The sequence below is a fragment of the Anguilla anguilla genome, chromosome 3 (assembly GCF_013347855.1).
Source record: "Anguilla anguilla isolate fAngAng1 chromosome 3, fAngAng1.pri, whole genome shotgun sequence".
NCBI lineage: Eukaryota > Metazoa > Chordata > Actinopteri > Anguilliformes > Anguillidae > Anguilla > Anguilla anguilla.
In genome coordinates this window covers 34,716,081-34,860,259 of record NC_049203.1, presented here as the reverse complement: position 1 = coordinate 34,860,259, position 144,179 = coordinate 34,716,081, and the positions used below count along the sequence as shown (strand labels likewise).

Genomic DNA, 144,179 nt, shown 5'->3' with positions numbered 1-144,179 from the left:
GGAGACCTCCCTCCCTGAGAAAAGATATTCATGCATTGCCCTACAAGATTCATGACAATGGGTATAGTCCATAATCAGTCCAGGCTCTAGGTCGCACCACTGCACCTGGCTGTCACATGGGGAAGATGAGTTCCTCCAGATATTTAATAACATAATTATTTTTTCTTAGAAAGTATCTTATCCCTGATAGCTTGTAGATGCTGTTCTGAGGCACCCCAGTTTCAAAAAGGATTGCTTAGGTACTGGCCTCTTTTCCTTGAACCGCAGTGACTCCCTCCTTACAGGATGTTGCATAAACTTTTGAGAGCCAGCTGAAAGAGCTCTGTTATATGTAGCACTCACTTTCTGAATGGGTATTCAAAAACTCCTGGGTTCTTTTGCTGTGGTAATTTTCCAAGAGAAAGACTCCTTTATGCCACAGAGAGCACAGAGACCTCATTTTTAAGGGTAGGCTTTGCACTGGGTCTAGCACATGGCCGATTTGCGTTTCCTGCTGTGCCGCCTTTGTCATATTTCTAGGTCCAAGTCTGAAAAGCTTGGCAAGACACTTGACCCTCAGGTAGAAGAAATAGTTCTTATTTAAATTAAAATGTTTTTTTTTTTTTTTTACATTTACAAACTATGCCAAGAAAGCTTTTGTGTTTCTCCTCTTATGGCAACTTACATTTTAAAATTCTATTAAATCTAATGTGTGCCCTTCACATGAGTCTACTGCATGTTTCAAATGGGAAAAATTTTGGGGAAATGGGAATTTTGAAATAAATGTATGCATTGTTTGTGGAAACATTTAGGACACCTCATTTTCTAGTTCATTGTGAATTTGAGTTACTTTACAAAATGTATCACATTTTTAATGGTAATTTTAGAAGGGATTCATAACCATTTTCTTCATCTTTCAGGGGAAGACAATAATGTCACATATTATTATAGACAATAATATCAATAACACATAGGTTGATCCATTTTTTAAATAAAAATTGTCTCGTAAAAACCTTAATTTTAAGTGGGTACTATTGGATGACATGTCCAGCCACAGTACTTCTCAGTGTAGTGACATGGTCTGTGTGTAGCTACAGTCCCATGGTCTGGAATCAAATGCTGTTCTTGACAGTGATGACAGAGTGATGAGTTTCAGTCCACAGGATGCACAGCTACCACTCCTCTGGTTAGTTGGGTGGTGGCAATGTGGAAAGAAGGGATGATCCTGGCTGATCCATGCATTCCTGCTGATGTCTGGATCTGCTCTATACTAATTTGTCTAGGACGATGATGATCCTACACATATGATTTCTCATTCCAAATGTGATAAAAAGTTGAATGGCAAACACCACCTAAAGGAGGGATCATAAGCAGAGATGACATCAAATGCCTTTTTGCTCCGTGTACAACGCAACAATGCTGGTGTAAATTATTACCTTTGGTCAGCATGTGTTTTAGGCAAAGAGTGTGATTGTGGTTGTCTATTGTAACATTTTCTTTGATCTTTTATGAGTCAATGCAGTTACGAACCAAATGGGTTCACACACACAAATTCATACTGGTGTAAATTTACCATTTTGGTATCCAAACTAGTGACTGATAAGTGATCATAGTAAGAGCATGCTGCTGCCACCAGTTTACAGTATTGATTGCCACAATGTCATTGTGTTCATTCAACAATCACTCTACAGTGCTGTTTGTAGTCAAAGAAGGCAAAGTAATCAGTCTATATGACTCAGTCATTCCAAATACCCACCTGTGGAACAGCTCAAAGCAGTAATATTAGCTAGCCTTGGTAAACCAGAATGGCAATAGTACTGCAACTATCAAAAACCAATAAATAAAATGGAGGGACAGAGAAAGTGAAATATATCACTCCATTGATATTTGCTTGTATATTTAAGCAGATTATGAATGCAAATGAGTTTTTTAAGTACAGTGTTTCATTTAGTTAACTTTCCATTATGCTAAAATTAGGAAGGTTTTCTTATAAGTTAAAATTGCATTTTACAAGTGCACTCGATAAGAAAAAATAACCATAACTGAACAATGTCATCCCCCAAAACAAAACTGGATATAAACAGGCCTGCTAGTAACCCTGAGTCACCTGGTGAATTTTCACATGCCACTGTAATGACTAGCTTATTTTGTTACAAATTATTGAAATTTTGTGTATGCATTGAGTGAGTGCTTGAGTTCAAATCATACAATGACAATCAGGGAGGGGCCATCAAAATATATTTTTAAATAAAATACTGATAGCTGTCACAATGTGACATGCAATTATTCATAAAAGTAAATCCCCAAGGCTAAATTTTATGGAAAAAACTTAACAATTCATGTAGTTATTAGCAGTCAGTAGGTGTGTGGCAATCAGATGCTGCTGTTGCTGCTACTGTTGCTCATTTCTAGCCAAGAAAAAACTTTAACAGAAAATGAGTTTTTATTTATTTTTTGATTAGTTAAATCATTTAAACCCCCTTTTTGGAATGAAAGATGAAACGTGTTGCATGTTTACGTGGGATCCAACTTTTGTTGAATCTGACATCATTTTCTCACTGCAGTCATGGGATCCAGGTTCATGTTCATGGTAGACCAGATTTTTCATAAATCTACAATCATACGTCAGGATAAGGTGACGTGTTGTACAGGGCCGATTGCTATAACCATTTAAAACTATTTCTGCACCAAAAAGCTTTGGTCAAACACTAAAAGGAGCATGGCCTTATACCAGTCTCGCTTCAAGTGCCCACTTGTAAAAACTAGTATATGCAGGTTTATTAAGTATAAAAAATATAGGGTACTTAAAGGCATACTATGCAGGAATTTTACCTTGAAAATATTATAAAACAACCATGCTAAAACATAGGTATGATAAACTGGCAATCTTTCTTTACACGCTTTTGCCAAATTGCCAAGTGCAACTTTACCTGTATTTGTTATTCGGAAACATGTCTGCGATGTTTCTGGGTGTGGCACTCTTTTCTGTATGCAGAGGGGTGGGTATGGCTACAGAGCCTGTGGTTTGGGATCAGATTACAGCCTTCTGTTTTGTTGTTACCCAGCTAATGAAGAAGCGGAGACACAGTGAAGCAAAAAGACAAACCGCTCGTTCAAGAGTTAACCTTTTCCTCTGTGGTGTCTGCTGAAGTTCGCCAAGGGGAAGAAAAGTGACACAGAGTTGGACTTTCACAAGGGTCTGACATTTTCCAAATAAAAGTCAATAAAACCACTATTACGCTCAACATCATGGAATTAAGCTGTGTTTAACATAATGTAATTAATTAAGCTATAGGCAAATTTACTTACTGTTGCTCACAGTCATTCATTTCACAGTGCTAACTTTACCTATAGCTATCCAGCTAGCTACATTAGGTGGGGTCTTGGTGGGAGGGGTTGAAGACAGAGTAGGAGGCTACAATTTTTGCATACTATGCCTTTAAATACATCACGTTTATGTTGAAAGTAGGCTATATATTTTCATATGTTTTAATGACTTTATACAACTAATTTAGCCCATTTTAAGTATACTTAAAGAAAAGTATTTCCTGGAATACGTATACCATTTATTCAAACATCTCCATCCTAAATTGGTAGCCTATTCTTTCATTATTTTAAAACAATTTACTTCTGGCAAGTAAAAGAAAGTGCACTTTCGCCACTTTTCTGAAATGAGCCTCATATTTACTGCCACAGACAAATATAGGTATGTGTAAACATGATGAAAACATCAAGTATTTGATATTAATGATCCCCCAACTTTAATTTTTTTTTTTAATTGAGGGTTTTTAGGGGGATTTGGTCACTTATGAATTAATAATTCAAGTCATGTATGCATGTGTATGTCGGTGTGCCTGTGTTTATTTCTGTACATATGTGCATGGTGCGTGTGCATGCGTGTGAATGTGTGTGCATGTTTATTTCTGTACATACGTGCATGATGCGTGTGAATGTGTGTTCATGTGTGTGTGTGTGCGTGTGTTTTTGTGTGTAAGTATGCATATGTGGGTGTGTGTTTGTGTGCGTGCATATATATGTGAAACAAGGCTTCTTTCACGCACTCCGCCAAATACACTCTTGTGAAAATGACCATCCTTCCTCTGTTTGACTACAGTGATATAATCTATAAAATGGCATCAAAGGGCAGCCTTAGCAAGCTCGACACACTCCACCACTCAGCAATCCGTTTTGCCACATGCGCACCCTTCACCACTCACCACTGTGATCTCTACAAACTGGTGGATTGGCCCTCCCTTCATACCAGGCGGCTACAACACTGGCTGCAATTAGTTTATAAAACACTCCTGGGAAAGACACCCTGCTACCTCTCAAACCTCCTGCACATTTCCGGCAGCAATTACCACTTAAGATCCAGTGATTTCATAATGCTCATCATTCCAAAAGTCCGTACTGTCTTTGGCCGTAATTCCTTTCGTTTTGCCGCTGCAAATGATTGGATCACACTACAAAACACACTCAAACTCACAGCTCTCACATCTCTCAACATGTTCAAAGAAAATCTGCAACAGGTCATAGTTGACTGCTGCACCTGCTGACCAGCCCTCTCTTCACTCTCTCTCTCGTTACAACTGTACAAAGAATATCCAGTAACTCACCTTCTCTTGCACATAGTGTTTATTTATTGGTTTATTGATTTTATTTATTGACTTTTGATTTATTTTATTTACCTATGCCGTCTTTTGCCGTTTCTTATGTACTATCGTGTCATACTGTATGTTGTACTGTACTGTATCTGTACTGTATGCGTCGTTTTGTGCTGACTGTGTTTATTTTACCTATTTACTGTTGCTGACGCCTCTTGGCCAGGTCATCATTGTAAATGAGAATTGGTTCTCAACTGATTTTACCTGGTTAAATAAAGTCAAAAAACAAAAAAAACAAATGTGTGTCTGTGTGAGCTTTTGTAGGTATGGATGTGCATGCACGTGTGTGTGTGTGTGTGTGTGTGTGTGTGTGTGTGTGTGTGTGTATGAGCTGACCCAGCATTTTTCCTATGTGATGCACACTGCCCAATGTACTTTGTTTCACTCATGTCCAGCAGATCTGAAGCAGTAAGCAGTGTTCCTCTAGCAGGACTGCGACACTGCCAGCACAGCTCTCCTTGGTGTCATGGCTCAGGTCAGACCCAGGCAAGGTGCAGCTCTTCTGACTTTCAAACAATGCTGATAATGCACCTGGCCTGATGTGCATCTGGCATCTTTTTTGTGTATTAAGTATGATTGTTTTTCACTAATATTCTACCTTAACAATTTTTGATTTTGTTCTGGTAAATTCAAGCCGCATAATGTATCCATTACTGTGGTAGTCCCATTCAGATATAAAATTTGTTTTTCAAGTTTTTCAAGGGTGTCCTGACCATAAAAGCGGAAACAAAAAAGGCATTGTATAAAGTTTTTGACAGTACAATAAATTCAAATAAAACAGCAGCATACAACACATACTTGGATATCATGATAGAATAGCTCAGGCCTTCAAAATCAGTCACAAGGGTACATGAGGGTATCAGTTTTCCTTTTTACTCCCATTTTCTCTCAGTTGGGTTTGTGTGCACACTCAACCCTCTCAGTTAGTTTAGGAGAGTGCAGACAAGCAGGCGCTATCCTTCCAAACACGTGATGTCAGCCACTGCTTCCTGCCACACTGCAGTTCACAAATTAAGCTCACACAGATGCTGAGCCAGAGGACACCGCATATGCAACCTTTACAAGCAGACTCTGAGCATCCGATTGACCAGAAGGGGGCACTAGTGCATGATGGGGTCCACTTTTACAGTGCCTTATCAGGATGAGTTGTCCAGCAGCTCCATGATATCCCTCTGTATTTGTACTGGGCCAATTATAATAAATATGTAATGGATTATAATACTTATTTCCAGGTTCAAAACAATTCATCCAGCCAGATTGAGGTATTTTAAAAAGTAGCATTGCTTGAATGCTGATTATAATTGTTACTCATAAGACAATTCACTTGAGTATGTGAGGGCAGTTTACCTATAACAGCCTTGAAAATTTAAATGTAGCAGTGAATCAGTATGAATTTTTTAAAATGAGCCAACCTCTGACAAAGGAGACATTTTGTGCAAAGTATTTTTAGAATGAACTTTTATAGGCTACTTAAATGTTCAAAAGCGATAGTTTCTTTAAATACATGCCAAAATACAGTGCTGTGAAATGGGTGTTTGATTACTTTTTTTCATTAAATAAATGAAATAATAATTTACAAAATGTGTTTTGTGTTTACTTGGTTTCCCTTTGTCTAATATTACATTTTGTCTAAAGACCTGAAACAAAAGTTGTTCGCTATAAATCATTTCAATCAGGCAGTTGCTCCTCATGCTAGCTGAAAAGCTAAAATAAGCACATTGAAATCCAACACTGCAAGTACAGAATCCAGCAGCAAATCTGGTCTGCGAGTTAACCGATATTCTCAGAGATACAGCTGTTACATCCAAAACAACAAGGACTCTCCCGACACAGCAATGAAACAGAACACCAGCTTCAATGGAGTAGCCTCACTGAAGTTTCCCGTGTTCACAGAGCTAAGAATAATTGACTTCCCATAAGGACGTAAAAGTCAACATAACGGTGACCTTCTGAGCAAACATTACCAAGCAAACACAGGAAGTGGGAGGCGAATCCCTGTGACTTTCTTCACAGGAAGGTGAATTAAATAGACAAATGGATAAATACCCCCCCCAACTTGTGTTTCCTAGAGAGGTTCCTAATCTGTGGCGCCTTGATGCCGTCTGATGGAAGAACAGATGGGATCCTTTATTTTTAGATCCCATTATCACAGTCCATCAGACACCCATTTAGGCGACATGTAACATAACACAACAATGCCACATCCAGCCCTATCGTCCCTGCTTTCACACGGGGCCTCTCGACTCCATGGGGAGCCAAAATATTTAATGAAAAAAAAAATAACGTTACAGGTCATCCACGACGCCCTGTTTTATCACTCAGCGTACAAAGATGAAAAATGTTTCGCATACACTGCAGTGGAACTGCTTCTGCCGCAGTTGTTTTATTTTCTTATATTCAGCCCCCCCCCCCCCCCCCCCCCCCCCGGAGAAAGCACAGAGGCTGTGAAATGGCTCGCTGACATTTACCCATGAATCGCACGCTGGCGCGTACGCTTTGCTGTTGTTAAATGAGGTTAAAACCCATTGACATTTCCATGGCCTGCGGATCTGCCGCGGTGGCCGGGCTCTCCCTGGGTTAAAAGCACGGTGACATTTGCCTGACACGTAAAGAGCCCAATGTGCCCCCACACACATCTCCCCTTCCCTCTTAACAAAATTGTGAAGATATTTTGATATTTTGAGGATATTTTGGTTAGCTTACACAGTTTTCTTCTACACAACGTAAAATACAAGCAATCCGGAAAGAAAGGTGCATCTGCCTTGCATCTAATTTCTTTGTGCTATTCAGGTCCACTTAAAGGGAGAGTTAACTTTTAAAAAATATTTTGCATGTATGAAGTTTATTTTAGATGTTCAGGGGTTTGTGGTTTAAAGCAAAAATACACTTAGTCTAACTCCAAAGCAGTACAAATGTGATGTAAATTAATTGTAAAAATAAAAAAATACATTGAATCTTTTTTTTTTGTTAGAACCATTTCTTCTGATTTAATTTCATGTCATTCCATTTATTAGGATTCCCCATTAGCTCAAGCAGAAGCAGCAGTTTTTTTATTCCTGGAGTCCACACAAAACACAACATTAAATACACAGGACATTATCAGACTAAACATCAAGTCAACAATAACGTCAAACAAAACACAACACCACACAATCCATTGCCCCATTCCTTGAAACCAGCAAAATGCTTTCTACAGAGAAAGAAAAATTCAAAATATTCACTTTCCATATATTATGGCTAAACCACTATTACATGTTACCAACAAGTGTGTTTTCTATCTTTATCCATAACCATAGTACTAACCATATTGAGTAATAAACATACCATATGATACCATATCCAAATATTAGTATCTTATGATTTATGTAATAATTCAGTATTAGCTAAATATTATCCTTCTGGATTATATTTACTGCATATCTCTTACAACGTGTATCTGTATTATTTAACATAGGATACTGCTATATACAATGTAATATTATTATAATGAATATATAATTTGTACTATGTATACTGTTATATATACCAGGTACAAGCTCATATATATATATATATATATATATATATATATATGTGTGTGTGTGTGTGTGTGTGTGTGTGTGTCCGTATATCCATATACACATACGTATATACACAAATACCTATATTTTACGTATACACACACACACATACACATTTATACTTACATATAATACAATCTCCAAGATTTGTTACGATGAGGAGATCTGTTGAGCCAGGAGATGCATGCAGCCTGAGACCACTGTGCTCAGTGAAAGTGGCATGGCTTCCTATATCAACAGTACAACTTGGAGAGAATCAAACTCCTGCCTGAGCGAGAAGACCTCAAGGCAACTACAAACTGACAGGACTGAAAATGGTTTGTACTTGTGCAATTACAGTTAAATATGAGAAATGATGAAATGGTCTTCAAGTCATTTTCACCAATTACCTTTAACAACCAGGATCTATTTAAAATATGGCTAGTCCTGCTCAAACATGATGTCAGCATGGAAAGTTACCTTCCCTCAGCCTCTACTTATTGCAAGTCCTCATCCATATGTTTGATTTTTTTTTTTAAATAATTCGGCAATATAGCTGAAATTGTCTTCAGTTTCATAGTTGGACAGAGAGCTTATGGCATTTTTGAATTCAGAGGGAAAGAAGTACTGGCATGATAGAAAAAATCTATCATGGCATGGTTTTTATGTTTGTAATTGCAAATAATTGTGAATAACACTATTAAATTAATCTGCTGATATGTATAGCTTCTAGGGGTGTAATGTTACTTTGCAAGCTGCAAATTATATGAAGTGCAGATTTTTTGCTTTAAATCACAATCCCATGATTGCTCCTACAATAACCATTCTAAACATCTCAAATATTGTTAATTGCAAAACTGTATAAAAAATGTACATCAAAACTGAAATAATATCAAATGAACTGCAGAAAGTGAATGATCCCTTTAAACAAAAGGGCAGAAGCATATGTTCTATATATTCTTTTGTCTATAATCTTTATATCTTTAGGCATCATTCAACCTTTTTAATGTTATACACAAAAACATGATTTTGCAGTGCAGGTGATCTGACTGAAAGTGGTGCAGTAGAGCCAGCTTGTAAGTATTATCTTTTATGGAATTATGAGAAGGGCTGTACCTGTATCCAGAAGGGGGGCTCCTGCTGCTATAACATAAAAACCCTCCAGCCAAAAAGGCCACTCACTGGAACCCCCCCACCCCCACCCCCAGAGCTGTGATGCTGAAATGAATAAACACGGATAGGAATGATACTCCGGGCATTCACAATGCAGACCTCTCAGCTCTTCTGGATCGATATTGTGCCTGGGCCGTGCTGCACGCATGTTCTCACATCACCAGTGGAATGTTAGTATGTCTCCGCCTCCTTAATAAGTGCCACACAGCACAATGTGATTGGCCTGGCCGGGTTTTGAGGTTCTGCGGCAAACTGATGGTTTGGGTTTAAGAGGATGTGGATGATTCTGAGAGTGGCTGAAACAGCTTTTTTTTAGCTGAGTTAAATAGTGTAATGAGACTGTTTACCTTCAAAAACACATTGTGTCCATGCATGCACAGAGAGAACAGGTGAACCGGGTGTGCTTTTTAGCACTCGGGTTGTCCCCGGCCCCAGAGCTAAGGCAGCAGGCCTGTGTCGCCGTTTGCTTTGCACTCTGGGTGGCAGTCTGTGTGCAGGAACATGACAGGAGCTCTGTGAACTTACAGGTCTTGGCTGCACAAGGCATCACTCTTAAGGTCCGGTGGTTTTTAAATCCAGGGGGTGTTCATTTTTATCGCTCACACTCTATTCATGTTCAAGTGGAGGCAAACTATACCAGGCAGTGGAGGGAAGTGGGGGAGTCAGAGCCTTAGATGTAGCTTTGAGGTAGTATGTGTTGATCCTTTAGACAATTAACCCCAGGGCTGCATGGTGTGTTATTGGTACACAGAGCCAAACACATTCATTTAAAATACTTTTTTCAGATTATTTAAATGAAACTCTATTTTAACTATATATCTATTTTAACTATCTATCTATCTTTCTATATAAAATGTGAAATCAAATATGTACAATTAGACATTAAAAAACTGTCTATAATTTGTGAATCATACCCTTTTTGCATTAAATGTTAATTTGCAATAATTACATTCTAACTTGGAAAATGTAACTATTAATATGTTACATTTATCTTTATTTCATTTATTATCATTTTATAGGTTGAGGGGTTAGTGATATGGCGTCCATTTGCAGTAATTACATTCTAACATAGGAAATGTTACCATTAACCATTAATATTTAATTATTATTTTTATTTAATTTAAGACAAGCAGCATCTATTCTGTGTGCAAATTATGGGGTATCTGGGGGTCTGACCCCCTATTTGAGACTTGAAAGCTCTGAAAGTAGTACAAACAAAAGGCTATGGGGGGGGGGGGGGGGGGAGTAATTCTAATAGCAAATATTCGATTGTGTTTCCCCAGCCCTGTCTGAAGTAAAATTGAACTGTAATTTTGAACACCTCTGTGGTGGGTTATACCATTTCTTAACTGTTGAGATTACTTGAGCGAGCTTGGTTAACTCATTACATTACCACATTAATTGGTAAAAGAGAACATATTGCATCTCCATCGAAAGAGACCAGAACTTCCTCAAGAAAGAACTTAATCCCACCAACCCAGTCCACGATCTCTCAGATACCCTGAAAACCGGTGTATACTGTTCTATGCTAAGTACCCAAATGGTAAATTAAATTTGAAGGGTACATTAAAAGGTGATGCTGCTTTACATTCAGGCATGATCATGAAAACTGCAATGCTTCTCTAGACAATAGGAATAGGCTGTGACAAACAGTGCTTTCCTGGGGACATTCAGCATGCCAACAGACAGTAACGTGTAGGTGGAAATATTTCTCATCTGGGCCTACATTCCTCTTCAGAGAATCAATTCAGAAACAAGTTGGAATGTACATCTATTTCATACTATTGCCAATATTGAAAAAAGGTACAATGGCTAACACACACCCAAGGTCTGCCTTATAGTTTGCATTATAACTAGCCTTTTTTAAATCTGAGGGACCATTTAATGGAAACACCAATTTCCCACTGAAATCTTCTGCCTGCAAGGCCACTGACATTATCATTACAAGACTATCATAGCATGATAGATTAAAAAAATCTAAACAGAAATATTACCATGGGAACAGAGCAGCCACAATTACAGTAAATGGCCATTAAGGTAAAAATGCAGGGTTAAGATGAAACTAACAATACAAACAAAAAGCTCAGCAATTATCCTTAAGAGCACCATAATTGCGTCATATTAGACTTAAAACAGAGCCAATTGATGACCTATGAAATTAACATTACCTTTAGCAATAGCGTTTAGTTTGGGCCAAACAATGATCCATAAACCAAACATTAACATGTTTCATATTACAATTCATATTCATATTAGCATTATGCTATGCTAAATCATCGTTCATTCGAGGATTGAGCGATTATATTTTGGGTTTTGCACAAGTCCACATTCTTGGAACCAATATGTTGGCAAGATGGATGTTTTATTCTAGTTGAGCTATGTCTGCTGCAATTTAGTGTTTGTATATTAATATATCTAACATTGCAGAATGTGGCTTTTTCTGGATTTTATTTTTTAATGTTCCTAGAAAAATGAAAAATAATGAATGAATCTGTGAATCTTCCAGTACTTCTTTGACTGTGGTCATTTATTTTTCACTCACTTTTAAAATGTCTCAAGGTAATTGTGTGAATATTTCAGCTGTTACTTCATTCTTTGTCTTGTAACATTAAGCTAAGTAATTTGGGGTTGAATATATCATTGTACGGTCATTTCAGATGATATATCATTAGGATTTTATTCAGTGGGTGTCAATACTGTACCTAATTAGACTGGCATGCCCATATGAGCAGTCACATCTGAGCGTGGCTCCCACTTCCTGCCTTTTTCTGATGCTCATTTCATGGCCCAGACAGATCACGCTCCACCCTTTTTTTTTTTTTTTTGCTGAGCTGGACTCAACGCTTTTCACTGCGAAAGAAAGACAGATGACTGCTGCCCAGCCAGTTTCCCCAGGTGAGCTCTCCGTACAGTGTGTTCAAATCGGCCATTGGCATCTGCCACTTGGCTTGACCTTCTGTTTCACAGATTTGGATGTGAGGAAATGGAGGCCGTGCAGAGTAGGATCAAGGGAGTCTGGGGCTCGGGCATGACCAGTGCTGGCTTTGGAGGGAGCTTTGGGTGCGAGAGAGAAGGGGGAAAATGGAGACAGACTGGGACCCAAGTGCTGACAGATCGGCTCTGGAAGATGGAGTCATCCAACTGGATGTAGGCCATCCGGAGGGAAAAGAAGAAAGCATGTTTCCACATACACTCTCTCAAGCTTGGAAAAACTGGTGGGCGTATGTGGGCGGCCATTTGGAGCAGTTCTCATTGCTCTGTACTCATAACCAGAGAGTTGTAGGATCAAAATTCAAGTGCTGCAGTTGCAATGCTCATGTGCTGATAAACACTAACATTTACCAAAGCAACAGGAAGAAATTGCTGATTACTTGACTATGCATAAGAAAGCCACAGGTCCAAACAAACAACTTTATGAAATTTAATGGGACACGTGACACAATCCATCCAGTGGAAGAAATAATTCTGAACCACACCGCTAATAAGCAACATTATGCAGCTCACATTTGTGGGTCTTGTATGAAATTAAAGAGGGCTGCGGAAATAACTTCAAAGGTTTCTGCAATAAATAACACAATTGAGAGCAGCTAAAACATTGATATGCTCATCTCAGTGCAGCACAGTCAGTCAGCAAGGCCTGTCTGTGACCTGCTCGACTGCAAAAATGAAGCTCCTTCATAAACAGCTGTAACATTTCAGTGGGAACCACATTCTATAAAAAAGCTAATGAAATTCATATTAAAACATTACTAATAAACCATTTCTGCCACGTTATGTTATTATAATTGCCCTACTAAAATATTGTTAAATAAAATAAGCTTGTTCAGTTTTTCCCTCAGGATAGCTGTCACATAAATATGAATTGTTTTAAATTTGTTCCGAGAGTATATTTTAGTTTGTGATTAAAATCATTCTTATGATGCCTGCTGATCAGAGGGGCAGAGCTTTACTGTCTTACAGCCTGTTTTTTTTTAATCTCTCTGAAATATCAGATTTTAAAAGAAACCCTGGCAGTGGACCAACCTTGATGTTATTTCACCGCCCACTCAGCACCTCTCTCTCCTCTGTGTCAGAAGGATGCCAAGATAAGAGTGCAAAACACTGGATGTGGGAATACGAGTTTTCTGGAATTTCATCGATTAGAAAATGAGATGTGAATCCAGGTGCTTCTAAAGATTTGGTTGGCATGCCTCACACGGTATTGGCATGATGTCAGCTCCAAAAGGAACACACTTCCGTCTGTACTATGCTGTTCCTCTGAGTGGTGTCGGACAGGAAGGACTTCCGGGAATTAACTTCTTGGCATGCTTCAGTGCGTGTTACAATTTTTGGCTGTTCCTATGCATGAACACATCCAAGGAATTTTGTGTACTTGAGTCTTGGACTGATACTTCAGTCGCATATTGTACTGCCATGCATTTAAGGAAGTGTGCATTTTAAGGGCAGCTTCACAAAACCTGCAAATGTCAATGCACACATCTCCTGATTAAGGACACTAAGGGTGAGAGCAATGTTTGTTTTTAACCGAAGCCATCAATGGTAAAACGTGCTGTGGAATATGTTCTCCATAAACCCACAATGCTAAGAACCCCTTTCAGCACAGATGAGAGCACTTACAGAACAATAACAAGGACCATTTGCCGCAACAAGTTTAGCTGAAGTGCTCGTACCTAAGGACAGCCTCTGCGGTAACATTACTGGGCAGAACATCAGAGAGGGAAAGAGAGACTCAGACTCCAAAGGAAATAAAACAGGAGTGTTTCAGACGTTTTCCTCTTTGCCAATCTGTTGATGTCCCTGGAGGCTTAGAAACCTCTGGCCCATTTAAAAGGTAATGATGCCTCTGCAAATCCCCTGGGAAAACACCTCTGTATTAATTAACAGATGGATTGAAAAAGAAATGTTGGAATTTTGATGCCAAATTCATTCATTGGAGACAGCCGTGTACATTTAGTACATTAGTGCAACCCACACAACATTAAGCCAAATGATAAACTCTCAGGCAGAGCTGTGGAATATGTATACCATCAATACCATCTTACAGTAGGCCTAAATTAGTTCAGTAGATGACAAGTGATGTAAGAGGTTATTTGCTACCATTTACTTTTTCATTTGTCTTTGAATATCAGTAGCACTGACAGCACTAGACTGCTGTCTGGACCTAAGCCTGCAAAACCACCCAAATTATTTTCTGGAACAGTATTTGAGGTACATGCTCATTTTTGTTTTAATTAAATCCCAAACTAATCCTTGATTAATTTATTGCAGTTTTTTCCCGGCCTTTCCATTGTGCATGTCCATTTTTTTGTGTTTGTCTTTGTTCATCTAGGGTGAGATCAGGTTTACTGGCAAATTTGTTACGTGGCTCAGATGTTTCAGTGTACTTTGTTGCCAACGTCTTCTTTCTGGATAGTCAGACAGGTCAAGCTGTCCAAGTATTTACTGTTCCAAGCAACCTTGTCAGCTGAAGCCTTCCAAACATAACAGTTTGTTTTTCTGTTAGTTGCCAGATAGCCAAAAGTAGTGCTCAAAGTTAGATTACTGAAAATGCATAACAAAGGACTTGTTGGCAGAGAACAGTTTTGTTGGCCCTTTAGCATAATGGCAAACTTTCTGTGTGAATTTTGCTGTGCAGGGCACAACCATTACCCTAGAAGGAAATCCACTGCCATCCTGAACTATCTCATTAGTTCATGTTTATTGTTGGGTAGCATGTCCCAAAATTCTAAGCACAGAGTTAAATGAACACACTGTTGATAGCATAGCAATGATGAACTTTGAGAAGTTCTTGAGATTGATTGATGAATAATAATAATAATAATAATAATAATAATAACAACAACAACAACATCAATCTATGCTATACTGGATCAGGTCCCCAGCATGTGGACAAAATTATTCAAAATAAAAGTAGTACACCAAAAACCTGCATATTTTAGTCATGGTTCTATAGGTATAATTGCTACTTTAAATTGTTCTGTGTTACCTTGACATGTTTGGCAGATTCTCCTGGTGCATTAGCAGCTTCAGGGGTGTGGTGTTGGATGTCAGGAACTGAGGAAATCATGCATGCTCGCCATGTCATTTCATGCACCCGCCTTCATCTGCCATACTTCGGTGAGCAATCAGAGGGGGGATTCTCACCTTAACAAACTCCGATGAGGGACGACACTGCCGAGAGCTGTTAATCACTCACCAGCACACGGGGCAGAGGCTCATATTCCGGGCCGCAAATTGCCCATGCTCTGCATTTACTTCCAAATGGCCACATTGATGGGAGTGAAAAATGCCCTCATGTCTCCGTGGCAATTTATATGGTGCTGATGGCTCCGGTGCGCAGAGGAGCAGCCAGCATGCAGGCGCTGGGGGCGACTGAGATTCATCTTGTGGCTGGCCCGGCACTTTTGACACGCAGTGGCGGAAAACGGGGATAAATTACCACTGCGATATTGTGTGAGGAACGCCCAGCCCTTCGCACAAATGTGAACCCCGTGTGCACATGAATTAACACTGATTAACACGTTCGTTCAACAATATCCTGGGTGTTAACCAAGTGATAAGGAACAAATCTTTCTTAACCTTAGACTACTCTAGATGGGCATAAGCCTGAAAAATAATTATATTATACAATGCGCAAATGGAGGTGGCTATTAAAGTACACACTATGTTTATATATGCAGTCAGGTGTAAATGCAAGAGAAATTATTTCAATATTGGTGGTGTAATTAGTCAGGTAAAGTAATTTTAGAGCAGGACTTCATAAGCATGACTTTAATGTGGGAAATTATGAAACACTTGAAATTACATTTCAGTATAAACGCTTTAAAACTTTAATTAAGCTTTATACTTAAAAGATACATTCTTGATTTTTAGTTGAACATTATTAAATATTCATGGACATGATATTTAGGAGACGATCAGGGTTAATGGTTTGATTAATTCTGTACAAGATAACAAAATGTGCTGTCACACTGTTATATAAACAGAACATCCATCTCAACAGAGAATACTGTAACTAACTTTGTGTGGAGTTTTCTTAGTCTAGCCACCCAAATCTCCATCTTAATGACATAAGAGCAAGCATTCATTAATCCTGATGTATAATTAAGTTATTAACATGACAAGAAAGCTGTACAAAAATTTAAAGTGTTACCCAAGAAGGTGTATGCTTAAAGCTTGTTTGATTACCATCCCCTTACACACACACACACACACACACACACACAGAGACACACAAAGACATACACTCTCAAACACACACACATACACACAGACACATAAAGTTCTAGGTAGGGCTGGCCGGTAAACAATAAATTTAGGTATACCTGTATGAATTCACGCAATGGTATGCGGTTTGGGCATACTATAATCAATGGTATTTTATTGTGTTTCATCCAATGAATATTAAAAATTGCAACGGTATGATAAAGAATTTGCAATGTAAACTTAAGGTGAATTGTCTGTCTGTTCTGAATGAAATTGGACTATTTCATTTTTTAAAAAATGTAAAAAAACATGGCGTGATGTTCCAAACAACACAAGTGGTAAAGTTTGTGAAAATACATGATGGAAGTTTATTACTGGATTATGATTGATTCTTATTTTTCTACAGTTACAGTATATTTCAGTTATTTGGTTTTCATTGGAAAACCAAATACCATCAGAATACCATCATACTTTTGATAATATGAAAAATATCCTAATGCAATATTTTCACCGTATTGCCCAACAATATTTCTTGGGGAAAAATAAGTCTTCACACCAACAACAGTTTTTGAGTCTACACTGTAGTATCCTTCTCAGAGATCCCAATTGGGAGATATCTTTCATGACATAAATACATAATTTATGCACCTTACCATCAGTGACCTTCTATTTATTTCTTTCTTTCCCTTAGAGCAACTAACAGACAGGCTGCAGCCTGGGCTGAGTTGTTCAGCTCTCGTCGTTAGCCACCGACAGCCCGAGGCTGGAGGAGGTAGGCAGCCCTGAATCTGCACAAGTCTGTGCAGAGATGGATCGATAAAAAGAGTGACGGGTTTTCTCAGCAGATTAAAGCTTCAACACATCTGGTGTTCTGGAAGCTTCCAACGACAAGCCATTAGGAATGCCATGAAACCAACTTTTATTTTAAAGGTCCATAAGTGGTGAAATTGTGAGTGTGCCATTATTTTAAACCCTTCTGAGCACAGGCAGTCCACATATAAAGGTATACTATTATAGCAATGTTAATTTAAGAATGTATGCAAGCTAGACAATAGAAGTACACTTCACGGTGCTTCATACAATAAATTTGATTAAAATAGTGGTGGCTGCTCCAAAATGATAGTTACCCAAAAGGATGTGCTAATATCCACACTCATTTGTGTTACTATGTTTGTGTTACTTTCATTTCGTGTCAAAGTTACAAGTTGTGTTACAAATATACAATTTATAGACAGACAGACTTAATACATACTGTGCTGAAAGTAACTCAGAATGTGTTTTCCCTAACTAGACGTGGAAGTGTGTAAAAAAAAAAACTGAATTGTAATGTGTTGTTTTAACTCATCTGTTTTGTGAGTGTAGGGGTCAAAGGTCACAGCTTTGATCCCTAGCTGTGGTACTGCCATTGTACACTTGAGCAAGGTGTTTACCCTGAATTTTTCTGAAAAACTATCCAGCCATGTAAATGCATTGTAAGTTAAAATGCAATGCTAAAATGTGAATATAATAAATAGTCAGTTTATGTCACTTCTACCTGTTTGGGCCGCTATTTACTAAAAATAGATTAAAAAGAGAATGTTTACTCTTTCATTAAAGGGAAATTTGTTTGGGGTGGTATTGTTGTTCTTAATGTATTTTATTTTTACCTTTATTTTCTGTTTTAGCTAGCTTGCTGGCTAGGTTATTCGCCAGATTTACCTAACATTACTTATAGAACTAAAATGTGGTAGATGTGATTTAATTGAAGCCATTTGCTCTTTTGACAAATTGTGACATTATATCAGGGGAAATTGTAACATTAAATCTTTTGGAAATTGTTACATTAAATCAGGAAGAAGACTAACACCTACCATAAAGAGTATTGAAGGAGGGAGAAAATACAGATGGCTTACTGGTAATTGAACATTGCTTGCAGATAAAACATCTCTACTGTTGGCCTTGTCTGATACTTGGATAAACACAAGCTTCTGTGACCTTAATACTATTAACTCGGCTAGAAAGCAACACACTAAATCCAAAGAGCACATAAATTCGGAAGTTAAATTGAGGATGCTGGAGAAGAACAAAACTGAAAATGTGATGTTACTAAATGAAGGTGCCTGGATACAAGTGATATCACATAGTAAAGAGGTAATGGGCTGTTCTTATGAGCTCATACTCACAAACAATGCAATTTAAGGGCCACAATATCTGTGGCCTAACTGGAAGGAACTCTCCAAAGTAATTTAAATTATTGGACAGTGACTTATTTGCTTATCATATTAATTCCAGTGTGTTTACCAGCTTGTCAAAAACAGAAAGAAACTACTATTTTATTGGTGATCCATAGTAAGATCAAATTGGAAATTCATGTAGCCCTCTTTGCCTTGTGGATGGATAACACTTCAGACATAAGCTATCTTTCACAGCTTTCTGTTATTGCCTGATATGAGATAATCTATAAGGAGGTGCAACTGGAGACACAAAAATATTTGACCTGGCTACAGTCAAGCATTGTTAATGGTGATCTTTACACATTCTGTGAGCCATTACATTTCTGTTTCACTTTTATGGTTTCCGAGCTTTAAAAAGCTAAGCACTGGAAAGATGTTTTAATAATATAATAATATGTTTTTGGTTTGTTAATGTTTTTTTATTTAAAACTTTATTGAAAGGATCAAAGAAAACTTCTGAAAGATCAGTTGTGCCTAAAATGGCAGGTAAGCTGGAAGCTGGAAGTAAAACAAACCAGCCAGTTGAGAGTCTCTCCCCCTCTATGAGCATGCAACACCACCCTCCACCAATACCTCCCAGCTGTGCAGCAGTTTTCTAATTCCACCAGTGCCCAGGACCAATTGCCCTCCTCCCCAGCCCATCCTGAATGCAGAGGCTGTGACTTTGCTTTTTGATGAATTATGACACCTCTGCAGATGTATCCGGCAATAAGCTTAAAGGGAGGCGGAGCTGCATATGTCTTCAAGGATGCCTTCCCTGCTGGTGAATTTCAGAGCCCCTTCCTATTTGCCCTCTTCCTGCTCCTCATGTTACCTGTCTGGGGCTCTGTAGAAAGTCTTGTTCCCTAATGGCTCCCATAGAAATCGCAGCACCTGCCTCCCCCTAGCGCCCAGAACACCAGAGCACACCCAGCCCCCATCTGTCATTTCTTATTCTGTGCCAGCACTACCTTCTCTGGATTCTCTGCAGCTATCCTGGGTCAGAAGGTAGTGTGTTGTTTAAATCCATTTATTTTTAATGTTGCATATCAGCGCTGCAGAAGGGGAGTTTTGTGGGCCCCCAGGGACAAAACGGCAAGTTCACGAGTTCATCGTTGTCACTGTTCATCTTATTTTATTCATGTACCTTGGCTCATCATCTGTCATTGGGAGGCATGGGACATTAAGACTTCACATGAAGGCGCTGAGAAGATGTTGTTATCAGTGAGTTGTTATTAGGCTAACAAAGCTGCTGATATGCCTCTTCCATTCCTCAGTGAGAAGCTTTGAAGGCATTCAGGAATTCCACTGTCATTCAGGTACCTCAGGAACTAATCAAGGCTATCAACTTGCCCGGTTGTCATAAAATCAAGGCCATTTACTGCTGGTTCAGAATTAACATTTGTAAAGGATCTCAACAGGAAATACAACTCCATTATTTAGAGACAACAAAAGAAATGGAAGAATTGTTCTCCTTAACTACAATGCGCAGATGATGTCAGGCGATCAAAACAAGGTTAATCTAACACCCGAACACCATTATGCAGTTCTATTTCAGTAAAGTGCCCCAGTTTTCTTTTTCATTTTTGAAATCTATACTATCTTGCAGTCTTGGATGATTGATTCACTAGGTGTATTAAAATTCTATTTACACTCATGTTAAAGGAGCTTCCCCTGGATCTGTTACAATGACAAATGTAGATTCCTCTGTGTTTAGCAGGAAAGAAGCAAAACCAGCTGAATAGAGCTGAAAGTAGCTTGTGTGGTTGTTTGTCGGGGGAGAACAGTGCTTAAAAGCTATTTGAGTCAGACTTTCCTTTCTGCATTAATGGAAGTGTTCATAAGCCATATGAATAAGCATTATCACACCAAAGTGCTCTGTCAGTCAGTACTTCCGTTATCCTGCCCAGCAAAAGATGTGTAGAAAAAATCCAAGTGTGCCCACAGAGGTTATTTTCTCTTTTTAAAGTCTGAAACCAAGAATACAGAATTCCATGTCTGAAAAGAAAGATTTTTGTATTTTACAAAACACAGTTGCATCATTTTACTGCTGGACTGAGGGAAAAAGAGAAGGGAGAACACGCCGCAACAACAGTGTTCCCAATAAAACAAATTTTCACCAGGTTTGTTGGTCGTAAAGGCCCATTTGGCTTCATAATCTCCAGCACTGCAATGTGCAATATGGTGGCATGCACATAAAATATGTACTTTTTCTCTCCTTTTCCTGTCAGGCTTTAAATTGACCGGAGCAGCAGAGCGGGAGCGCTTGACTCCCACTAGCATGAGATCATTAAAGGGAAGCATTTGGGGAAGGATCCCATCTGTCCGCTCGGCCGTGCCCTGCCCCCATCGCCAGGGATGCGCAACATGCTCTTCTCAGGTCTCCCGCACGTCACATACTGTTTGTAGGAGGAAACGCAAGCCGGAGCCTTGTTACAGGTCATGAGCGTGCTGGCCTGCGGTACTTTCTGGCAATTTTAGCTCATTAGGTTTTCCCGCCCCTACTGAGGAAGAGCATGATTACTGTTACCGCACTGAAGTGCTGACACACCCTCCCTCAGCTCACAAACGAGGCAATGGTGCAACCGCCATCGTTACTGTCTGGCCAGCTCTGGCTGAATTACAGTGGAGCGGCATGCTGGGGGCCCTGGAAAGGCACGGTTTCCGTGGAGACTGGCACGTATCGATCAGTCTCATCGCCAGGGTCTCTGGCTATCACTTAAGATATCGCTTGCATCGCAGATGGTGGTACGCAGTCTCCTTGTTTTTCTCTCTCCCCCTCTCTCTCTTTCTTTGAGATTTTCTTCATTGATTTTCCTTTTGTCTTCTCTTCATCATTCTCTTGCTTCCTTCTGCTGCTCGGGTGTCTGCCCACCAGAACTCACTCGGCCATTGCACTGACGTGAGCAAAAGAGGGACCCTTCCCAAGTGGGCCCCTGCCCCCCTGTTAACTTCACATTCACTGGCCAGCCGGCCACAAGGGAAGGCAATTTTAATGCCACGTGAGTATAAATGCATTATGCCCCAGTGGTTTCTGCTTTTTCCCTGCTGCTGGTCGATCAGCTGTCAATACGTTCAGATCTCACACGCTGGGCTTGACTGGAAACATCTGGCATTTCTCACTGCCAGAACTCGAGGTTGCCCTTTCCCCCACAGTCACTGAATTACCACTGACCTCCAAATGACTTTCAGTGTCTCTCTTGTTAAAAAGCTCCTGGTCTAAAACAATCCCGAGGATCAGAACAGGGTTTGCCACAAAATGGTGAATTTGAAATGTTACATCTGGAAATTGTACAACAACAGCATAGACACACAATGCGAGTCAATTGCTCATGTGCATGATAACTGTCATATTCCTGCTGTGTATAGATTGATTTGCATTTTTACAATTTAAAGAAATGTCTTTCCACAATCTTATCATGTGCAGTATGACTGTATTATTGTGAATGCACTGAGTGACTGAATTATATTAATTAAAGAGAAGCTTCCCAGTATATTAGCATTATCTTGGCTCTCGGCAGAGTGATTAACCTTGTCCTATCAATGGAATACAAATGCATTTTTTGTCAAGATAATTTCCTTGTCATCCATGTAATTGTTATGCAAATTGACATAATGACAAGGGTTTCATTGATTCAGTATGTTTTATATATACACTCTCCGGCCACCTCATTAGGTACACCTCTTCAACTGCAAACTGCACCCGTTAACTCAAATATCTAATCAGCCAATCATGTGGCAGCAACTCAATGCATTTAGGCATGTAGACATGGTCAAGATGATCTGCTGAAGTTCAAACCAAGCATAAGAATGGGGAAAAAAGGTGATTTAAGTGACTTTGAATGTGGCATGGTTGTTGGTGCCATACGGGCTGGTTTAAGTATTTCAGAAACTGCTGATCTACTGGGATTTTCATGCACAACCATCTCTAGGATTCACAGAGAATGGTCTGAAAAAGAGAAATTTCCAGTGAGCGGCAGTTCTCTTGGTGAAAATGCCTTGTTGATGGCAGAGGTCAGAGGAGAATGGCCAGACTGGTTCGAGCTGATAGAAAGGCAACAGTCATTCAAATAACCACTCGTTACAACCAAGGTATGCAGAAGAGCATCTCTGAACGCACACCACGTCAAACCTTGAAGCAGATGGGCTACAGCAGCAGAAGACCACACCCGGTACTAGCAAGTACCTAATGAAGTGACCGGTATATATTTATTTATATGGTACATTTAAAACAGCGTGCAGCCTTCTTATGTCACAGCTACTCTGTACATTCATTTAGTTTGTTTTATAAATTACAATTAAACCGGGTGTGATATGTATTATGTTAACCCCTTTCATTGTGTTCTCTTTTTAACACAACCCTGACATCCCCAAAATAAAATGGTTCCTATTCTGGAACTGTTTTGACTACAGGTATAATCATGATCTCTTCTGAAATGGCAATCCTTGGGAGTTTTCCAGGAGTCAGAATTACTCTAAATATTACTGAAACCAAGTAAAAGAAGCTCCAATACACTGAAAGTGGAGGTTTTTTCTCACCTAAAAGTGGATTTGGATGCATGTGGCTGTGCCCGTTTGGAAATACAATACAGCCACAGCAACAACGCTGGACAAATTCTGGTTCAAAGTTGATGACAATACCACCAAAGATGTGCATTCTGCATTGTCTTTTCTAAGCTATGACTAGGCAGGGTTCCAAAAAGGCCATTTGGATAGGACAGTGGGTAACAAAAAGATGTTATGGGTCTTCAGATTTATATTACACTACATATTGTATACTGTATGCTCGTGGGTGAAGTGTGCTTAAACTTAGCTAGTTTCCTCCTGCGTGTCACCTTCCCCCTCCCTCTCTCCCCTCTCCACCACCCTCTCCTTGCTCTCCCCTTGCCATCTGTGGCAGCAGCAGGTCTGGAAGATTGTAAAATAACTACATTAGCTAGCTAGTTTACTAATCCATTAATTGAAGTCCATTTGTTGAAGTTTTCATCAAATACCCCACCCCCATCAACATGTCAAACACATCCTACAATTTCACATACCACATTTGTTGTTCGAAATCAGGCCTGCTCCTTATTTATGTGTACTGTTTAAGTGTACTGTATAATAAGAGAAATTGAGAATGTATTTAGATAATCACCAATAGAAAATGGGATCAAGTCCTTCATTGACCATACCCTCTGCTGTGGAAGCAAAGCTGATTTTTTATTTTATTTTATTTTTTTTATAACACAACCTTTTTAGGCATAAAGTCTCAAGAACTTTTTTTGCTGGTGCATAACGTTCTCAGCATGCATACTGAGTTATGAAAAAGTTATGGTTTGTTTACGCAGGAGAAACAATGCATGTTCTGTTATGCAACAGACCAACAGCCTATACACCATTAGAAAAATAATTTCATTGGTTAAAATGCTTCTCAGTCATCATTATAATAGCTTGCATTTGGCTGGTTGTGTACTGGGCAGAAGTTATACTGCTGAGTAAAAAGTGTGTGCGTTTTGCAACCCGATATGTTAGAAAATAAGGAAACGTTGAGGCACTTTCAAATGGTAAATAGTGTGACCAGACTGATTGAAAATTTTAACATAAAAAAGGAATGAATGCTAATAAACCCACTCAAATACGGGCCAGTGCGACTTAAGGGGTTAATCTGGCTGTGTCTCTATAGCAGAGCTTTCAATAAGGAACAAAAATTAGTTTCTTATATATCAGACTTGCCTAAGTGCTTCTAAGTCTGGCACAAAAATATGTACTATACGTAAAGCTGTTCATGTCAATAAACAGATTCCCTAGAGCAGAATTTAAATGATGATTAATTTTATCTCTCATCCAAAATGTAGGGAAGGTCATCATTTAATATCATATTGCTATCAATGTAAGTCTGGGGTTTATATACCTTATAGCAACGGAATAAAATAATTTGACCTTATTAGTCAGTAGTGCCCTTTAACAAAATATTCATGCCAAGAGTGCACAACAATGCCGAATACGACCTGAAGCCTAACACTGTTCCAGTTTCAACAATGCCGTCTCTTATCTTAGACTCAACATTCATAAAGGAATGTTGTAACAGTGCAATGAAAGGGAAACCATATTTCTCAATCCAAGAATAATCTCTCAGATATTGGTTTTATTGCTTAAGCAAATTAGGCACAAAGCTTTTCAGTTTAACTGCAGTGATTTCCAATTCCACCGGTCACTCCCAGCATGGGTGAGAGTTGTGCAAGTTTGCAGATGGATTACAAGATTCTCAAAGTGCACGGTTAAAATAAACACCCTTTTTTTTGAGTCAGGGACCATTTATTATAAATGAGGTGATTTAGGTACCCAGAACAGTAATTTCTCGTCTGTGTCTCTAGAGGTGGTGCGTTATAGGCTGACGTTATCAAACCAGAACGGTGTTATTTGTACTCCAGAGTGCATCTCATTAGCCCTTCCTTCCCCTTGGCTTGGCCCATGATGCATAGCTCGCATGGTTGGGCACAGAACAGGAATGCTATGTAAATGGCCAGTTTGTTATGGGATTTAATTGAATAATTCAGCAGGTTTTTGGGGACTGTAATCCTCTTGTCTCTCACAGCTGTGCCCTGCACTTTCACCACCAGGTCCAAAGGAGCTGCAGTCTTAGGGAAGATAAGGCCGAGCTGGGCCGATCTTTGGATCAAAAAGTAGTGCAGGGGGCTTGTCCATTTTATAACTCAATTTCTCATATCAGGTCTGTCTGTACTGGAATGTTTACCCAAGTCCTGCCAACATACCTCGATAAGCATCTTTAAAGCAATCATCTTGGCCTGATAGTGAATGTTTAATTTACATCAGTGGCTACAATCTGCATATGGATGGCTTTGACCATAATTTTTGTGAATGATAATTATGCCATTCCACATTGAAAAAAAGAGTATGCTCAGCCAAAAGCAGTGTGATATTTATAGACAATATTAACAGGTTATTATTAGACCTGCCCTCACTGCTAACTGGCCCCTAAAGTGGCACATATTGAACTGATATACAGTGAGCGCCATAATGTTTGGGACAAAGATACATTTTGATTTGATTTGCCTCTGTAATCCACAATTTTATGTGGTTAAAGTGCACATTCTGACCTTTTATTTAAGGGTATTTTTATTTATTTTGGTTTCACTATTTAAAAATTGCAGCATTTTTATTAATACCAATTCAGGACAGATAACGTTAGGGACAAATAGCTTCACAGGTGTTTCTGATTAGTTAGGTATGTTCAGTTGCTTCCTCAGTGCAGGCATAAGAGAGCTTTCAGTATCTAGTTTGGATCCTAATCTTTTGATTGCCTTTGGAGTCTGTCATGAGGCTGAGAAATAATAATTTAAAAAAAACAGTCAGAGACCTTAGGCTAACCAAAACCAACTTTTTTTCTGGGTAAGTTCCGAAATAGCTGTGCATAATACCACACGTGTTGTTTACGGCGTTGTCGCCCTTTTTAGTACAGTCTGGCTTGCTTGAATATTCATTTAGTCAGTCGGTGAGAGTATAATCTTTCTAACAATATATAGAGACAGAGCGCAATTAAGTCCCGCCCACACCGGAGGGAAAAACAATTCATCACTCTCCATTGATTTTGTATTGTGTGAAGGTACCTCCTTGTCGCTTTCGTCTGCTAGCAAACAACAAAAAAATGTCTGAAAGCTGGTGTGTGGTGGGATGCACTACCAAATGGGTAAAGAACCCAGAACTAAGTTTTTATAAGCTGCCGAACCAAAAAACCTGTCCTAAATTAGAGTCTAGTGGCACGTCAGCTAGCAAGCTAGCTACAGGCTGCAGTGCGTTACTGTCATTCGAAATTAGTTGGAGTTGGCTAGCGACATTGTTTCAACAAGCTTGTAGATGGCTAAGAAGGGGAAGCTAAAATGATAACTACTTAGCTAGTGTTAATAAAATTGCAGGTAATAAGTAGCTAACGTTAGCTAAGTTCTAGCTGCCATGTTTTAACCATGGTTAATTTCTGCATCAGTTTCACCAGAAGCCCCCTAGCCAAAGGCAAATACCATTTTTCAGAGACCGTTATAACATTGTCGCTACACTGAAGTAGCAAGCTAGAGCTAGATTAACGCAGGTAGACATAAGGTTCTAAAATAATCCTTTGACATGCTTAAATCTAATGTTTTTAGCTAGCTACAGGCATTTTGTTAGTGTTTCAGCCCTTGGTTGCATATTGTGGCGCCGAATGTTTTCCCCCCCGGTGGGCGTGGTTTTCAGAGTATGACACATTGCGCTCTGCCTCTATAACATAGAGACCGTTATAACGTTGTCGCTACACTAAAGTAGCAAGCTAGAGCTAGATTAACGCAGGTAGACATAAGGTTTTAAAATAATCCTTTGACATGCTTAAATCTAATGTTTTTAGCTAGCTACAGGCATTTTGTTAGTGTTTCAGCCCTTGGTTGCATATTGTGGCGCCGAATGTTTTCCCCCCCCGGTGGGCGTGGTTTTCAGAGTATGATGCGTTGCGCTCTGTCTCTATGACTACTTTTGCTTTTGGAATAGCGTTTTATAGGTCAGCTTAACCGAACATTTTTTTATCATGGCATTCACTTAGGCATTCAGTCTGTGGTAGCAGTAAAAGACACTGCACTTAACAAAACGTTTTCAACAATTTTCGTAATTTCTTGGGAAATACTGTTATCATTGAGGACTTCTGGGCATAGCTAAGCCATATGTGATATGCTGATAGACCTATCTGACATCGTTTCCTGGAGCAAAACAGTAGCGGATAGAGCTGTATTATTGATTTTCTGTCTCTATCTATTGAACACAGATACAATTTAATCATTTATGTAAGTATTACTGCTCAAAATATTTTGGTTATATACGTTATTTTTGAAACCGAGTGTCTTTAAATAGGTTAGTGGTATTATATAGCCTAATGTGGATATTTTACACTGTAATGTAAGCGTTAGTAGTGTAATAGCTTTTGTGAAGCATGCAACAGTGATGACAAGAGTTTTTGGAACATTGCCAAAATGTGGTGGACGATTGAAAATTGTTTTCATATCGTCCCATCCCCATACAAGAAAACATATGAGAGTACAGAGTATAGAAATACATTCAAGAGTTCATTATTACACATTTAGGTACTGTACAGCATTGTGTGACAATATTTTTGCATTATTTTTAAATCTGATATAAATGTTTCATCTTAATCCTTCATAAGGGGCTCATTTATATGCTTTACAATGGACAAAAAGCATTATATTCCTTTTTGGAGAAAATTTGTATATGTTTCTGGACCCCTAGATATTTTAAACCACTGTACTGACAGAAAGCTTGTAATTACCATTTGAAAATGATGCAACAGTGAGTTCCTTGAGTAAAAACTGTTGATTTGTAGTGAAATACGTGAATCTGTTGTGATTTATAGCATTGTATAATTTAGACATTTTGGGTAGATTTGGAGACGCAGGGTACGCTGCTTAGTTTTTGCTTCATAGACCTTTAGTAGTTATCCACCCTTAGATTTTATGAACTTGTGGTCAAGAGGTTTTCGATCCAGGACATGTATACTTTAAAACTTGCTGTATGCAATCTCCCAGTATTTCAATGCACACAAAAAAGAGCAAATTAATTTTAGATTTTGTGTCTAGACAATTGCATTTGTGTGCACTTTATTTCTTCCAAAATTATGAATATAAAGTAATCTAATATTACTAGTATTGTAAATGGTGCAAATGTCTTGCTTCATTTACACCATTTTTCAAATCTCTGTGGTGTTCACATCTGGAGTTATAAAGCTTTAAATAGGGTTCCCCTAAATGGACATGAATTGGCCAGATTTGGCATATGCGCTAAGTCGTTAAGAAGAAAGAGAGCACTGGTGAGCTCAGAAATAAAAAATAGCCAGATAAGCCAATGATAAAAATTGTTAAAAAGTATTTATTAGATTGAAATCTTTTTCTACAATTGTATTATTTCCCACAATCTGTATAAAAAGTGTAAACATACATGTTTAATATCATTCAAAATATACACCTTCCTCCAAATCCACAGCACTCATGGCATTAGATGCAAAGTATGCCTTCAATGGAATGGAATGACAGCGTTTGTTTTATATACTTTGGGACCGTGGACTTGCCATGATATGTATTCTGTGGATTGAGCTAATTCATATTTCCTACCATTAATGTTTTGACAAATTTATACATATGAGGTGTAAGTGGGAGGGGCTAGATGGATGTTCCTTCAAACTAATGATCTCCTCCTCAGACTCATCCATCTTACTTCTCAATATTCTACTTTGCATGAATATAGTAAATGCTCTTGACATAAACTGTTAAGTTATTGTAGCCAGTCAGTACCTTTATATCATTTTAAAATAGCAAAAGCACAAATTCACATACCTTGCTATGCAAGTAATCAAGACATATACTCACATTTTCTATATAGTTTCTGAAGGTCTTGGACCAAGTGAAAGCAGGTGTTAACATTATAGTCATGCCTTCTATTTCTCTACATTTTTTTTGCATACATGAGAAATGCCCGAGTATATGTAAGATTTTCCTTCAGAAACTCAAGCAGCTGGTCAATGGTTATGTGGGGTCTGGAGTTATTTTTTGTCTACCGAAATTTACTGTTGAAGAAAAGTTTTCATTTACAGCACACAAAACCTCCATGGGTGAAAACAGAATCTGGGTCCTGCTGCTGAATCTTGCTATCTAAGCTGATATGTGGTTCATTCCCAAAACCTATAATAATCTGCATGTGAGCCAAGATCGGGGGATGCAGCAGTATGACCCGGCCCCCATTCACTAGATACATTCACTGAGAATATTGGCTCAGTTTAAGTAAAATGTTGAGATTCAGTCACACTTACTGCTGAAGAGCCCTGGTGCATTCTCTGCTTTTATGCATGCTAATATGTGCACTTAAAAATTTCATCTTTGCAGTGCAACTCTGCAGTGTTCTCTGTGAATTGTGTTGACCACCATCTTCATGTAGGAATCGCTGGTGTCTGTCATTTCTGTTCTGAAGTATTTTGGATGCATCTTTTTTACAAAGCTGGAGTTTTAAATATTCACATTAAAGATCCAGAGTAGATCTGCAGTTTTTTTTCCCTTTGTTGCCTCTGTGAAAACCATTTAACCCCTGTGGAATTTTTCTCGATATCCAGTTGTTCACTTGTGATCAACAACGACTCCTGATGTAACATGCTTATATATGATTAGCATTTTATAATAATGCATTCCTTGCATCTTGTGCCAACGCTGACTTTTATTTGTCATATACTGAATCAGACTCTTCACTGTAGGCTGTGGTGCTACCAGTATGGAGAGGGAAAATGATATCTTCAGCAAATGCGTCCATGTTGGCTCTCCTCGGAGGCACAGAGGGGTAGCACAATATATATGCTAATGTAGTTTGTATCTGTGGATGAAAATGATTATATCTGGATGGGGGTGGGGGGGAGCTGGGGATGTAGGCTGAGGAATGTCTTCTAAATCCTGACACAGCTGTTTCCCTGTTGGAATCCTGCATTAAGAGCCTTTTCTCATGTTCCCTGATTGCCTGTATTTACCCTCGTACTGCGGGTACTTGCTTCTTCCTTCCTCAGGCAGTACTATTCAGCACCATAGCCCCATCTTAAACTGATCTGTTTTCTCAAAAAAGATATTTTCAACCATGTCTAATATGCTATAAGTATTTTAAAGTAGTGCTCCCTCCCCACTTGCCCGATACATTGTTTAAATATGTAGTATATTTGCATATTCTGTGTTCTGTTCTTACATATAACAGATAATAGAAACATCAAGAGAAATTAGTTTGAGGTCTCTTTAAAAATACATACTGTGCCTTATTTGTGCGAACCAAAAGAACAGGACACTAAGGTGAGAAGATGCCAGTGCCAGTAAGGTGCCAGTATTGCCAATATTGTGCGTGTGTGTGCATGTGTCTGCATTACGTGTGTGTGTGTACGTGTGTTCATGTGTTTGTGTGTGTTTTAATTTGTCAAAACAACAGGTGGCCTATTGGCCCACTGCATGGATGGACCCCACTGTCTGTTGGCTGGCAGCCCCAAAGAGGGTGGTGCATAATTGGGCATGGCATTCCCTGTGGTGGGCTCAGAGCAAATGGGATAGACTTTTAAAAAATTTTGAACAATGCATTTGAAATGAAGGTGAACACATCTGACATCTTTATAACTGTTGCTGTCATTACAGGCCAATACTAAAAAAAGGGAGCCAAACCTTCAAGCATTGGGCAGTATCTGAGCATCAACTGAGACTCGTTGGCAAGGAGACTGGTGAGAGTAAGACAACCACAGCCGGTACCAACCATGAATGGATTGCTCTGCAGGAAACAGCCATAAGAGCCATAACAGAACGACAAGGAGCTCGACCCCCATGGATTGTATTTATGCCATCAACCTGCCAGCCCTCCTGAATGCTAGGCTTACAGTAGAGAGAATTTCGTACTAAGCAAGGTGTCTTTTTTTCATTTAATTTCTTACAGGCAGCAAGGGGGCTCTTTGTGTCGCATGGCACAAGTATTTTTAGCATCCACCTTTATATATGCCACAGAAACCGCACTGATGAACCACTTCAATGAAACAACATAATTACAGGGTCAGAAAAAAAAAACAACTCAGCGTGAGCAGCAGTTCACAGATCCAAAAGGAAATCTTTTTTCAATTGAGTTGCACAGAGAGTGTATCCTGATCAATAATTTTTGAAAGGGTAAAGTGATTACAGTTCCGTTATTGAATTGTAGAAGTGACTATAACACAGGAGTCCATTTATGTGTTGGCCATAAAACTGGTTTAAGAATGGCAACTTTCCAATAAGTGGGAGCTCTCCAAATGGACCTGTCCATTTAGATAATTGGTTAATCTTGGTGTATTTCCATTTGACTAATGTATAATATATAAAAATAAAGTTAAATGCTGAGATTTAGATTAATGGAAGCTATCTGGGCAGACAGTGCAATGTGTTATTTTGTCCTGTAAAGGAAATAATAATCACATCCTGCTTTTAAACGTGAAAAGGAGCTCAGATGTGAAGGGATGCTGGAAAACAAAATCTGAGAACATGCTAAATGCAAGACTTCGTGAATGTTCATCTCAGCTACATCTCTTCCTTCCCTCATTCTTTTCTCTCCTTTGCCCACTATAATGGACACAATGCCTACGCCTTAAACCGGCCTTGCATATGTCTGTACATCATGCTATAGCCATGTTACCACACTCATTACACAATGTACAGGAATGCCCACAAGCGTGAACATGTAGCATACTGTTTGCACATCATGTGTGAATATAAGTGACCTAATGGCATTTGACGATGGGTGGCAGGAGGCTGTGAGGACAGGGCCTGCATGGGTGTTGGAGCAGCAGACCTCATCCAACTATAGAAACTTCATTTTCTACAAAGATCATGCATTTTCATCAATGTTCAAGTGATGTTATTGGACAAGTTAAAATGGATTTTAAACTGACATAAGTGCACCTCAGAGGAAAAGCTGGCAAGTCAAATAAAGTGAATGAAACTCCTAATATACAGAACTGACATATGAGTATATTTTAAAAATTATTTTATTTGGTTACTTGTCAAGATCTACCATGCTGCATTTTTTGATTCAAGACACATCCTTGAGTTTTGAATAAAAAAATACAGACTTGTTTTGATGTCAGTACCATGCCATACTATGGAGGATTCCAAATATCCTCCATAATATGGATCCCTTTGTGGTATTTGTCACATGAACAAACTAGTATAATCCATTAGCATTTTGGTGCAGAGCACATATCACCGAGCAGTAAAGATACTCCCAAAACCCTTAATGGAATACATGGCTTCATTATCATAGTATATCATCTTTATAAAGCATTTATAAGCAGGAATTTTGTATGTTGACCTTAAAGGGACATTTTATCATGCCATTGTTCACAGTGGATACTTTTACTTAGAAATGATTATAAGTATGTCGGGACATAGCAATGAAGGCAAAATTCTTTACCAAGGCTGTAAGATTGTATACCTGAAAGTACAATTTATTTGTCCTATACCAATCTATCATACATATTGCCCAAGATTTTTTTTGAAAATATTTTAAGTTTTTTTTTTTATATTCCCTGAATAGTTATCCTACCTTATCTTAGTGAGAACATATTTTGGGGTAGTAACCTTTTAATTATAATAATAATAATACATCTATGAATGGGACTTAAGCAGTGTAAGTACACTTTGATCTGCAATAAATTTTGGTGCACCAAAGGGCTGCTGTGTATTATAGCACCTTCCAGGCATTAAATTAGCATTTCATTGGAAGGCATGTTACTTCACTCTTTCTTAGAGGATGATGTTAGGAGTGCTCCGTGTACATTCAGGGCTTTTACGCAGAAATTGGGACGATTAAGTCAAGAACGTTTCAGCTGACACTCACTATAGGATACAATGTCTACAACATATTTGTGTGAAACTTTGGTTGGTGCGGACAAAATTGCATGGGGTGAATATTTCTACAGTCCTTCATCAGATTGCCTTATATACCTGTCCATCTCCCTGAAGCATAGCCTTAACAAGCTTCCCTTTTAATTATCCACTCTTGCCAAAGCTTCTAATGGACATGTTAAGTCTTTCTTGCAGCACATGCGAGAGGCTGGTGCAGTATCACAGAAAGCACTTATTGACTTGAGGGAGCCAAATAAATACTGCATCCTTTTCTGAAGTGATTTATCAAAGCAGTAATTCATTTAAATGCTGATTGAGCAGCAGAGCTGTGCAGCGTGGTGGCCATATGGTGGGTGTTCAGGCTGTTGAAGGAGGAAGGAAAAAGTGGGAGACATGGAAAAGGAACTTAACGAATCCTCCCAGCCCTTGGCCAGCTTTTTCTTTGCTGTTTCCTTTTAAATGTGACTTTCTCGGCCGCTGGAGGAATGGAAGAAGTCCTTTTATTAACTTTTTGGTAATTTAGTCTGAGTTGGAGGAACATGCCTGTCCCAGAGTGCCTGTGGAAGGCCCAGGGGGCATCACTGATTAGTTCACACTGGTCTGCTGACTTCAACAGACTCAAACACCTAAGCACAAGCCTGCACTACCACAAATATAGGAATAGAAATAACTGGGGGTCCAAGCAGCAGAGGCCCTATGCAGTCCACCATACTGGATTTTCTGCCTCTTTGGATTTTCTGTAAAATGCTTAAATGGCATCTCCTCCCAGACCATTTGAATTGTCGACATGCACACTTGACTCATTTGACAGTGGGCACTGTTTAGGTTTCTTATAGGGATGAGTGCCCCAGACATACCCTTATGCTATTTTTCTCCCCTTTTAGCAATTTGGAGAGGTTCCATAAAATCCAGACAGTTTCTGAAAATCATGAAAAGTGGCAATGTTTTATATGAACTATGTGTGGCATGTGATGAGGCATAATACAGTATAAGAATGTGTCTGAAAATTTGAATATTCACAAATCCATACACTATTATATTAGCTTGTCAGTACTGTGCTATTGTGTAGCCACAATTGCAATACTCCATATCAGTCATTCATTATTTGATGTTTTTATACCGTTAGGTGCATACCTAATAGGCTACATATGCAAAGGTCACTTAAAATAGTAAGAACTGATACTTTATATCCATACTTTATGTGACTAGTGATAGCTATCATATATTTGTACTATGTCCTGAAATGTAAACTTCCCACAAAAATAAAATATAAAGCTTTTTGCAGCTTGAAGTTACATTTATTATTGTTATTATTATTATTAACAACAACATCAATAATAATAATAGCTGTCTGCTGAATAGCACGTTTAGAATTCAAGAGTATTTTACTAACAGCTCACAAGTTGAATACTTTGGCAGAAACAATGAGTCATCATACTGCCACAGAGGAAATTTACTCAGAGAAAAATCTGTCATCTAAAACCAAAATCAATTCTTGATTTAGATTCTCGAATGCGTCAGTGACAGTAACTGCAAAAGTTGGGTAAAGCTGCACTCTCCAGATACACAACCCAGCTTGTTGAAAACTGACACCAAAGTGTAAGAAACATAAATGCTAAACCAAGGCTTACCAAGCTGCCATTCTGGATTTGAATAGATTTAAGCCCAATATAACTTCCACACAGACAGGGGGCATGCAACAGGACTGCTGTCACTATAGCCTTTTGCTTCCAGGAACCGGATGCAGACTGACGAGTGCTTTGGGTGATTCTGTAAAGCTGTAAAGAGACTCCTACAAATGCTGAGGGCAGATTTTGCTGTGCATTGGAACCCCATGTACTTATAACTCTAGTATTATCTTTGATCTGTGATACATTTCACATATATAACACTGAACAATTTTTATGTCAAAAATTTGAGAAAAATACACAATTCCCTTTTTGTAATAAAAAGCCAGTAGGGGGCTATTTGCAATATATTGACTAAGTCTATACCCCTGAGTCCACTTAACATAAAACCAAAAAGCTGATTTAGTACTACACTACCATCTTCCCTGATACAGCAACCTCAGCGAAGCAAATTTCTCTAGATGGATTACATTCATAGATTTAACCCCAAGGTTAATTTATTTTAAGTAATATCATAGTAAAATTGGTATAGTTGGCTTCCTTGCTAGATTGTTAAATTGCTAATCATTTGTAAGACTTGTGTTTGCTAGCTTGCAAGACAGCTAAAATCAAATTATTGGTCAGACCAATCCAAGATTAGGTTAGCTAGCTATCTAGGCTATTTATTTAATACTGCCATGTACAGTATTAGAAAAGCAAGTTCTTTGCCTGGATTTGGGTGGTTCTATTCAGCTGAGGGGATTTTTCTTAGCAGGCTGATCTACAATCATGTACCTTACTGACCTTCACCTTTAGTCTGGAGCTAAAATAAGCAATTGTGATTTTTCTCTAGTTTCAAGTTTGTATATACTAATCTCTAAAAAAAAAAATATCTACAGCAACTTTTGGTTGGGAAAAAATTTGAAACATCACATTTTTCTGATTCCAGTGAACTGTAATTTGTCATTTTCTAAGGAAAACCTAACACATCTGATAAATATTTAAGAATTTCACCCATACATTGTTGGCATTGATGCATCTATATTGTAGGTCCACTGTAATCAGTTTTGAAATCCCACTTTTTTGCTAAGGTCTTATGTACAGTGCGGTATTATTCAGTGTTACGAATGGGTGTTTTTTGTAATTACGATGAATAAGAGACGTGCCGTCTTTGGATTTCGAATCCCCAGTCGAATAGTCACAGCTAGCTATGACCTGCTTGCCAGTGTAGCCTACATGTTTTCTGGTCACCGGAAAAAACTTGTTTGAACAACAATATTTTTTACATGTATTTTTATAAAACAGAAAACCCGACCCTAAAATTTGCACGGGTGATGATGCGTTTCCCTCCAACGACAGTGATCACATGCGGAGGGAAGCGGCTAATTTTAAAAATCGTATTACAGTTATATTCTGCCAAATTGGCGATTTATATGTTGTTAGCCTATTTGATTATTAGCATTTATGACATTATGCATGAAGAATAAACTGTCAAATTTGTGTTTGAAAGATTGCCAAAACAGGTTTGACCTCCCTACTATCTGTTTATTGTTAGCTTTTCATGACTCATTCTCTTCATACAGACATACTGTTTATTCTAAATACATTTATATTGCAACAATGTGTTGACTAGAATGCCGAGCCATAACTAAAACATAACTTACTCTGACAGTCTAAAATCTCACAAATATTTCATTAGGACAATGGGCTGGCAACCTTTGTCGGCTCGTGTCTAATAAGCGCCATCTAGCGAACATTTCACATTTGAAGGCTAATGTGACATATGACCCAGGCCGCGCAGAAAGTTATTTCAATGCCAGGAAATGGTCCGGCGCAGGGATTTGGATGTGAGATCAAAATGTGTGACAGACAATCAGCTTTTATTTCATAGTATTTATATGTTGTACAATTTTACGGGTCCTTCTATTTTCAGCTGTGCAAAAGTAAGTTAATGGATGACTGACAAATGTTTATTGTTGATCAAGTGTTTCCTTTTGCATGGTTTGTTCATAAAACACAAAAACACATAAAAGAGCAATGTGTCTAGTCTTCTGTGGTGATAGCATTTTGAGTTAGAGGCATACACCATCATGAAGGCCAACTATAGCCGCGTTTCCACCGCAGGAACTATACCCCGGGACTAGGAACCTTTTGAGGAACTCAGTGCGTTTCCACCGCAGGAACTAGGGTCTAAATTTAGTTCTGGGGGCTTTGTTTTACCCCCCAAAAGGTTCCTGCTCGGGGGGTAGTACTTTCCGAAAGTACAGGAACCTTTTGGGTGGAGCTTGCAGCGCTGAACATTTCTGATTGGTCGAGTACTCGCAGCACTTTTGTCTATTTTCAGGTGCCATGTTTAAAAATATGCAGGCGCAACCCGATTTATTTTCATAATAACTTCAAATCAAACTTGTATGTTATGCGGCGCAGTAGCCTACTTTTGGTTATAGCCTGCAAACGTCTTGGAATTATAACGTGTGCTCTTCTGTTCTTTTCTTGCTTTAGTATTCGTTTTATAAAATGCTAAGCATTCGTGCTGGGACAGCATATTACGTACCAAAACATTCAAACGGATTAATTTGGTTGCTGAATATTTTCTTCCGGATTTTCTTTGTTAGCCCGTTGTAATTGACTCGAAACGTTTGATACAGTTATGTGAGGTATGCGGTAGTTCTGCGTAATTCACATTGGTGATACAGTAAAAGCAAACTGGAAATCACCTTCCGCACTTTTTGTCATGGTAAAATAACAGGTTAATTCTAGTAATCGTACCTTTAGCTTTTTCAGACTGCCGTAATTTTACTCTGCCATTCTTCAATTCCACAAAAAGACCAGGAAGACTAATTTATGGTGCATGGTTCGCATCTGGAGGGCACACTTCGCTGCTCGGCTAGCCGTAACTTCGAAGGAAAACAAACGGTGGCTGTACCACTACTAATTTAAATTTTCACGGAAGTCCGAGTTTTCGTTCTATTCTTGTCATTTTGCGATTAGCCTATATAGAATTGACGATGAGAAAGTAATCAAACAGCAAATTGTTTACAACGTGTGCATGTTTTCTGCTGTTGTTGCCAGTTATATTGGAAATGTGAATGCATTCTGTCGCTTCGGATGTCAAGACATGAAAGCGAATGTTCGCATAAAAACATAATGAATGTGTTTGAGAGGATATATAAAACAGTTACAATCTATTACTATTGGTCTGTTATATCCTATTTGTTGCATAACGGTCCAAGTTCAACTACCAACGACAGTTTTGCTTGACAACGGTAAAATATGCCCAAACGGCTGCAGAAGAATATTTCAATTCCATGTGATTAAATCTATAAAAATCAATAAATACAAAAGTAACCATATATAGTCATTGTTGGTAACCCGTTGTATATAAGTGGAATAAACTCCTCCGGGCTTTCCCGGTTATTAGAAAATAATGTAGGCTACTTCGGTGGTAGTATGGGGTTACAGAAGAAATCATATGACAGATGGACCGACGAAACGTCGCTTTTTCTTACATCAGTGGGCTAATTTGCCTAATCTTCGCGGGACTTTAGACCCCGGTGGAAACGCAGACAACCATTGGCTGAAGGAACCTTTTAGTTCCTGGTAAAGTAGTTCCTGGGACTGAAAGTTCCGGGTAATTTTGGTGGAAACGCGGCTTATGACTGAAAAACAGCTTATGCTATAAGGTGATAGGACAGGCAAATTCATTAAAAAGGATAAGGCAGAAACTAGGGATATCAAATACAGCAGTTTGGAAAGTCTTGACCAGAAAAGAAACCACTGGTAGACTCAGAAATACGCACCATACAGGTCGGCCAAAGAAGACAACTGTAGTTGATGACAGACAAATCCTAAGAGCTGTGAAGAAAAACTCTAAAACAATGTTCAGTGAAATCACCAGCAGTCTCCATGGGGAAGGGGTGAAAATATTGCAAGCCACTATATGCTGAAGACTTGGAAAGGACAATTATAGAGGCTACATTGCAAGATGCAAGCCTTTCATCTGCAGCAAGAATCAAAAGGCCAGATTACAGATGAGCCAAAACAGTTCTGGAACTAATTTTTATGGACCGATGAGACCAAAATAAATCTTTACCAAAGTGATGGTAAGTCGAAAAGTGTGGAGAAAGGAACAAATTATCTTTGAAATATGCAGATGTTGTCCTGGCTTGGGCATTTACATTCTGGTAACAGTTGACCCAACAGGTTGCTCTGCCTATCAATGAATTTGGTGATTTTATTGATAATTGTATCTTTAATCTATTTTACATGTTAGATAAGTGAGGTGTTTTAACTGTTGATGTTGCTTGTGTTCTGTATTCAGAGGGCCAAACATTAAACAAGGGTGTTAGCAGTTAAAACGGCTGGATTCAGAAAAATGTCACATTAAACACATTTTACATCTGCCAGCTCTCTGAGCTGATGAAATGTACACCAACGCATTACTTAAAACCTTGCTATACTGACAACTGAAAAAGAAGAGAAAATGGAGTTCTCAAAGCATGAACGACCAGAAAAGAAATACATATACATTGTTGTTTCTTTGCGTACCATGAATTTGTCAAAATGGGATTCTATGTGCCTGCGATAAGTGACTTAACTTGATGATTGTGATCAAAGGAAGCAGCATCTCCAAATATATTTTGGTTTGGAAAAAGCCTTTATGGTTCTCTACTGTTTGTCAAAAATAATCCAGTTACCTAGCACGTTTTAAAAGGAAAAACTTGTGGATTTGGCAATTACTTGTAAATTGGTAAGAAATGTTTTATTGTAACAGACTGTTTAGTCTACCTGTAAATAAATAGAAAGGTTGGCAATACAATTACAGTATATTAATGTGTATATTAATAAGTATACATACACATACAGTATATTAAGATATGAAGCACTGCAGTTTTAGGAAACAATAAAGCTAAATTTTTAGCTAAAGTTTCCCACCATCATTATAATTTCCTTCTCTGGGCATATGTTTCAGGCATGGTTTGCCCACTTTAAAAATCATGGCTCCGAATATGTGTGGTTACGTTTTGTCCTGCTTTAATGGTATGCAGCAGTAGGCTGTCAGGGGCATGGAAGGTTTGCATTATGGGAAATAGTTTTTGTGGTTTCACTTGATTCATTCATGAGAGGTGCATCCTGAACTTCTCGTCACAGACATAATGACTCGGATGTCAGTATGAGCACTTAACCTTTAATAATAAATGAATTTGTGCTCTATCTTGATAATGTCTTGTGAGAACACTCCATTCAACCATGAACATTTGTCTTACAAATTCATGTTTGTACATCAATTTCATGATTTTCAGATGTAAGATTTATGGTGTATGGTGACATGAACCATACATAAATGATTACATAAAAACCATTCTGCTGAAGGTGAAACACAACTCATCCCTGGCATATTTAAATCTAGTGCACTCATTTACACAATTAAAACATAATAATAATAATAATAATAATAATAATAATAATAATAATAATAAAACTGTGGACTGTACACTTCTAGGAGGTTTACAATGAGTTAAGTTAATACAATAACCCAAATCGTAATCCCTTTTTCTGGGTACAATTCTGGTTTTTGGTTTAGTTACAATACTGGTTTTCTTTCCCTCCAATTCGATTTGAACATCAAAATAGTGAAAATATCGATAGAGCATCTAGAACAAGACCACAATTTTTTTCCAGATGAAAATCATGGAATTTACTATCCCAAGTTTCCTAAAATGTTTACTAAATATCTAAAATGCCAACGTGAAATGTGCACAAAAATTTTATTTGTGTTTGATTACAAAACAATGATTATTTGACTTTAGTCCATGGGCAAATTTTATTTTATTTTATTTATTCTATGTTTTTAAATATTTCATTTGAGTCTAAAGTAAATACTACCATAAAAATCAATGCACATTAAATGATACTGTTACAACAATGTACTGGTGATTTGAAGGGCTGATTAGAATTCCAATAGAGTCATCTGTTTCAATTGTTTTATTCTTTTGAAATTAATGCCCATCATATTATTTCCATGGCTCCAGGCTCTTCAAACACTATTACCATTTTATTTGCATTGCTTGGTTAGTGATTAGTTGTTAGATGGATTATCATTTTAACATTCTTTGTCCCCTTTTCTCCCCAATTTGGAATGTCCAATCGTCCACTGTCAATTGGAAGAGCATGGGCCAGCATGGGATTCGATAGAGATGAATGAGATGCAGATACCGCTCACTGAATCGTCCCAAACCCAGGGTGATGCTCCTGCTGATTTGATCCAAAACTGTGAGGCCCATCCATGCACTAGGGCTAGAACTGTGTAACTGGATGAGCCACTAAGCAGCCTGATGGATAATGGCCAGCAGCCATACCTCCATGCACTCTGGTCCTGCCGAATGGCTGAAGCTAAGCAGGTGCGGGCTTGGTTAGTACTTGGATGGGAGGCCACCAGGGAATACTGAGTTGCTGCTGGAAGTGGTGTTGGTGGGCCAGCAGGGGGCAATCTTCCCTCTGGTCAAATAAACCCCAATGCCCCAGCGCAGTGACGGGGACACTGTGCTGTAGGAGATGCCGTCTTTCGGATGAGACGTTAAACCGAGGTCCTGACTCACTGTGGGCATTAAAGATCCCATGACACTTATCGCAAAGAGTAGGGGGTTCCCCGATATCCAGGCTAAATCCCATATCTGGCTCTCGCAAACTTGCCACCAAAACCATCCCCAGATTTAATTGGCTAAATAAATGTTCTCTCCCTCTCCACCTTCGCTAATGTGTGGTGAGCTTTCTGGCACAAAATGGCTGCCGTGCATCACCCAAGTGGGTGCTACACATTGGTGGTGGGTGAGATGAGTTCCCCTTCACTGTAAGGCACTTTGAGAGTTCGGAAAAGTGCTATATAAATGTAAGGATATTCTATATATATAATAATTTCATATTCGTACTGTAGGTGGGTTTCCATCTAACATTCAGGCCATTAATGTGTTTAAGGGAAAGCAGTATGCCAAACCAGTATACATTGTTGGAGACGGATTGATTTTAAAATAAATATTCATATGTATTTAAATTTATTCAACTGCACTGATCACATGACTCTGCTGGAGCTGTGCCTTTGTCTCTTCCTTCCAGTTATTGTGAGTAGCCTTTTGAGGTACTCTTCTCCACAAGTTTTTTAGAGACTGGGCTGTTCCGATGGGAGATGAGCGACAGGACTGGGATTTCCCAGCTGCCACTCAGCTGCACACTCCCCGGTGTGCTGGGTGGCATTATTTGTCTAATGCCAAAGCACATACAATTCCCCTACAATGTTGCACAACAGACAATATTAAAGAGGGCAAGAGGGAATTTAATGCTATTGTTGGACTGAGCTATAAATTTTACTGACATGTGCATCACATCATTAATGAGGTATCACGCCATCAATGAGCAGCTAATCTCCAGTGCCTGTTGCAAGATCCTAAACATAATTTCCTGTTTACCATGTGGTACCTGCAACATGTTTCTGTTCGTTGTGCAATTGTTTTAAATAAGAAATTGTTGGAGACTGCTCACTCATTGATGTTCTAAAAGCAGTGCAATTTAGAACTTTAATTCATTTGACAATAGGGATTGTTCCCTGACTCCCTGGCTAGCATATACTAAAGGAGATTTCAAACAACTAGCTCAGAAATAGGTGTCATAATCTTCCTTAAAAGCGGGTGGACGTGTTTGGATACAGCAGCCAGCATGCTTAAATTTGCACTTGAGAAGGTGTACATGAGCAAGTTAACCTACTCTGTATGACTATGCATTCCATTGCCATCATATGGAGCACAGCAAGATGACCTTTTGCCTGCCAATGACCCTTCAATTTGTCCAGGGCTGTTTTCATTTTTAATTAAATTATGTATTGAGTGATGGGCGATCGTCTTCCCAGATCACCTCCGATGCTGTGAATTGCTCCACAAAAGCTGAAGGCTCGCAACGGAGGTGTGAAAACTGACTGAAGAGAAGTGAGATTGTGGATGATCTGCAATTAATCAATGATTGATGCCATTTCAATGATGAACTACTGGTCAATTGCAACTACTATTTTATGACTGGTTTTGAAAACTGAAGACTGATGTGAAGTGGGCTCTTGTCTGATGAGAGCGCAAGACAGGAGCATTTCTCAATGAGGGGAGCATGACTAAAAAGAAAATTTGACTCAGGGAATCATTGATTACTGAAGTGAACAAATCAGGATTTTCTCCTTCATGCTCGAGGCAAGGGTGCTCCATTATGCCTGCGTTGCAAACCAATCTACATGTTATCGTTCACTTATATTTTTCATTATTGAGAATGCTGCCATTAATTTATGCATTTAATGAGCATCCTTGGAGAACTATGCATGCAGCTTCATGACTGTGGTTTTGCGAATAAACAATGCATTGTTTAGCAATATGAACAGTTTTTACATACTTTATCACTGCATTGCTTGCTACCTGTTTGGTTCGTTATATCTCATCCTCTATAGAAATTATCTGAAGGTATTTCTAGGATTGAGGGCAGGTGTAGTCTGGTCTGCTCACCATGCACTAAGAAAGGTCCAAGGACAGAATCATTTGCACTGACACATTTTGAGCAAGTTTTTGCACCAATGTGACTGAATAAAACTGGTTTTAATTGCATATACATACGTCTGCAGTGCGTGGGTGTTTTTGCAGTAGAACGAGTCATTTCTACTGGCCTACGCACCTGCCTACACCGGATTTCATAAGGGCCAGTGAGTTTAGCCATTTGAAATATATTCTCAATATAATCAGTTATAGAATACAGTACAAGGACAAGCTTGGTACATTTATTTATTTAGACATTGCAACCCTTTCAGTATAATTCTTGTTTCAACCAGGGACCAACTGATTTCTTTTAAAGTTTCTGATATTTCTACTATTGGATGATGTATTTGGTGCTGTTTTTCAGATCTGCAGCCATGACACCTCTGGTCTTCAGTCGCTCTTGGCTGGGAAGTTAATGTGCGGGGCTCTGGTGAATGCAAGGTTGACATTGCATGGGGAACAGTAATATATACATTTTAGTGTCATCTTTGTGCATTTTATTTTAGTGCAGTTAAAAATCTTATTTGCAATCTATAAGACATTAATACATTAAAAAGGTGCATCTTAATTGCCACCTTGTCACTGCTCCCACCCTGGCACAATACCGATGATCGAGGTAGTTCTCCCATTGCGTGTGCCCTGAGGTGGCAGTGCTTGGTCTATTTGGTTATTCTTTTTTGGCTTCAAACCCTTTTTTATCTCTGCTTATGTGTAGTGTTCAGCTGAGACAACATTTGTTGTCTCCATAGTTTCTGTTTAGGCATTTTGTTGACACCGCCATTTCTAAAAACAATTCTCTTTCTAGTATCCCCCTCTATCAGAGTAATATTAATTTCTGGCAGTGAAAAGTTATGTTTCTTAAATTTTCTTAGTTTTGCTGGCATAATTGCCCTTCAAGCTGGCTAAACCTGCCTCTCTGAAAAATGTCTATAAGTAGAGAAGTGCATAAGCTCAGGGCACACATGAATAAACACATGCTAGTTTTCGCTCATACCCTGTGTGTGCTCATTACCCTTACTCTCAATGACCTTTGTGTTTTATCTCCAGTATGAATGCATTTCTGATTACTCTGTGCCAATGTAGACTTAATGCAATAATATGGATTTTTATGTTTATAATGTAAACACGATTTAAAATTATGCCCCTAACAAAAAAAAAAATGAATAATTCAAGCATTTAGCATGTGAAAGAGGGTAAAATTTTGCACTAACTTATATACATTTATCAAACTATTAAAAAAAATTTCTGGGAAGGCTATCATGAGCTATTATCATGGATAGAAAGGCCACAATCTCACAGATAATCAAATCAAATAAACCACCTTGATGTGTGAAGTTCTAGGAGAGAGTTCTTCCAAAGTCCCATTGCAATCCTTCTTTTCAGTAGATGCGCAGTTACACAGTCTTCCGTGGCGACTCCCATTCCCCTTTTAATAATACAGCTCATTTACAGTAGGACGCTGTTGCTAGTAAGCTGGGAGGATTCATGTTGTTTGATCTTCTGTTCTTTAACTTTTTTACATCTTGCTTGTTAGGTACCATTACAGTTCTGGTCTAAATAAGTCATTTTTTATTAACAATACTGGTTCTATGTAATAAATAGGGCCACAAGAAAAGAGAATATTTCTCTCTTGACTTTATCCTACTAGCCCTCCCCTGCAATTGATTTGAAAATTTTGTTGCTTGGTTACAAGGCAATATTGCTTCCTTTTTATCCTGGGGGGCTTGCTCTGCTGTCTCTACCCAGACCCAGCTAGTGCATTGAGGGTGTTGCCCTTAAGGTAACTCTGAACTACTCCAGACTGCTGCATTTTATGTTTTCCACTCTCCTTTCTAAGCATTGTGACTGACAGGTTCTTGACTGACAGGCCTCTTCTGAATGCAGGCCAGCTAAAAATCAAAGTTGCTGTTTTATCTAGCTTTTTGCGGCAAATTATTTGTGTAATGTTGCTTCTGAAATGTTTATGTTTACGGACATATGTTTTGCATAAATAATTAAGCTCTGTAATCAGCTTTTTAATCGGTGAATTGACAGAATTATTTATGTTGACGAGCCCAGCTTTTCATTTCGATTTTCTGGAGACAGAAGGTGAATGCGCGCACATGTGCACAAATGCACACGCTCGCCTCGTTCAGCACAGCTTGAGCGTTTTCAGCGCAGAACCCCTGCGACATGTCATCGCAATAAAAGATAAATGAGAGGGGGCGTGCAGTGTCTTCAGCAGAACACCCTCGATCCTGAGCTAGTAGCAGACTCTGTTTTACAGTACCTGCTCCTCGTGTGAGTCTGGAAGCAGCTCTACCACAGTGCCTTGAAGAGAGCCAATGGGAGGGGTGGGAGGGAGAGAGAAAGAGAGTAGACAGACAGAGAGAGAGAGAGGGAGAGAGAGAGAGGTGCTGCTGCCTCCTGGTTGGCTGAAGTGCAGGGGCTGACTCAGTGGATCTGGAGAGGCAGCGTGTGACAGATGCACTTCTCTCCCCAGCCCTCACCATCAGACCAGCGGCTCCCTGCCATTGGCTCCGTGCAGTGGACCGGCAACGCAGAGAGCGCTATAACAGCATGTCTGCCTCGGCGAGCGCCGCGTTCCCTTCTTCAGCCGAGGACGGCCGCAGAAAGAGCGGGAGCTCCCGCACTTCAGGCAGAGCGGAGTGAGCCGGCGGCAGAGCAGCACAGAGAGACCGCGCTGAGAACGCCTGAGAAGGGAACCGAGCGTCGCAGAGCCCCGAGCCCATCGCCACTCCGGCTTTCCCTGTGATGTTCCACGCTCTCTGAAGACACCCCCTCTCCTCTCCTCCCCTCCCCACGCTGAAATGAGAGAAACTCCCCCACTGATTGAGCAAGAGGACTGACCCATGGCTTCGATCACAGAAAGGGGAGTGCACTTCTGTTGATAAGTGGAGTTGCGGACCTCCCCCTACCCTTCACTCGGGACAAAGTTCGCTCTCGCCCATCAGTCCGGACTGAGCGCACCTAGTGCCTGGAAGCAGCAGATCTCCCATGGCTTGTTACTACATCGTCATCAGCTCCACGCACCTCAGCAATGGCCACTTTCGGAACATCAAAGGAGTTTTCCGAGGCCCACTCTGCAAGAATGGAAACAAGAACTTGGTAACTACTCCCGCTTCCTCCTTAACATGCACTGTGTACAATCACTATGCCTGAACCTCCCATCTGCTCTGTCTCGAGGGAAAGGAAATAGAGACGAAGGGGACAAAACAGTCTCAGCACACGCATCCTAGAAAGTTCAGTGCGAAGGCATGTGGTAGTGCTAAACTTTCCCTGTGTGTGGGCAGGTGGTTTGAGTGTGAATGTATGCGTGTGCGTGTGGACAGGTGGGTGGGAGTGTGTTTCCATGCCTGTGTAGGTGGGTGTGTTGGTGAATGCATGTCTGTAGTGGTGTATGTGTGTGATTGCACAAATGCATGTGTGTATATGATATTAGGATGCCGTTTGCAGATTTTGTGGGTTGATTCATTTTAATATTCATCGTGACAATGTGTTGAGAGCATTACAGATGGAGAGAATAAGAAATGTTCTGACCAGTGACCGTGTCATAATGCTTGACAGATGGATGGGGATGACTTTAATCCCAATGCAGACAGTCATAAGTGATGTCCCGGGATTGAGCCCTAATAGTTCCCGTAGAGGTTTAGCCCCATGGTTGGGTTTAGCCCCACAGTAATCTCTCTGTTTCCCAACCAGCAACTCTCCCATTGTCCCTGAACACATAATGTATATTAGAACAATCTATATATATATATATATATATATATATTCAGAGTATATATATATATATATATACACACAGAGTATATATACATATATGCTTGGTATAACAACAGGGAGTCTGTTGAAATAAAAGTGGTGCATTCCTCAACAGTAATTTAATGCTTTGCTCCTGAAGCATTGCTTTCACGTCTTTAAAGAGCGATTAAAATTCACGCCTTCACTAATTGCTTTTCTTTGCCCTGCACTGTATATCACCATGAGCAAGGGGCTTTACTGATGGTGGAGTCTCGCATTTAAAGAGAAATGATTCTCATTGGAAAATGATTCCAGATTCCAGATTCTGACAAAGAGGTGGTGTCAATGAGCACCAAGCCGCCCCTTTCCTGGTAAAGCAGTGAAACAGTGGGAGTGTTGGGTGGCACCGCGGTGGAGCAGCAACAGATTGTTTCTCGTCAACAGGAAGGAGAAGGGCTTCCAGTTCCCCCCAGGCTATTGAGCTCGGTGCAATTATCCAACTCAATCTAGCTCTCTCCCACAATGGCTTCACTACATTTCTCTACTGCCGGGGACCTCGTGTCATTTAATGTAGAATTATGGAGGCTGGGAGCTGAGAGGGGGGGTGTTCCCACCTGCCACCGCGTGCTGCCACGGTAAATATACATCTCCGCTCCCGCCGACGTATATTGCGGCCGTAAATCTGGCGGCTCCGAAGCACGGCGAATTGGAGCACGTGCACCTCTGTGAGAGTTACGCTCATCTCTCGCTTTCACTTTTTTTAATGCACTGCCATCTGGCTCTATAGCACGGGGAGGCTCGTGGAGGAAGAAAATCATTATGCGGGGGAAGGTCTGTGCAGTGAGCGCTGTCTGTGAAGAGGCTCCGGTGCCCCGGCGTTCTGGTGAGGAGCGAGGCAGGTGGACTCTGTGCTCCGGTGGTCACCTCACGGTAGCCGACCCGTATTTGCGGTAATGGAGAGACACTCAGTGAAACCCATCCCCTGTAATTACAGCCCCTCTCTCCCCGCCTCGCGGAATCGCTGTGATGCAGCACGCTTGACAAGACAGAGCGGAGGCTGGAGAAACCTGTTGATATAAAAAAGGCACGCTTTCCTCCAGAACATTGTTTGGCGAAAGCTTGGGTTCGGTCGGGCGGGGGGGGGGGGGTTTAGAAAGCCCTCCAGCATGCCGGCAGTGACCGACAAAAGGCGCACATCAAAACGCAGCCTGTTGCTGCCCGTTTGCTCTCGGGGTGCAGAACCTGGGCTCGGTTGTACCGTATCGTCTGAATGTGAGGCTGCGGCTGTGCTGGGGACTTCAGTGCCGCCGACTGCGACAGGCTGACGGCTGAACCAAAAAGGGAACCTTGGTAGGCTTGCGGGGAGAGCTGAGCGCGCCCCTCCTCGGTGCAGCGCCTCACTAAAGGACTCAAACTGTTATCATTAGCGCAAGATTTAATTTCACGTCGCGCGGCTGCTGAGCGCGCTAGACCGAAATTAGACCCCCAACAGCTGTGGAACTGATGTTGCAGCAGCAGGAAGTGAAGAGACCCCCCATCACACACTTCTATTGAGTAGCTCTCCCCTCACTTCCACACAGAACTCACTACGTTCCTGCTTCATTCAACTGCCTTGATTTGAGCTCTTTTTTTTAATGAGGTTGGATAAGATGAGGAAATTATTTTAAATGGCCCATTAACAACACATATTCCACCCTTTCCCTTGTGTATCATTTGTTGTTAAATGAACCCAGGGGCTGTTATAGTTTGCCCGCTTTCTGCAAGCGGTAGTAGTAAAAAAAAAATCAATAAATAAGCAAAAATAGAAGAGCAAGATGAGTCAAATTCATACTGGATTTCTGGAATTTTGACAGGAAATTGCGTTAGCACTCTTGGCCCTGTGACAGAACTCAATGGTTTCAAAGGAAAAAAATAAAAGTGCAGTAGGCCTACTTGTTCAGAGCGAGCCGCGAAAGAACATGCCGTTACAGTCGTCTCCAGCCTCCATCAGATTGCGAGTGAGTGATGGGGCGTGAGGGGTATTTTTCTCCTGAGCTGTCGTGAATATGCATATTGCCGGGGTTATCTCTGCAGCCTTTATCGATTTTCCTTCTGAGTCACGCTCAGGCTACACAGCTCCTGCCAAGTCCAACTTTATTCCCTTAGGGCGCAATGTGATCGGTGATTCGCCCGACACGCAGGTTGTCTTATTACAATTTCACTGCGCATTTCTCCACCCTGTTCCTGTCCCGTAGTTCAACACCCAAAACAAAATGCTAAGATAAGGGTATGTGGTAAAAGTGTAGGGGGCTTGTCACAAACAAACACGTCTTGTGCCGTTTTTCTTTTGAGCGTGGAAATGAACATGAGCGTCATTAAAAGGTGGGCTGGGGGGGAAGATGCCTCTCAACCTCGGTAGCCCCGCTGTCTTGCCACGGTGTAGTCTGACATGGAGCGGTGGTGAAAAATTGCCCACCCTCTCCATCCTCTCTCCTTTGCTGACTTGTCGGGCCTGAAACATCTGCCACGGTAATTTGTAAATGTGGCAGCTTGCTTTAAAAAGCAGAATTATTCCTTCACGCAGTTCCTTATTTTTATTCCTGAAGGCTAGAGCTGAGCCCATATAGCTGTTGCGACGGCCACCACCCATATTGATATTGATATAAAAGCAGTGATTTATATTTGTCAGCGGTGTAAGCTGTCGGAGAGAATTAGTATTTAATTTTGCCTCCTTAAAAGAAAATTCTTGGCACGGGTGCAATAAAAATTTGAAAGATGGCTCTGAACAAGTCAAAGAAACTCTAGTAAGTAATATTTTCATTTTACCGCAGCTGTGATTGAACCTCAACATCGACTCCCTGCATTTATCTGAGTATGGGAGAAGACACCAGGAAACAAAATTGGGTGTTCTTGGCTAAAGGGGTTAATTTAAAAGGTAAACCCCTCCCCTCCTGTGGAGCAACTTGCGCAATTCTGTTCTCTGAGTCCCTCGACTTCACAGCTGCTTCTCAGAATTCACCCCTGAATGCGCTAATTGCAGGCGCCGTTGTTAAAGGAATGCTGAGTTTGAGGTGTGAACATGGCCCTATCACCATGCAAGTCTGTGAAAGCCCGCCTTCTGCTGCTCCCTTGAGGCTGAACAGACAGAGGCTCCGTAATCTCCGTAAGAGAAGACTACTAAGCTGTGTTCTGCTTTTGACAGAAACCAGTTCCCATGAGGTACGGGTGAATCCCGGCAAGTTCAGGACCTCTGTGATAAATTTGGTCCTAATTAATGACAAAATTAAGTGTCCCGATGCTTCCGAAATTAGCCTCTGTTGATTTGCTTTGCACTGTAATTATTGTGGAAGCCGTCTGTGTGTTCAGCATATAACCCAGGTGTAAATCAGAATCAACCTCTTGCATTTTTAAGCACACTGCTATTAATAAAATAATGAACTCTGCAGCAGTGTATCTCTTGCTGAGCTTGCAACTTTATTGATTGTGCCAACTCTGTCCTTCATCAGTCTTAAAAATGAATGGTAAAAGATCCTCTTAGAATGACTTGCTATAACTAGTCCAATGATTGGCGATCATCCAATGACATCAATACAACATTTTCATTCAAATTCACCATTATCTAGGACTACTCAAAATTTATAGTTAGGCCATTAGGCAGGTGGATTGACTTTTTATTCCTTATACTTATTTATCACGCATGACAACTCTCATGTGATAATCAATGTTTTCATGAATTTTTATTTGAGATCTGATGTACTTCACATTTTATGTATTAATAACTACAGCATATTCTTTGCACTTTTCTAAGCTTATGTAATGGTGAATTTTGATGAAAATGTTTTATTGATGTCATTGGCTGATCACCAATCATGGGACTAATTGTAAGAAGTCTTTATAAGAGGACCTTTTACCATTCATCTTTTACCATTCATTCTTTTACCAAGACTGATGCAGGACAAAGATGTCTGAAACGTAAGTCATTACTTCCAATCAATGAAGTTGCAAGCTCAGCAAGAGATACAGTGTTCCTTGTTTTATTATTGTCTCTTGTGCATTGTCTACATAGTCAGGTGTGCAAACCTTTATTCAAGCACAGGGTTATTAACATGTAAAAGAACAATCTCATCATTACATTTGCATTCAGAGTGCATAGCTTACTGTTCTCCCTCAGATACTTATGGCACAGTGTTGATTTACTTCCCTTTCTTAGCTGTAGATAAATGACTATTAGGTTGTCATGGTCCCAAAAGATGCATTATCCAGAAAGATGACTTTTACAAAGCAAACATGAATGTTTTAATGAGATCCAGATTATTTTTTTATTATTGGCTCCTTTAAACCAAGCATAACATTAATATAGGCAGCAATCCTAATGAGTTTAAAAAATATGAACATATTTATAAAATAGTTTATGACTTTTTTTATTTCAAAGTTATAAACAATTTGGAGATCCAGGTAAGACTTCCATTCTCAATGTGTTTGCGCCTCAGTTGTTGTACTGTACTAGTATCACAGGCAATCTAATGATGCTGTAAAATCACTATCTTTAGGATCCTTCTGTAACAATTTCCCAAACAAAAGCGGCTCAGGAGTCAATTCAAAACCTAATAAATGTGCAAATCTGTCTTCTGCCAGAGGTGAAGTGATTCGCACACTACATCCCTCCCCCCAAAAATTCCCTCCCCAAGATGAACAGAGTATTTATGAGACACAAAAGCACAGCATGGTTTTATTGTGGGGCTGTCGATGTGTCATAATTCCAAAATTACACAGTATCAGGGGATGCATTACCATTCAATAGCTCACACTCATATCTCACACTCAGCTTAAATTGCAAAATGAAATCTTTCACGCCGTACTGTACACGAGAGCACTGGTTGTACGGGCTATTGTTTAGTGGAAAAATACATTTTGAAATTGCTCCAAATGATGGTGGAACCTCACTGAATAGGTGTCATTTTTCCTTTTCCCTGTTAGGCTTCAGACCTTGTCTTAGGGATCTGACCTGAAATGCGAATGGAACACTTGCAGCTTTAAAGCTGTAAAACATGAACACAAAATTCCTTCTTTAGATTCCTCTTTATAAGATAACAGCACCTGCCCCATACACACATAACAACAACAAAAACAAAAAAAAAACAATAATAATAATAACAATAATAATAATAATAATAATAATAATAATAATAAATAACCTTACATAATTGCATCTCAAAGTGCTTCACAAATTAAACAAATAGGAGACAGTAAAACATAAACATATTTGCAAATACAAATAAATAAAACTGAATAAAATTAAATATATATTCAGTGTATTATAAAACAGGTAAAAGCAGTGAAATGTAAAAACAAAGAAATGTAAAAACAAATATAAAAGTGCAATAATCTAAAGACCCTCTGAAAGAAGTAGGAAGTAGGCTTTCAGACGGTACTGTAGTAGGTGACTGATTTGTCTGGGTAGGGTATTCACTTGTGCAGGGTCACAGAAATGAAAAGAAGCTTCTCCACTTACATAGAACACTATCTTCAGAAGATCTGAGAGCACATTTGGGCTGATAAGCAATTAAAAGGACCAATATGTAGCCGGGTGCTTTAAAATGATTTAAGAACTGAGTTGATGCTTTAAAAACTATTAAAACAAATTTACATTCAATTCTGAATCTCACTGGCAAAAAAAGGACAGGGGTCATGTGTGCTTTCTTCTTAATTCATGTCAGGATTCTTGCAGCAGCTCTATATTTATTTGGAAGACCAGAGTAAGGAGCATTTCAGTAGTCTAATCTAGTAGTAATAAAAGTGTGCATTAACCTTTCAGCATCTGCTTGCAAGAGGAAAGGCTCTACTTTGGTAATGTTTCTCAAATGGAAAAAGGCCACCTTGGTAACATTTCTTATTTAAGGCTGTGTGTGCGTGCGTGTGTGCGTGCGTGCGTGCATGCGTGCGTGCGTGTGTGAGCACACGTATGTGTGTGTGTGTCTGTGTGCATTTTTAAATGTGCAAACAGCTCATATCTTTTGAGGTTGACCTTTCTTTCTCTCCAGCAGTTGCTTACTTCTCCATGAGCTCTTTCACGACATGTCCTCTGACCCCTGGGGCCTAAACCTCCTTCAAGATTAATAATACAGGCAGACTAAAGTGGAGAGGTGACTGAAACTGTCATCATGTGAATATCAAGAATACTGAGAGAGGTGGTTGCTTCTATAATTGAACAAGTTAGTTTCTCTGTCATCTCATCCTTTTCTCGAAGCTGCTCGCCAAAAGTTTCTGGAAGCTTATTAATTCTCATGTTTCCTGAAAGTGAGATCTTATTGTACAGCTTAGAGTGGCTTTGCTGTTTTTATCCAACATTTGGTCTGACACAGTCTGATCCAATAAGACTTTTTGCTCTCAGAGGTTTAGGAGAAATGGACAAACTGGCAACAGAAAATATTTTTTTCTCTTACTCTACTATGTTGTGATCTTTGTTAATATTTTGTCACTCCAGCCACCTCTTTACCAGCACATTTATGAAAACTTGTACAATGTACTTAAGTGATGTGCTGTATAAATTCATTTTAATAATTTATTGAGCATTGTTGCACTATAATGTAAAGTGCTTCTAAAAATTGTGACCCCCAATAGTGCTTTTAACACTCCAGGTTATCCCAACTCCTTGTTGAATCTGCTATGTGCAGTCAGTGTTGGCAGGGTGAAAATAGCTCCAGTAAAACAGTTGCTTATTACAGTTACACTACAAATAAACCATTTTGAATAACTTTTTTAAAATCAGCTGTTGAAATAAGGAATCTGTCCTCATCCCTGTCACTCAAAGTAGCTTTATATCTGAGCAGGCAATTCTGACTACATTGAACAATTGTGTGATCACTGCAGAAGCAGAATACAGAGGGCTCTTCACACTGTCACATTGACAATCACACCATAGTACTGGCATAGAGATCATCGCTAAGGCTGCAATTAAAAATGGAGGTGCAACAGTATAATGTTTAGCCATCTTTTCTGAAAATGACAGACTCTATATGCTCAAATTTGTTCAGAGGCATTACATGGAAAGTGAGGGTTGATCTCAGAACAAGCCATTGATTGTTCATTAAATGCAAAAATGGATCCTTTCATTTTTTCAAAGAAATCAATTCCATTATAGGTTCAGAGAATGGATACATCATGGTGTCTTTATAATTACATTTATTGTGCATTTATATAAATTACATTTTTTAAGCACAAATCTAAATTTAAATTGTTTCAGAATTTCTACATTTCAGGGTACTTTGGAATTGATTGGTAATTTTGAATAGTTTTTTTTTTTTTTTTTAAAGATTGTTACCTATAGTGCCTTATAGCAAATACAAACAAATGACAGACCAATGAATAGTCACCACAATCTTCATCTGCATTCAAATAATAGTAGAGCAATGGATAACAAAGTTGTATTTTATTAGTTCTTTGGATCAACACACTATTTTCCCATGATAGTATTTATTTCCATCATTGATAACAGATGCTCTCGTTTAAACAGATTTGCAAGCTAATTTTCAGTTAATGCTGTGCATTCATATTTCTCTTGAGAATCAGGTGATTATGTTCACAACCAGGTGAAATTTTGTGGGAAAGAATAATTAATATAGAGAACTCTATACATAAACAACCAAAGGTTATAGAAAATATTCAATATTCAGAAAGAGAAACAGAACAGTCATAAAGCTGAATTTTTTTCTGCAAATGAACATTTACATGCATGCATGATTTAAAAAAATCAATTTCAAGGATTTTCTAACTTCTGCTCAGTCTGCTAAGACTAGCATTTCTGTGCCATGTTACAGCTCAGTTTTTCTGAGTAATTCTCTCAGTGCAGTTTGCTGGATGCGTACTCCGACTCACTTGCCTGTTTTGAAAGCATTCTTACGCCTGGCATTTCTTGAAAATACTACAATAAAAACCTTTAAGAGGTGAAAGACAAATGGCACGCCCTTAAGAAGAAACACAGATGATGTGCATCATGTTGCTTGTGAGCATTGCTCCGGATCCCGCGAACAGCTCCTTGGTGACATGTTCTGAAGAAGACCATACGGATACGTGTTGAGTGAGTAGGCGTTCGCATGCCTCCCACTGCCTTCAAACCAGAAGAATTTTAAAGAGGACAGTGACAGCTTTTTGACTGCTGTATGAATCAATTAATTCCAACAGACCTCTTTCCTACATGCACACAGCACAGACTGCCTGATGCCTGGCTTAATTATATGTGGTTGCCAAACACTTCATTCTGTCTGAGGACCACATTCGTCTCACCTTTCTTTTCATAGTAGAACACGTGACTGCAGGCACTCCTCCCTCTTTCATAAGGAAGCTTATGAAGGCTTCCTTGAAAGTTGTTAATATTTCAAGAATCCTCTGCTACAATTTTTTTTCTTCAGTTTTGATCTGAACATCTTCTACCATCCAAATGGGCTCAGTAACACGCAATGTTAACTGTTGACTGTTTTTTTCTCTAGAATAACTACCTGGCTTATTCTCCACAGTTAATTGTACACATATCTTACATTCATTATTGAACACATGTATTGGAAATATTTCAGGTTTGGTGCTGGAGGTCTATTGGGGTTCAAATATTACTTAATAGCTGTCAGAGAGCTACTCTTAAACCGCAATGTTCTGTTTTCAATGCATTATGGTGCACGAGGACAATGAACTAATTTCAAGCTGTACTCTGAAGCTATGTCCTTATTTCTGGTTTTTAGTCAATGTTAGACCAATGTTTAGACCATGTTAGTTTTGAATGTGTGTTCTTGTATGTGTGTATACTGTAGGTGTATATCACCATTTGCCTGCATGCATGACATATATATTATATATTCCTATACATTTGTGTGCACATATAATTAGATTTCTGCGTATTTGTGCTGATGTGTACAGTATGTGTACATAGGATTTGTGCACATGTATATATGTATTGTGCATGTGTGTGCTTAGGTGTTGTGCATGCATATTTGTAGGCATGTGTGCATGCACACTTGTGTGACAGACTCATTGTACAGCCAGTTTTGAGTTTGCTGGTTAAAGCTGAGGTCATCGGGTGCCCTTTCAGTGGCTTGAAAGTCCTGGTACAGTAAGTGGATGATGACAGATTGAGATCTGTGAATGCAAGAGAATGGGGCCAGCAGTAGATTTGCCTGCCGCTTCACTGCCATGACCGGAAAAGAGGCGTACCGCCCTTCCTGACATTTAAGACAGGCATATTTAAGGCACTTCTTTCCCCCAAAGTCACCTCTGTCTGCCTTTATATTTCAAAGGTGTTATTTTTAAAGAATGTGTCAGCTTAGGGCCAGGATGTGAGACGACACCAGCTCCGGGTTTTATCATTAAAGTGGGTTCCATAATCCTTTGTTCGGGGAGCAGCTGTATTGAGTTCCTGTTGATTGATTTTCTTTATTTACTGAGAATGATATTGAACAAAGCGTGGAGGATCCTTAGAGGTTGTTTTGCCCTTGGGTTTGAACTGTGTAGAAATCACTGGGGAAAATTTTCCAATGTCTCAAGATACAAGAGAGCACAATTTTTCTGAGAGACAGTTGACCTACACAAACAAAGCTAACGCGTGAAACACGTAGCAGCGGAGTCCGCTGGCCTAGGCAACAGCCTTAGTTTGAGGGCTCATCATAGCCCCCCTACACGTGTGCTTCTGTGATCCTGTAGAAAGTTGATTTTGTCATGCGGCAGTGGGAAAGCGAGAGACATAAAGTGCAGGAGTTGTCTCTTGACCCTCAAATCCATAGCTTGTCGCATTTTTTGCAAACATTAAAATCCTGTGGTGTTTACCTCCCCACATTACTGGAAGTGACTGTGATTGGACCAATTTCATGCTGTGGTGGTTCAGTGCCTCTGAGCCAGAGTCCTTTCATAATCTGGGGGGAAGCTAATGCATTGAAAGAGAGAGAAAAAAAACCTGAGAAAATACAAAAATAACCGTCAACTCAAATAGACATAGCGGGAATATCACAGCGTTCACATAGGCTGCAGCATTGTGGGTTTTTATAGAGAAGCAGCTGTGAAACTTTATTGCCCTACAGCATGCATTGTTTAGCTGGCATGTGCAAAACAATGGGGAGTGGAAGAAACAGAGCAGGAGTCTTTGTGTGCTTAAGCTTGTATGTGTGCGCCTTCTGTGCGAAAGTGTGCATGGTCTTCTGTGGGTGGCTTTCCTTTTCTTGTGTCCTGTTCCTGCACATTTCTACCCGTACATCACCCCAAAAAGTCACACTCACCATCTACTTGCCAGTTAGTGTCTGCAGATTAAGAATGTCGGTCCGGTGGCTTGTTTCCAGAGTTTGGGAGCCCTTCTGATTAAGTGAAAGCATTTTCCCCCGTATCTCGCTCCTACTATGGGCCCAGGCTGTATCCTCCTCGTGCACCTTTCGGTAACCCTCCTAATCTCCTCCCCATGATCCGATTACCACAGCTGATGTTCCTCTTTTATTATTTTGTTTATTTTTTAAGCCTCTCTGCGGTTGCGGACAGTGGGTGGGGGTTGGGGGGAGGGGGTTGCAAACAGGCGTGCCAACAGCAATAAATCCATTCCGGTCGGATTTGGGATCTGAGCGGTAAATCGGCAGACTCAGTAAATCACAGTACAGCTGCCCAGCTTTTCTGATGAGAAAATGTAAATAAATCATACGCATCTACAAATTGTACCTAAAGGCAGTCATATTTTCTAAATTGTTCACAGGTTTTTATTATCACAGTGGAGTAAACAGACTATAATCGAAGCACCACCTCTGACTTAATTAAGAAAGGGTGCTTCTTTCTACACATCCCCATTTATTTTAACACAAACAGCCCCGGATAACATGAGCATCAAAGGAGCTAAACCTGCTGGTGATTTGTAAGGCTAGCCCCACGGTGCCTTCATTAGAATGCTCACATTGATAAAACATTGATTTTTCTCGCCCTCAGCCGAGCAGATTCCAGGAATTTATCTTTCTCTCGCCTCTCATTTAATCTCTATTTGAAACAACAGCAGCAGTAATAGCTGTAGAAAGATCTTCAGAAATATGCATGGTCAGCTCGGCAGGTCTGTGGTGCTTCTGTAAATTGAAGTACTCTCGTGCTCGAGAGAACCTGCTTATTACAGGTTCTTTCTATCTGAAAGTGTGTGTGTGTGCGTGTGTGTGTGTGTGTGTGTGTGTGCATGCGCATAATTGCGTTTGTATGTGCATGCATGTGTTTGTGCCCATGTCCAATTCAACACCTGTGTGTAATGCGTATCTAGCTCTGTTTGTATTCATGTTTGCGTGTGTATGTGCCTGTTTTCGGGTACTGTATGTGTGTTTTTAGGGTGTGTCTCCATGTTCATGCTTGTATGGAATTGTGATGCTTCACCATTTTATATTTGTAATCAAACAATTCACATGCGGTTACGGTGCACAATTCCCAGGTTTTATTTAAGGGTATTTTTATTCTCTTTAATTTCACCATTGAGAAATTGCAGAACTTCTCATTCATAGTCACCCGATTTCAGGCCACCGTAACGTTTGGAACATATTCATGTTATGTAAATAAAAGTAGCCATGCTCAGTACTTTGTTGCATATCCTTTGCATGCAATGACTGCTTGAAGTCTATGACTCATAGACATCACCAGGTGCCAAGTATCGTCCCTGGTATGTTCTACCAGGTCAACACTGCAGCCATCTTTAGCTTCCGCTTGTTTCTGGGGCTAGCTGCCTCAAGCTTCTTTTCAGCATATTAAACACATATTCAATTGGATTCAGATCAGGTGAATGACTTGGCCAGTCAAGAATTTAGCAGTTTTTGGCTTTGAAAAACTCTTTGCTTTGTTGCTTTAACAGTATGTTTTGGATCATTGTCTTTCTGTAGGCTGAAGCGTTGTTCAATGAGTTTGGAGGCATTTGCTTGAACTTGAGCTGATAAGATGCTTCTGCACACTTCAGAATTCATTCTGCTGCCATCAGCGGTTACATCATCAATGAAGAGCCAAAAACCGTGGCAGCCATACTGTACATGCCCAACCATAACACCCCGACTACCATGTTTCACAGATGAGGGGGGTGCTTTGAATCTTGGGCAGTTCCATTGGCCTTCACGCATTGCTCTTGCCATCACTCTGATGCAAGTGAATCCTGGTGTTATCTGTCCACAACACATTTATCCAGAACTCTGTGGGCTCTTTTAGGTACTACTTAGGAAACAGTTAATAAGAGGTTTGCATTTTGCTGTGTAGCCTCTGTAGTTCTGTTCATGAAGTCTTCTGCTGACAGTACTCACTAAAACATTCACGCCTGCCTCCTGAAGAAGGTTTCTGATTTGTTGGACAGGTGTTTGGGGGTTTTCACCAACTGCAGAGATCGTCCGTACCCTACCAGGCCCTTTGCAATTACTGAGCTCACCAGAGTTCTCTTTCTTCCAAATGCCATTCCAAATAGTTTATTTTGTTCAGCATAAGGTTTGGTCTATGTCTATGACTGTTTTTTATTTAATTTCTCAGCCTCATATTGGCTTTCTTGACTTTCACTGGCACAACTCTGGTCCTCATATTGACAAATGCCAATAGCAGACTCCAAAGGCAATCAAAAGCCTATAAGTCTAGCTACGAAAATCTCTCTTATACCTGCACTATGGAAGCAATTGACACACCTAAATAATCAGAAAAACATTTGAAGCCAACATTATAGTGCTTTGAAATGGGGGGGGGGGGGGGGGGGGGGGGACTAGTATAAGAACAGCTCTAATTTCTACATGGTAAAAGCTGAGCATCCATACTTTAGCCACATGTGGATTGTTTGATTACAAATCAAAAATTGTGGAGTACAAATACAAATCAAGAAAAATATGTCTTTGTCCCAAATATTATGGAGCTCACTACATTGCTTATACATTTGTGTGTAACTGCGTGTATATTTGCGTGCTTGTGTACATGTGCCTGTCATACAATTGCCTGGCATGTTATTCCACATTGCCTCATACATGCTCTCTATTACTGCTTTGCCACTTTATGACTCATTTGATCAGGTGATTTGTTGAGTTTATTTTCATGGCATATACAGTACTCCATTGAACTTAAAATGCAGTGCTGATGCATTGCAGAGCATTATTGTTATCTGTGCCTAAATTGTTTTATGTTCAATGTTGACATTATTGATGATCATATGTTCGCTCATACTTTATTTTTATGATAATGAACACTTCATGTGAGCAATTAGAATGTATTGGTGCTGGAGTGCCCTTGCTGCATCTGCTTGTTTAGTTGGGAGTAGCTCTGCACACACAGTGCCTGGAGCCTTGCTGCTGCTGTTTGATGGAACTGGGGCAGTACATGGCAGGAGGTGTCAGATGGGTCAGGCCCAGGGGAGGGACGGGGCTCAGACCCGAGCTCAGGCAGAGTTTCGCTGCGGGATGTGGCTGGAGCGCAGGCAGCCCAGGCAGTATTTAAGAGAGTAATCCGCATGTGGCTGCAGCAAACCTGACGCTCAGTAGTAGCTTATGGAGCCTAGTCAGACGCCTATATATATATATATATATATATATGTACAGGTGGGTGACAGATAAAAGGAAAAACCTGAATAAATGAGTGGAGAAATATAACAAATGCAACTGCATGATACAATTAAGCAACTGACATCCTAACATGATCTGTGGCATGTATAAAAATGGTGAGCAGGCCCAGTTGACCTTGATTCTGGATCAAGGGGAAAAGATCAAAGTGATTTTGAAAGAGGGATCATTATCGGGGCACGGATGACAGGAGCTTCAGTCACAAAGACTGCTAAACTGGTCGAAAGCGCATACTTAATGACCATGATGCTCGTGCATTAGTGCGATATGTAAGGAAAAACAGAAAAGCAACTCTTCCTCAGGTGACTGAGAATGTCAATTCAGGACGTGATCAGACTACAGTATGTAGTTGTCAATGGACGGTTCTTGCTGACACAGAGGGATAATAATATCATATAGTAGGGTTGCAGTGCATAACACCCTCAATACAAAGACGAATGCACATTTGATATTATTGTATTCAGTGGTGCAGAAACCGTAGGCACTGGTCTATATTATAGTATTCACTGGTGCTGAAACCATAGGCACTGGTTTACAGAGATGTGGAAAAAAGTGATATGGTCAGATGAGTGATCCTTCACCATATTCTCGACAACTGTACAGGCCTGAATACTGTGAGGGGTTCCAGTGGTTCTGTTATACTGTGGGGGGCATTTTCCTGGCATGGTTTGGATCCACTTGTCTCCTTAGAGGGAAGGGTCATTGCAAATCAATGCAAAGGTATTTTGAGTGATCACTTTGATTCATCCTTTGATGAAACATTTCTATCCTGATGGGAATGGTCCCTTCCAGGATGACAATGCCCCCATCCACAGGGCATGAGGAATCACTGAATGGTTTGATGAGTATGAAAATGCTGTGAATCATATGCTATGGTCTTCACAGTCACCAGATCTCAACCCAATTGCACACCTATGGGATATATTGTCAATAATATTAGTTTAATCAAATATCAATGATCTGTTGGTCAAAATTCTGGCAGTGGTTGACTTATGATAATCATCTGATTTAAAATGAGGATTTTTATATACAATTACTGTCCTCTTTCAATGACTGTCTCCTACTACTCTCACTCTCTTCTCAAACCTTTACTCCTGTCTCCTCTCACACTCAATTTTGTCTCCTCCCACTCACCACTGTCTCCTCTCACTCAGCTATACATCCTCCCTCTCTCACCTATTTTCTTTCTTTGCCAACCACTCTTTTTGAGTGTCATCAGGACACTCAACTACTTAATCAAATTCATTAGCTACTCCACCTTAAGTACTGGGAAGCTAATTAAGTTGTTGAACTGTATGTCAAATTAAGTATGTTATGGTATTTTTCTGGAGGTACTGGAGAGGGTACTTTTTGTAAGGCCAGCCAGCATTTTCTCAGTGACTTCTCTCCATGGACTAAATGAAAACCCTCTTTAACTTTTCTTATCACAGTCCTCAGCATGTAAGCTAAATTATTTAAAGAATTATGGTCAGTCTGAACAGAATGGAAGCAGATGAAAAAAAAACATTTATATTATAATTAAACAAAATGATCTATAGCACTGAGAAGATTAGTTCAGGATTAGACCAATTTATTTATAGGATTTTCTGTGATCCTGTAGGATGAGTATGTAGGGCTGTGATAGCATCTCTGCTTTCCTGTCTTCCTGAGTTTTATCCTTATCATTTGCAGTTGCCAGTAATGAGTCAGTGCTTTGGGTGCTTAATAATTAATGTGCGGTCAGTGTGTTCCTGTAGCACTGACGGCAGAGAGTCAAAGGTGGTTTGATTTGCTGCTTAGGATCATCTCAATTGGTGCTGGAGATCAGCAATCACAGAGCAGCTCTGACATACGCAAAGCAGAGTAAATGTCAGAATGGTTTTTTTTTTTTTTTTTGTGGAGTGTCTGGCCTGTAGCCAAATGGGCCTTGGTATTATATGGGAATGTATGTGGTGTAGTATATTGTGGAGCCTGCAATAATGCAGTACATCTTTGAGGGATGGTAACAATGAACAGCAACAACAAAGCTATCAAACCTGCAGCCAACATAAACTTGCAGATAAAGAAAGAGCTCAGGCATTAAAAGAACCAATTTGAACATGTCCCGGTAGGTTTTAATGCACCACAGTTTTGAATGTCAGACTGCAGCTGTCCTTTATTCACAGGCAATAAGGTCGACAATGCAAAATAAATCTTGGCAACATCACAATCTGAACAGGTTATTCTAGGGATAAAGCAAACTCATGAACCGCATTTTGGCAAATGCATTCATATTTGTGTTTGCACAAACCAGTTTCAAATCATTTTAAAAATAGAAAGCATACATTCAGCTGAAATGAGATTGCAACATAGCTTTGACCACGCTGATTGAGTACGAGGTAACCTTTGTCGTCTTCTTTCTTTCAGCCACACAGGGCAAATCTTCATTTATCAAAAAGGAATATGTGACATCCTGTACTGCCAGGGTCACCACCCGGGATTTTGGGCCCCATGAAAGGTTCTCACATTGGGCCCCAGCTCCCCAGAAAAGCCTCTGTCACGCAGGGCCCTTGTAATCATCTTAATTCTCCACCCTTCCCCTTACGGCACCCCTGCGTACAGTTATCTTGCATGTGAACAGACCTGTCAAGCCTGTTATCGCGTATATCCATCTTTGAATTTATTTTAAAATTGTTTAATGCAGACCACAATAAAAACTAGGTATTATAATTTTCGGTCCTCAGTGTCATTCTTTAAATACTGCAGTCTCTTTCTGAACGAAAGTCAAGTATACACATGTCAAAGATCAGATCCTCAGAGGACCAGTAGCCAATGAGGATTAAACTCATCGCATATTTTCTCACTGGTGTTGCGCCCTTTTCAAAGCTTCTCGGCCTCTCCAAAATTGCTGGGTCCAACCCTCCTTTTTTCCGCCCACCCCCTGTTCGTCTGAATTGGGGGGTTTGCCCTGCAGCTCATCAGACAGCATTTCGCTCAGCGGAGTTAATTAATACAGGATGCTTCTGTACCTGACAGCACAATACATTATTGATAAAAGTGGTTATTACTGTTGATTTTGGGTCTAGTGACATTTACAACCATGGCTGTTCGTTTTTCTCTCTGCTGCCATCAGTGACATTTGGTGCTCAGTTTAGAGGAAGAAGCACTTAGCTGATTGCTGATTAAAGGACTATTTACTACAAGCTGGTCTGGCCTCACAGTTCTCTGAAAAAAAGAAAAGCACTGTAAAGCAAATTGCCCCAGGAGGGCCCAATACATGCACAAACACACAATAACCAGGTCCAGTTACTCAGTACAACCAGAGAGTATAGACTTTACAGACACGCCATGGAAATGGTCAATTGCCAGGGCAACACAGACACAGTGATTCAGGCATCTGTTTGTTGCATTATAACTCAGTGAGGAATATTCATGATATTCAGTTCCTTTCATAACAATAAAACCTAGTCACTGTTTACAGATACATAAAGAGGGAGCTTGGCCATTTTTAATACCTGACACATTCCTTCTTTCAGCGTCAGCCGAAGGCTGGATATCGCCAAAAGGAAATAGGCTTTGCAGGAAACAGCCTAGAGCCCAAAACCTATCAATTCAGATGCTCTGGCCTGTTTGTGGTGCTATATCTAAGTAATGTGTATTATGTCGTTCCCCTTATGTGAGAAGAGAAAGCAATCCTCTTCTGGTTGATAGATTTTCAGAGGACAATGCTATCTCTCTCCTTCTTTCCACTGGGATAGAGCAAAGCCATAATTTACTGTTTAAATATAACCCATAGTGGTAACACAAGTGCAAAGACATCCTTGGGATTTAAGGAGTGGGGCTCTTGTCTTTTTTGACCCACTGGAAGTGACAGCATTCTGTTAAAAGACAAATGACTGTGGAAGAGGAAGGAGGGTACAATGAGTATTGATTTCTTTTTGTGATGGGAATTCGTTTTGCCAGACTGGTAACAGGGCGAGTATTGTCTCCAACGACTCGGCTTTCCATTAAGAATCACCTTGTCTGCCCTTTGGCTCGTCCGTCATACTTTTAGCGCCTCCCGGTGGATCGGTTGCGACCGGCCATTACTTCCCATCTTAACAGATTCAGAATGGCGCCGTTCTGTGAGGGGATGTCTTTCTGCTCAGACCCATCTGGTTGCCATGCCGGCGGGCCACACCATTCTGCTGTTTTACAGCCTTGTTTCATAGGAAAGTTCGCATATAAAAAAGATGACTCATTTTTTTCCTCTCGCTATGTGTTTTTTTCTGCAGAGCAATTTAATGGGAAAGAGAAAGAGAAAGACAGTAAGAGTCTCTGGGCATCAGTGTTCAAACAGCTCACAAAGGGTGGGAAAGGTTTAAGAAGACGAGGCAGACATATCCGCATCCCAGCCCTGCTTCATCAAGAATCAAAAGGAGCTTAGCCACACAACCATACCCACTCCCCACCCCCATAGTGAGATGACAAGAACCCTTTATATTGGAGCAATGAGTGTTTGCGAGCATTTTGTTCAAAGAGTTATTAAATCGGGCCTTGCGGATCTGTCACTTCTCAAGGCCAGCTACCTCTTTGCAAGCGTTATTTATATTTGAACTAAGGTCATTGAGCAGATTACATACATCCAGTAGAAACCACTTCAGATCACTCGAATATCTGCTGCACCCGCAGTATTATTTTGGCAGTCAGGTGAAGTGCATTCATTTTTTTGAAATTCAGACTTCTGGCTTGGCTATGGTGATCTCAGAGCATAGCATGTTAAAGTGCCTCGATCACACAGGCAGGGCTTTAGGGAACAGATCAGTCTCCATTATAGACTGGCAGCCTAAGGATGATGAAGCTTCTCTAATCAAACATCCACAGTCAGAAACAAGTATTCTCCACATATAGAAATGTTTGCCTGTATGGGATAATGCTTTCTGAGCTGCAATACCAATTTGAAGCCTTTCCTGAAATTAATGTGGACAGTGCATAGGACCACAGTGATAATTCCACGCATTGCTGTGACCGCTGTGTGAAAGCATATTGTTGGGGGGAACTGAGGTTACGGGCTGGGCACTGCAGTCACATGACTCTAATCTCATTGCAAGCATTTGAAACTAAATTTCAACAAGGGTACAAGAGCACAACAGAATACAAGAGAACCACAACAACTCTGGTCTGCTGTAAACAGTAAATGCAACCACAGGACCACCAGGAATACCTTGAAAATATTTTAAGCATTTTGCCAAGATGGGCAAACAATAATTAATGCTACTGTAAAAGGGCATCTACAAACAAATGAATGATTTTATATGTGTTCCCATTGTATGGTCTTATTTTTTAATTAAAATTATTGTTTCAATTTCTCTTTCTCCCCAATAAGAAATTGGCGATTTTGTATTTTGACTCACCACTGTGCTGCCCACACCAGCACATATGGTACTGTATTCTAACTTCCACACACAAGCAGGGCCTTTTTGACTGCCAGTGTAGTTCACAGTTATCAGTTATCAGTTATTCAGTCAATCAACACTGCCGCAGTACATTTTTACAAGTGCATTTTCACAAAGAGCTGGACTGAATACATTTGAAAACCTTAAAAACCAGAGACATCTGGTGGTGACTGTAGGAAAACATGGTAAAGAGACACATGCAATACAGTGTAACAGAAAATTAAAATTGTGATGGAAACAAAACATAAGTAATGAACAAAAATTGACTGCACCAAAGTCACTGAACACTGTGTCAGGGCAACACCTCTAGCCTGTGTAGCTTGTGTTCACCTTGGCATAGTCTACAAGCACATGGAACTCTGCTGAAGCAATATTACACCACACTTCCACAAGAAAGTCAGCTTACACTTAGTTGATGGCGGGGGCTGTCACAAGCAATGTTCCAGAATGTTCCATAAATGCCAGGTCTGGTGATGACAGAACTATAATATGACCATCGTCATGCTCCTCAAACAACTGGACTGTGTAGATGGGGCTATTTTCTTGAAAAAAATTGAACAACAGCCTTCTCTGCCTGAAAGAAATAAGGGGTGAAAAGAATGTATCCAGCCATCTCAGTCATCCTGACAGTGCTCTTCGTGACTATGTTCTGTTCCCTGTTTTTGTCTCTATAGATGGAGTAAGGTAGACCATTACCATGTTTCTGGCTTCAAACATCCTCCATAATCTCCAAACCACTTTTAACTTTGTGCCTACCATTGCTACAATTGATTTTAATTTCTTTCTTTGACTGCTATCTTTTCTCCAGTGTAGTGCTTCTATGGTATTCCCAGCTGGTTTGAACCAGAGCACAGAGCGTTCTTCACAAAAACATAAGCATATTTTTAGTTACTCAGCCCTAAAGCATTTATGTTTTTTTCCCCTACTGCTGTGTATTTGAAATTGGTCTGTGACACTTTTCATTCCTGTTGTGTTCAGTAGAGAGCGAACAGGGTCACTATTGTTCAGATTCACCTACAGCGTTGTAAATGTGTTTTTGTTTTACTGTTTGTCTGTTGTTTCTGTTTGTCAAGTGTGTAATGCATCTGTGTGTGTCTGTGTGTGTGTGTTCCTGGATGTTTTTTACATTTGTTGATGTAGTCATGTGTGGGAGCACATCACCTTTCAGTGTATAAATGAATGTTTCCTGCCCGTGTACATGTCACCTGTGTGTGCACATATGTGTTCATGCATGCGTGTGTGTGTGTGTGTATGTGTGGCTGACCTTTCCGATGAAGATACGGACTGAGGACAAGGGACAGGAGAGAGCAGTCATCTCCAGGGAGTATTTACACTTCAGCCTTAGTGGAGCCAAGAACATTGGACAGGAAGGTTCAGAGAACAGACCTCTATGTTGAGCAGAAATGAGCACAGCCCAAGCATAATACAAGCAAACTAAAGGGAGCCAGACAGGAGGGGTCTGAATGAAAGGAAAAGGCAGTCTGAGTGTCAAAGGGGTAGGTGACAATTGGGCTTATCAGTCATCATGGTCTAACCCCAACCATGCCTTCATGGCTTCACATTAATATGCCACAATGGCTCGATGCTTTGCACGCTTGTAATATGTCAGCTTATGATATGCCATGCAGAAGATTGATTTAGATTGAGTCCAATGGATTTTTAATTAGTGATTGACTGCACTAAGATTCCTGTGCCCTGATCCTGGGTTGCTTTATTCTACACCCGGCCTTTTGAAAATGTTAAGTGTGGAGGTTATAATATGATATTGTTCTAAGCCCGACCTGCAAGATAATTAGATAAGCCATACAGTTGTAATGGATAAGGGAGGGAGCGGGAGGAATGTCATAAAAGGCCTATTATGTGTGCTAGATTTAAATGACTTGGAGCATCATGTAAAAAAAACACTACCAGGACAGGAACTGAATATCAGTGGTGTGTTTAAATGTGAAAGTATGCTTATTGATGCTGAGAAATATTTGTAAATGTCTGACACTAAAATAAGATGCAGTCCAAAAAATAATTCTCATTCCACCGGCACCTCCAAAATCACTGCACTCAAAAAACACATTAGAGGATATGGCCGTGCTAGGGCACTTTTAGTTCAAGCAGCCATCTCTGAAAAGTAACACAACAAGCTCAAAATATGGGCAGGGTGCCGAAAGTTATTATTTCATTCTGGCCCAACTTATAAATAAAACACAGGGGCATTGCGTTCTGACAAATTTCCTATGAATAGTTCCACAGCCTTGGCCTCGGTGACCTTTTAGATAATGGCACAGTTTCAGTTGATAAGCCCAGTGCCTCTGTATTGCTATATCTTCTGTGCTCAGCCAGAGAGCACAGCGCCCATGTGAAATTAGGCAGAAAATCAGACTGCTTTTGGTCGCTTTTGCTTGGATGTATGACTAGGACACTGTAAACCAGATTGCTTTTTAAGATGTCTGCTTTATTAATATTTAACCATTGAACAAAGAAGACCTCATATTTTGGGGAATTGCACTGCTTGCAGTGAAAACAACAAAGTCCACTGTGATGGGTAATTCATTTTCAAGAATTACAGCTACCATGTTTCACTCACATCACTCGTCAGTGCAGTTGTAGAACTATTTAGATGTCATTTGTAAGGCAGGTTAATGTGTGTGACTGTGTAGTTTCTTGGTGGAAGATTTTTATCCACGGTGTAACGCCTTGTCTGGTAAAGTCTCAATCAATCATCTCAGAGCTCATATTAGCCTATAAGCAAATTGCTATGGTTTATGATATTTACTGTGTATTTAGTGATATTTATGAAAGATACGGTGTATTAACATTATAGTAACAATGATAATAAAGTGTTTATTAATTAGAAAAAGAAAGCAAAAGCAGAAGCTTTTTTTTTAATGCTGTCTAATTAATTTGCTGTTCATCAAAAATATATGAATGGTCTTCAGATTAAATTAGCATAATACATCATATTTTTCATCTCTGCTTTTGATATAATTCTCACTTCCTAATTAAGTTAAAAAATGAACTACCTTTAAAACTAACTAAACAAAAATAACTTTATCCAATTCTGACAGCTTTGGAAGCATGTTGAATTTCCTGTTGAGAGCCTGTTCACATCTTCATTCTGAAGGTGCAGAACAGTCATTTGTTAAACTTTTTAAAGCATACAACATGTACTTTAATTAACTTTAGATATATACCACATTTTTCCTGAACACAGGAAAACCTAGAGAGGGTGTAAAACAAACACTCATCTCTAAATCCTTCTGTGAATTAAAGTCTATGAAATTAGTGTACAATATTCTTAGTGTACGGTGTGTTCATTTACTTTGAAATGAGATTGCACGGCTTACAAAAAATACATTTAAATTCCCTACGAATCAGTAGATGAGGAACTTGAAACATATAGCCATTTTACAAAGCAGCAGCTTTATGTACAATTAAATGCAAAAGTAATGGGGGTGGGGTGGGATTATGCATAAAAAGGGCTGTAATTCCTACAAGATCACCCAATATGGATGTAAATATCCTCAAATTAAAGTCTGCACTTAAACATAATATTTATTGTCTTATTGCAAATCCAATGTGCTGGAGTACAGAGCCAAAACACAAAAATTGTGTCACTGTCTTGATACTTTTGAATTTAACTTTAAAATATATACACACACCAGCTGTTAGTTGCATTGCTTTCTCATATCTCCTCCAAAATACAAATTAGCCTGTCATGGTTATGGGACTATCTCTTATTTTATTGTAATTGTTGTAATTTGTTGTAAATTGCTTGTACAAAACCCACAATTGTCTACTTATGGTCAAGATTATTAAAATAACAAAAATATAATGATCTATTGTTTTGGACTTTATGATGTGAAATATAACTAATACTTACTATTTGTAAGGAATTTTGCTAACATCATAACCTTATGGTTGATCTTATTTGTCTCATCAATATTACCCTATATTCTTACTTCATACTGCAAAGGAGACTAGTTTTGCTTCGTAACCATTATTGATCTGAAACTACAAATTTTACTTTCCAATTCATCTTTCTAATTCATTTTTACTTACTGTGGCAAACCCTCAGACAGGACCTTTAAAAATTCAGAAGGAACAGCAGCCATCTCAAGGAGCATCACAATCTGGAAGTGGTTCAAAAGAGTTAACAAAAGTTTACCTCAAACTGTAAAACCCATCTACACTGTGGAATGGTTTTTTCAATCGCAATGCTGAAAAATGGTGAAATTTGGACATCAAAGATTCAATTAGAAATAGATACTGGTATTATGATTGACTATATGCTGTCCATTTGCCGTTGAGGGCCACTTCAACAGCCCTCCTCACTGCTACTTCTTCGCACTACTCTGAACTAACATCCTCCCATTTCTTCTTCCTTTCTTTGCAACTGACCACTGATTGACACAGTGAGGGTTCTGTTATTGCTTTCACCTGTCCATGCTCTATAAATCAGGTGACGGAAGGAAGGGAGTATGTCTCCAGAGGCTCTCCCATCCCACAGAGTTTCATTCCTCCTGCCATGCATGAGCAAGGAATACTGGGGGTTTACAGGGCAGACATCAGGTGTTTGACTAACGGCTCAACAGAGCTCCAACAGTCAGAAACAGGGCCAAATAAAAATTGTTGGGTGCAAAGTGGAATGACAAACTACATTTTAAACCTTGGTGCATGCAGCCAGGAAGGGACTTTTGCATGTAAATGATTACATTGAATGTAAGTATTTTACCATTAAGTTTTTCACAGCATGAACCTCCAGGAGACAAGTGAGACAATGAATCGCAGCAGGATTTTCAGTACACCCCCCCCCCCATCACTCTGCCATCCACTTGACCGCTTCACCCCAGCTTGACCTGAGTTTGCCACATTTCAGCACCGGGAGGATCTCACCTCTCCCTTGTCAGAATAGAGGAGCTGCTTTCGCTGGGCAGGCGATTGCAGCTGCCAACACGGTGATGACATTTCAAAACGAGCCAGAGACTAAAACCGATGCAGTCGCTAGGGGCCATGAGTTTAAAGCACAGCAGGCCAATGCTTTTAACAGATCACCCTCCGCTCTCCCCCCCCAATCCCCCCCATCCCACATCACACAATATTCCCACCCACCTACAGTACACACACACACACGCACACTTGCACGCACACACACACATGTGCGCATCATTATGTGAGGATTCAAATGTGAGTGGCGGCAGCAGTGGAATCAGCTGCGTGAGCCAAGCAGTCGGGGGGATGGGGAGGAGGGGGGATGGGCTCAGCTGGATTATCGCGCAGGGGGCCAGCGGAGTGTTGATCTGAGAACATCTCACTCCCGTGCTGCGCCGTGGCTTGGCTGGGTCGACCGCCCTCTTTCCCTCCCTCTCCTCCGTGTGAGGGCGGGCGAGCCGCACCTGGCAACGGGAGCCCATGTGCCATATGCGAGCGCAGACGTGCTAATCCCCCCAGAGAGATCCTTCCCCAGATGTGCACCCATCACGGGGGCCTCTGCTGCACGGGCCCCAGCTCCCTCTCAGCTCCCCACTGCCGCTAATAGCTCGTGACAAGATCCCAAACAGCATAATGCGTTCGGTGTGGGTTCCCACGAAGGGACGTTTATAGGCTCTGACACCTGACTCCCACTGTCCTTGGGACTTATCGGCAGAGGCTTATTTGTGCTGCTGTCGCCTATCTCTCAACAAGAATGTAATATCGGCCAAATATTTCCTTTTGATCTCACCATATAAAAGTGCGTCACCTTAATTGAATTTCCCATAGCGGCATTTAATCTGGATGATAGGAGTACTCTGAACAAGCAGGCTTATTGTAGGCAAACAAGACAGTTGTAAATACTAATGAACGTCATTTTGATTGTAATGGATTTCGCAGAGCGGTTGGAGACTCTCCTGGCATCACTTTGGATCTGTCTGCCAGAAGGCAGGTTGTTCCCTCAGATTAGATTTGCGTATAATTATGAAATGGATATTATTTTTAACAGCAATAAAATGCAGGTGCTAGTGTCACTTCTCCAAGCTGACTTGAGCAGATGTCTCTGCTTTATCATACCTGTCTCTAAAGAGCCTCTTTCCTGGCTAGGGGTTAAGATGAGGGGTGTTTGCATGAAATCCAATCAAAATTAATGGCCAGGTCTTCTGATGATGGACCTACCTTCTGTCTTTTTGTATGGCTGAAGGCCAGTGAAGCACCTCTCTTCTCCCACTCATTAGCAGTTTCAACTTCGATTCTAAAGGCATCAGTGTATAAAATCCCTCTTGAAACCTTCATCTTTACTCAATTATCAATAACTTATCCAATATGAAAATTTTGAATGTGAAGTCCCAGCTGCCCTTCAGAATAAATTCAGAACTAAATAAATAAAGAACAGCCTATTTTAAAATTGAACGGCAGTTGTTTTACAAGCAATTAGCCACTCTGCCTCATTTATCGTTCCTTTTGAGAGATTCTGATGGTTGGTATAGCATATCACATGAACAAGGGAAGCACAGAACGTGGCCCATGGAGAGCAACCAGCCCAGTGAAGCAAGAAGAGATAAAACGAGGAAAGATATTCCCATCATGATAATTTCCGTGTCATCTCAATGGCTCATATGATATATCAACCCAGAAGTCATGCCACCAATTAGCATATTGAGGAAATCCATCAAATGAACACACTTATACGTCTCTTATCTGAATTCATAGTTTTATTTATATATTTATATGTATTATTATTTTTATTGTTTTCTACTACATCCAAGTACACAGCCAGCTGCTGCAAAGAAGTGGAGAGGTATGAGGAGACAGATGAGGAGGCTTTTTTTTTTCTTCTCAATCAAAACTGCAATTGGCAGTGGCCTCTAATCAGTGATACAGTCTACAGAACAGCTTTAATTACCAGGCTGAATTACCCAATCTCCTGCAATTTACATCAAACAGCTAAATTCTAAAAGGCAGCCGCTTGTTTAATTGCTCCTGCCCTTCAACAAAAGCAGCCTTTGTGAGAAAAGAGATGCACAACCAAGAGAACTGACACGATACTGCTTCATTTGAGGAAGTCGTTAAGAAAATTTCAAACATGGACACGCATTCAATGTCAATGTTTGTTGGGAGAGAAGAGGGAAGTAGAAGAGATTCTTTTATTTGGCAAGATGGTAGATCTGCTTGGCCAGGTGTATAATTTTCTTAAAAGTCTACAGTTCCCTTTCTTTTTTTAAAAAAATCTTTCAGTCCTGTTCAACTTCCCAATAGGCACTGATAAATTAATACAGTTCCCTCATGCACCTCCCCCCTCCCACCCCCAAGACCTCAAACATAATTAATATGTCATTGAAATTGTGTATATGTATCCTAAAAATGTTCCTTGGTTGATTGTGTATGAAAAAGAACATTAAAAGCATGCAATAGTGATAAGATCTCTGTGGAACAGAACACAATATGAGTCCTGTCAAAATTTTATTTCAGGTATGTACAGTAATTGCATTTTATGGTAGTTATATTCTCATAAACTGTGTTCCTGACAGTTCAAAGAAAAAATCTGGAATTATAGCATGGCTGTAAGATCTGAATATATTCAGTAATAGTTTGCAAAAGTTATTTGAAATATATTAATTGACCACAGATTTAATACTTCATTGCAAAAAAGGGCAATTTATCCAAGGTAACAGTTCTATCTTCTAACGCATGTAATGGTCACTCGTTAAAAGCCTTATTTCTTAGTAATCATAAGTTGGTTTGGACTTTGTACTTCACTTAAAAAAACCTGAATTGCCAAGAAGACTGAACGAAAATGACACCACAAATTGACCAAGGTATTTTATATTCAATTGAAAAAGACAATGATGCACCTTAAAATCCTTACATTGTTTTTCTAGACACTGCTGAAATTTACCACAGGGAGAACATAAGTAGGTCAATAGAATTATTTTTGAAATTCATATTTTCTTTTCTCCACTGTATTCAGCTCGGGGAGGAGGTGCAGTAATTGAGCCGGAGGAAATGTGTACGCTAATCTGTCCTTTCATCAAAGTGCAGTACTTTGTTTACCCCTTTGAAGTTTTTTTTTTTGGCTCGCTTTCTGGAAGACTGCTCTGCTGTGTGGAGCAGGTCAAAAGGTGACAGTCCTCCACAAAGTCAAACATCGTGCCTCCCTATTTTGACAGAAAACTGCGCACATCACCTAAAGCATGCACAGTTCAATACAACATGCCTTTATTTTCAAAACAGCAGAGCCGTATGAAACTGAATCCACAATGACCCAAGATGCAGTGGCAGTACCCAGCCTTCCAATTACCAGTTTCTTATAAAACATCTAAGATAGGAGAGATCAGGGGCTATATATGGAGCTCCCAACAGAGAAATTTCAATCCATTTACTGGTGCAGGAATGTGTCCATTGAGGTTTTCAATAGTTTTATAGAAACTGCCATGGAACCGCAGGTATGTTCCCTGTAGATGTGCCCCTGTCATAGGGTGATGTACACAGCCATCCTTACATGGGGTCAGAAGATTGGACGCTGTCAGGGCAGCCGGTAGTGACACGACAGCAGTCAGGAAAGGAATGGGATTAACTGCGATCTGCATCGATCAGCAGGATGTCTGTCATTACTATTGATTGACGCAACATTGATGACGGCCCAGTGGATTTTTTTGCCATTTCATTCTAATCCAGCCCTACTGAATTCCAGGGCTAGCAGGCCACAGAGTCTGTAGTATTTGATCCAATGCACTACACTACCAGATTTGACTAATTATTTTGCCACCTTAGTTCAGGAAGCAGTGGCAGCTGCTAAGCTGAAAACTGATGATGTGGACTTCCCCTTAAACTGATTATTGGTCTTGAACTGTTTTCAATAATTTCCCTTTATTGACAATAGAGTGATTAATTCACAAAATACTCAAAGCCATCAGATATAACCAGTTCTCCTGAATTAGGCTACAGACTGTTTCAAACTGACAATAATAAATATTACTTCGCATGTGCATCAATCAAGTCCCCCTTCAACTTCCAGTTTACATAAGAAAAATGTAGGTATACAGTTCTGTGGTACCGACCATTATCTCAGGCTTTCTGTGCACAAGCCTTGCGTGGCTACAGTAATAGGCCTAAAAATAATGAGAAAGTATGATGAAAATGCCAAAACAGTAAAAAAGGAACCCTATTTTAGGTATAGCCTCCCCGGAAAGTCACTGTAGCATTATTGACAGAATGAACTACAATATTTTAGATGTACTGACTGATTATGGATAGCCTCTTTATATTGAATTTTAATGGGCCTTACATTTTAATAGGTAACAGCATTCAGTCCTCTTGAAAAAATATGACATAAATATGTTTGGTCGAAACATGGGACAGCAGAGGCAGTGCTGAAAGGACTAACATTAAATGTTGTGTGGGGTGACACACCATTAATCCTCATGCTTTAGATCTCAGTATGGTGTTTTAGACAGGGACATGTGAGGAAAAACGTAGGGAAAGTTCAGTTTCACAAAAGAATATTTAATCTCATTTGGATTCAGCACTGAAAAAAAAAACCTGGTCAGTGGTCACATGCTCCCTCAGATGCATACAGAAGGTCAGCTCCTCAGGGACCTTATCAGCTTCAGGGAAATGGTTTGTCTCCTGCAATGAATTTGCACGTGACTCAGCTCCTCAGTAGAAGGACTTATATGGAGTATAGGGGTTGTATGACATTATTATAGAAAAATAATAATTTCATTTTACAAAGTCATCTCCAAGCGTAAAACAAAGTAGCTTGGTAATCATCACAGAAGCATCTCAGATTAATTCTAAAATGTTTATAATCACAGATACTTTACTATTCTAATACCACTGGAAAACAATTTTTTCTCTTCCAACAAAAATGGCATATATTTGTCAGATAGCCCTTCTAATTCAAAAGGCAGTCTATGTTACTTTCTTCTCTAAGCCTGACAAATATACAGAAATAACCTGCATGGGAAAAGCAGTGCATGTGGCACGCTGTGTAGAGTGCCTAAGAAGAATGTCCATTCGCCTTTCTTACTTCCGGTAAGGCCTTTAAAGCAGCAATCTGGCCTGTTGATAGAACTTATAACTTTATAACTTTATCTGTAGAGCACTTTTACATGGCACACAAGTGAAAATAAGTTACACTATCTGGTAATGTGAATTGAAAGGTTGTTTGCCTAAATTGTTTACTTTGTGTTATTTTAATGGTGATCTGTAATCTGCAAACTAACTGACTAATAAACTGATTTAATTTGCTAGTCAGCTAGCTTGATGCTAGCTAACTAAATTGACAAATCGACTGCCAAGTTTTTTAGCATTATATATTAGAATGACTATTCTCAAGTTCATATCCACATTAGCTATCATAGCAGTGTGTTCCCCATTCCATCAACTAGCTAGCCAGCTAGCAATAGCTTTTCCCATCTTTTCCCCTGTACTGATTAATTTGTATGCATGAATGTTGTTTATATTCACAGAGTGCTTCATCACATCAATCTATGAGATGCTTTTTTATACCTAGAAGTCTTTGATAACTTAATGTGGAGGTTATAGCCCACCAGTCTTAGCAGATTTGATAATTATAACTGTGTTGATTGACATAAATTATTTTTTCCTTTCCTATATGAAATTTACCATTTCCTTTTACTCCTGAAGTGGTTTTCAAACCAGGAACAAGTGTGCCAATAAAAGCATTTTGTGATGTAAATGGTGAACATGTAAGCAGCAAATTTACAGACCACCCACCTGCTAAATTGTGAGAGAACTGATGTCACATACAGGGAGAATATTTAAATATCTTCCACTCAGGCCATGTGTCATTTTGCATTTTAGTTACAGTAAATGCAACCATGGAAACCAGAGTGATGTGCTGGGTTTTTAATCCCCTGCAAATCTGTGTTTCACAAGAATAAAGTGATTGAATGTGAACTGCAGATAAATTCAATATGCCAACAACAACAGGTCGGCATGGAACACAGTAGTGTGGCTTTACAGCTAAATATAAACCTGTTCATTCAGAGGGTTATTTACAAAGTTGCCTTGGCAACAACCTTTTTATTCTTAGTTATATGTAGAGCTTTGTGTGAATACATATCTGTCTCGTTATACGGTCAGCATCTCACAGATTGAAATATGTTAAGCAAGGAGAACCATCGTAACAGGCTCTGCAACCCAGCACAGACAAGATACAGTTAATTCAAATTCAGGTGTAAAAATGCTTGCATGCTTACTGATATAACAAAGTGACCATGTTTTCATGCTCATTAAGCATGAATCAGGTTCAAGTTTTAATAGTAATAATGGAATTTATTTGAGCTTTAATGTATTCCAGAATTAATTTATAAACTTTTAAGTTCTCAAATTGCAAAACATAGCTCAAACAATTGTCTGAAAGTTGAGCTATTTTTGTCATTCTTGTTTTTCATGTGTGAAATATGGAAATTTTGTCTTTTTGACTTCTGACGGTGTTTTACTGCATGGTTCCAAAGCTGCGTCTTCTTTCCACTGTACAAAAGATATCAGAGTATATTACATGCACATGCACTGGTCAGAACGGGAGCAGGGCAAAAGTGTTGGGAGGCAGCCTTGCAGTGATTTGACTATAATGCATGAGAATTTGGCAAATACAACCATGACCTCAATTCAAATTATATAATAATATAGAATACAAATTCATTCAGTGTGAACCCTACTCATGCGGCTTCAAGTGGTAAAATGGCAAAACGTAATCCTGATTGCAGTATCTGACAGTTTTGTACTGTGTTTCAACAAACAAGAAATCGTGCTGGTGTCCCCTGGTTGGAAAACCTTAGGGTGCAAGATAGGTAAATGAATAAATGAGTTTGTTTCTCTACTTAATTTTTTAAAATTTTAATTTAAGTTTTTAATATGAACTGTATAGTGCTACTGACTGTACCTCTTCAAAGCTCAACTCAAATGGATAAGAGCAACATCCAATAAAAAATGGCAGTTGCTGCCAATCAGGGCCGGCCTGTGGCATAAACGGTCTATGCGGTTGTTTAGGGCCACAACCGACAGGGGGGGCCACATAACCACAAGGGGGGGCCACACGGTCCAATGTTTATCTAAGGTAAATAACGTTATTTTTGTAATTACGTTATTCATCCCCTATCGCGAAACATGTAATGTAAGAATGATTTCACCAAGAGACCCCCCCCTCCCCCCCGCTCGACAGAATCCAATTGTGCATCCCACAGAATTGTTTAGGGCCACCAAAACCCTAGGGCCGGCCCTGCCGCCAATCAACATTGTTGTCCTAGTCAGGACTGCTGCTATAGGATGCAAGGAGAGCCAAAAGTTAACAGTGAAAGAATTAGTTAAAGTTAAAGAATGAATGAGTCATGTGAATGAGTCATGTAATTCACCACACTAGGCACATCTGCTCATATCATTTTAATTTTAGTGGTTAGGTTGATTGCCTCTCTTTAAGTGTAGCAAAAAAAATGTTTTTTTATCGATCCACATGTCCAGTACCATTGTTCTCCTGAGTGGTGGCCAAGAGGCTAAGGTCAATAGCTAGTGGAGAAACTGAAGTTCATTTTTCCTTTTTATTGCTATCATACCATAAACCTGAGCTTTTAAGTATGCATTCTAGTGCACTTGAGGCATGAGATCATAAAATTAAATTACGCACCAGCCACAGGAATGCTGTAAAGAACATGGAAATTCATGGAGGCCGCACATGCAATATATACAGTTATTCACACTTCATTACGTCAATGAGGAGACAAGTGACTTAGTCATCTTTCAAAATAATACTTGCTGCCATTTGTGGGCAGTTTTTAATCCTGTTTGTCTCAGTTTACATCCGACTGAAGTTCTGTTTGCTGCCAAGCTGATAATAGCATTGTGCTATTTCGCACAAAATGTTGTGTCCTGTTTTTGGGACGCTGAGTAACCCCTACTTGTTTTGACTCTCTCAAAATCAAATGATTCTGGTAGCAGAACACCAGCGGGGAGGCTTTTTTAAATCAGGCAGGAGCAGCTATTTGGCTGCTAGTAAAATCAAATCAAACTCATTTGATTCACTCTCACCTGCTAAACGAAATGCATTTCCTGAAATAAATAATTTCTAGGTTTGACACCACAACTGACACAATAATGGGAAGTCACATTGTGACTTCACAGTTTACAAGATTACATTGGAATAAATTTGTCATTTCAGTCAAAGTAAAAGAACTGTGACTTGTTATGAACGCTATCCTACAAAACAGTCGGAAATCTTCTCTAAAAAAATTTAGAAAATCCTCCACCCCAAAGAATAAGTATTGCCTTATTGACACGGTATTAATTACAGTTTCTAATTTTAGGTGTAGACTCATTTAGATGCTCTGTAAAATAAACCATTTAAAACAATCTTCGTTATTAGTGAGACCATTGCATGTACTTGCAGTGCCGTACAGTATCTGTATTGTTATTTCAATTAAAAGGATTGGTAATTATTCACACATACAGAAAATGGGGGGTGGGTTGGGGGGTTAATAATTAAATGTAAGAGGCTCTAAGGGGAGTGAGATATCCTAAGCATGATAATGAAAGACAAAAAAGAAATCAGCCCGTCTGCTAAGCAAGGAGGGGTTCAAAACAGTGCTCAATTATTCAAAGAAAATTGCTCATAAATTAATATAACCATACCTATATTCCCAGTATTTTCTGTGGAAAGTGCAACATCATACCCCATTCAATTTTTAGAACTAATACGCATATGCTCAGAACTAGGAAAGCAAGTGTATTGTGTACTGAAATCTTGTTCAGGACATTTAAGTTAAATATCAAACATCCAAAATCTAAATATTGTTAAAATCATGAGCGTTGTACTCCTTCTTTGCCCATTTCTAGGCACTTTGGTTCTTGAAAATATGAGCTATCAGAAGCTATATGATTCTGGAGAATATTGTGCAGCTACTACACTTCTGTTATTAAAAGGGCAACTTAAATCTTTTTTTTTTTAATAGCTGAATTGCTGAAATATAATTTTTCTACTGCATTTTCTGTTATTTTATTCACATTTTAACATATGTAAAGAAAATTGTTAAAAACACAGAGTGGCTCTTTCAGTTGCCATAGCAAGAAGCACTGCTGCTGAAATACATGCACTAGTGCACTCATTGCAGTGAAGCCAGTGACTATTTCCCCCATCATAGGTCAATTGTGCAATAGTTCAAGGAAGGCAGTGCTAGTAACACTGGTGAAGCACCCACCCCCACAGTCCCACAGTTCAGGGGGGCCCTGTGCCCAGATGGCCCCGCACTAGTTTGATTTTTTTTTTAATGTTAAGCTTTTTTATTTTATTTGACTGAACTAGGCGAGATTCAGCTGTAATGTTGATAGTCAAGCAAGGGGTCTCTATTGGCAACAAGACTAATAGAAGGCCCCCTCACCCCCCAACCCTTAGTAGCCAATACACTAGATCATTGCAGAGCCCCCTAAATGTCTATCACAGTACCATCAAATCGTGTCAAGATTAACCCAAGTATAGAAGCCACCCCACAGGGGCTGACTAATGTGAAAGAGTGGGTATCAAGTTCAAAACATAAAGTAGCAAAGGCTGTTACTTTCATTTGCTATCTCTACATACCTGAGCAGTGCTCAAAAAAGACAACTTGAACAACATGCAAAGCTGAGAAAAAGGAAGCTACGGAAAATATAATCACTCACGAAAATCTGTTTGGTAAGTGAGTACGTGGTATTTCAAGATGATAAGTAAAAAGTCTTTCAGTGGTACCGAAAAAACTGCAAAAACAATATCTGAAAAAGCAAATGGATAAATACCAAAAATAAAGTAATTATTCTGACCAGTAAGACAAAGCTTCCATTTTGACTATGGAAACGTATAGTTAGTTATACCTTCGCTGAGGGTAGTTATTCCTACACAGCAGCACGTTGTTCTCAGTTTCCTAGTTTATCTCTTTCCATAACACACTGAGATTTTTTTCCCCCTTCCTGATTTCCTCTATTATTGCATATTTGTAATACTGAATGGTTTCCAACCTTTTCAGACAAGAATGCAATAACATAGGGAATCTGAGTAAACACAAAACACATTTTAAAAATAATTTCATTAATTCATGAAAAACGTTATCATACACCCATATCACCCATGTGAAAAAGTAATTGCCCCCTTAAGCTTAATAACTGGTTGCAGCACCTTTAGCAGCAATAACTGCAACCAAACGCTTCCTATAATTTGTTAGGGATTGACCTAAGATTTGGAAATCTATATTGTTCAATCTTCTCATTATCTCCATAGTTATCTAAAGGTTAGATTATTTCCGGAGACTGCCTCTGTCTGCACTATCAGAGGAAACGGCATATTTGTGAGGAAAAAAATAGGTTGCGCAAGAGGTCGTCGCAGTTTTATCTGCGATTTGCAAGCAGTGCATTTTCATGAAATGCATTTTGACAAGATTGTGATCTGCAAGTGAAAATTCTCACAAATAGCTTTCGTGAAACGAGCCTCCTCTGCAAAGAAGAGTTGGCTAAAATTCCTCCACAGCGATGTGAAAGACTGATATCAGTATACCAGTCTTGCTTCAAATGTCACCTGACTAAAATGTAGCACATAACCATTTAACTTTTTTTTACAGTACATCAAATTTATTTCTAATTTTTGTATAGTTTAAGTACTTTCTAAAAAACTAGTTTGGCCCATTTTAAGCATACCTAAAGTTGGCTATTTCCTGGAATACGTAGCCTATACCGTTTATTCTAATATCTGCACCCACAGGTGGTGTACTTTATTTTAATTCCATTTACTTCTGGAAAGTAAAAAGAAAGTGCACTTTAAGAAACCTGCACTCTCAGGTATTTAGTTCAGAAAACTGTATTTTAGGCATATTTTTCAATACATCTTTTTTGTAAGGGGTGGCAGCTCTGTGCAACCGACAGCTTCCTTGCAAACAAGAGCTTTCTTGGGGTTGTCAGACAATGCAATGGACAAAGCAAACCCTCCATCCAGATGTGTCCATAAAGCGACAATGTATTGTAAATACTGATTTCATTCAGTTTCCCGAGCCCTAACACAGGCATCAAGTGAAGCTTCTACACACTATTTGGTCTCCATAAAGTCCTTGGTGCAATTGATAGTTTACAAATTCCCATCTTGGCACTGGCTGAACACGGCACAAAAAGGTACCACTCGGTAAACATACCAGATGTATGAGATGCCAGTTACAATAGGCTATTAGATGATGTTACATTACATTACAGGCATTTAGCAGACGCTCTTATCCAGAGCGACATACAACAAGTGCATTAGTTCAAGGTGCAGAGGTGCAGAAAAACACACTAGAGTGAAGTAAAGATCGTAGTGCCAGAAGTGACCACAGATCAGGACGCCAACCCTGTAGGGTAACCTGTTCAGCAAACAAACAAACAATCCTGCCAAGTACAAAACTAGGACTGAATTACATTTGGCTAATCAGAATCAGACAAAACAATCCTGCCAAATACAAAACTAACATGATCGCATTAGCCTAACTAGGTACATTGAGCTAAACTAGAGGCTAGGGAAGGGTGGGGAGAGGTCCAGCCTGAAGAGATGAGTCTTTAGTCTGCGCTTGAAGGTAATCAGATTCTCTGCTGTTCTGACCGCCACGTGAAGGTCATTCCACCAGCGAGGGGCCAGGCCAGTGTTTATTTAATGTGACCATAAGTAGAATTTTTCCACCCCGTGAAACCTTAGCCGATGATAGCTGATTTACTGATTGCTTACATGAACGCACTTGTGACATGCATTCGTGGCTTGCAATTTCTCGGTGAAATACTCAAAAAGAGCAGAATTGCATCCCACAGATCTCAGCGCACATGTTCCAACTTTTATGAAACAAGCCCCTGCTTTAATTCAGACAAATTGGTAGGTTTTCAAGCATTAATTGCTTGTTTCAGGTCCTGCCACATAATTTCTATTGGTTTCAAGGTCACTCCAAATGTTAAATTTTGTTTCTTTTCATCCATTCAGATGTGGACTTGATTTTGTGTTTTGGGTCATGGTCTTGCTGCATAACCCTATTAAACTTCAGCTTCAGCTTATGGACAGATGACCAACCATGCTCCTTTTTCTGGTTCCTTCAATGATGGCAAGTTGTTCAGGTCTCAAGGCAGCAAAGCATCCCCACACTAATACACTACCACTACCATGTTTGACTGTTGGTATGATGTTCTTAATGCGAAATGCTGTATTTGCTTGATGCCAGACATAATGGGACCAAAAAGTTGCACTTTTGACTTATCTGTCCACAGAGCATTTTCCCAACTTGGGAGTCATCCAGATGCTTTTTTGCAAATGTGAGAGCTACAATTTTTCTGAGATATTTTGTGACTTCTGGGATGAGTTGTTGCTGTGCCCAGGCTGGCTGCTCCTGTTTCACCACTGTTCCCAGTGTTCTCCTTTGGAGATAATGTCTCTCATTGATGTTCAAAGGAGCCCCAAAGTCTTAGAAATGGCTTTGTAACCATTTCCAGACATATTCTACACATATTCCATCAACATTTTTTCACATCTCTACTGGAATTTCTTTTGATTGTGGCATCGTGTGATTGTAGAAACTTTGTGGTGACTACTTCACTCTAATGGTAAAGTTAAACATGAGTGAGCTTTAGATTCAATAGGGCTGGCTACATTGAAGCATGGTTGTCTTTAATCAGCTGATTCAAGTCATTCATCAAATCTGGATATTTTGGTTAATTGAGTAACTAAAGGGGGCATTTACTTTTTCACATGAGTGATATGGGTATTTCATAACATATTCATTAAATAATAAAATAATAATTTAAAATATTAATTTGTTTTTTGTTTACTCAGTTTGCCTTTGTCTAATATTACATTTTGTCTAAAGATCTGAACCCATTTAGTGTGAGAAAAAATTAGCAATGATAAAGGAAATCAAAAAGGGGGCAAATACTTTTTCACAACACTACTTTGACTCACCTGTACACAGAGTGTCAGCACTGAAACCAAACTTTATGATAGGGGCTAGTCGCTCTCCTACTCAGGAGTTTCCCAGGTTGAGAGGTGCCAGGTGGGAGTGGGGATACTCAGGAGGGAGTGCGGATACTACCCTGGCTGGCTGCTGCTCAGTTGCTCAGTTGGAGATTACTGCAGCGGATGGGAGGTACCTCTTAATGTGACCACAGATTCCGAGGGGAAAACTCTGACTGATGTCTGCGCTTATGTGCCTTACAGCAATTCAGAGTATTCAGCCTTCTTGGAGAATGCAGGAGGGGTGCTGTAAAAGGTCCTACCCACTACCATAGTCCTACTAGGGGATAAAATGCTCAAGTTGGCAATTACTGTGAAATTTGGAGGGATGTGTTTGGAATAGTCTGTCTGATCTGAAACCAAGTGGTGGTATGTTATTTGATTTCTGTTCTGGTCATGGTTTGTCCATAACAAACACCATCTTCAAACACAAGGATGTTCATAAGTGTACATGGTACAGAGCACCGTGGGCCAAAGGTTGATGAGTGACTTGTAGTTGTTTCATCCAACCTGAGGCCATATGCTCCGGATACTCAGGTAAAGAGAGGAGCTGAGCTCTCAACGGATCAGAATCTATTTGGAGGCGAGTTGGATCAGGTGGTGGGGAGAGCTGACAGACAGACCTGGTAGGTCCAACCATGATCTGAGGGTTTGCTGGGAAATCTGGTGGAGAATTATTTTAACTCTCACCTCCAAAAGAGTTTCTCCCATACCCTGGAGGTGGATGCGGACACGGATTGTGAATGGACCCTGTTCAAAACCTCTATTGTGGAAGTGGCTGCTAGGTCATAAGTTAGTCAGTGCCTGTCATGGCAGCAACCCAAGAACTGTTGGGGGACTCCAGCAGTGAGAGAGGTGGTCAAGCTGAAGAAGGAGGCCTTTATGGGCTGATTGGTGCAGAGAACTTTGGATTCAGCAGAGAGGTATCGTCAGGCAATAAAAGGCTGCAGCTGCTACAGTTGCACAAAAAAGCCAAGGTGTGGGAGGAGTTTGGAGAGGCCCTGGAGAACATGTTTCTGGCGGCCCCAAAGCAATTCTGTAAAAACAATTCGGCTGAGTCAGACATCAAAGCTAAATATCCAATGTATAATACACATTTCTGTCTCCAACCTTTAGGAACAAAGGATCCAGAAAATGTATTTAGAGTGATCCATTGCGCACATGGTTGTTCAGTTACTTCATGAACCCAAAGGGGACTGTTTGGTGTGACGCTTTATGCCAAATGTATCTGGTGGTGATAATTTAGACGTCATTTTTCACCGTGGCAATAGCTTGACTACAGTGTTTTTATGGATTCTACCACAGCATTTAAGCTCTTTTTAACTATTCCTGTGACTGCAGCTTTTGCTGAGAGATTATTTTCAAAACTGAAACTAGTCAAGAACTGGTCATACCTTAGAAGCATCATGTCTCAAGACAAACTGTCAGGGTTGTCAGTAGGCTACTCAGTAGGCTATTGAAAACAGTCAGGCCAAAACAACTGCACTATACCAGTGGCTAGATAAGGTATATCTCTAACTGCCCCATTATTAGCTCAGTCCGGTTGAATGTATGCACCTGAACAGGTGCAGACCCTGCAAGTTGCTGTTAATGCATTTTTTACAGAAGAATATGGAAAAGGTCTATGTGGTTAAAAGATTGGTTTACATGTAGTAAATTACAGTGCCATAGAAATTCATTTTGAAATGCCAAAATCTGCCCTAATGCCCCAAATTATTTTCATTTTGAATAAACCCACACATTCCTTTCCAAAGGTCAAGACAGAAATTTCTGTGATTAGTGATCACAGGAAAACAATAGCCCTAATATTTTTAACTTCTGTGCTTTCACTGCATCATTATTTTATATAGCAAACCAATAATGAATGTGGGTGTGTTATATCATTTTACTATTTTTTTGTTCATGTTTTCTTCTATATGCTAGCTGGAATACGACAGCCAACCTTTTAAAAATATTTTCCTGTTTTGTTTGTTAATTTATTCTTGTGTTTAAAGCCTTTCTTTTTCATAGACCATCCAGATGTGGGTGTATTTTTAAATAGATTAATTTTCTGAGGAAACTTGTGGGGGGGTCATGTGAGCTCAGTCTCATCAGGCAGAAGGATGTCTCCATAATTACAGCCTGCTCCTCCTGATTTTCTGAGCTCCTGTGTCGTGTATTTAAAGAGAAGAAGAAGGAAAAAAATTAGAGCTGTTCCCATCATAACCTCAGTTGATTGCAGATGATAATTACCACATCGCCACTTCCCTCGCGACGGGAGGGCAACCTTAAAAAAAAAAGAAAAAACATCTGTCATATGAAGCCACATCCACTGCCAGGACTGTCAAGAACATTTTATCTCTGGTGCATCCTTCTTTATTTCTTTCAGTCCCTCTGACTGTAGCAATCGGCCCTGTGTGACTAGCCTATGTGAAATATAAGTTTTGCAGTTGCAGAATTTATAAGTACTGTCATTACAATTGCTTTCATTTCATTATTCTTTGCCCTGAATCCATGTGCACAGTGAGCATATAGCAAGTGAAGCCAGCTATTAACTGAGCCTCCTGACTGATTTCACCTCTATCCCTCTCTTAATTCTACCATGTCTGCCTCGTTCTCTCTTCAGAAAGCAGGCCTCAGGCAATGGAACTCACAGGTAGCAAAACATGGGAGTGAATTACATTTCTGATTTTGAACACATCCGCACATAACAAGAGCTTCAGCTCCCAGGTGAATAAACCTCAGGACCATCTCCCCATTTCTCACCAGCACTCCCTATCTGCGGCCACGGCTAGCGTCAAGCCATATCATTTATCCTCTGCTCTGTGACACCAGAGAAACAGCACTGAGCCAATTGCTCTGTTCCCTGCAGTCAAACGATCTGCAAGGCTGCCAATTAGGCCCTTGTGTGAAGCTGTACTTACAGCCCCTCGACAGGCTTCTTTTTTTATTAGGCCAAGAACCGCACTTTCGACAAAACCACCCCGTAGTCTTTCTGGGCGTTGTGATGGGGTGGGAGCGGCAGTCAAAGGGACGATCACACAGTTGCATGATCATGGTAAATAGACAGCTCTCTGAGCAGTCTGCTCTGCAGAATACAAACTGGCAAACACAGCGCCTGGTGGGCTAAGCCATTTTAAAGGCAGCCATATATTCAGATCTCCTGAAACTGTACTGCATGTATTCTTTCTGGGACAGGTCCTCAACACCCTCCCAACCTGCCATGATTCCCTGAAAGTAGAACATATGAAATGCTCTTCAATACGTGCTTCTATTCTTCTTGCAAAATTCCGTCTGTTTTTATAAAACAGTTGTGCAGAAGAGGCTATTTTATTTCTACAGACAAAAGAAGGAATATGTTAAACAGGCCTATAGAAAAGAATTCCCTTGTCATTAATTATTTTATTTTTATGATAAGGGTTATTTTATGAAAAGTAAAAGTTACTAAAAGTAATTTACATTTACAATGGAAGAAAATGCTTAATGGAAGAAACTGCAGTGAATATGAGCTAGATGCTGCCAATGTAGATTGTCCTTTTATACGTTAAGGCATTAATAAGGCAAACTGAACTTTGAGGAGTTGAAAATAGTTTTTTCCTCGGGCCGTCTGGGTAGTGTAGAGGTATAAACACTTGCCTACCACCGCACAGACCAGGGTTCAATCCCTGGCAGCGGTACTTCCGGCTTGGTCGGACTTTCCTACGAACACAATTGGCAGTGTTCACGGGTGGAAAGCCGGTGAGGGTATGAGTCCTGATTCCTGCATTAGCGAATTGCGGTTGGTCGGGGTGGCTGTCCAGCGAGGAGGGGATCCGGGGGAAATAGCGTAAACATCCGTGCACGTTATGCTCTCCCGGTGAAACTCCTCGCTGTCAGGTGAAAAGAAGCGGCTGGCGACTCCACATGTGGCATGTGGCAGTCTACACCCTCCCCAGACTGACAGAGGATAGCGTATCGACCAGGACAGTGGCTGGTCCACACGGGGAATTGGTATAACGACTAAAAATGGCAAAAAAAGAAAATAGTTTGTTCCTCATTTCACCTATAATAAAATTTTTTTTTCTTTGTTTCCCTTTCCCTTTGCTTGAGTACAGTAGATCATAGACAGAACAAAATAGAAAGCATTAAGCACAGATGAAGTTAATACACTGATCCAACAATGAATCACGCAGCTGGAAATGATACAGGTGGCAAGTAAAATATGGTGTAAATTTTAAACAGTTAATGAAGTTTGACAACAGCTTCAATGGCAAAAGAGAAACTTCAAATTTGGTAGTAAAAACATTTACGGTAGTAATCAGAGGCATGCTGTACTGTACATGTACCTGAAGCTACCATAACTTAATGTAACCAGAACATCATGGGTTATACATACAAATGTGCTCTTATTCGCTGAAGCTATTTCAGTATAGGAAAAGTATGGGCATTCTAGGTGGACACCCAGCTAAAACACTAGTCCTTGGTGCAGTGACACTTTCCATGGTCTGGAGTATAATTTTTTACCAATGGTAAACTTGCTAGTCACCCAAAAGAAAGTAACATGGGATGTCTGGGTACTGGGTACACTGGAAGAATATATTTTTTCATGTATTTTTTAAATGTACTATATTTGTACTTTTACTATAGAAATATTCTAATAATGGAACCAAAATGTTAATTGCCAATAGTGTGTCCTATTTTTTGCAGCATGGTAGAGGTGTCAAAAAATAAATAAAGTATGTCCATTGGGTAATTTTAGTAGTTTTATTTTTTTTGCATTGTACTCTTATAAAAGAATGAAAGGATCATGTGCATATTCCATATAAGCACAATGTATTTTGCCTCAGTTTGAAAGTTAGTTTCTTGCTCAGCATCGTGTATTTCCATGACCACTGAGATATCATGAAATGAGAAGTCAGGAGATTTTTTCAGGGCCCAAGATACAGTGAGTAAACTCCCCAAAAAGCCCAATGTGTGTTGTGTAGTAATACCTGTGATTACCGTTGAATCCTGAATTGGGTCCTGTGTTAATATGATATCAGGCCTTTTCCAACTCCTGACTCACTGCACCACTGAATGGGAGGGATTTAGATAGAACAGATGGCAGCACTAGAAGGAAATAAGTCCCTCAGCGAAAGTGATATTGCTTCAGTATTGTTTTCAGGGATCAAAGTTTTGCTCAGCATCTGCTGGGGCTTTGCTGTTGCAGTTCTGGTGTTAGGTTTCATGCGGCGCATACTGACATATCTGCTCCCTTGTATTTTTCTTCAGTTTTCTGGATCGGTGCTTATGAGCACAGTTTATGTGGGAAAGAACAGATGTCTGTGGGGGGCTGGTTTTAGTTCTCATTTACAGTTTTGATCTTCAAGCTTTTCGGTGAGCTCAAAAAGTAACTATTATAGGTTTTGTGTTTTCCTGTCTGTATTTGTACTGATGAGCCATCTTGGAAATCTTGTATATGTAAATTATATATATATATATATATAACGGCTGTAATTTATACACAGGTCACCCGATATGGATGTAAATACCTTCAAATTAAAGGTGGCAGTCTGCACTTTAACCTAATATTCATTGTTTTATTTCAAATACGATGTGTTGGTCAAATTCATATTTAGTGTATTTCAATAATGTTTAAAAGACATTTGAAAAAACTATATGTTTAAAAATATTTCATGTTTTATGGAAATAAATGTCCATCCTCATAATAAGTTGATTCAGGAGTTTTGAGTCAAAAGCTCAAATTCCTCAACTTCCCTACAAACCTTTATATTTTGGCAATCTAGTATAATGGATAAGGAACTGGTCTTGTAACCTAAAGGTCATAGGTTCCTGGGTAGAACACTGCCCTTGTACCCTTGAGCAAGGTACGTTACCTGCATTGCTTCCATATATATCCAGCTGTATAAATGGATGCAATATAAAGGCTTTGTAAAAAGTTGTATAAGTCACTCTGAATAAGAGTGTCTGCTAAATGCCTGTAATGTAATGTAATGTACTAATGTACCAACACTGTTATCCATCGATCCAGACTAATTGTAGGTAAAATTAAATACCTTCATTCTGAGATCAGTTAAAATAATACCATTAACCAGTAGGAAAAGATGTATTGTTATTCTATATGGGCACTGGTGTTTAGCAGCTATCCTGCTCATCACATAACCACTGGGGTTTGTTTGCTTAATAACTATACTCAGCTTGGCCTTCAGTTGGTATAAAACGAGAGTGAAGATACGCCTTTGGAATTGCTGTCAATAAAGAAGCCTAATCTATATGACAGTAGTGCATTGAAATGGTACACTTTGTCATTCAGGGCTTCTTGTATCTCAATTGTCAACTCGAAATAAATTGTTCTGAGAAGGCCAGACCCAGTCTCAGTCTCAGAGAAACTGATACATAAAAGCCTTTGACTCAGTCCTTTTTAAATGTGCTGGCTCTGGAGTGATCTAGAAATAAATACTAATTTGATAATTTGATTTATATAAAAATGAATACACAAAAAACTAATTCTGCTCATATTGGGGAACATACAAAAAAGGCCCTGCAGTGGCATTCTGGTACCTCAATATTATAAATTAAGCACACATCAGATTAATCAAGTTCAGTGACATTGTTTTGCGAATCAGTCATTTTAGGCATCATATTTTCTATTCTATAATTAATGTTGTACAACCAATGAAAATAAATCATATTACCGTTAGTATGACCTATGGCACTATTACTTTTATGTCAGGGTTTCATGATAAAAGGAAGGATTAAAAGCAATACATTCATATATAGTCAATATTGGGCCCTGTTAGTGCTCATAGTGAGCACACTTGCTAGAGCCGATCTGGAGCACAGAATTCTTTTCATCATGAAAAACTGGTAGGTCACTCTGTCCTGTATGAGAAAGGTTACCTGACAGCATGATGTTTCAGTTCAGGCACCAGATGCACAAAAGGATAAAATAAAGGAAACACCAACTTTTTACCATATTGTCTATTTGAGCTCTTTGAGAGAATTCAAGGAAATGGGCTGCATATGTGTGTTGGGATTTTCTAACTAATAGATGACAGAAATCCTAACGACTGGCAGACAATTAAGCCTGAAAACCAAAAATGTGTGTACTTTCAAACTCTTCCAAGTCATTCCCTTCTCATCTGTGTTGATGTCGTCATTAATGCTTTTTAGGTGTGTTTCTTTGTCATTTGAATTTCAAGCAAGTAGCTGATTAGAGAGCATCTGAACAACAGAAAGATTTAACAGTTGTTTGTCATGGCAACTACTTTACCCCTTTTGTTCCAATCATTTGAGTGCACTACATGTCAGCATTGACTCAGAAATCCTTTTAGAACTTTTACAACGCAGGCCATTTGACAAAACATGGCTAAATTATCCCTTTACAGTGTTGCAAATGTGTAAATTATGCAAACTGGGGAAAACAATTCTTTCATATATTGGGGTCTCTTCAGGTATTGTCACTTGTTTTTGAAACCATAATGGGAAGATCTTCAACTAGTCAACACAGAACAGATCCAGCCAACAAATGGGTTATGGATATCGGTAGAAAGTCCTTTTTTGATAAATGATGTGACACTAGGATAATTCTATAATATATGAAGATGTAATTGTTTTTTGGTAATACATTATAATTTTACTCTCTAGTGGGTGAAATATTGTCTGGAAGGTATTTAATGCCTAAAAATATCTATGTTTGAGATTTTCAGGCATGTTTTCAATTGAAATTTGATTAGATTTTCCTTCACCTTAGTGATACTTCATTCCAGAATATTTTTTAACGTTTTCAGTTTCTTATAAAATAATAAAAAATTTCTCTGCTGGTGGAAATATCAGCTGTGCGACACTTATTATGATGCATAGTACCTACCCAAATATTATTCTCCTTATAGTAAATAAGTCATAATCATAGATGATTTAAAGGATTGTAATGACAAAGAAGGGAGACGTTAAAATCTATAAATTATTTAACGTAACTATACTGTGATGTACTGCTGAACACCAGCCTTTAAATGTTGTTGGGTAACCACAGAATAGAGATTTATTCCTACTTTTCTGTGTTTCACATTGTTCGAACACTATTGACCACACATTTGACTTAGGGAACCTTTATTACATGCCATTTTATGACATTAAGAATATGTCATTTGTTAACTTCTGTGTTCTGCTGTATTGGCATGACATATTTACCTATTCAATAATATTCTTTCTGAAAACATGGACACCACACACTGTATGTACCAATTAATTTGTAAATAAAAGTATGCCTGGGTAGATTGGGAACAATGTCCAAAACAAATGTGTATTCCAAAAAATGAAAGGAGCCAAGACCACATAGTTAAACTGAACTCTAATGCATTTCTAGCAGGAGAAGAGAGCGGGTGTCCTTCGGGTTAGCAGTGTGCCATAGCACACACCCACCGTTCTCAGAGGCCACCTGCTGCATGACAGATTGCATGGCAGTGACAGCGCACCAAGGCAATTATAATGTGCTCTTCCACCACAAGAGTTAGAAGCCAATTTGAACGATGTGTCCTCAGTCAGTAACTTTCTGTCACTGGCAAGGGAACCTCTGCTAGTCAACTCAGATTCACGAAGGAAACCCCACAGCATGTCTCAAAGCCATTGCTGAACTTTCACGCCGCCAACCGTGATTATTTCTTTCTGCTGGATAAATGACTTCATGGCTTTCCACCACTTCTTCTGGCTGCTTTTTTACTCTTTGTTTAATTGCTCACTTTACCTTGGTGCTGCTTTTTTCTGTAGTACATTGGTAATTGTTGTATGCACCTGCCTTTCAGAATGGCCAATCAAATCCTTTAGTTCTCACTAAAGAACAAATGACTTTTTTACAGCAGTTTTGCATTGATGATAAAATGAAATTATTTTTTTTATTTGTACCGTAGTAGAAGCACATAATTCTCTTTGGCAGGAGCTATTTATTTAAGGAAACACAGTAACGTTTTATTTTTTGTAAACATTTCTTGCACCGATTCTTGGCAGCCAATAATTTTATTTTGTAAAAATCTAATTTTTCCCTTTATTTATAAAATTGAATTACATTTCAGAAAATTGTTATTTATTGATTCATTTTCAGTTTTCGAATTCCTGCCTAATGCAGGTCTTCAGTGAGCCTTTATATTACATAAATTGAATAGATTACGTACACGTCTTTATCCAATCAAAAATAATAGACAGGTTTTAGCTTTATAAATAGATGAGTAATAATAAATAAATAAAAATACTGATTATAAAGATATGTATTCTGTGTGAAAGTACAGGTGGTTCACAATCCCACATTCTCATTCTCACACTCTCATACAGCTGGGGATAGAAAGGGTTGTAACTAATTACTGAAAAAAGAAGAAATTCCAACGCTCTCTCAGTAAATGTGGTTTACATCATCTGCACACTTGGTAATAAAAGACACTCATTAAACACAATCATGCTGTAATAGCTTCACAGCAGGGGTGCCAAGGAAGTGCGTCATTATCTGTGCCAATCATCCAGATTTATCTGGCAGTACAAATTTCCATGGCTGGTAGAACAATCTGGCAATTTTCAACAATCAATTCTCCTGGATTGACACTTGGTGCTGGAACCTTATTATTAGTTTTAATTGGGGGGCCAAACACCATATTTGAGTGGGCACCCTATTGTAATTAGCCTTGTTTTCATTAATCTATTTAATGCATTTTAAAGTCTCAAAGAAGAAAAGCCAAACGTTTAAAAATAAATTATTTTTTTTTAAAGTATGCTCATTTGAGATGGATGTCAAGCATTTGCCCTGACAATACAATAAGTTACAAACAGTGGCAACTATAGAAGAAGATTTAAAATACAAAATCTGAAAGGCCTTACCTATTGACTTTTCCTGGATTCTTCCTCTCCCATGAAACATATCTCAGGGAAGTATATCTATCTCACCACCATTGTTGTGGGTTTTAAAGACTGGTCAAATACAATGGCTAAAATGGTGAGCCAAATCCTTTTGACCCATATTGGCTTGAAGCTTGTCCTGAATTGTTGGGCATATTAACCCAAAGATATGGAATGACACTTGAAATGTAGAAAGTACAAATAATATAACTTTGTATGGCACTTTAAGCCCCTGTTCCTGTAGTTGTATTATCTGATTGATCTTGTCAGTGTTTTCTTAGGCCTATTACATAGTCCTGCTGAAAAAATCTAGATATAACTAACACCTGATTTGTTCAGTCAGAATCATATTCAGTGTGTGCATGTCCATCTCAACATAAAAAAGAAAACTGGATCTCTCAAGAATCTTATACAGCTCCAGTTTAGTTCAATCTACCTGTGTGCAACTTTTTTAGTTTTTATGCTGAGAGGTCTAGCTGGGATGAGGATAGGTAAGATTTCAGTCACAAATTGTATTCCACTAATTATCATATCAATTTAATTTGCTGAGAAATTACAGGTTGTGGATCAAGTATTTGATTTTCAGAAAAAGGGATAAAATAGATAATTATTTTTTTCATGGCATGTTTCTGGTCTTTTCCCCTTTGCATTTTTCTTTTAGATTTCTTTCATGGTGCTTTTTGATTAAAATCTTGTCTAGTATTTGGAACATGTTACACTGTAAATGGATTCAAATTATGAATGGGGCTGCTTTCCTTTTGCCCTGTATGCCTTTGAGAGGCAGTCCTTTCAAGAGATGGGTTTAACGTGCCTTCATTCTCATGCTGTGCTTTGAATCTGGAATATTCCGCATCTACAAAGTATTAAAAAAATTAGATTTGCCATGTGATCCGCCTCTGGTGAACATATTCTCATCCCCATTTTGCTGTAAATCAATATTTAATAATAAAAAAGAAAATTAGAGGCCTGTTGAACCAGCTGAGTTCAGTGTGGTGGGGGGGGGGGCTTTTAAAGTGCACATCATACTGATGATTCAATACATTTTCATGCCACAGTATAAATATAAATAAAAATAGCTAAAATAATACATGTATGCTGTTAAATTTCTTGGGACAAAATATCACAAACCCTGTGTTTCTATATGCATTGCTTACAATGGAATACTGTGGGAGATATACATGCAAAACTTGTCCAAACAACCTGAGCTTCTTCCCATATACAGGCACTTAAATTACACTGTGCATAGCAGGCCTGTGGATGCAGGCAGTACATTTCACATGAGAATTAGTAGCAGAGAAGGATCATCAGATATTTGCTCAGCAAATGTTCTGACCCTCCAGCGTAATGAGGGGTCAGGTAATCCTGGTGGGAATTTGCTGTGCCATGTTTTTTCACACCTCAGTCGACATGACAGTTGCTGTCCATCAGTCAGGCTCCCATGTTTCCAATCCCCCCCAGACCACTCCTGCCGAGCCCCACTCCCCACAGCGTTTACCCTGTGCCATTATCCCAGGGATTCTCATTTCATTACATGGAAGCGCAGCAGTTAACCTCCCTGATCGACGCCCCTTCATTTTCACAATGACAACAGAGGTGTCAGAACTCCCAGTCAGTTTCATGCATCCTGTGAAACTGAACCTTGCAGTCACTCAAAGTACTCAAAGCTCAAAAAGCTATTGCCTTTAATTTTGTCAGGTAGAAATTCCTACCGCAAGAAAACTAAAGCACAGTGTGAAAAGACAGGCAGATGAAGAACTGACAGGAGCTTGGAGCAGTATTTCAATGTTGAGGCTTTTCTGGTTTCAAGGCATTGTTGTCAAATCTTATGTAGAGATTGATTATTCAGGATGTTTTTGATTTCCATGCTTAACATGGGAAGTTGATTCCTTGAAATACTGATTAATTTAAATGATTTAAGAGATATGATATTACATAATATTACTTCAAAATGTATTTATTAATAATTCATTAATAATACTGAAAACATACATTTTCACTTTTTAGAGAGGTTGAATGGATATTTTTATATTCTTAATAAGTAAATGTTTAATTGCTGATCCTGTTAAAATGTCAACAAAATTTCTGTGAGGGAATCATGTTCTTCTCAAATGGTAAAATAGCATTTCATGTCATTTGACAAGGTCTAATATCAAAGGCAAACCCACTGGGTGGTGCCTCTCATTAATACCAAGTTCTGCACTGCACATGAATTTAGTTTACAAAAATACCAGGGCCAGCGCACATAAATTATAAGCACAGGCTTACAAAATCGATTGAGTTTGCTCTACCGCAGCAGAGTCCAACGTTTTGTAAAGGTCAGGAAGTTTTGTTTTTTCCTCACTGATTTCAATCCCTTTCTGCAACGCAGGATTATGCAGAGAAGGAGAGGACGATGGCCAAAGCCCTTGAGGACTTGAAGGCCAACTTCTACTGCGAACTGTGTGACAAACAGTATTACAAACACCAGGAGTTCGACAACCATATCAACTCATATGATCATGCCCACACACAGGTAATGTTCAGGTTTTTCTTACTCGACTGTTTCTTAAGGTGAGTGAAAATGCAGGAATGAGGAATTGTTCACCTAGGATGAAGACAAAGATTGTGCAGTATAGGTTCAAGACAAATGGGTTTATTATAGCATCCCATGGAATGGTAGGGATTGTGGCAGAAGTGGTTTTATTTCCAGGGTCACGTATCATAGGAGACAGACAAATTGGGGATGTCAATTTTGTTTTTCATCTTTAGTGGATGGAAATAAAACCATTTTCTTCTTCTGTTATCCCAATATACACCATGGCTGACCAATTATTCTGTATTGTGGCCATTCACTTTATTGGTATAAGGATAGACCTTTCCAGCTGTTCTCCATGTTGTTTAGTTAAAGTTATCTGCTAGGTTCTCTGCAAACAAACCAATATGCTGTACACTGCTTGAAGGCTGTTGTGGTTGTGTACTGTTCTGCGGTTGAAGGGTGCTGAACAAGTCCATTCATACTGTACATTCAGGACACATAATGGTGAACTATCAACAGAAAAACCTGCATTTGTAAAACAATAAGATGCATTTGTAATGACTTAATTGCAGTAATTCCTAGCCTAAATTAATGTCGCTAATAGTAAATGTTTAGACCATGGTTTACATGTTTTTGGCATTTATTTTTATTTCATTTGAGAGAATAATGTTTTCATCGAGGACACATTTAGTTTTGTAATGTTTAAAATTTGGTAGCACAGCCAAGACAACATAATCCCTTACAGACAAGGGGCATTAGTCCTTATGTTCGTGTTCACCATGACCCCTCAGACCAACCCCGTTACTCTCTGTTCCACCAGGAGCAGAAGACATGCAATTTGTTGACTACTGAGTCTACGGCACTGTCAATAACTGGACCTGATGAACTATTGACCGCATGCTTGTATGAACTTTGACTCATTGGCACGCTGACACCACAAGGACCATAAATATGTTGTGGTTTATGGCCCATGTGGCTGGCATGTCGAATAAAGTAGCTATATTACTGCAGGTACATAATGGTGATATATGTAGGAAATGTTTACATTAACAGACTGGGCAGGGGGTGGGGGGGGGGGCACTGGACATAGATACCATATAAACCACACAATACCTCAAAGAAGGCATGCAATGCTAAACGGTTATAGTATCATATAAGCATCTGGAGTATCTGGATGGTCGGTGTCTTACATATTCACTCACCACTGGTCCCTCCTACCTCCCACTCTCCTAACAGCAGCATAGATAAACCAGCACTAAACTCCAAGAGGCAAAGGTTTTTTTTGCTTTGAATAAAATAAATTATCAAAACATAATATAAAGGCCTGAATTACAAGTAGATATAACTAAGTGTACATGCCATGTATATTAGAATAATTTAGCTCTCTTTTCTGTGTTCTAATCATGTTACATTTTGGGTGCTCAAAGCACCTCCTCTCCATTAACTTTAGTCGACTGATCCAGGTTTGCCTTTATGTGCTGTACACAGTCAAGTTCAATAGTCAAAAGCTACTGTGAACTCAAGACACTGGTAAATTAGGGTGTGTCCTAATTTAGCTAATTGTGTGACTCTAGGCTGTAGCGTTATAAAATAGGCTGGTTCAATAAGAATTGGTGTAGTGGGGGTTTGGTTTCATTATGTCCAATCAGATGATTCCCTTTCTTTCCCTTTTGAAATGTGCATTTTAAAAGGGAAAAAAGTGCATCAGTGCCATAGCCAACTGCTAATTTTGTCATGGAAGAAGAGCATGCCTGTTATGCGGGGTTCCGTTCCGAGCATCTCTGAGAACTATTACTTGTGGTATCAAAAGAAATATGAGACTGAATATTTCAATTTTAATATTTATTTTCTCAGACTGGTCAAGAGCAGGAGGAAGCTGGCAGAGACACTTTCCAGTAGGCCCCTCCATTGTGCTGCTGATACTACTGTATAAGTTTGGCAGGCGTCACGCTTCTGAACAAGAGTAGAAAATGATGGTGAATTTAGTTTGAATTCACAGTAGCTTTTTGGTTATTTGTTGTCAGCTTTGTTTAATACCACTATTAAATTAAACGGAAAATTCATCACTTCAACTACGTTTCATCAGCACTTGAAGTGGGCTGGTACACAGTACCACTTTTATGTTTGCTTTTTGGAGCACCATGACTTTTTCTTGCATACCAGCACTTATTTTAAGCTCTTGGTACTCATTGCTGTCCTCCTCATCCAAAAATATTCTCTCCCCAGTAGAAGACTGTTGTGGTCAGTGGTAGTACATGGTGCTAAACATCATTACCCAGTTACAATGTGTATATTCAAAATTTCATAATTAATGGTTTGCTGATATGAATTCCAGCATGCCAAAAAGGGAGTATCTACGCTTATTTTTCCACTTCATGTTTCATTCATTTCAGACATGTACTTATATATTAATATAGCAGCAAGCGGCAATCACTGGGTCCAAGCAGCATCTGGCTGAAATTTGATTGGCACATGGTGGCCATATTTTTATAAGTTTCATTCAAATTGCTCAAACCGTCCAGGAGGTGATAAGAGTTTTCATTAAACAAATGACAAAAATCGAATACAGCAATCAAATATTTGCTCCATTAAGCTTTTTGTTCATCTTGAGGAGGAGCATCTAGCAGTCTTGTGTCTCCATGACAAATGGTTTAATATTTATGGCCTTAAGTCTAATGGACTACAGAGTTCAAGAATTGTAATGATTGGACATTGTATTCAGAAGTTAGAGCTTTGTATATCAATTGAGGCCATGTTCATTGACTTACAGTGGGCATGTAGTTTAACACAAAAATAAAATACTGGGATTTTAGAAGATGATTTTATCCTAAATGGTTTAAGAGTCATACATCAAAACATGTTGTGCCTTGATACAGTGCCATCATCTGGACAATCAGGGATCAGGGCCAGCCCTAGGATTTTGGTGGCCCTAAGCAATTCTGTGGGATGTGTTAGAGTGGCGGGGGGGGGGGGGGGTCTGGGAGTTTCTTTTGGTAAAATCCTTCTTACATTACATTGTTATGAAATGTTCTGTTGCCATTCCATTTTAAATTTATACAGCTACTTCCGCAATACGGAATGAATAACGTAATTATGAAAATAACGTTATTTACCTTAGATGAACATTTGATCGTGTGGCCCCCCCTAGCATTTGTGGCCCTAAACAACCGCATAGAGCGTTTATGCCACGGGCCGGCCCTGTGGACAGTCGAGGTAACCTTATTAATGGGTGACATTGGTTGCTGTACGATATAGTTTTTGCTGTGCAAACACGTTTAGAGCAGAAAAAGTAAATAAATAAACAAAAATCATAACAAGCACACACTTTGTGCTTGGACCGCTAAAAATAAAATGTGTGCCTTTCTTTGGAATTATGAATTACAAAATATATGTATAGGAAATAAGATAATTTTGATAAGGAATTATTCAAAGCATCCCAAAAAGCATGGTATTTATGATTATTCAAATGGGTATGGTTAGCAGTGAAGGCTAACGGCCACTAAAAACCTAATCCTGATTGATAGCCAGGATTGTAGGCATTCCAGAGCCATATATTTTGGCTCCGTTCACTGAAAAGATTAGTTTCTTTGGCTCACATTTGGTTCTTAATTTCAGTAGTTGTGAGTGAAGTAGTAAGCCTCTGGCTCTTTTGGCTCGATCGTTCAGTGCAGAATTGTTCAGTAAGTGAGCTGTTGCAATGAACAATAGACCATGGTATTCACAAACAACCTTACAACATCCATAGCCCATTTTTATATTACTTGCCAACTTCAAAAAGGCACAAACTTAAGTGAGCCAGTCAGAAAAGTCTTTGTGAAGGAGGAGGAGTAGTAGTAGTAAAGTAGTAGTAGGGTTATGCAGGCTATTTTTGTATCTTTCTATCACAAAGAAACTGGATAGCTAGCTAAATCTTTCATGGACTGAGTTCAATACATTCAGAAAAAAGAGCTATTCAATAAGAACTGTTTGCTCATGAATGACCCATCACAATTACCTGTATGTAGCAAGAAGTTATAATCCCAGCTTTTTTTACAGTAAATAATGTTAGAGATTAAAAACATTAAAAATAATGTTTTTAATGTTAGTTAGCCAGCCACAGGGATTAAGATCAGGGCATTTTCAAGTTATTTCCAGCTATCAAATCAGACTGACCGGACACTTGCAAGATAATAGGAGCAAGTTGTAAATCTATGCAAGTTAAAAACCAATAAAAATACAACATCTCTGGTCCTTACAGTGAGTAAACCGAATGCAAGGTAACTATATTGACATTTGCAGCTTGTGTGTTTCCAGTGAACATATTGAATTCCATGTTGGGAATATATGCAATATAGAATATCTGACAGAACACGTTCAAAGAATTGTGTCATCTGTTCGTGTCAATTAGGAGCTGTTTTATCTGACACAATGTCGAAAATGTTGTAATGGTAGAATGTTTCTTTTAAAAGAGTGGTGGTGGCACATGCGTCCATTGTTGTTAATGTGGGCAGATGCTGGACGGAACAACAACCAAAACTACGATAAGTCAAACAATCAGCATTCTGCAAGGCTCCCATTTTATAATTTAATGCACCAAAGTGAGTGACATTTCAGGCACGCAGACCCCTCATCTGACTTAAAACATGTGCCATGCCATGACAAGTCTGATGAAGGCCCTGTGTGCCTGAAACGTCACTCATTTTTATTCATTAAATTATTGAATGGAAGTGTTGCAGTGTGCAGACTGTTGTTTTGACTTATTGTTTTTTTTTTTTTTTACCATAGTAGGTTATAATGTGTATCTTTAATCCCAACAATAGTTTATTAGGTTGAATCATACAATGCCTTACCTATGTCCTAAACCTAATGCAAAGACCGTGATATTTCTCATTTTTAAATTCTTACAGCATGTGTCAGGTATGCTGTGTTATACCCTGTTCTTGCTGCCTTCGCTCTGGAAAATAGCACATTTATGCCCTAAATAGAATTGTATGTTAATGATGGATGAATACCACGGAATGTGACAGAAGTTTTTTATGGCACAAATTTGCCATAAAATAAACAGATATGATTAACAGATTCATCATATTTCCCATAATATTACATATTTACTGCTTTCTTCTCATATCTCACCTAATGTTTTTCACAATATAGCCACTTCTCTTACAGATAGCTCAGCTGTTCACTACCATTTTGCCACATGCTTGTGTCACAAAAAAACAATATGTGAGTCAAAATGAAAAACTGCATCGTATTTTACACACATAATTTCTGCAGGATTGTGAAAATCTGCAGTAGTTACTCAAGGTGTTTGCCCAGAGCCTGTACTTTAGTGGGGGGATTTAACAGATGTAGATAGCCAGCTATTTTCTGCTGGATAGGCAGACAACGACCAATGCATTAAAGAGGGACTTGGTCTGCCCACACAGAAGCAACAGAGTGTGAACCCTATCTGGAGGGGATCAAATCAGTTACCCCTGTGCACTGACTCTGAGAGGGGAGGCCATTAACATGACAAAATTATATCTGATGTGAACGCATGACTTCCTCGACAATGAAACCCATCCACTATAACTGCAATCATCTGAGCTGAAATAAGAAAGGTTACAGTGGTGTTGAACTATGTATAACATCACAGTGCCCGAGTGGAATGCTTAATGTTGAAGTGGACTCTAGCAGCCTTTTGTGAGTATGGCAGCAGTTATGCACAGCTACCACTACTTTGATTGTGACAACTAAAATGTAGCAGTGTTCATATAGCTTTAAAAAACAAATACTGTAAGCTTAGGGTTGTAACTAGGTAGCTGTTTTGTAGGTGACTTAGTTAATGCACCTGTCTTAACTACTGCTTGTATTTTTGCATAGACTGCGTTGTTGCTGTTCTCGTTTGTGTTAGTGGTAAACAGTTTAACCTTCAGGGTCCAAGTTGAACTATGCGGTTGTTCCCTGCACTTTGACCGGTACTTCTCTCTAGGGTTTTCGTCATACTTGTTCCTGGTTATGGTTATACACTTTGTTGTAGGTCGCTCTAGATAAGAGCGTCTGTCAAATGCCTGTAATGTAATGTAATGTAAATAGCTGGACAGTCTGGGTAATTGGCAGTGTTCGCAGGTGGGAAGTCGGTGAGGGTATGAGTCCTGATTGCTGCATTAGTGACTCCTACTGGTTGGTCGGGGCGCCTGTCCAGCGGGGAGGGGATCCGGGGGAGATATCGTGAACCTCCGTGCACGTTACACTCTCCCAGTGAAGCTCCTGGCTATCAGGTGAAAAGAAGCGACTCCACATGTATCGGAGGAGGCATGTGGCAGTCTACACCCTCCCCAGACCGACAGGATAGCGCATTGACCAGGACTGTGGCTGGTCCACACGGGGAATTGGTATGACGACTAAATTGGGGAGAAAATGGAGAAAAATTACAACAACAAAAAAAATCAAATAGCTGCCTCTTTAAATAAATGTGTATATTTCAGCTAGTGTTTCCCCTAGGAGCAAATGGCAAAATGTGTTCAAACCTCAACAGTGAAAAAGTCATATTGAAGCTCAATTATTATTTGTTTAAGGGTCCTTGTTTTATGTTACTTTTCCTTTTACCATAAACCTATGAATTATTTAATTACTAAATGATTTAATAAATTCATAAGACATGATGTCATCATGTAATTTCTGTAAAAAATATGTGCATTTAATTTGTCATACTTTCAAAGGTATGTTCACATTCACTTTCATAAGCTGATTACAATGTTGTTTTATTTTATTTTAATATATAGTTTGGGACCACTGTACAAGATCAATTGGTTCAAATGACAAACCTTGTGCAATCTACTTTTTTCTCGGATTTGAAGTGGTGAAGACATATATTCTACTTATTTTTTTCTAATGTATAAATCTAAAAGGAAAATAATAACAATAAAAATATATATAAGAAATAAGACAAAATTTAATTTCAAAACTGAAATAGTGAAGACCTGTCGAGATTCATGTCCATTCTGTATGAATCTTCAGTTCAAGTTCAGCCCAGATAATGGCTGTTCTGCTCTTTTGTTTAAATCTAAAGATACTGTATAATTAGGTATATTATCACAGTATTATTAATTTGAGTTATTTTTCTTTAATTTAGCAAATGATTAGTAAGAGAGTTGTGAAGGATTCAGAAATTATTAAGAAGCATGCTATTCTTAAAACATGCAACATAATTAGCATATTTTCTAAATATTTATCCCATAAGTAGTTGTTAAGTCGACAATAAGTCAATAGTCATTGGTGAAGAAGAGATTACTAGTATTTCTAGGATACTAGTTTTTGAGATTCAAAGGATATATGCAGTCAGACCAGGAAGTCAAGTGTAAATTATCATTAGGCAGTTTTATTTTAGATAAATTGGACAATTTCATGGAATTGAACAACCTCATGTGGAACTATTTTTCATTTATGAAGAAAATAGGTTTGATGAAGCAGAACATTAGTATGTAAACACCTTCATTACCTCCTTTAGTTCTGAAGAGACCCTTAATCACTGACTGTGTGTCTTTGAATATCTGATACCCAATCTTATCATGAAAGGATGCTTCACAGGGAAGACTTCTCAAACAGTATTATTCAGAATTATTCAGAATCAGAATATTATGCAGAATTATTTTTTTATGACATTGAAGACCTATTGAGCAATTTTCTGAATATTCATCATGTAGACTTCTAATATTCTAATATTAATCAAATAACCATTTATACACTTGAAATAAACAAACTAAACATCAGTCTTGCACTCCCCTGTTGATATAAGGTTAGCCAAAAAAATAACATGCAAAGTGAGAAACATTCACAGTATACCGCAATTGATGTGTGATTGCATAATGGGAATGTGCTTTAATATAACAATGTTAAGGGATGGTTAAGTATGCATTGTCTTCGTCTTATGCTTTATGTTTTAACAGTCATGAAATAGAAACAAGAAATTCCAAAATATTAGGATTCAGTTTTTTTTTGTGGTATAAGCCAACATATGACAACATTTAAATTACTGTGATTTTCAGGATTTGAACATTACACTCAAAGCAAGCATTACATGGCTGAGTAACTACGATAGATGACGTACATGCTGTCAACAAAAGTGGACAGTATTAGTCAGCTAAGCCAGGTACATGGCAACGAGTCCTTTGAGATGACAGGTAAACTTGACCCACCTATGCTGATAAAAAATTGAAGTGTGCTTGACACAAGGCATAGGTCCAGGTTTCTTTTGTACAACACTGCGACTGTTTGTACTTCCATCGGTACGATTGTTATCATTGGTCCCTGTAAAATCCAGTTTAGTAATCAAGTTTTCTGTACAGCATCTTCCTGAAAGTATAAGCAAGGAGAAACAGCAAGACACAACTTGGTTCATTTATATGCCAAACTTCAAGATTAAAAATTAAAAGTAACTATGATTTGGTTTTATTTTACTCTAAAACCAGGCCAGTTAATTAGCTAGCCAGCTATCAGCCAACTTTCTTGGCAGTTTGCACGTTAACAATAACTCTGTGATAGCTAGATGCAATAAGGTAGCACTCACTAAAATGGGTTGTCATCCTTTTATAAACTCAGATTTAGTGTAAGAGACATCAGGCTCATTCATCTCAGCACCAGTTTCACTGTCAGATATTACTACTAGTATATCTCTGATTTCAAACTCATTTGAGCATTCAGTGATGCAGAGAATGAGGCTGCTCTCACCATCCAGTCTCACAATGGCGTGAAAAACAGAGCATTCCAAACCAGAAGTTAAGTTTAAAAGGTGAAAATTTAAATATTTTATTTTCTGTTCATTTCTGTGTGAGAAAAAAGATGTGTGACATATTTCAAAATGTGAAAAGCACTGTATTTGTGGTTTTGGGAAAAGCCTAAACCAATGTCTATATAAATGAAAGCATAATCAAAGAGAAAATCAAGGTGTGTGCTTTGTTCCTCAGAGGCTAAAAGAGCTGAAGCAGAGGGAGTTTGCCCGGAACGTGGCTTCAAAATCAAGGAAGGATGAGAGGAAACAGGAGAGAGCCCTCAGACGTCTGCACGAGCTGGCAGAGCAGCGCAGGGAAGTGCAATGGTGGGTGCACACCTGCAACTGCCATTTAATCTACAGTGGACAGCATGAGCATGTTCAGTCAGAGCACAATCTGCTTTTGATTAATAAGCCATACAGGTCTGACTGATATTGTTATATTTTTGAGCCATTTGCTTTTGAGAATTCAAATATGTTGACCATTGATCTAGTCACTAACCCTGTAGTTATAGTTATATTCCAGCAGCTGGAAATGAGCTCAACTAAATTTTTCTAGCTTGGTAGATATCGATTTCTATGAAAATAAAATATTGAAACTGCACCCTCAACTTGATAACCAATTTGATGTGCACAGTGGCGTAGCTAAAATTATTTCACTGTATTGTTCAGGGACAGAATACACTTGTAATTGCAATATAATTATTGTGAATGCTGTATGCTGCATTAAATGTTCTCATATGAAGATTAAAAGTGTTGACAGATTTTCCCATTTCTATTTCTTTTCTGTTTTTAAACAGACTAACTTGTTTAATGTTTTAAAGTTTTAGTGTACATAATCTTTTTTTGCATAAATTCATTATTTATTATTATCTCCCTTATTTAATATTTTATTGCATTGATTAATAATAAATACTTTATTTACCTAACCAAAGCCCTTATTTATTATTTAAGAAATAACCGTCAGGAGTGCATCTCATTTAAATCAATTCTAACATTTCCCTGTTATGCATATTTAAGACGCATCAGTCAGAAGCTATCTTAAGCACAAATATGGGATGTAGTTGTAGTTGTAATACAGCAAAGAAAAGGGTACTCTACTTGTGCTGACTAGGCCAATCGTACTGAAAAGCATTATTGGGGGTAGCCAAGCCCCAAGTGTATATTCTGTTGCTTGATGCGCCCTGCGGTAGCTAAAATTAGTACATATATGCAACGGTGTATTTGTCTGCAGTATGCTCTGTTGCTCGAGGGTGTGGGCACTGTTGCATATTGATTTGAGTATTTTGTGTCATGTGTTGCAGCGCCCCTGGCAGCGGCCCCAAGTTTAGGTCCACCACAGTAGCAGTGGAGGGCAGCTCTCGAGAAGCCTGCTGTGAGGAGAACATAGTGGGATCACAGCCTGCCATGGCACTGGACACAGGGGCCCAAAATGATGCCTCCAACACCAGCAGCAGCAAGCAAGTCCAGTGGCCCTACACTGGCAAGGTCAAAAAACAGATGCACAGACAAAAAATCGCTTTTTCCATCTCCCTCCCGAAGAAGGCATCCATCCGACTGGAGTCATCGGCTGCAGTGTTCTGTGAGAACACAGAGGAGGGGTTGGCAGAGCGGAGCTCCCGGCAAAGGCTCCGAGCAGCTGCTGCCGAGCTCAATATCCTGTCCACTCCTGCTGTGGAAAAAGCGCTAAATTACAGAGAGACGATTTATGGTGCCAACACACAGGAGGACCTGGTCAGCCAGGAAAATATCTGTCCACAGACTCACGCAACTTCTGAGGTGTCTGCAAATCAAGCCAGCTCAGAAGTAACTTCTGATTTGTGCGCTTTGCTTGTTTACTCAGATGTATCCAGCCCTTGCATCTCCCCATCCACTTTTCCCTTCAACTTAAATGATGCAGGCATTGTGCTGCATATGGAAGACTCACAGGAATCTTTAAAATGTGAAAAGACAGAAAAGAAAAGTGAAACTGTACAGGAAGTTGGTATCGAGCCAAAAGCGTACAAAGGTGTTGTGGAACAAAGCCACCCCCTCATTAGTGATTCCCAGCCCTCAAATAAGGCCATGGAAGCCACTGCTTCCTGTATGGGGAATGAGGTGGACATGGGTTCTGGGGCACCGCTTCCTTTCACAAAGCCCAGCCAGCCTTTCTGCTCAGTGCTGAGCAAAGACGGGAACACCGTGCTGCAGTGGCCCTCTGAGATGTTGTCCTTCACGAGAGCGGTGCCATCTCTGTCCTTCAGCTGTAACCCCCTCCACTTCGACTTCCGGGCATCCAGGAACCGAGCTGAACAAGGAAATGGTGGGGCCAAGGTGAGTGAGACAAACAACGTGACTGTGTCACAGAAGCCCCACGATGGCAGAGCGGCCGGCAGCTCAGGAACACCTTTACACTTTGATAAGCACATCGAGCAAGCACATGATTCAGACAGCAGCCCTGCTCGGAGAGACTCCCATTTGCCAGGCTCTTCAGGGCATCAGGATCTGAGTGCACCCATGGGAGGTAAGAATGACCATTATGAAAATGACAGGGCAGGCTGTCTGAGACAGCTAAAAAGGTACGGAAAGCAAAAACAAAAATGTTTTAGGAAGCCATCAAAAGAGTGGACTCACTCCTGCAAAAGAGCCACAGAGAAATCATGGGACAGAAACATCCGACAAGAATACAGGAGCCACAAAAGGAGGAGACGGAGGAGGAGGAGGGAGACGTGCAGGGGTGCTGGCAGGTATGACAGTGACACAGAAAAATCCACAAATTTCCACAAACAGCCTGAGTGCTGGGATGGATTTGATAGCCAATTTTGCAGCAACACTTTACAACAAGTGCAGCCATTAGATGAGTCAAAGCAATCACCTCAAAATCAAGAAGAGACCAGCAGTGATGCTAGCAAAGTAGACACCACAGGAAGCGGGAGGTGGAAAACTGCAGGTGGCATAAATGTCACAGCAGGCAGTCAACTTCCTTCCAGTGGCAACCACAGCAATGGTGGAGTGCTACAGGGCCATGGTGAAACAAACCTGCACGATGCCTCAGAGAAGCAGGCGGGTGTCATAGAAAGCTGCCCAGACCACCTCCTCTTGCCTCAGACGGAGGAACACGGCACAATGGAGGCACAATCCCTGTGCTGTGGTCACATTTTGCACCAAAACTGTTCCGTGAAGAGGAAATGTGGATCTCTGAGCGATGAGGAAGAAGAGGGTTGTCGGCCTCCAATCACATGTCGCTTGTCAGCGGGTGGATCTGGTGGGCTAGAGTTATTTGCCAAGGTGGATGAATCTGAGGGTGATTCTAGGATCTGCTGCAGGCTGGAAAGGATAAGGAAAAGACAGAGGGCTTCCTTGGCTAACCCTAGCCCAGTTACTGACCAGGGGGCAGCTGATAATGAGAGAGGCATGCTGACAGTGGCTGTGGAAAGTATCTCTGTAAGTTCAGCCATTCGGCACCCTGTGCTTGAGAAGGCTCTGACTAATGCGCTAGAAAAAGAAATGAATGAAAGTTCTAAAAGCCCAGACAAAGCCTTACTTGTTGATGGGGGTCATGACAGCTATTTGTTTGATTCCTTGACACAGGGTCTCCCAATAGTAAAGTGTACTGAGCAGACTGGTGGCTCATCTGGTGCTCAGAACAGGGCTGGATGTCCCAGGCCAAGTCCTAATATATCTACACTCACCAGAGACCACCAGAATCCAATAGAGAACATGAGCACCCGGAATGACATCAGGAGTGCCAGCCCCTTTCACAACACTGAATCTAATGTAGAATCTAGCAACACACAGAATGATGATGGGCCTTCCACCAAGGCCAATTGTTGCCAACAGGAAGTGAGGATAGCTATGCAGCAGAATTCCGAAATCGCAAGCCACCGCAAATCATTTCAGCACAACTCTCGGAGCCAGCCTCCAAAAAGGCACCTTGGCCTCGCAGGTCAGGAGGTGAAACTGAGTCATGAGGGCCTCAGGTTTGAAAATGTGGGTGGAGCCTTCCACCCAACTCAACAAGGTTTCCAGCGTTCCTCAGACTCAATTGAGAAACACTGCCTCCTTCAGGCCCAGCCCCACAGGCGAGCGCTGCGGCCACATGCTCGATTTCATGGCAAGCTGAAACCGGTACTGTCTGGTCCGCCCATCCAGGTCCCCTCTCCAATTCTGCATCCCGTCCATCTCTCCCAGCCCATGTCCTCCACCTCCATCACCATTCGCCACACCATCCTCCAGCATCATGCCACCCTCCTGCAGCCCCAACCCCCCCTTTTTTCCCAGGTCTTCCCCATTACCCCTCCACCCCTGGCAGCGGAGATGTGCCCCCCAGGACCCTCTGCATTCATGCCGCCGCCTGAGCTCTCTGTTGTGGCCCCAACCGGTCTGCACCCGGTGGCCATGACGCTCCATGCCCTGCCCCGCCCAGGGGTTTTCCCCCCCATGCTCGCCCCACATCCAGCCCTCTTCCCACTGCAGCCTCTGTTCTGAGTACATGACATTATCTAAATGAATCTGCATCAGCGTCCATTATGTACAAGATCATTTTGTACACTTTGTAAACCACACTAATAACACCATTTTGTTTTGGTACTTTGGAATTGTCTTGAAATGAACGAACCACATAGCTGACAAAGTCTGTCTGTGCTTAATCATTGCCCAGCATGAGACAGTATACATACTGTATTTTCAAGGACCTTTTGTGTTATTGGATAAAGCAGATCAGTTTTGTTTGTTTTATTTCCATTATGAAGACAATCATGCATCAAAGTAGACCATAGAAATACATCTGATATTGATATATATGAATATATCTGACAGGTCACATACTCATGACCAGATAAATTAATGCCACTGTCCTATGTATTTTTACTTCTCATCAAGTGCTGTGGCAGACTTCAGGACAATGCAATATTACTGTTATGGTTTTTGTATGACCACAGCAAGTACTAAGTGCAACAAGTTAATAATTTAATATATCATCAATATTATTTTCATTTTTATAGATGTATGTGTTTTATGCCTTTGAACATGAAATGACACTAATTCATGTTCTTTAAATGTGCTTTGTCAAGGTTTGCAGGAAGACTATAAAAGCACTTGACCACTGAAACCACTGAAAAACATGAGAACCCAGGTAACAAATCAGGAGAGGTCACTCCAGTTTGGCCTGGTGTGCTCTGCAGTGCGACACAGTGGGCTTCACTGTCAGTAGGACTGACCGAGGATCCATGGCTTACTGTTATATAAGGACCCCTCAGCTACTCATTTGATTCCAAAAAGTTATTGGTTAGTCTGTAATTTCTGTGGGGTATAAAATAGTCTCTAGGTTGTGGGCAAAGGTTTATTGGAGAAATGAAATTTACACAATTCAGCTGCAGTCTTCTCTATATATGCGCTGGAGGCACAGTGATGACACAAGAATATAGTAGAATTATCAAAAACAAAGAGGGGAAAGGGGGAAATGGAACTTTAAAAAGAAAACAACTTAGCATTTATTATTTTTTCTGAGTGTTGTATGTCTGAAAAGTTTCAAAATAAGACTGAGGTCTGCATCAAATCATAGGTATAATGTCATTGTTATTAGAGGAGAAACAAGTGGCCAATTGTCTTTTATAATCTGTTTGTGAACCTGGTAACAAGTGCCAGCCTTTTAATGGATCTGTGACCTTCTACTTGATACAGAGAACTGTTTGAATGCACAATGTTAATGACTTCTGCAACAAACTCAATCTGCTGTAATAAGAAAAACTGTACATGTTGTACATTAGACATGTTTATAATCCACTTGTAATATTTATTGTAAAATACGTTCCTGTTTCTATTGTGTAAGTTACTCAGTATGTATTAAATATTTAGATAAAATAAAACAACTATGTTTTTTACCCCAGTTTGCCAACAGACTAATAATAAAGTAAAATAATAAATTCAATAATAAATGAAATTCACAAATGAGGCTGTTCTGTTTTTCTTGGTTGTAAACTGAAATATGAAGTGCACTTTTCTGATGGCCCCTACACCAACTGCAACCGGTCCCATCTGGTGATACACGCTGAATAAGAGTGCAGCTATAGATATATTACTAAACAGCAATTTGCCTTTGTGGTAAAGTTCCTGTTTGCTGTTTCATTTAAAGTGTGTGCCTTTTTTAAGGTAGATGCTGCAAAACATTCTAGAATATTACAATCTTGCAATACTATTATATTTATAATTTTATGTTGATGCCATGAGCAATTCCGCGAACAGATATAGGGTGTGCAGGGTAACCCTATATAAAAGTTACATAATATACATGCTCTAATTCAGAATGCCACATTGCTGCCACTTCTGATGTGGAACGTGAACATAGCATTTCCAATAAGAGTCTGCCTTGTTTGTGTTTGTGAATAATAAAGTAGTGTTTAAGAAGGTACTATGTAGTGCTCATGAATACCCTCATATACTGAAAGGGCGTATGTAGGGCCCTTCAAGAAATAATTGCTAGTGGTGACAATGCAAACAGCAAAAACTTGGATCTACATATATTGGAATTTTCAGAAACAACAAAAATAGTTATTCCATGTACTTGGCAAGACGTGGTGCAGTCCATAGGGCAGCTGACTCGCAAGCCCCCTATATGTTTGCAGCTTTGATCCCCACCATCTCCTGAGCTGGGATCCCTGCTCTATATTTTGCCCTCTATCTCCATCTGATTAAAGCAAAAAATACAAAAGGAAGGCAGCCTGTCTGCACTGCTTTATAATGAAAAAATATATACTAATGCAACTAAAGTTGTACTAATGCAACATTTTGGTTTAATTACATGGGGATTTAACCAGCTTTGTTATTTGATGACAAATGAGAAATTTACAGTATATAGACCTGGGAGAGAACTTTCAATATATAAAACCGAAATGTCACAAAATCGCACAACAATGACAATGGCATAACAATTCTTTAATTACTACAAAAATTACTTAAAACGACAACATGTAAAATCACAACCTGAATTAGAGTAGCCAAGAAACACAAGCCAATTGGAGCAACAGACTTTCTTCGCACATGCATGTTAAGTGAGGACTGAGGCAGGGTGTTCCCTGTTCACAGTGAATCATTGTCTTTGTCTGCAGTATTTTCTGGACAGAATTATGCCATTTGTTTCCACTCTGCTTGATTTCAGCAGCCAACTCGGCCAGCTCTCTGCGTGCGCCGGGTTTCATTCACTCAGTCTCTGCCACCCTCTGTATTATTAGTCACCATTTGGGTGGTGGCTCTCATCTTTTTTTGTTTTCTTACTGTCCTCTGTTTTATTTTTTTATATCATTTTTGCTTACGAGGCACTGGACTGGAGAAAACATGAATCTCTTGAGATTCCTCCACCAACACGCTACAACCACACCCCCGCACAAGCCGTCCCACTCTCTGGTGCACTTTCGGCAAGGTTCATGGACCTGGGAAGCAGATCTGAACTTCACATTATCTGTGTTAGGGTTAATGCCATATTTGATTTATGTGTATACACGGTATACTGTTTCAATGCCAGGCTACTTGATGAGTTTTGCACTTGGTTTGTAACAGTTGCAGCATTCTCCCTTTCGCTTATCTAGAGTAAGAAATCCAACAACAGATTTGCAAATAGCATCTAATCATTTACATATTTTCTTGTTATATAAGGCAAATTAATATGCAACATTTTGTAAGTTGGCATTTCTTCATACATCTTGCCTCCAGACTCTTGGACCATCTAATTTCAAACACCCACAGAGTGCATTGTCCCTGACTGATAGCGTAATGCCAAACAAATTAGTGAATGCATAGGTAAACAAAGAAATGAACATTTTTCCACATCTCTACCTGTAAAATATGGATAAACCAAAGGTCCTTGAATTATACAATTTGTTCATTAAAATGTTATATTTACTTTTTTAAATGTAATTGTGTGTTGTTGCTGTGTGAGGTTCGTCCTTACCAACACAGAGGAAACATGGGAAATTATTGCAATGCTGCAGCTGAAGCAATGAAATCACACAAGACTGTTAAGTTATTAATTCAGAGGCTAATTATCATGGCTCATTTTTCAGCTCATTTTTTATAACCAGACTACAGCAATACCCAGGGTAGTGACCAGTAATTCCTTTTATAAGTACAGAAAGAATTGTGGTTTTGAATTGCAATATAAATCAGATCTAGGTAACTGCGGTTAAAAATACAAAGCAATTACACCTGTCACAAGGGAAGGTATAAATGGCATTATGCTTAATTTCAGAGGGATCGTAAAACCTGGAGATAACCAGTATCCCTATTCATAGAACTATGGTTACCCAATTGATAAACTCTGTTATATTACACATGATCCTCATATCAGGTGCCTATATAAAATATAAATAAATAAATAAATAAATAAATAAATAAATAAATAAATAAATAAATAAATAAATAAATAAATGCCAGTGAAGGTCAGCAGATATGTACAGCAATATGTAAAGTTAGATACTCATCTAACCTCCTAAGAAGGTGGCAATTCTATTCAGGAGAGTTGGTTCCACTACAGAAAGAGACCTTTGCAAAGGTAATGGTTGATGCCCAGTAAGGGAAAATATCCTGAAGAATCATCCATGCTTTCACCATTCTCACAGTGGAGTGGGTTGCCGATTGTGATGGAACTGGACACCCCACAGTGGTACACTCTTAGGATTGGGTCTGCTGTCCAGTGACTCAATCTTTGAGAGGACCACACCTCTGCCTAACACATTTTCACTAATAGCTGGTCCATGCACTAGAGAATCCACTTCCATGCTAACACACAGGCTCAGAGCCTTAACTGGAGCATGAACAGACTGTCCCTTTGGTATACACTGATGAGCATTGGTGGAAAGCAGTGAACATTCCCTGATTTGTTTGCATGACAATCTTTTGCAGGAATGATAGGTTAGATCTAAGCATAGAGCTTGAACAATCAGGACTGAAGTCAGTAGCCATTCGTGCTTCCAAAAGTGAGGGAATCTAAGGATAACTTGTAAAACAGACCACAGAAATGTCATCCCAAGAGACGACCATTGTGAAAGGAGCGGGCGAGTTCAAAGGGCTTAGAGGGGGCTTTAAAGAGAAAAGTGAGGATCCCATCAGGGTGCCCAGAGGGACCTCTCTGGGTGTAGCATCAGTTCCTTAGAGAATCGACTCATCCTGATGGCCCAAATGAAACTCCTCAGAGACAGTGAAGCCGCAATGCCTGTGAATTCACTGAACCATCATTGGAGGGGTCTGAGAAGTCAGAGGCCCAGCTGTACCAATAATCTTACAGTTGTCAACAGACCAACTTCTTTTGACAGATCAGGGGCACTAGAGAACCCCACTGAAACCCATTCAAGCCTGACAGGATCATCTTTTAGGGTAGGTGTGCTATCACGGAGCTCATTCTCACGTGCGCTAGTGTCAATTTCTTTATAACATCATAGCTTGTGACCTTCAGTGAGGGTATTTGTGTCACGTCCTCCCACACTGAGTTGGTGACTTTTGTGTAAAGATTCTAGCCAAACAAGAATGTAAGACCTGTTTGGATTGAACTGCCATAACTGAAGGGGTTCTTGCTATGCATACGCATGTCAGACAAGGCCTGTATGACACCTACCCAACTCAAAAAATATTATCATTTGATTGGTTAAATATATGACAATTAAAATTAGTCTCCCTCCCCAGTAACGGTCCTAGGCATAGGCAATATAGACAATTGCTTTGGGCAGGAACTTGCTAAGGGTGGCACAGCACGTTTAGCTTGTGCTCTTAATTCAGTGGCCATGTGAACCACTCCTTGGTTGCATTTGTATTTGTTTTTGAATGTTTTTTAATTTGCACCTTTTCTGAGCTTATAGAACGATTCTTTTTTACATTTGGCATTTTAGAGTACGTTTTTTTGTTTCCATTGTTGCATTTACTTTAGCTTTTTATATGTGTTTTGAAATTTGCATAGTTTCTGGATTTGGAGCATTACACATTCCTTAATGTTTCCTTAATGTTTCTGCATTCTCTGCTGAAGTGCAGTTGTCCTTGTGGACCATCAATAGGTTGAATGTGAATTCAGAAAGTAATCCAATTCAGCATCACTGTGAAGAGGCCAAACCCATCTAGTGCCCAATTTAGGAAGAAAAGAACAGAGGAGAAACATGTAGAAGACAAAGATATTCCATTATCATAATTTTACAAATAACAGTTATTATTTTAAGGTGCAAATAAGCTGTCGCTGTTCACTACCTAGTTTGGTGTATGCTGGATGTGACCAAAGCTAAAACGTCTCTTAATAGCTTAAACAGTGAAAAAAGAAGATCATTGTTTTAGATTAATGTAGTCATTTCATAAGGTCTATGAAAGCTTTTTTGCCTTAATATGTTTATATTCATAATTTATTTATGTTTACTTCTTTTTTATGATTTTATCATTCATATATTTTATAGTTTTATCATTAATATACATTTATCTATTTGTAATTATATTTTCATATTTTGATGGCAGACACTTGGATTGCGTGAATATTGAAGTTCTGAAGAAATAAAATTGGTCACTTTGCACAATCCAAATGGCGCCATTTTGCCTAGGGCACCAAATAGCCTAGGACTGCCACTGTCCCTCCTCCTCCCCATTCAGTCTACACAAGAGGGATTCAATTGAAATGAAGGCCTTGTTGGTAGAGCACAGATTGCTTTTTCACCTGGAGATATGACTGAAAATATTCTGATTGGATAAAAATACAAGACAACTACACTGGCATACACAACACTGCTCTATATATGACGAGAGAGAATAGACTGAAAGAATACAATGGCAATAGACTCATAGATAGATGTGAAAGATGCAAAACGATATATTGCATTTATGAAAATATATTTTTTTATTGTCTCTGGGAATTGGTAGGCCGGCACAAAAGGCTTGCTGGCCCTGACTGCATGCCTCTGCATTCATCATGAGCTTGGATTTACTGTGCACTGCAGTGCCATGTTGAGTTTGTCCTTAATTTAAGCTCAGAACCTAGAAAGGGCTCTAAAATTCTATGGCTGTATGGATGATCAGTGTCTCCCATGCCTATAGCTGAAATAACCCCATGACCCAAACAACCAGCCTTGGTAGCAGTAGGTAAACGACCAAAGTCAGCTCCTGTAGCTGAAATGGTTCAGGTTGAATGAGTTTGTTAATTGCTCTAACCCTACCTCAGCCTCTAAGCTGTGTTCAGAATACTGACATGGGGCTTTCCTTTGAGCACACAACGACAACAACAACAACAACAATAATACCATAGCTGCAAGCAGCAATACACAGGCTCCAAGCATACACAGCCAATATTATGCCAGGCCACAAATGACCAACAAAGTTGCCAATCACTCAGGGCCCATAGTGTGGTCCCCTGCAAGGGTATAGTGCACTCAAAACCTTTGAGGGAGCACAATCTCAAATAAACAAAATGTTGTTTTGAGGGGGCATAAATTCAAACAAACAAATAGTGTTTCCCTTACATTGACTTTATTTGGGCAGCCCTCCCTGCCAAAATTTTTGTTTTTGTATTTAGTTGTTTGTTTCTGTAAGCAATGCCCACAAATTGCCTGCATCTAGGTCTGGTGTTCTACATTTCATCTCTGATCTTTTGAAATATTCTGCTGTCTTCTGGTTTTTTAATTTTAGTCTTGGCACACCCTTGGCTTACTTTGGTACAATCACACTTTGGTTTGGTATTTTCTTTCATTCAGCCCTTGTGTGGCAGAAAACCTGTCCATGTCAGTAACATTTGTTATTTTATTATGGTAGTTGAAATATTTGTTGTAACTTAAAGTTACAATCTCGAAGATTTCCGTTTCGTTCTCTTTGGCGGTACCAATGGCGAGAAGCGGTAATTGCAGGTGTGTTTTTGGACCTCACTTCCCATAGACCCAATCGGATCCAACCAGTGTCGCCTGTGTGACGTCAGTCAGTTGGCACCTGGGCCACGCCAACTATTACATATTACATATTATTTACTGAATAAAAAATGGTTGTTATACAAGTAACGTTATGTACATATTCATTGTCTAACATTAGGCTAACTTAAGCTGTCTTTACACTGCCGAGCCGGGTTAAAATGCTGTAGCAGACCTGGGGTAGAATTAGTGATGATCAATTTCCACAAACGTTCTTTATCCACCTTTTGCTCGGTATGAACATCTTTACACTGCAGAGAAGAATTTGCGGGATTCGCTGTGGTTTATGCAATTATGTATCTCGTGCACAATAAACAGTCTTTTTCGTGAATGATTGTTGTGTGATATTTTTGACACAACTGCCTTGTTGTTTCTGGTTTTGCTAACTAAACTGTTCGAGAATAAAGCTGAGCTGAGTGTTAAATTAGCAATCAGAACAAGAAGAATAAAACAAAAACAAAGGAGATTTCATCAAAAAAGGGCATCAAGGCTGAAGGAACATATGAGGAAGCGTAATAAAATAATAACAACGCTAATTCATACTGCCATATTCTTTTATTTAGTTTTCTCCGGCTTGACATCTTTACACAGAAATCAGACCCGCTCTGCTTCACCTATACCCTGGCTTTATTCCGATCAATATATTGATGAACTTGATGGCAATGTAAATAACAATAACGTTAAGACCAGTTCAGATCAATGATTCGCAACGAGACGAAACGATTTTAGAATGTTGCAGAGAAAATTGCAGCGGTGTGAACTGCTTAGTTGCAGAGCGTCTGAAGCCGTTGCCTGGGGTCTCAAAAGACCCACCTTGTCAAATCGCTCAGTGCAGTTTTAGAATGTTTACAATCAGACGTCTTGGAATTTTGCAGGTTGCATCCAGTCTCGTTGCGCATCATTGATCTGAACTGACCTTTAGTTAGCTACATTGCAACGTTGCAACAAGGTAGCATTGCATTCGATAGACGGTTTGCGAGGTCAGTACCGGTCGGTAGCGTTAGCTAGCGTTTTTTCTAATTGTTAGCTGACATTAGATTGTGTTAATTACATTAGCTAGCTAGCTAACGCAACGTTACCTGATATGAGAGATGGATACTGTGCGCAACGTTGTCTAAACTAATGTTGCCTTTCTTGACACGGTCCGGTAGCTAGCGTTAGCTGTGCAAATAGCCATGTAATTTAGTAACGTTACATTGTCATCAAATGTAATACGAAAACTACATCAACAAACAATATGACCTCTCATGTTACACAAAAACTTATTGCCCCCCCCCCCCCCCCCCCCCTTTCTCTGTAACGCTAGCAGACACCGGAAAAAAAACAGTACGCCGCTCACACACAAGTGGGTTCAAGAGCGAGCATGTTGCGTTAGCTCCGCCTGCCCTCTCTGGCGGACCAACCACTGATGGGTGATGGAAAATGTGTCACTAACTATGCGCCGCTTGTGATTTTTTCCCGGGAATGTCACCACAGACACCCAATTCTTTAATCATAAATTATTATAATAATAATAGTATAAATTAATATAATAATAGGCTCAATCACCATTGTGTTACTTAATTCAGCAATAGATAGTGACTTAACAGACATTTATTTTAATGAAAATCTTCGAGATTATTACTTAAAAATCTTAATTTTAATCTTGTTTTGATTTGTATATAAAGGTTGATCCAACAGTTTGCTCTGCCTATGATGAATTTGTTGATTTAATTGATAATTGATATATTTGATAATAATTGCATTGCATTTGATAATAAAATTAAGTCAATTAAATACATTTTACATGTTGAATAAGTGAGGTTATTTTAACTGTGCACTTCGGTATTCAGAGTGCCGGACATTAAACAAGGGTGTTATCGGTTAACTCTGCTGGTTTCAGAAAAATAAACATATGTCACATAACCCTCACTTTGCTGACAGGGTTTTCAGCAGAATAATCTGCCTACCACTCCTAAATGTGACTTTATATCATAATAAATCCTTCAAGAATATTGATGTTAGCTTGGTTATGGCTTTCACCGGACTGTGGTGGATGGCTGAATACTCAACATTTTATATTAATCCATTATGTTAAGAAAGACTTTTATATTCCTTACAATTTAAAGGCTAGTTCAGACCAAAGATTTGTGACGTTATTGGCATAGACTTTCTTAGGGAGGCTGAGGAGTGTGATTCAGCGATAATTGGAACACACCCTCCGGTCCACCTTAAAAATGGGAAACCACCACCTCAGTCTGCCACTCCAAAGGCACTGTTCCCGACTTCCACACAACATTGAGGATTTGTGTCAAACAAGACACACCACCAACATCCAGAGCCTTCAACATTTCTGGACGAATCTCATCCACCCCTGGTGCTGTGCCACTGAGTAGCTCTCCTACTACCCCAATGACTTCTGCCACAGAAATGGGCTCCCCCAGATTGCTCCACCTCAGCCTCCAAAAAGGAGGGTGTGTCTGTTGGATTCAAGAGGTCCTCAAAGTATTCTTTCCACCTTTCGTCAATATCCCCAGTTGAGTTTCACCATTCCTGCTGAGAACAACCTGAATGGTGTCCCGCTTTCCCATCCTGAGGTGCTGAATGGTTTTCCAGAACCACTTTGGGGCCAACCGAATGTCCTTCTCCAAGGCCTCTCCAAACTCCTCCCATGTCCTGGCTTTTGCTTCTGCCACTGCCGCAGCTGCAGCCTTTCTCGCCTGCTGGTACCTGTCTGTGCCAACCAGGCCCAGAATGCCTCTTTCTTCAGCTTGACAGCCTTCCTCACCACTGGAGTCTACCAACGGGTCCTTGGTTCACCACCAGGACATGCACTAGCTTTTGTCCACAGCCTCAAGCAGCCGCTTCCACAATAGAGGTTGTGAACAGGGTCCATTCGGACTCCATGTCTCCAACCTCCTCTGGAATACGGGAAAAGCTCTCTCTGAGGTGAGAGTTGAAATCATTCTGGACAGACTCTTCTTCCAGGTGTTCCCAGCAGTACACATTTGGGCCTACTTGGTCTATCTGATCCAACTCACCACCAGATGGTGATCAGTTGACAGCTCTGCTCCTCTCTTCACCCGAATGTCCAAAACAAATGACCGTGGGGTCTGATGAAACAACTACAAAGTCTTGTGTTTGAATATGTTGTTTGTTGTGGACAAACCATGACTAGCACAGAGGTACAATAACATAACACCGCTCAGATTCAGATCAGAGAGGTCGTTCCTCCCAGTCACGCCGCTCCCAGTCATTTTTCAGAGTCATTGCTAATTTGAGCATTGAAGTCTTCCAGTAGGACAATGGAGTCAGTAGGTGGGGCCTTTTCCAGCACCCCTCCCACCTTCTCCAAGAAGGTCAAATACTCTGAACTGCTATTAAGCGCATAAGCGCAAATAACAGTCAAAGTTTTCCTCTCTGCCACACGCCTTCACATCAACGCGACCCTTTCGTCCACTGTGTTTAGAGTTGAGCCCAACTATATCTAGTTGGTACTTCTCAGCCTCACACACCAGCTCCGGCTCCTTCCCCACCAGAGAGGTAATGCACCACGTGCTTAGAATCAGTTTCCATTGTCTGGGCAGGTGACGCATGGATCTACCCTGTTCTTGCCCTCTGCCTGGCGGGCACTGCACTCGACCCCTACCCTGAACCTTGTGGGTGGTGGGCCCACACGGTTGTCCCACGTAGTTTTTTCGAGCTGGGCCCAGCCGAGATACGTGGGCTGCCCGGCCACCTGGCGCTCGCCTGTGGACACCACCCCCAGGTCTGACTCCAGGGATGAGTCCCGGTTACCTTATTCCGAGCAGGGTAAACTTAGCTTTATGTTTGTTTACCATTGAATCAGACTTGTGCGCCTTGGGAGACCCTACCAGGGTACATATAAAACCCCCGACGACATAGATCCGGTGATCATAAAACCTCGGAAGCCCTTTTGCCATGACAAGGCCACAATCCAGGAAGGGCTTGCAAGGTTTTATGATTACATTACATTACATTACAGGCATTTAGCAGACGCTCTTATCCAGAGCGACTTACACAACTTTTACATAGCATTTTTTACATTGTATCCATTTATACAGCTGGATATATACTGAAGCAATTTTGGTTAAGTACCTTGCTCAATGGTACAACGGCAGTGTCCTACCCGGGAATTGAACCTGCGACCTTTCGGTTACAAGCCCAGTTCCTTACCCACTGTGCTACACTCCGTCCACCGGAGCTATGTCTTTGGGTTGTAAAGATGTGCAATTGAGTCTACTGTACCTTTCATGGTTAAAGACCAAATTGGAAAGCATCTAAATACAGGTTTAGCAAGGCGGTGAGAGATGCTAAAAGACTGTACTCTGAGAAACTTCAACAGCAGTTCTCAGAAAACAACTCGGCCTCTGTCTGGAAGGGCCTCAGACAGATCACCAACTACAAACCGAAAGCCCCCCACTCCACTAATGACTTGCGCCTGGCTAACGACCTGAATGAGTTCTACTGTCGATTTGAAAGACAATGGGACAGTCCTGACACTATCCCCCGTGATTCCATTCACCAGTTCCAGACCACCAGCTCCTCCTCCCCCATCTCAGCAGGGGCCCGGTCTGCTCCACAATTGCCCACCTCAGAGGCCCCCTCCCCTATCACAATGACAACTCTCTCCCTCCTGGAGAGGGACGTTAATAGGCTATTCAAGAGACAGAACCCCCGCAAAGCAGCTGGACCAGATTCTGTCTCTCCCTCCACCCTGAAGCACTGTGCCGATCAGCTGTCTCTGGTGTTCACAGATATTTTTAACACCTCACGGGAGACATGCCATGTACCAGCCTGCTTCAAGACTTCTACCATCATCCCTGTTCCCAAAAAAAACAAGGACCACATGACTCAATGACTACAGACCCGTCGCACTGACCTCTGTGGTAATGATGTCTTTTGAATGCCTTGTACTGTCCCACCTTAAAACCATCACGGACCCACTCCTGGACCCCCTGCAGTTCGCCTACAGAGCCAACAGGTCTGTGGACGATGCTGTAAACATGGCCCTCCACTTCATCCTCCAGCACCTGGACACTGCAGGAACCTATGCCAGGATCCTGTTTGTGGATTTCAGCTCCGCCTTTAATACCATCATCCCAGCTCTGCTACAGGACAAGCTCTCGAGGCTGCACCTGCCTGACTCCACCTGCAGGTGGATCACCGACTTCCTGTCTGACAGGTAGCAGCACATGAAGCTGGGGAAACACGTCTCCGACTCCCGGACCATCAGCACCGGTTCCCCTCAAGGCTGCGTCCTTTCCCCTCTACTCTTCTCCCTGTATACTAACAGCTGCACCTCCAGTCATCAGTCAGTCAAGCTCCTAAAGTTTGCAGACGACACCACTCTCATTGGGCTCATCTCTGGTGGGGATGAGTCCGCCTAAAGGTCTCCCACCTTTTTGAACATCTGGTGTCCTGGTGCAGCCAAAACAACCTGGAGCTCAACGGTCTAAAGACAGTGGAGATGGTTGTGGACTTCAGAAAGAACCCAACCCCACCCGCCCCCATCACCCTGTGTGACTCCCCAGTCGACACTGTGGAGTCCTTCCGCTTCCTGGGCAACATCATCTCCCAGGACCTCAAGTGGGAGCTGAACATCAGCTCCCTCACCAAGAAGGCACAGCAGAGGATGAACTTCCTACGGCAGCTGAAGAAGTTCAACCTGCCAATGCCAATGATGGTGCACTTCTACACCGCCATCATTGAGTCCATCCTCACCTCCTCCATCACCATCTGGTACGCTGCTGCCACTGCCAAGGACAAGGGCAGACTGCAGCATATCATTCGCGCTGCTGAGAGGGTGATTGGCTGCAATCTGCCATCCCTCCATGACCTGCACACCTCCAGGGCCCTGAGGCGGGCAGGAAAGATTGTGGCCGACCCCTCCCACCCTGGACACAAACTCTTTCAAACACTCCCCTCTGGCAGGAGGTTGCGGTCCATCAGGACCAAAACCTCACAACACAAGAACAGATTTTTCCCGACTGCAGCTGGCCTCATCAACAAGGCGCAGGACCCCCACTGACACTGTCTGTTATCCTGACCCCCACGGACACCAAACAGACATAGCACCTGTACTTATTATAACACTTTGTCCCCTTGCACTATTGTTTATTGTTTACTGTTTGCACTATGTTAATGTTATTGCACTCTTTATTTTATTTCATTTTATTTTATGCTCACTGTTATTCATCACCAGACCAAAACAAATTCCTTGTATGTGAAAACCTACTTAGCAATAAACCTGATTCTGATTCAATATGATAAAGTTGAAAGTATAACTGCATTTGGATATGTGGCTGAAATTGAACTAGTTAGAGGCCGGATTTTAACAAACGTTCTTTTGTTTATTGATTACCTTTTCTGAATGTTATTTATAATTGAGATTGGCATCCAGTATTACACCTATGTATTTATATGTATCTGTAATGCCAAGAAGTTCATTTTTCAATTTTATAGGAGAAAAGACTGGAATCCTTTTGATTTGATATCTGAAATATATAAATTCTGTTTTTCTGGCATTGATTGTTAAATGATTTCTATGCAACCATTGTTGTAGGGCTTCAAGATCAAATGAGAGCTTGGTGTTTATTTTAGTTATATTATAGTTTGATATAAAAATGATTGTGTCATCAGCATACATAATTGTTTGAGACAAGTTACACACAGTTGGTAAATCATTGATATATAGGAGAAACATAATGGCTCCAGAATTGAACTCCGTGGCAGACCGATATTGCTTGTAGCCAGAGCTACAAGATTTAGCTTGACTGATACACACAAGTTGAGGTATCTGGAATAAATATAAGGTTAACATATCAATAGCAGATGATGGTAAATTTAAAAAAAGGTAGTTTGTTTATATGAAGGTAATGATTTACTGTACCTAATGCTTTTTAAAATCAATTAACATTGATAAGTACTAAGATTATTAGTTTCCAGATGTTGATTTGCCATGATTTTCTCAAGACATTTTGAGGGAGTAATACTGCTCATTATAGTTTAGGAGCCTTGTGATGCTAGCTGTTGTGCTACTTGCTAACTTACCTAGCTAGCTCTACCTGTACACATATTGAAAAATTTCTTAGTGAAAGTACAGGTTGTGTAACTTAAGGGCCCATATTACAGTTGATTCAATATGTATATGCTGTACAATTTACATAGTCAATTCAAGCACTTTGGTGGATCTGTCAGATATCCTATACATGGCACATTATGTAGCGTGCCATTTTAAATCCTCCATCTTCATCATTCATATCTCCTTATGTTCAGGAAACTTAACCACATCAATTTCTCATAATAATACAGATAGAACTGTGCTCTTTTTCCCTGGAGGTGTCCTATGGAAAAGCACTCTGGTCTGGAAAATATGTTAGTCGAGTTTACTTCTCAGGGTTTATCATAAAAGTATGACCTTCTTACAACCATAGTAATGTGTATATTATGTTCTCAAAAGTAATCAGAAATAAGCATTTAAGTGCTTTGGTAAAACAATTCTTCCCAAGCATGCTGCCCCCCTTAGTATTTAGGTATCCCCCTAATACTTTTGAGGAAAGATGAGGGCTGTGTTCAGAAGCTTGGCAAAAAGAATATGATAAGGATCAGTCTTTTTTTCAGATTTTTGATGATCCAATTATTTTTCACTGTGGGATGTAACATTGTAGCCATATATTTTGGTTATTTTTCAGTAAAATAGTTTTTCCAAAATAAATGACTTCAAACATTACTTTGTGTTTCTTTTATTCGATTGATGATTTTTCAGTTAGTTTTCATCAGAAATGGAAAAAAAAAATCAGATATTTAAGATAGCTCATTGGGCCAGAATTAGGTTTTAGTGTTAAAATTATGATTTGGCTATTTTAGATTACGGAAAATGGTAAGTGTTAGGGTCGAGGCAAGATTAGATTTATGTTTAGGAGGTGGGGGAAGGAATTAGGGCACAGATTAGCCTTTAATTTTGGATGATCTAAGGGAATTTTTTTTTGCCTCGTGGGATGTAACACTAAAGCCTTACCATTTCAGTGAAATAAGCTTTACAAAATAAATTACTTTAAACACATTTTTTAAATATGGTTTTCCGTCAATTTTAATATCAAATCAGATATTTCAGATTACTCTAAGAGCAAGAATTAGATTTGGAAAAAGCCTGGGACAAGGGTTAGTCTTTGATTTTGGATGAGACAATTTATTTCCGTTTTGGGGTGTAACTATTACCAAGATAATTTAATTTTTATTTTTTTTACGTTCTGAAGAAACAGAAGAGACAATGGGTTGTTCACCTTCACATGTAAGGAGATGGTTACAATCAAATAAGTTAAAAATGAACATAGCACTTTTTACAATTAGGTCAATAATTAAGAAACTTAAAACCACTGGAACAGTTGTAAACCTACCAAAGAATAGATGAAAACTCCAAGAGCCACAGTTGGAGATATACAAAAGACTGTTAAAGCAGAACATTTTCCGCATGTTTAATAATTGGCTCAGTACATGTATTATTATTTCATGCATTATTTTTGTTCATCATTATCATGCACATACCTAATTTTGGAAGGCAGGTAGTTAACCTGGTAAAAAAAGCTTTTCACTCAAAATAAATATTTTGCCCCCACCCCCTCACTCCTCATGACATGATATTTGATCATGTTGAGTAGGTCTCCGCATTCAAACAAGATGCAGTTCTAATAAAAATTAAAAAATGTAACACAATGCCTCTAAAAATGCTTGAAATACAAAACAATGAGACATCAATTGAAAAGTACCAGGAAAGAAGCCAGGACACTGAAAAAGCTTTTCTCAAAGAGTAAAAGTTGTCATTAATGTCAATCACTTCTTTCCTTCTGGCTGCATGCTTTCCTCGGATATCACCCATCACACAAAGAATGGGTCACAGATTCATAGCATTCTTGTGATGGATGGGAATTGCTGTCCCACCACTGAGCCACAGATTGCCTCCATGTAGACGGGTGACTGCTGCGTTTCTGTCCCCTTGGATTCTATTGATTCAGTTGTCATTGAATTACAGGCCCTGCAACTTGTCTTTCAATGGTTTATGTCAAAGAAGAAAAAAGTCGTTGTGAGCCAACAATGTTCTCAGGCCCACATGAAAAACTTTCTTACTTTTTTATGAAATACATACACTGTATAATAGTTCAAGTAAAATGTTATTTTTATATGAATGTTTGCATGAGCTACCCACGTGTACAGGAAACTCTTTTACTTTTTTTCTTTTCCCCTCCATTCCATAGTGCAGCTATCTTGTTTTGTATGTTTCCCCATATGAATTTACCCCTTCGCACAAGCCCTCTAGCGACCTGAGATAGTTCTACTCAGACATTCAGTACTCCTGCAACCAACTTATGAGTGGAAACAACAAACTGCATGTTCTAGCTTTATTAGTAGATGATACAAGACAACTAAGCTGAATACAGAATTTCTAAGTGTGGCATACAGTAAGTCCTCCATTTACTGTAACATGAATCCTTTCCGTGCCATCTAATTTGCAACTATATCTCCTAAGGATGAGACACTGGACAACAGCAGCTATCTGGGAGTTCATAAAAATATTCTTTCACTACCAAAAATGTGTATTACTTGAAGGATAGCTTGAAGGTATGCCAATACAGGGGATGAAAATAACTGCTCACCGAATAATGAAATAATGTAATTATACCACATGCTTCTATTATCAATATCAGCTACTAAATTTGGAATAAATACACAATCCTACCATTGGTTTTATGTGTAGAGATGTTCCTTTCATGATTCAGTGGTCATTCACTGTCTTGAACTGTTTATGAAATAATTACTTATTTGCAACCCCAGCATACCTTCTGAGATCGCTGTGTATAAGCCCACGTGCTCTTAACAGTTCATTGGCCCTTCACAGTTCATTGATTTGGTTGACAATTATTTTATCCAGAAGAGGACAGAATAAGCTTTCCAACAAGGTATGATGTGTCTAATCAGATGTCTGGAACAGCAATTTAAGTACAAGTGTAACAGCAACTTTAGTTGCATCGTCACAGCTTTACGGATTCAGCTACAGTGTTAGAAAAACACAAGCACCTGGTGAGAAGTAATTGTTGTTTTCTTTCCATTTTTAGAAAACAATATTAAAGTCGGACTGAAATTGCTTCGCTTATATTTTGTACTACCCTTGGTGGTAAAATAGGCAGTGTCAGCTGTATTATCAAATCACTTACAATTTATAATTTTTTGTTTTGAATTATAAAAACTGGAGTTTTAAAAATTACTGCGCCACCTACTGTGCTTTTTTTCCCATATTTTTAAAATTGCTGCTTCCTGACGTCAGGAAGCAGTCTCATTTGCATGCAGCCTATCACAGCGTGTATTTGCTTATGACTGACATTGAGGGCTAGGCTCCACTGTCAAGTCTGGCAGACATGACACCTTGCAAGCGGCACTGTTGTGTTGAAGGATGCACAAATAGTGACTCACTACACGCAATCCCGAAGGACACAATGTAAAAAACAAGTGGGTAGAATTTTTATCAGGTTCATTAGTGTCAAACAACACAAGAGTCTGCAGTCTGCATTTTAAACCAGACGACTTTTTGAATTGGGAGCAAAAACAGAGTGGATTTTGCTAAGAACTGCGACTGAACCCTGGAGCAGTCCCCACAATTCGATCAAGCACAGTACAGAGCAGTACGGAGGATAACCACAAAGTAAGTTTTTTATATTTGTCACGTACGGGAGGGTAGGACCCAGATGCGGAGTGGAAAAAACACAGGAACTCAAAAGGAAAGTATAAACAAAGACTTTACTATTAACAATAAACAAAACAGGGAACCAAAAAGAGACCACGATGGGCAAAACCAAAAACTCAAACACTAGAAAAAACTTGACACAAGAAAACAAATGACAAGGAAGGAAACAGTGAACAGAAACAAGCAGGCAGAATACAGACAGGGCAGAAAACAAGCAGGCAGAAACACAAGCAGGTTCAAAACACAGGCAGGCAGAAACATAAAAAGCAGGCAGAAACAAAGTCAGAAACACAAGGAACCAGCACCCGAGTCAGGGAGACAAAGAACTTAAATAGACTCAAAACCAACAAGGCACAGGAGGGCACAATTAACAATCAAACCAGGACAGGGTGGGAACAACGAGACACAATCAGAAACAATAATAAAATAATTGAAAGGAATAAGTTGTGTAAGTCGCTCTGGATAAGAGCGTCTGCTAAATGCCTGTAATGTAATGTAATGTAATGAATAATACAATTAACAGGGGAACGAGCAGGACACAAAGCAGAAGTGCCGCCATCTGGTGGCCCAACAAGGAAAAGCAGAGACAGAAACACAGAACCATGACAACATTATTATATTTAGATGTATAATTACTGTGTATGAATTACCTTCGCCTGCCTTACAAGGAGGATAGCTAACAGCTACATTCGCTAACGTTAGCTGGCATAGCTGAAAAGCAATGTTAGCATCAACATAATTATCACACAAAATATAAAGCAACAATTCAGGAAAGCCAAATATTATTTATCTAACTAGCTATGGAGATTTGTTGACTTTGTGCAATATGACGACTCATTTAGCTTTACAGGGTTTTCCGCAGCGCCTTAAGCCGAATGAACGTAAAAACACATCAGATCCAAAATGAATGTAAAAACAATCATGAGAGTTCTATGCACTGACAAAAAAAATTAAATAAAATTTTAAAAAATAATAAAAAAATAAAAAATATATAATAATAATAATAATAAATAAACGGAGAGGTGGCTTTATGGTTTTAAACACTCCACGCTATAATGACATTATAAATAGAAATGGGTGATTGATGAGCATTTTTATTACATTACAGGGATTTAGCAGACGCTGTTATCCAGGTAGGATAATTATGCATGGTAGGTTTGATCTAAATGCATTTACAGAATATAGCGTACAAAATATTGTATTTGCATCAGGCACTCTTCACGGTAAGAAGAAATTTTAGGATAGCGCTTCCGATTTTGCTTGTGTCAAAAGTGCTGTGACGGAAACAGCTATAGATTTACCCACTAGCCACATCTGTCCAAAATGTAAACAAGTAAGGCAGTTTTCACAGTGGGGGAAAGTTTATGACAACATTAGCCAGCGAAGCTAGTTAGGTAGTAACGTGGCTTGGTCAACAAAGTTAGGCTATGTTCACACGTAACATCTTTTCCTGATGAAAATCGCTGTATATATATATATATATATATATATATATATAATCGCTGTTCCAAAATATAGTTGAGAGCATCTAAGCCCTCTGAAAACCTAGGGAAAACCATGCTTTACCTATCTACTGAAATGTAGCTTGTCACCCTATTATTTTATCTTGATGGCTGTCACAGTCAACATTTTCCCACCATCCGCACTTTTATTTTTTTTCCCCCACCATCGTAATTTGAATTCGCCCGAGTTCATTGTACTGGCCTACTGGGAGGGAATGCTGACTTCAGCTGTCAACTTTTCTGTCATTTTAAAATGTATTTTTCTGCACGCCGTGGGAAAAACCGGCGGTCACTCTAGCTGTAGTCTCAGCCTCAGAAGGTCCGCCCACTAGCTGTCACTCAAAACGGAAGGAGTACGCCCTCAACCCCGCCCACGCAGTATCCGACCTCCATAGTAACATAACATTTTTGTGATATGTCCAAAAGTATAAATTTTTATCATTTAAGAAAAAAAAACATTTTAAAACCATTTAAAAACAATTTTGCAATGGTACAGAATATAAATAATGATACAGTATTTCAAATTTCAGTCCGACTTTAATCTTCAGAATTTATCAGCATGGCTAAGACAGATCCTCAATGATATGGATATGGTCAGTTGTGGAAGTGTAGAGCGAGAGAGGTTGCTGTGAGCTCAACAGCATTGATTCTCTTGAGAATACATTCTAGCAATTTCAAGAGATGAGCCTGGTGGATCACACTTTTGAGCCATTGTGCTCATTTATTAACACCAGCTTAAACACAAGCACGGGAAGAGCAGAACTGGAAGAACTTGAGCCTGCAAGTACTGACTTTATGCTCCTTTTATACCCAACTTGAGGCCCATAATACAAATGCAATACACAAAAGAGCACAGAATCTAACAGAATCTATTTCTCAGTCCAATCCTGGTGTCAGGGTTTTCGTGGAAATGGACCCAAATGCAGAGTGGGAAAAACTCACAAAACTGAAAGGGTATATATACACAAAGAATTGAATACAAAAAAAAAAAACTCAGCAACAAACAAAAGGGGTCACGAGGGGCAAAACCACAAACTCAAAAACCAAAAAAACACAACAGAACACAAGCAGGGCGGAACATAGGCAGATCAGAAATACAAATGAAACGCAAGCAGGACCAAAGCAGGCAGATGCATATACTCAGAAACAAACACAGAAACACACAACGCACAAGCAGGACCGAAGTGGGCAGAATACATACATTCAGAAACGAACACAAGGAACCAGCACCAAGGGGACAAAGAACTTAAATAGACAGGGGTAACAAGACACAGGTGAACTCAAAGAACAATCAAACCAGAAAAGGAGGGGATAACAAGACACAGGTGGGAACAATGATAGAATAATTAAAACCAATAATACAATTAACACAGGGTGGGAGAACGAACTGAAACACAAAACTGAAGTGCCGCCATCTGGCGGCCAAAAGGGGAAAAACAGAAACAGAAAATACAGAACCATGACACCTGGACTAGCTACATCAACACAAGGAAGTAAACATACATGTTCAGTGGTTAGCAAATATGTTCTCCTTGATAAGTACAGGTAAGTATTACTGTCTAAAATATTTCAATTATATACGTTATTTTTTTCCACTTCACCTTTACCATATTTTTTTTTTTTTTTTGGGGGGGATTTTCAGCTTTATTGGACAGGACAGTGTAGAGAGACAGGAAGAACTAGGAGGAGAGAGGGAGAGACCTGCGACAAAGGTTGCGTGGTTGGACTCTAACTGCCGATGACGCGGCTCGTAACGAGCATCTGGACAGTGCTCTACAGGCTACGCCACGAGACACCCCGATATTTTTGTATTGTTGCATTAGTCATAATCAACAACTGTTAATAATACCAATAGCCAATGGCTAATCATTGTTATTGCACTGGCTCGTTGTGGCCACCTTTGTCAGAATTACTATTACTCACAATGAAATGTATCACTCACAATGAAATTGAGTGTTAGTGCTATTTTCTAATGAGGACATTTTACATACTGTAGTGTAAGCATTCCGAGGTAGTTAGGTCGTGTTATGTTTGATGCACCGATTTTCCGCAAAGCTCGAGCAGTGCCAGCATTTTCCTGATGGTGGAATATTTTTGTTTTATTGTTAATAGGGTAGTCTATGGGGTATTACTCCATGGGCATGTAAAGAACTTATTCAGATTTAATGCATCCTGGTTTATGCTAGATGAAAGTAAAATTCCCCTTTGACTGATTATAAATAGCAACATTTGTGAAACACACTACAAAGTGGGCATATAATGTCCCTGGGGCACGTGACAAACAATTACATACAGAAAAAATTGGTGTTTTATTGAAGTACAAGGGTGTATGATTACAGTATATATTTAGGTGTATGTGCCAAAGAGTGCTATAATGCATGTGCATCATGAGATTTGTTTATGTTATAACATTTCTAATTGGGCTCTGGTGATAAAATAGACAGATTTAAATGCCTTGTAATGCTTTGCATTTTATTCATTTTCAGGAAGGTTTTGAATAAGTTTTAGACTCCAAGATATCTATTCTCCTATACTGATGAAAGGCTAGTAATTCCCACTTGAAAGGCATGCAAAAGTGAGTTTCACGAGTCTAAACAGTTTATTTGTTTTGAGTCATAAATTATTACTTACGATTACTTCATGATTTACAGCAATGCACAATTTTGCCATTTTGGATAGATTTGGAGACACTAATTAACACTAGGGTACACAACTTACATTTTATTTCATAGATCTTTAGTAGTTCTGCGTATCCCCCTTGTGATGATTTATTCGTATTTCTGCAGTTCTGCATATCACTCATGATTTTTAGCACTTGTGGTTAAGGAGTTTCTGATCCAGGAAATGTATGGTTTTACCTGCTTTACATTTGGGACTCTCTTGTATTTCATTGCAAACTAAAGGATAACATAATAACTTAATTTAGCATTTTTGTCTAGATTTCTTAGTATCTGTGGCACTTCATTTGTACCCAGATTATGAAAATAAACTAGAATAAGTATTGTAAATGGTGCAACTGTTTTGCTTCATTTCAGCCATTTTACAAGTCTCTGAGATGCTCATATCTAGAAAGCCTTAAATAGAACACCCGGGCGGCTAGTTCTAGGAAGAGTCCTGGTGGTTTCAAACTTCTTCCATTTAAGAATGATGGAGGCCACTGTGTTCTTCTGGACTTTGAACGCTGCAGAAATTTTTTTGTACCCTTCCCCAGATCTGTACCTCGACACAATTCTATCTCGACGGTCTACGGACAATTTTACTTTGCTCTGACATGCATTGTCAACTGTGGGACCTTACATAGACAGGTGCGCGCCTTTCCAAATCATGTCCAATAAATTTAATTTACCACAGGTGGACTCCAATCAAGTTGTAGAAACTAGGGCTGCACGATATATCATTTCAGCATCATCATCGCAATGTGCACATGTGCAATAGTCAAATTAACAAGGCAAATTAATTCAAACACGTCATGCTACAACATTTTTTCTGCTAGATACAAAAAGGAAAACTTGCATGGTTCTCATTTTCAATGACTAATCTACAAGAGAAGTCTGTCTGATATAACATAATTTACTCTGATTCAAGGGTTCTTGGATACCCAGAGTTTGTTGCTAGTGAGTGACATGCAGACTCTGCATGCACAGCAACCACCAATCACAATCATTCTTGATCAGTTTATCAAACAACCAAAGCAGCCGCCACCCCCGCTAGTCATCGACCACAACCTGAAAATGAGCGAGGAACAGGAGAAAAACACCGAAAAGGAAGATTTGGTTGCAAAAATAAAAGCAACATCAGTTGTATGGAATTATTTAGGCTACAGAAAGGATGACGTTGACCAAAAACAGGTACTTTGTCGTCAGTGCCTTGCAATTGTTGCCACATCACGAGGCAACACTAATTTGTTTGATCATTTAAATCGGCACCACAAAGCTCTGTATGACGAGTGCAGAGCCAGATCTGAATGCCATCCAAAGCAAAAAACTATTTTGGATGCCTTTGCCAGTGTTGCACCATATGAGAAAGGTTCCAAACTGCAGAGAGAAATCACTGATGTGATAACTTTTCACCTGGCGAAAGACATGGTACCAATTAACACATTTACCAAAGAGGGTTTTAAAAACATGATCCGGTCGCTTGACAAGCGGTATGTAATACCATCACGCACCTATTTTTCTCAAGTTGCCATCCCAAAGCTGTACAAGAAATGCAAGGACCTCATACTTTGTAGTGCCTACAGTTGGCTGCAAACTCCAAAAGCAATGTTGTTGGCTGCCATTGTTTCTCTTTGTTCAGTTTAAAAAGTGCTGCATCAAACAGTATCTTTATTTTTACAGCCTAACTGGGCAGTCACAAACACTAAACAAGCAGGGAAAGACAAAAAGTAAATGTCTCCCTGTAGTCATCTCCAGCTGAAAAAAGCTGCAGGTACTTAATCTAAAAATATACACATACAGTACAGTTGGGTTCTTTCAAGAAATCAATTGATTAGGCAACAAGAAGCCTGCTGATTTGCAACAAGCCAAAACTGAAGTATCTGAGGCGCACTTGAGACAGGAACAGCCGTCTGCACAGACAAGCATTCTTCAGAGACAGCCCATTTTCAGAGTTGGGGCTCTGCTGAAAGATGGACATTATTTCAGCTTGCTGTGAGGCACAATGAATTTTAGATACACATTAATTTGTTTCTTAGACCCCACATACTGTTATTGACTACAAACAGTGCCATTGCCTGCTCTAGTGTCTCCCATGGATAGGACAGTTTCAGTCATCAGTCATCTTCAGTCATAAGGCAGCACCTTATTGTGCACCAGTGACCTACACTGGTTAATCAATCTGCCACAATCAGTCTTCCTGTAAGATCCACATAAAGTGCATTACTCCAAGTCAGGTCTGTGCAAGCTCTGTGATCAGAAGCGATGGCTGAGAATACATTTCAATTGAATTCAAATTGATTTGCCAGAAAAGGCAATAGCGCCTTCAGTAATTTTGTGGGTAAGACCACATAGCAGAACATTTGGCTCCACAGTGCCCACATTCATTTCCACATCCATTTCTGTTGGGATTTATTATAGTTAGATCCTGCCAACTTATGCCAGTTTTATAGGTGTCGGGAGTGAATTCCCCCTTCCTTGAATTAACCTATTTTTCTTTTATTTCTTTTATACTTCCATATTGCTGCGCTTCTCCACTCTGCTGCTGACCAAATTCCTTCTAATTTGACCCCCTCTCCACTCTAAAGGTTCACCATCCTTAACACGTCAGTTGGAGACCAGATAGGCTTCATCGCACACACACACTCACACCATTCACCCCAAGTTAAAAAGAACACTGCGTAACACTTTCTCCCAAAATACACTAGTACCTGATTAGACCAAACACACACCGCCACAGAGGAACTGATTCCTAACCTCAGGAGTTAACTGCCTCTATTTCTGATGTGTCCTTTTTTAATGCCCTCTGGCTATAGGTGTGCCCAGTAGGGAATGCACCTCTAGTAATTATAGAATAGTGAGGATAGATAATTAAAACGTGTCTGCTTTAACAGTCCTCCCACGTGGCACCAATTATGTAAGTGTAGTAGTGTAATTGAATAATATAAAATATGTAACCATAAACTTAGAATTTCAATGAATAATTAAAATTACCAAAATTAATGATCAAATATAATTTAATCAAAGATTTAATGGATAACCTTAAGAATGGAAAGAGTTCTTGGAAAGACTAATGACTGTCATGTTCATGTAACATCAAAACAGACACCAGGTTTAAGAATATAATTTATTAAACAAACGTAAATAAATACAGAAAATACACAAACTAATCTAACTGGGAAAGTGTAGGAGAGTTTGTATGAGTGTGTGTATGCATGTGCACTTGCACATGTGCGTAAACGTGTCCTTTGTCTGAAGTTAGCTGGAAGTAAAGAGAGACCAAGTGTATGGTTCTACTATGTAGCAATAGATGGCTAACCGATTAACCTAATTACACAGTTAACAGAACTCATTCAGATGATCACTTAAATAAAGACAAATAGAAACACACAGATTCACATTAATCTCAGTTAAGACTAAGCTAAACTGCTGCTACTGCCTGGGATGTTTAGTCAGTCTTACTGAGTTCATTCTATGTTCATTGGTGTCCATGTTGGTTGCTGTGTAGCTTTTGGGAGACAGTCAGAACTCTGGATGCTGTGGATGTTTCACGCCAAAGTCCTTTTTTTTGTATGCAGGGTGATGTCTTGTCTGGTCGGTCATCTGAAGATGTCCCCTTTCTGCTTGAAAAAGTTAATTTTCCTTGTGCGTTCCATGCGGGTTCCACTACTTAGTCTCCATAAGATTAATTCAATTGGCAGCACCTATTTACTGTGGAGAATGACTTTATCTGTTTGTTCAGATACATTTCGGTGGCAATAACAGCAATAAGCGTTCTGCGAGCCTTGGAATTTAGGAGTTCCACAGAGTTGGATGGAGAGTATGGAAGCTACTGATGTCCGAGTCTACCGATGTAGCAAGCTTGGCACAACTCTTTGCAAATGTTGGGTACATTCATGAAGGGACAGTTAAGCAGAACTTATTGTTTTGGAAGCCTCTTACCAGTTGAACGAAAGGAGAGGACATTTTTAACTTGCTTGATGACTTTTACTAAGAGCACGGACTTTGTGGGCCAGACACACTGGCATTTCTTCCAACAGGGCCAAGTAAATGACTGGACACATCGATGTCATTACCCACATTCAAATAATTGCACCGGATGTAACATGGGCACATTGCAGCATACATAGGGAGGTTTTAGCTACAAAGTGTATGTCAGCTAGTCCAAGTGAGATGTCAGATGGCACAATCACGGCTGTTAATTTTACTAAAGCCTGGTATGGCTTACTCAGCCTACAGACTGTTAAAACAGGATTATGTAGTTACAGTCAGGTAGACATTTCTGTGGTGATCAAGCTCGACATCTACTGGTTAACATGTAACAGGTATAACATTAAGCGTCCTGTGACAAGCCAATTTGTAGTTTTGGACCCGAGAACAACAGGTACATTAGGAGAGATATTTGTAAAAACCAGTTGATTGAGCATAGGGAATTGTTTAAAGTCGACAAACAAAAATTCAGGAAGGGAAACATATGGATGAAACGAAGAATTCACCATTTAAAAAATGGGACGTCTTGGCAAACCTTGGGGTACGGGTACCACATTTTAGGGACCACTGCCTTAAATGAACAACAAACCCCTGGCAGCTTCAAATCAACTTGTGCAAGTCACAGGACGCTTAATGTTCTGCCGGTTACATGCAACATTGACTTGCTCCTTGAAAGTAGAGACAATGCTCTTTCAAAAATGTCCTGGGTTTATCTGTATATTGATGATGATTTGTTCCAAAATGTCTTTGTAAGATCAAAGTTGTGAGGCTAGACAAGACTTTGCTACATAGCACACACTGTGTGATCAGCCAAGCCAATATACTGTAAGTGAATGGCAACTCTATGTATTTCTCATCATATTTACTTTTCTTAGAAAGCTGATGTGCTGAGGTAGACCTATTCTCACTGGATGTAGAAGTGCTTGCATAACCACTTGTTTCAGTACTTGCAATCTGCAGTCCCAGTTAAATATATTTGGAATATTTGGATATTTGGATATTTGGATATTTGGCATTAAAAGTACTGATATAAAAATTAGGTGAAGTTACAAGAAGCAATATTGGCTATTTTTGCTTGCACAAATTAAGCTGTATTCCAAAGCAGTGCATTTATCTTATTGGTGCGTCCCTAATAGACTATCTCTGATCTCTAAAGGGGCAGTTCACCCAAAAATAAAATGAAAGTAATTTCCACTTACCCAGGGTGCAATGTATCCATCCAGATAGTTTCACTGAGGCATATGCTGCAGCTCGCACTGATACAACAAACCTCAACGGGGCCAACATTTGTGGAAAGTGCCAAAAATTCAAAAACTCAACAGCAATGCCTCTTTCCAAATATAATGATGCAGTTACTCACAAACATCCACAGACTTTGTCGTGCACAGTTTCATCGAAAACTACTTTCTTACAAGGTATGCTAACTGTGTTATCCAAACAAAGACTCAACTAAAGCACACCAAATACTAATGTGTGACTAAATCTTGTGCTGGTGCGACTAACTGAGAAAATCGATTACACCAGCACTGGGGGCACAATTGCCTGGTGTTCCATAGACTGGGCATGGGGACTTGGTTACATGTTGTGTTTTTATTTATTTTCAGATGTAGGGAACCCCCTGCATAGCAGCACAGGCCAAATCCCTTGTTTTTTCCCTCTTTTGTGTGTGATTATGTCTGTCTGTGTGTGGGTGTATGTGAGCATGTGGAAGCCTCTCTTGGCTAAAGCACAAGCGCAGGGGAGCTGGTAAGAGTGCACAAAGTGTGGTGTGAAGTTGACGGTGCGGATGAGTGGGGGGAATACTTACTGTTGGGTATCTGAATGTGCGTAGTGGTATCCTTGTATATGATCAGAGGGAGGGAGGTGGGGGCTTTAGCGGGTTTCCAGATCTGTAGAAGAGGGGTAGATGGATACAGGCTCTAGGTACCATGGGCCACAAAGACACTAAACTACAAAGCCCATATGTCCACCTCAAAGTGTGACTCATTTAACCACACCCCCCTACCGCAGATTTCCTGTTACAGTATTAGTCTACTGTAAATTTGAAACGTACAACCTTCAATAAAACGGAGGTTGCCCTTGTTTCACCCGCTCTGTTCCATTTTCCTCTCCCTGTACTCGCCACCCTTCTCTCGACCCCTCGCGCAAGTCCACATGCCAGGAAGAGTTCGCAAGGCCTGTAACGGAGCAAGGCACGTATACCCTTGGCTACCGGCTGCGGGAGGAACGAGGCGCTGCGAAGCGCTCCTATGATTAGCGGCGGTCAAAGAACCAGGAGAGCCACGCACGACCAACGCATCCTGCAGAGCATCTCCCACGAGGCAAGCGACCTGTGACAAGGATCAGGCCGCGTGTTTTGGAACCAGAAAAGGGCGAACGGCTTCCCCTTTTCACCACAGATTTCGGACTGGAAACCAGGAATCATTTACAACAACCTAACCAAAGGACTCAAGTAAGGCTGTAACTGCGGGCATAGCATTGATTAGCAACGGGCTGAATCTAGTAATATTTATGATAAATGTACATGACGATGCTAACGGTTAATGTGTTTTAATGATTAATGTAAACATCTGTATGTTCGGTCGGCTCTAAGCCATCCCGCGCTGCGTTAGAACATATCTTGCATGTGATCTATTTTAATTACTAACTGGTCTTACACAGCATGTTGATCGCGTAAAACGCACACCCATAGCCATATAGCCAATATCCTTCATGTGTTTGGCACGCTCTATGCACCATCACTACTTCCAGCTAGTTTCAAATCCCGCTCCATCTTAGATCCATTGTTCTCCTGGAACACGTGTCTGCAGTACGCAACTCAACACTTAGGAGAACATCCAACACTCCTCACACACATACACACACGTGCACTTACATAGTTTATTATACCTCATTGTAGAGAATTGTGCTTTGCCCTTTTTGGTACTTTGTATTTAATAAACTTTATTATATTTACAAAGTTGTCTGCATTGATATTACTCTTGTGTTGAATTGAGTCAGCTGCTGCTAATCAAAAGAACTTAGTAGAATACCTTTACCTCTTAGCTAAATCATTTATATTAATTTAGTATTAGCTGAATATATATTATGATTTGGTTAAGACTCACTATTAATGTGTAATTTTAATAATTATTAATTTAATTATTAATTTAAATTGCCAATTCATAGTTTGTATACTTAATTTATGAGACTGATTAATATATGCTGGCGCCACCTGTGTTAGTTGACAGGGGACAATAGGGAGGAATATATGCCCTTGTTTATCTCTGATTTCACTTTTCTTGGGCTTATACTGAACTTTTTTGCAAAGGGGCTGATGGGAAGTTTTCCTGACATATCAATTTCACTTCAAAACCTCAGGTTCTGGACTTTTATTTTATTTTCCATAATGCTTTTTTTTTCTTTTTTTTTGCAAAATTGTTGTTTGGCTTGTTAGTCTGCTAACTAGATGAATTTTATAAAAATATATTACAAAATTCACATGATTTTCAGATTTATACTTTCAACCAGGGGTGTGTACTGGAAGGAAGCTTAATATACGCAGGGTTTCTTTGCATTAGCTGGCTTGACAAAACCTAACAACTGCAATTGGGGTTAACCGCTATCACAAAGGCAGTTATAAATTTGCTAAATGAGCATGGGCTTTGTTTACCATAAAAGTGACAGTGTCTGCAAAAATTTACCAATAGCAACACAGCATGGACCGTAGCCTGCTTGAGCAGCGTATTTCTCACCAAGGAAAAAAGACTGATATAGACAGATATAATGGATGAATACAAAGAACATAAAACCATCATAATGGCAAAAAGTAACACCCTTGCTGCCAACAAAGCCAGGGACAAGAGTTTGCAAAAATAAATGCTAATAGTGTACATTTGTGAGTTTGAGTTTATTTACCTTATTTACCTTACCACTCCTAATGAATAAATGTACACTAAATGTCCTACAGATTATTTCTAATGTGACAACTGTACATTCTAGAGCCCCTAAACCTTAAACTTGATGCAGGACATTTACAATATTGCCTGAAGCAATCACAGAATCAGTCACCAAAATATATTCATAAACTCAAGAATTATGGGACTCAGGCCATTGTCCCATAATTAAGGGAGGTAGACATGGACACGTAAGGTTCACGAAGCTTGCATAGTAATGTATTCCCACTGCTGAGAGTCTATATCTTTCGTGTGGTGCATCCTTGGAGAAAGCCAGCTTGATTTTGCCTCTAAATAATCTCAGCCCTGTGAAGAGACCCCCAAGCTCTATGAGATACTCCAGGAATGGAGAATGCTTTTTCCAAGTAATTGATTGATCAAAGTGTGGTGCTTGTAGATGTTTCCATCCATTTGCCTGAACATAATGCCTGAACTCGGCTAGAAATAGCTGTACAAAATAAGTAATTGTACCTTACTGAACCCGTGTTCAGCAGTTGTCTACGATCATGAAAATGCACTTCTTGTACGTCGCTTTGGATAAAAGCGTCTGCCAAATGAATGTAATAACATAACCTGCCCCAGAATGGGTTAACCATGCAGCATAAGTTACCATGGTGATATACTCCAATTTAAAGTGAGTCAGCTTCATGATATGGAGAACCCAGGTTTAAAATGTATGTTAGCCTGCTAAAGCTGTCATCTCGCTTTTTAGAACACCAATACATTTTCTTTTCTTTTTTTGCATTTTAGGCATGTGTTTATTTTTCTTTTCATGGCAATTAGGTTCTTCTTTTACTACTAAGGATAACTCATTCTAGCTAGGTCATTGCAAGCTGACCAGCTACAGTATAATGGAAACAACAAGCTAGCTAAAGGATTTTCCCAAACTTTCCATGCTTTTCTGCTTTGTTTGGATATGTTCTATCATCAGGGGTGCGGTCAGTTACATGTCAAATGAGTGAACATAGGAAATTCTTCAGATGAGGAAAGGGCAGTTTATTTACATGCCCTTATCCCATGTGCACCAACCACTGAGAATCAATCCATGCCCAACAAAACTTAAAAACTTGCAATGAATTGTGTGCAATGTAGTTGGAAGTCAAAGAGGCATGCAGGGTGCAACAATTAAGAAACAACCACTATTTTATTATCCTTCCATTATTGCAGGTATCAATAAAATATGGCAATATAAAATGTGGTACCTTTTTATTTTGTGTCCCCTTCTAGGTGTATTGACATTAAAATTTTATGGCACTTCATTTGAATGAGCCAAATGGGGTTTGTGACACTGTGTTGAAGCATTTTGACACAAGCGAAGCAAAAAGTACCTAATGGCAATTTCATAATGGCAATGGGACTTGATGAGACAGAAATTAAATGTGAATGTTACGTTACATTGGTAACTCTTATCATGAGACTTACAAGTTACAAGTTAGATACCTCTATGTACGTGCACTGTAAAAACTGTTACTTAGATCTAACTCAAAAAAATTGAGGCAACATTTTCCAATCACTTTTTGTAAGTTTAGAGAACTTCTTGGTATTTTGAGTTGGGAAAACTCAGTAATATGCATTTTACTGTATGCTAAAAAATTAAGTAGAGTCTAAGAGAAACAGCCAAAAAATTGAGTTTAACCATTGTCAAAAAGGTCAGCATATTAACCTCATCAGACTTAATTAAAATAAGTAACATTTAAAAGAAAAGTTAAGAATTTGATTTGAATTAATTAATTCATTTTGACCAATTCTTATGTTTAAGTGTAATCTGCTTCAAATAATTATTTAGCATTGCCATAAATTTAACAAATAAAGAAAAAAGGGGTATTTGTTTCCACTATTTATTAAACAGTAAATATGCTGCCATATACAAAAGGTGGCAATGAATTGAACATTTCTGTATTCAGTATTACATTGTTATAAAAATAAAAAGTAAATCATGTATTTTTTACATACAACTTCTGACCTCAGCTTATAAAATGCAGCTTAGGACACCTTCACAGTACAGTGTCTTTTACTATGTATATAATATTAAAGGGAAAATTTGCCGATTTTAAACCTTACTTCTATCAGAGTTGGGGATATAGTGTGAAAAACGCCTGCAGTTGTTGCTGCTCTTCTCGTGTCTACTGGCGGTTTTTCACACTATATCCCTAACCCTGATAGAGGTAAGGTTGAAAATCAGCAGATTTTCCCTTTGAAACATTTTATCATACCAGAACTTCTGACCTCAGCTTATAAAGTGTAGCTTAGTAGAAAACCTTCACAGTAGTGTGTATATATGAAAATATTTTAACATTAAAACAATTTACATACCAGAAGTTCTGACCTGCAGCTTAATATAAAACCTTCACAACATTCTGAAGAATCAAACTCATCAGGCTCATAAAAATGCATAACATTCTTGAACACAACCAACAAAACAGCTGTTTATGAGTGCAAAGCTGACAGCTATGTTTGACTGCCTAGACGAACGAACTTGGACGTTGGTTTTGGGTGCAGTTCCCACAAAAAGTCTTTGAAAGATCTCAAAAGTTTTTGAAAATTTGAACGGATACTTGATATTCAGGTACAACATTCTGTCTCATGTGTTGATGAAAGATAAAAAATAAAATAGAAACCCTTTAAGAATAGAATTTCCCCCCCTAAAACTAGCTATGTATTGGATACCGTAATTCTTCATGTAATTGACAGATAACAGTTTGACACAAAAGCATGTATTGCAAAAACCTCTAAAACATTTACGTTAGCCTGATCTACCTAGGGGCTTACCTGGTGTGTATCTGAATGAGACACAGGGTAGGTCAGTTGCTCCTCAAAAGTAGATCTGATGCTCTTCTGAAGAAGCAGTACAAATGAAAGAATACAGATAGTTAATTTATGAAAATATCTGGAGGGGGGATGATAATGCAAAGAACCATTTAGTCAAGAAAATCTTTAATTTCTCTTCACTTGAACAAATGGTTTAAAAATGTATCAAGAAAGTTCAGACAAATATATCAACACATTAAATTTAGGCATATGGTATTCATTTGTAACGAACAAATACATAGAACGATTAATTTAATTATGAATTGAATAATGCACTATACATGTAGTGCATAATGGCCATACATTTTTGTTTAGCAGTAATATATTCAAATCAGTAATCCCTGAAAAAATATTTAATTAGCCCTTGTGTTTTGTTGACACTGCAATCAGTGTACTTCCTCATTGTTTGGAAATCTCACAGACTTCACTGCTGTATGTGTAAAAATATTAACAATTGCATTCATCAAATAGTTTATGACCTTATTAAAAGTCAATATGTATGTAAAATTAGGAAAAGTCATGAACTATCAAGCTGATAAAACAATGTTTCTCTGAGCCATTAAAGAGGGCCCGGGGTCTCCAGGACTCCAAGCAAACATTTGAGTTAAACTATCTTATGAAAATTATATTTTACAAAAGATTTACACTTCACAAACTAAATTTAGTCTAGTTTTGACAGCCAGCTAGATGTCTGTTAAAACTTGGCAAAATCTACAAGCCTTTGCTCCATGAAATCGATTTTAACTTTTGGAAATCTCTTATATCCTCCTCTTTCGCACGGGGACCAAGCAGGGACTACAAACCCAGCAGTTAACTGACACATGGACGTGTCTTGCTAGCTAGAATTTGGACAGAGGCAGTAATGTTATTTTCACCTTAAGCCTGCGTCATGAGTCATTTCATACGAGTGGTTTGAGACTGAATAATTCACATTCACCGACACACTCAACAACCCAAACATCTCTGCTTTCACTGTCAGTGTAAATGTTACTTGATGTTACTCTGCCACTGAAAGTCCAGGCATTGGGGCACACAAAGAATAGCCAATGTATTTGAAATGTCCGACTCATGAACGAACAAGGGGATGACATTTGTTGTTCACAAAAAGCCCACAAAGTAGAAACAGCGTTGTTGTTTGGGAGTAGAGCACATTCGATAACGCCTCGTGGCGCCCGCAAAAATTGGCAAACATAATGGAGGAAACTGAGCGATGCTTTTACATTTAGAATACAATACAATCATTCTTATTCGGGTAAAATCTAACTTTAAGCAATGCAAATGGTTACTTAGATGTGTTTTGTGAAGAAGATACTGGGAACTGCACGAATCGTTGGTCAGGAACAACAGGTCAGGCAGAGAGCAGAAACATGCCCAGACAAGTTCTTCATGTATGGCTGCATGTGGGCGGGTCATGATGTATTATGTTTGATATAAGCCCTTTGTCATGGTTTTGGGTGGATGTATCACCCAGTTCAATTCCTTTCCCCTCCTGCTTCACTAATTAGAGTGTGCCACATCAATTTAGCTGAATGGGTCTTACGCGTGCAGATTTCGCTCTGCTTGCAAGTCCTCCTGCGCTCATTGGTTTGAGGTCTGCAGGCGA

General features: G+C 39.5%; 1 protein-coding gene across 1 annotated transcript; it reads left to right on the top strand.

Moving 5' to 3' along the window:
- The first annotated feature begins 45,658 nt into the window (after positions 1-45,658).
- Positions 45,659-110,984, top strand: znf804a (zinc finger protein 804A). The gene is made up of 4 exons (XM_035411446.1): positions 45,659-46,443; positions 96,178-96,321; positions 105,252-105,382; positions 106,360-110,984. Exons 1-4 carry the CDS (start codon positions 46,333-46,335, stop codon positions 109,520-109,522), a joined length of 3,549 nt encoding a protein of 1,182 aa, XP_035267337.1. The 5' UTR covers positions 45,659-46,332; the 3' UTR covers positions 109,523-110,984.
- Positions 110,985-144,179: the final 33,195 nt, after the last annotated feature.

Coding starts and splice junctions, on each gene's coding strand:
- znf804a (XM_035411446.1), top strand. CDS start 46,333: ATGGCTTGTTACTACATCGTCATCAGCTCCACGCACCTCAGCAATGGC. Junction 96,322..105,251: donor ATGATCATGCCCACACACAG/GTAATGTTCAGG, acceptor TTTGTTCCTCAG/AGGCTAAAAGAGCTGAAGCA. Junction 105,383..106,359: donor CAGCGCAGGGAAGTGCAATG/GTGGGTGCACAC, acceptor CATGTGTTGCAG/CGCCCCTGGCAGCGGCCCCA.